Raw genomic sequence first — 121896 nt, 5'->3', positions numbered from 1 at the left:
AAGGCCGATTACATAGGCAGGCTGAACATAAACCATTTTGCAATGAGATTTTTACAAGTATTATTCCACAATCTACTATTGAGTAGATTATTAGAATCTATTAATCTAGTACTTGAGATTTTTACAAGTATTATTCCACAATCAAATATTATTTACAACTACTTCACAATCTTTTCTTAAGGCTTCCCCTCCTGAATTCTGGTTTAGAAATTGCATTCACAGTATTCACAGGATATTGCCTGTCTGGCTAAGACAAGAGCTAAGAGCTATTTGTCAACTAGCTCTCCAATAAACCGTGTGAGCCAACATTATGAATGTGAATGTGTATGTGAGTAAATCAGAGGGCAGCTGGTACAGATAGCACCCATTTCTCTCCTCCAGCAATATGCTTCAGTACTGAGGAACACTGTTAACTGGCTAATCCCAGGCTTGAGGAAAGGCTTGAAGGGAAGTCATCTTCTTGAAGGACTAGGCAGTGATTTTCAACCTTTTTCATCTCACCACACACTAACAAGGTGCTAAAATTGACAAGGCACACTGCATTGCCAGCAGGGGTAGTGGTGGTGGTTCACATATCCTAATAGCCTTACTAATAAATTAACCTCCCCTAAACTACCATGGCACACCTATAGACCATTCAAAGCACACCAATGGGCTGCAGAACAGTGAATGAAAATCGCTGGACTAAAGAGTGAATGGTAAGATAATGTGCAGGACACATACTTGCACCTTCACCACAGTACTACATTCAGTGTTATATGACTGGATTCATAGTAACTTTCTGAAAATGCAACTGGGACCTTTTCAATTCGTACAAAATGACGAAGCAAATTTTTACCTGGTACTGTGAAAATGAAGCTTTTTGTATGTTTGTTAGGGTTGTCCATTGGAGGAATATTGTACTTGACTGTCTGGGCTCTCAGATATTTCTCTGACATTTGCCTGGGTATAATAGCTGAATGGATAGGGAGAAAACATAATATTAAAGGTTCAAGTAGAAGAGTTTAGGACTCACAAGAATATACTTTTCTTTTAAGTAAACATATAAAAAAGAAATCATTAAATAAGACATACACAAAAATCACAAACATTGCATCCAACAGTATAAATATCAAATATATTCATTATAATTATTGAATATGTCCAACTCAAGCCATAGCCAGGACCTCCAGCAAAATATTTTCAAGTGGCACAGTCCTGTTCTAACATGGAATCAATCTGATCTATTAAGAAAGTCTCACTTTTTCCCTTCATAAAGATTTTAAAGGCAGTCAATATATAAATATAGAATTCCAGTGTCGGGGCACCCTCCTCCCCGCCAGACCCAGACTTACCTTGCAAGGGGGCCAAGGAGACACAAGGAGAAGGTAGCTTGGGCAGGCAAGAGGGAGAGCTGCCTGGCGCAGGCAAGTCTGCCCGACAACCTCCCACATCCCCAATTTGTGGGGAGAGACCTGCTGACAAGGCACCTCTCCCTGACTGGAGCACCTGGTGTTGGGGAAAAGGTGGGAGGCCACAAGGACCTGACCCGGTAAGAGGTCAGGGAGGAGGGAGAGACAAGGGAGGTAACACCAAGAAGAAAGGCCCTGGGTGGGGTCCCTTTTATGCTTTCCCCAGTAAGGAAGGGGCAGGGCTGGAGAAGGAAGCAGCCTATATAACCAACAGGAGGCCCATGATGAGGGCAGAAAGCCAGGGCAGGAGAGGCAGAAGGTTGTGTCTCCAACAACGCCTGCCTAGGACTAAAGGGCTATGCCAGGGATGAGGACCAGGGTGATTTAACCCCCTCCCCCTGAGCCAACCTGAGGCCTCCTGAAGGGCCCCAAACAGGTACCATCCCCAAGCAGAAGCTGCCTTCCCCAGCCTGCCAGACACCCCTACATCCTGTTTTTACATTTTCACATCTCCATATTTGACAGGTGGTCGTATTGCCAGTGTTTAGCTAGTAAAATCCTGTCCACAATCATCAATGTTAGTGGAACTGTTTGTGGGAGTTATATTAAAAAAAGGACCCTCTTACATTTTGGAAAAAAAAATGCTATTTTAAATATTTATCTCATCTTCCTTTAACTATAGTGTAAGAAGCTAGTATCAGGCCAGTGTCAAGAGCTGTGCTAACACAAAAAAAGAGCACTGCTGCTACTCCTATTAGTTGAAAAATGTTAAAGCAAGTCATTTTACATTGACAGTCTCCTTTTCATCCATGTCTGTCTTGTCAGTACAGAAGGCAAGAGATACTTTTGTATCTCTAAAACAGGTTAGGGCTCTGGGGCAGCTCAGACACCACTTGTGCCCTTATTATTATTATTATTATTATTATTATTATTATACTTTATTTTTATCTCACCTTTCTCCCCGAAGGGACTCAAGGCGGCTTACAAACAAGGTTAAAACAAGTTAAAAACATAATTTAAAAGCAGATAAAAACATAACATATCATAAAAACAGTAGTTAGATAAAAAACTAATCAGGTCAGAGCATAGGGCAGCAAATTAGAAAAGGATCAGGCCTGTGAGCAGATGTTAAAAAATGTTAAGAGATGTTAAAAAGATATTTAAAAGGCCAGGAACTCAGAAGGCTTGTCTAAACAGAAGGGTCTTCAGGCCTTGCCGGAAAGTTACAAGAGAGGGAGTTCTTAAGTCAAGGGGAAGAGATTCCATAGAGTTGGTGCCTTGAACAGAAGTTGGACTTGGTGCACTTGCTCCTTGCTGTACCTCTTCAAAGACTCAGAGGATTGGGTTGCAAATTTCTCTAACTTACTATCAGTAGATAATGAATAGAAATGAAAGAGAGTGTCTTACATTTTCTTCTGCTTCCTAACCACCATCCAGATGATACCAGAAATAACCAAGAGCAGCAAGATGCCAACTACAGATCCTGTTGGAGATCAAATAATACATCTTCAATAACCTGACAAAGGCTTGAAATCCTAAGTATTCCTACCTGGAACTTATATTGCATTGAACTCTGCAGATTTCCAAATAAATATGTTCAAGATAAGGATGCAAAATATCCCAGGTATCTTGCCTCTTCATTGACTGCTTTGGGGTCACACCAGCCTCAAAGATCACTTAGGAAAATCTGGAGTTATGTGTTGACTCTAAGCTTTCTTAAAAAAACTTTAAGGCTACCGTGACTATCATCAGCCAATGAGATTCTTCCAGGAGTTCCCTAGTTCCCCAGGGAAAATGGTCCTTGGGAGGAGGAAGAGTACAGCCAGGTACGTCCTCTTTCCTCCCTTGCATAAACCAATATGGTTAGGGTGCTCTGAGTAGCATCAGGACCTTCAGCATTTCTTGGAGTGTGCCAAGGTGGGAGGGCCAGACTGCCTGCCCGCCCGCCCAAGTAGTGTGGGAGGTATAATGAATGGGGGGGGGCACAGGGACCCAGTAAATCTTCATGACTGGGGGCCTGTTGGAGCCTGGTGCTAGTGTTAGGCACAAGACTGGGACAGATCCATCTTTAGCTTGAAGAGTGATATCTCTTATAAGAGATCCAATTTGATTAACATAAATAATATCTGTTCAACTTACTGCATGGTAGGTAACTGACAAACTTGCATATTATATATAACCATAGATCCTTCACCAAATCTCTCTTGATGAGAGCATGTTTTGTTTTGAACAGGGTGCGAAATAATTCTACATTCTAATTTAGACAATGAATGACTACATAGTCATTGCTAAGCTATCGTTTTACCCCATGTTTTTATTTGTAAAGGTTTGTATTTAATGTTTCTAATTTGAATTGTTTTGTATTGCATGTGTAATTGGAATATTTTTTATGATTGGACCCTAACTATCTTATCCAACTTTCCAGCACTGATGCAGCTTTGCCAACAGGGTGTGCATTGCACCTGTGGTGGAGGTGCAGTCACAGAGGCCTCCTCAAGGTAAAGGAAGTTTGTTCCCTTGCATTGGGGCTGCATCAGTGTGGGAAAGTGAGATAGGATTGGGCCCTTAGCTGCTTTGTTTTGAGCATCCCATAATGATGACAGAAAGGTGGAATATATGTTTTCAATAAATATATGGACCTAACTAATGATCATGGTGGTGCATCTTACATTACCTTAATGAAGAGTTTTCTTGGAGTTACTTACCAATGCCTATGACAGCTATATTATAACCTGAAATGGAAAATAAAAATGAGTGACTTTGACATGGAGTAAAACAGAGTGCAAATAAGAATCAGGCTGCAATTCTGACCACACTTTCCTGAGAGTAGACCCCATTGAACAAAATAGGACTTACTTCTAAGTAGACCTGGTTAGGATTGTGCCCTCAGTGAAATACACATTTCCTAAGTTCCTAAGCAGACAGTAGTTGCTTCTCTCAATGATTATCGACCTGTGGCTCTAACTTCGATAATTATGAAGTGTTTTGAGAGGCTGGTATTGAAACGTATTAAGTCTGGTCTTCCACCCACCTTGGATCCTTGTCAATTTGCAAACAGGAGTAATAGGTCGACTGATGATGCCATCTCTATTGTTTTACATACAGTCCTTTGTCATTTGGAACAACGGGGTACATATGTACGGCTGTTATTTGTGGATTATAGTTCTGCTTTTAACACCATTCTACCTAGCAGGCTGTTTTTTTAAATGTCTAGTTTGGGCATACAGCAAGACATTTGTCTGTGGATAAAGGACTTTTTGACAAATAGGCCACAGTCAGTCAGGATGGGCTCTTATTCTTCCACTCTGATATTAAATACAGGAGCTCCCCAAGGCTGTGTGCTGAGCCCCTTCCTCTATTCCCTGCATACACATGATTGTACCCCATCACATAACACCAATGAAATCATGAAATTTGCATACTTTGATACTACAGTGGTGGGACTTGTTAGCAGGAATGATGAGTCTGCTTATAGGAAGGAGGTACAGGAGTTGTTATTGTGGTGCAAAGAAAATAATCTCTCACTTAACATCAAAAAAACTGAAGAACTTATAATTGACTTCCGGAAAAAGAGGGATGTACACACACCATTATACATAAATGGTGAGGAGGTGGAGAGGGTTGCTAGTTTCAAATTCCTGGGTATTTACATCATAGAGGACCTCTCATGGACTATTAACACCAGCATGTTGATAAAAAAGGCACAAAAGCGGTTATATTTCTGAGGAAGCTTGGGAGGTTAAATTTGTCACAGCAGCTGCTTGTGTCTTACTATCGTTGCACCACTGAGAGTGTCCTAACCTGTGATATCTTGGTGTGGTATGGAAATTGCTCTGCAGGGGACAAAAAAGCTCTGCAGAGAATTAAGATCGCGCAGCACATCATCAACCTTCATCTACCAGCTTTGGAGGATATTTATACATCTCGCTGTCTGCAGAAGTCACATAGTATTCTGAGAGACCCCTTCCATCTGGCTCACAAGTTCTTAGAACTGTTGCCTTCGGGTAGACGATACAGAACTATTACAGCACTCACCACACGATTCCTGAACAGTTTTTATCCCACAGCCATAATTACATTGAATAAGGCGATATAGTTGTTACCATGCTCCTGGGTGTTATGGTCTGTTATACTGTTTTTATATTATGATGCATGTTGTATAGAATGTGTAGGTGAGTGTGTAGAGTGTGATTGTTGGAATTGTTGTATATATTTATGCTTGCATCTCAAAGGTGCATAAATTTCGTTGTGCTGTAGCACAATGACAATAAAGTTACTACTACTACTACTACTACTACTACTTGATGAAAAACTTTATAAGCATTGAAGAGGCTAAAGATTAGGAAAGTGAGCAGTCACAGGGGAATTGCTTAGAAATTTAACAGTGATATCAGTACATTTTGGTTCCGTCATCAGCATTAAATCAGCAGTGGTCATTGCCCAACTTTTTTGGCAAGTGTACAAGTCAGGTGAACAAGTGTAAAATTAAGAGATTATACAATGACAGAATGCATATAGTCTGGTTCCATGCTTTGTCTCCAGGTTATTGAGCAGGCAACACCTATGTACAGGACAACAAACAGGATTAGTGCATGCAGCTTCTCTAGGAACATCATTGCTGCATGTGCCACTTCTGATATTCATGCCACAGGTTAGTGAATATTAATATGCTAGGAGAAAATCTCATGTGCACACACGCACAAAGAGTTAGAGGGAAATCTAGAGGGAGGTGAGGAGCAAATGGCATCAGTGAATGCATGTCTCTTGTGACACTACTTATCACCGTAGCAGAAGTGGTGAAAGGTAACTGTGGCCAGCTGGCTGCCCAGTTCCTGGATTCCATGCAGGAGGTTGGTGGAGCTGGTGTGTGCACTTGCTTTCCTAAACTTGGGAGGAGTATGTCATTGGGTGACCCCCACCCCCACAATGCCTCCAGAAAGTTCAAGCCAACAGTGCAAAGTCGTGATGTCAGGCTGAATGCAGTCAGCTAACCAGCCCCCCCCCCGCCTCCTAAGCCTTATAAAACCTATGCCTCTAAGAAAGCTGAGCAGTCTGAATAACTTGGAGTAGCCAAGCAGACTGCCTTGCCTTTGGACTAAATTCCTGGGCTTTGATTTCAGCCTGGCCGGGATTATGTTCAAATTTGCTTCAAATTCTCTGCTCTGTGGATGTTTCCCTGTGGCCTGTCCTGGCTCAAGCTAAGGGATGACAGTGACTCACTTTCCTGGACCATGAGAAGCTACCTTCTTTGAAAATACTATGAGTGCAAAATGGGGTAGAAGAAGGATTGCAAGTTTCAAACCAGACTCTTCATTTTGCTTTGTTTTGCTGGAAAGCACGTAGTATGGAACCAGTCAAAATTTGGATCAGCAATCTGGAGCATTCCTCAGGCTTATTATACTGGTACTTAGAGTTGAAAAGGTCTCTGAAAGGTCCTCAGAAAAGGGATGTGAGATCAGATGGGCAAGAGACAAATACTGTTGGTCAGACAGGGCAGCTGTTCCTGGACAACAGAACAACATATTGGTATAACCTAATTTTCAGTCCAATTCTATGGGACTGTGCTGGCTGCTGAAAAGCAGCAGTAAAGCATGCTCCAGCAATGTGTGCTGCAGGATCGCTGGCAGGATGGCCAGAGCCTTCCCTCAGGAGATGTCAGAGTGCTGGCCACCTGCCAGAGCAGGTAACCCTGCATAGCAGCCTGGAGAGAGTGGGAAGAGAGTGGAATGCGGATGGGGAGACTGTAGGATGGTGTTTGTGCACACTGAATCCTATCCTTCCAGCAGCACCCTCCTTGCCCTTTCTCTCCCCAAAATCATAAGCACAGGTGTGAGGAGACCCATTGCAAGAAGGGAGACTTAAGAAGGGGACCCTTTAAAAGTCTCCCATTCTGCTTCACCCCCCTCCCCACTGGATACAGCATGTGCCTTTTTTGACACATGTTCCGGTAGGAGGGGTAGGACAGGATTGGTCTGTTTGTCTCTTAAAACTCATACTTGCAGTTCTTTGGCTTCCTTTTTTAGTTCCTTTTTTAGCTTTGCATGTTTAGTTAGCCTTAGAAATAGAACCTTACATGTGTCTTCCTTGATTTTCATTCCTATCTGCAAGAAAACCCTTTGCAAATTACTGTAAGCAACATACCCATAGCACAGGTAGGCACAGGAGGGTTCCATGTGCCATCAGATTGGCACTGAATCATATTGCTGCCTTTAAGGATGTAGCCAGGGTCACATTCTAAGGTGATTCTCTCCATGGATTGAAACAACGCTTGAGATGTTATTGTTTTTCCATTCTGAATTTCTGGCTGTGAACAACCAGTGACTGAAAATGAAACTATAAACATCACAATTAGACTCCACAGAGTATAGGAGCCAGAAAAGGGATTCTCTACTTCGCAGCCAATGTACCTTCCTCCATTCCCTCCTTCACCACTAGCTATACTGCTACACTGCTATATACTGTATATACTATACTATATAGTACTGCTATATAGCTATACTATACTACACTGGGAGCTGCAGAATTCCATAGCAAGCAGGTAGGTAGAAGAAAGGGATGTCTCTTCCCTGTTCCCTTTCCTGCTCCAACAGGCTGCTATGCAGCATATCAGACCTTAAGTATTCATTCGTTCATTCATTCATTCACCTTTATTGGCATATGGCAGACCTTATGCAGCCTATATTCTGTAGGAAGACCTTAAGTAGTCTTGGGAAATGTAGTTTTCCCAAGAGCTGCAAACATAGCATTATCTCGTAGCTAAATTTAAATATTTCAATGGCAATTTGAGGCAATTGCGATCCTGGCCTCTGGGTCACCTGGGACCTGGATCACAAAACGCCGCCGCCCCTCCCCCCCCCCCCCGCCTGGCCAAAAAAGGTCACTTTCTTCCTGGGCCTGATCCACCTGCATGGATAGACACGGACTTGCACCACCAATATCGCTGGCTTAAGTCTTAGTTGACCTTAGTTGGCACAGGACTTGTTGCAACGCTACAGCTTACCTAACAACAAGGGAACAAATGTCCCCTTACTCTGATGAGACCTCCAACAGACAAAAAATTCTCCATGAGATGCAGTGGAAGCCATGCAGGTGCCACTGCATCACCACGTGGGAATTTAGGTAGGACTGGGCTGCACAACAGTGAAATGCAAATTGAATACATTGACTCTCTTTTCCTGTTAATTCTTCAGATGTGCTATGCCCAAATGTTAGCCTGAAGAATCCTGGTCTAAATTTATTGTAATAACCTATAATTATTTGATTATTCTATTTAAAACTCAGTCCAAGCAATAAAAAATCAAGACCCTTATATGCAGAAGACAGAATATGAATTGTTTGGCCCTCTAGTGGCTTTCACATATGCCTTTCCTATTACAGCAAGAGCCTTTCATTGAGAAACAAAAATATGCTTTCACATACATTGTCCATCTTTACACTGAGGGACAGGTTGATCCCATGACCCAGAAGGCAGACAGTGAATTGTTGCTGCTCCAGTAAGAAAGTAGCCTGTGTCACAATGGTAAGTCAGAGACGAGCCATAAGCAAAACCTTGCAGAGTTTCAGTGTCTGGTTTCCCATGAGCAATCTCTGGGGGTGCAGGGCAGCCTGTGGAGAAAATATTTTGATACAAAATTACTCATCACAAGTTTAAAAACAAAAATGTTGGAAGCAATCCTATTCTTCTCATTCAGTGCTCTTCTCTTTTACCAAATGACTTCCATTTCTAAGAGTGCTTATCCAATGAAAAAACAATGTTTGATAAGTTTGCAAACTTAAAACTTTCATAAATTTGTGTTTGCCGAATCTACCACCCACCCACCTTGGATTTGGCTCTCCAAGCTTGCAAATGGCAATGGTTTCTACTGAACTGTCAGGTTTCTACTGAAAATATGTATATATTCTTGAATAAATACACTACTGCCCTTCATCCAGTTTCAGACAAAATATATTTTTAATTCTGAACTTCACTTAACTGAGAGCTGAAATAAGAGTGAAAAATATTCCCCAGAGATGCTGAAAAACAGAAACAATTGTGATAATCTAACAGTTGGTTTGTATTGACACAAAAGTTTCATCTTTCGAAAATCTCACATGACAAAATGCCAGCAAAAGCAGACATCCAGAACTCAGCTTTATTTTTTTTTTAATACCTCAGCTGACACTGGAAATTGTTGCATGTATGATGTACGTGCATTCAAACAGTAGGGCGCGGTCTTTAGCATCCCTACATTGGTCAAATGTTGCACTGTCCTCTATATGTCTTAAAGGCTATGGGGCATCCACATACAGTTAAAGGTGCCACTGATATTACTAACCATATCACTTAACATACATAACAGAGCTTTTGAAGTGTGCAAACATCTATTGTCTTAGTTGTTTCCTAACAACCTACCTGGAAGGAAAGATTTATCATCCTGACATTGCAGCTGAGGCTGAAAGAAAGCAGCTTGCCTGATCTCCTTGATCTCCTACAAATGCTAGAGACAAGATTCAAAGGGGGAGCTTGCAGCTCAGATGCTGAGCTGATTTGCAGATCAAACACTTAGCCACCAACTACCACATATAATTCAGTACTACATGATATCAATCCTAGAGAGATGTCTGTCCTAGAGAGGTTCATGAAACGATTTACAGATCAGAGACAGTGAACAAAAAGAGAACAAAAAGGAACCTTTGCATTTCAGGGTGGGGGGAGTCACTCTAGTATGCAGATCCTGAGCTTTCTAAAACACATGCTCTACAACAAGGGAATAGCCTGCATCGCAGATGTAGAAAACAGAATCCCCCAAAATAATGTTTTTGCCAATATAGTCTCTATGAACAATCCATGGGTGTATGGGACAACACATCACTGGACAGAATAATACAGAGTTCCAATTGAGGATTTCTCAATTCACATTTGTCCCACAAAGTTGCAGAGGCAGGAACATTAAAAATGCCTTCACATTGGGGTAGGGGCTGACTCTATGCTCCAAGAGCTGTACAGCGACCGATCACCATCCCATGTAGCAAGTAGCCATAGTTATAAGTGTAATGCACATATGTTCCAGAAGAAAACATGTCAAATGCTGGCCACTGTGATTATCATTGGGAAGAAATGGGGGGAAGGACACTGCAATACTAAATCAAAAGTATATGAATGTAATGCTTGTTCCCAAACAACTTTTTGTTGGGCATAACAATAAACCCAGAATCTTATTTCTTTGACCATAACCTATATACCTAGCTTATGTAATTTGATGCCTCTCTTATCAAATCCCTGGTGCACATTTATGCCTTCTTCACTGCAGACACAAACTTGATTAATGAATTAACCATCACAATCTCAAGATCTTTCATGGTTCATCTCTTTACACTTATCGTCATTCAATCACATTAGCCATTTCATTGTCCATTCATATATTATGTAGAACACAATGTCCTTTTACTATGTTTTCCAGTTTCCTGTGTAAATAGTATTCCTGCTACCCAGAATGGGGGTGTAATTCAATGAAACTTTATTGTTACATACCCCTGGCACAGATGGGAACAGGAGGGTTCCATGTGCCATCAAATTGGCACTGAATTGTATGGTTGCCTTTCAAGATGTAGCCAGGGTCACATTCCAATGTGATTAGCTCCATGGGATTAAACAACATTTGAAATCCTGATGTTCTTCCATTCTGAATTTCTGGACTTACACATTTAGTGGCTGAAAATGAAAACAAAACATCTCCATTCAACTCCACAGTATATAGAAGCTAAAAGAAAAGATTCCCTTCTTCCCATCTGGTCTACTCCACTGTTCTACTCCACATCATTTGCTGTGCTGCTACCCTCAGAGCTGCAGTATTCCACATCAAGCAAGGAGATGGAATGAAAGAATTCTCCCATGTTCTCTTTCTAGCCCTGACATGCTGCTGTGTAGCATAACATACCTTAAATAACAACCAGGAGTTTTCCCAACTTTTCCCAAGTTTAGCTCCTAGCTAGACTAAAATATTTTAGGGAGGATACTTTCTGAATTTCTGTTCTTACATAGCCAATGACTGCAAATCAAAGTGTGGGGTAACTTAGGTCCAATATTGAATTTGAGCTGGATAAAGCAGAATTCTTCAAAACCATTTCTTTAATTCAATGCTCAGAGTTTCACCTTCTTTTATTAAATAGCATTAAGCATTTTTAATTATCATTGGCAGGGTCCACATTAGTAATGAAGCATATGCTCCAAATTTTGATTTCACAGAAATTATCTAGTGTAGACCCTTCTTTTTTTCTCTCACCTAAAACAAAGATCTCAGAAATTACTTTTCTTTGTTTACTGCATTGTCAAATTTGATCCCGGATCAATGGAAATATCCAACCATTCTGACAAACAGGCAAGACTTATCCCTTCTTAAGGCCCAGCCTCTGCACAAGGACTTGTAAGTTCTTTGCAACTAATAGCCCAATCCTATCCTCAAGATACACTGGTGTATCATCATGAAAGCCACTGCAGTGACTGCTCTTGCAACAAATGAAACTTGCCCACTGACAAATGTGCTATAATAAATGCAAGCACAACATCTGACCAGCTCCATTGGAGGAGAACCAGGATGCAGATAACCCCTTCCCTACTGAATCTGAGGCTTATTTCTTTGGGCACTTCCTCAGTGGGACACAGCAGGACAAGCCTGGAGACTTACCCCAAGGAGAATTTCCACCTGCTAAATTCACCTGCACGATGCAGTGCAAGCCATGCCAACGCCACTGCATTGACACAGGCAAACGTAGGTAGGATTGAACTGTCTGAGGCAATAGACTAACCATCACCTTATTTTACAATGAAAGAAGGAGGTCAACGTTTATTGCCTGAGTCCTACATTGAGGTATAGACAAAAAATTTTAATTCCAAGTGTTACTGATCATTCCCTTGTTTGGTAGCCCCTTATTAGACATAATGGTCAAAATGACAGGTGAAATATAAGCATTTCTAATCTAAAAAAATATGATAAGGGTTTGTTCCATTTGCCAAGGTAGAAAAGAATTCTAACTAGACCAATCCACCTTATGTTTTTATTCAGCTGATAGTGTGGCAAATGTAGTCAACAACAACAAGAACACAAATATACGCACCTTCACAATAAGGAAGAGGGAGGCTCCATGCACCAGACTCTGTGCAAGTGATAGATGGTTTTCCAATAAGGCGATAGCCTGTAAAACAGCTATACCATACAGTTATGTCAACTGGGAATATAGACAAGGCTTGATCACTATAATGCCCATTATCTATCTCTGGTGGGGAAGGGCAATGAGACATAAACGAGGGATGAAGAGTTGGATAAATTTCAGGGATGAATTTGAAAAAGTTGGATGAAGAGGGATGAATTTTGGAATTCAAGTTTTCCTCACCAGACTCCTCGCCAGGAAATCCAGAATCCTCACCTACACAGAAAGAAATACATATGTATCTATGCATAGCTGTGCAAAGTGTTAATTAACATGGATGCATGGTTAAAATATATCAGCAAAATCCAGTTACCAAGCAGAAGTCTAGGCCTGACATAAGGCCTCATGTTAGTGCCTAGCTCTGAACCAGAGGGGCATAGGACGTTCCCATTATTATTATTATTATTATACAGTATTTATATACCGCCTTTCTTGGTCTTTATTCAAGACTTTATTCAAGGCGGTTTACATAGGCAGGCTTATTAAATCCACGCAGGGATTTTTACAAATTGAAAGAAGGTTCTTTCTTTCAAGAACCACTACATTCAAGGTGTTACACTCCGATCTGGTTTAACATTCTGGCCTCCATCCTCCCACGCTCGGAGCAGATGGAATAGCTCGGCTTCAGCTTGTCAGCTGCTTCAAGGTCGCACGGTGCCGGTGGCCTCGAACTGGCGACCTTGTGGATGTTAATCTTCAGGCAAATGGAGGCTCTACCCTCTAGACCAGACCTCCTGCCCATGTGCCATCAGACCAGTATTCATTTTCACAATTCCCTTTCAGAGTGAATCTTGTGTCATATTCAATTACAATGGACTCTCTGGGTCTGACAGCATGCTTAGATGCTTATCTTCTTCCACTCAGAATCATTGGGAATATGCAGCCAATTGCAAAAAATGAATACAATCACCATTAGAATTCACAGTGCTTATGAAACAGAAGTGGAAATCGTATACAGATACAATTCCTTCGTTGGTATCACTGTTATCCACGGTCTAATGGTGTCTGGAGAAACACTTACCCCTCTTGATAAAACTTGAGGCAACATTACACACATCTTCTGCCAGGCATGATTTTGGTTTGAGTTATTTTCAAAACAGATGCCTTTTGGGCAGTGCTTCCCAAACACCAGGACCCACTTTTAAAAACCACAATCTGTTGCAACCCACTAGCACCCCCCCCCCAAAAAAAACTAGAAATCATTATCATTGGGTTCCATGCTTCTGATTTTGCTAGAGACCTTACATATAGGGTAAACATTTGCTAGACTCTCCCTAGAAACAGAGTTCAAGGACTATTCCCCCAAATCTTTACAATTCTAGAGTACCCAGAAGGCTGAACTGTAGAGCAAGTGTGCAGTTAGGAACTTCCAGGCCAGACAAGACTGAAATTAGGTTCACATGTGATCTATGGCAAGTCAATTACTAAAGAAAACCAGAAAATGTGACATTTTAATTTAAGGTATAAAAATTGCCTCATATTACATTCTAGTTAATGATTCCAGGTTAGCATTCCAGATAATGATTTTCTTCTGCAAACCAAGCAAGAGTGCTTGCAAAAGTTTTTTTCTTAAATGTTTCAAAAAACTTTTCGTGACGCAAATCAGCTCACGACCCACTGGTGGGTCCCAACCCACAGTTTGGGAATCACTGCTTTGGGGTGTGCCATTTTTGAACACTGTAAATATAGTACAGAATGTAAAAGTTGGATATTTCAAAATAAAAACATTCAAGCCACTATAAGGTTTTCAGTCACTTCATAGCTGGAGGAAGTACGAAAAGTCTGAGGCATGTCCAAAACAGTACATACATGCCTCTGCCGCTCTTCTCTGAATCTCTGCATTAATGCATGAGCCTCTCTTCTGTTGTTTCAAACCATATTGAAAGAACCTGGAGAACACAGTTGCTGAAACTTTAAAAATGGGCAACTGGTCAATAAGTACCATGATGAGCTGGGTGCCTCCACTACCTATCCTTCTGCATGATCTGCCGACCCCAATAGTGTAGATCAGGGGTCTCAACTTTTTGGCCGAAGGGCTGCATCAAATATCTGGCACAGTGTCGAGGGCCGGGGAAAAAAATTAAATATAAAATATGGAACTTAGATGAATAAATAAATGAATAAATGGGCTCAAAAGTCCAGGATTTCTCCAAGCACCAACACAGCCCAAGAAATAAAGCACACACTTAAATGGACCCAAGGCTGTCTGTGACAGATCAGGAGAGGGATCTTAGGGTGGTGGTGGAAAGCTCAACGAAAGTTTCAACCCAATGTGCAGGGGCAGTAAAAAAGGTCAATTCTATGCTTGGGATCATTAGAAAAGGTATTGAGAACAAAACATAAAATATTATGCCATTGTACAAATCAATGGCAAAGCCACACCTGGAGTATTGTGTCCAGTTCTGGTCACCACATCTCAAAAGGATATAGTAGAAATGGAAAAGGTGCAAAAGAGAGTGACCAAGATGATTACTGGGCTGGGGCACCTTCCTTATGAGGAAAGGCTACGGCAAAGGTTTGGGCCTCTCCAGCCTAGAAAAGAGGCGCCTGAGGGGATACATGATTGAGACATACAAAATTATGCAGGGGATGAACAGAGTGGATACAGAGATGCTCTTTACCCTCTCATACAACACCAGAACCAGGGGACATCCACTAAAATTGAGTGTTGGGAGAGTTAGGACAGACAAAAGAAAGTATTTCTTTACTCAGCGTGTAGTTGGTCTGTGGAACTCCTTGCCACAGCATGTGGTGATGATGTCTGGCCTAGATGCCTTTAAAAGAGGATTGGACAAGTTTCTGGAGTAAAAATCCATTACGGGTTACAAGTCATAATGGGTATGTGCAACCTCCTGATTTTAGAAATGGGCTACGTCAGAATGCCAGATGCAAGGGGGGGTACCAGGATGTAGGTCTCTTGCTATCTTGTGTGCTCCCTGAGGCATTTGGGGGGCCACTGTGAGATACAGGAAGTTGGACTAGATGGGCCTATGGCCTGATCCAGCGGGGCTACTTTTATGTTCTTATGGCTCCCCATTTCCCCACCCCACAAGCAAAACTCTGGTTGTGTTTGGTCAACTGGGCCAGAGGGTCTCAGGGAATCAGAGGCTGGCTGTGGGCCAGATAGAGGTTCACTGTGGGCCGCATCTGGCCCCTGGGTCAGGGTTTGGAGACCCCGGTGTAGATAGCTGCACTACACAGAAATATCATCTCTAGAGCAGCAGGGCGTGGCACTGATGAACTGTTTTTGCTCATCAGCACACTGAATGACAGCTTCACATGGCCTCAAGTATTTTGGGTTCGTTACTGTGGGGGCTTTGGGGGGGGAGTTACATGCATTTTTTAAATAGTTGCCCTTAAGCTGAAAGTGTACTGTATTACTGCAGGAGCAAAATTACCCCTAAACAAGATGATCTTGGAAGATTCCTCACACAGAGCCTGAGATGCCTGAAGCTGACCCATCTGGTCATTTGTCTGTTCCTACCAGTCTCTAGCTTGACAGGGCTCTACTCTCTGCAAGGCCTTGCAGCTTTAGGGACACTCCCTTCTGTTGTTCTCCCAGAACATAGGGTAGGATTCAAATAGAGATAAAGCAGCTTCTCAAACAAAACTAAGGTTATTAACAAAGGACACTTCAGTACCAAACGTTCTCTCAAGTAGTTCAGCAATGTGGTTCAAGAGTGATGTTTCAGCTCCAGCTCCATCTTCCCACAATCAATGGCTAGGAGCATGCACTTTGGGGCTGCTTAGCTCCATCTCCTTTCATCTGGCCATTTGGGAGGGAATTTCAAAACAATCTGTTATTCCTGCCCCCCCCCTTTTAATATAAATTGTTTTGGAGGGAATCCTAACCAAATTCACACAGAAACAGTTAAAAACAGCTCACGGCACGGGCAGACAAAGAATCCATCAGGCTCACTGGTAAGAAACTGACCTTCACAGTGAGGGGTGGTGGGAAACCATTCCCCAGATTCTGTGCAATAAAGAGTTGCTGCTCCAATAAGGATATAGCCAGGCTCACATGAGTAGTTCACAGACATTCCATTGGTAAACACTGCTGAGTCCGCGTTGCTGTGAGAACCATAGTAGACAGATGGGGGTGGCTGGCATTGCACTATTGATAGAAGTACAGATGGGGTAATTAACAGAAAAACCAACTTTTAAAAATATGCTTGACCTTTAGGTCGTCAAAGCTGTAATCTCTATTCTCTTCAGGCATGGAAATCAATTGACAGGACAAGTTACTTATTTTTGTGACAAGAGCAGCAGTTTCACATTTCAGTTTTTGAAGAACTCTTGGATGAAGCCATCTGGACTTGGTGATCTGTAGTATTCCGATTGTCTCCACCATTGCATTAGTACTCAGGTAAACTAAATATTTAATGGGCTACTTGTGATCCAGCACACTGCGTAGCAGCATGCAAGGCAAGGGGCTAGAAGTGCCTCCCTCCATCTTCCCTTTGCTGAGGATTGCTGCATCCAGAATACCAGTCCTGAAAGTTGTGTGGAAGGCAATGGAGGAGGGTGATTGGCAGATAAGTAGAAAATCCAGCTCAGTATTTAGTTCAGCTTGGGGGGAAAAAATGGAGGTCATAATGTTCATGGACTGCTGGCAGTTATCGAAGGATTGAACCAGATGTACAGGTAGAACATAGAGATACATATATAGAAAATCCATCAACCTCACAATACCCCTTATTGTCACAGTGTACAGCCAACCAGACTCATGGACTGTATTTTCTTGTTCATTCTCCAAATGTGCTGTGCTTAACTATTAGCAGTTAAGAATCATAATCTATGTTAAATCTCTTATGATAAAACTATAATTATTGATTTGATTCTATTTCATGATTCAATTAAAACAATAAAAGTAGGAAGTTCACTGGACTTGGCACACATTAAGGAATAATCAAGCAACTAAACAGGGCACAATCCTAACCAACTTTCCAGCACTGGCAGAGCTGTGCTAGTGGATATGTGCTGCATCCTGCAGCTGGGTGGCAGTCACGGAGGCCTCATAGTAAGGGAATGTTTGTTTCCTTACCTCAGAGTTGCATTGCCCTTATCCCGGTGCTGGAAAGTTGGTTAGGATTGCACCCTAAGGCATTAATTTGGGACAGAAACAAACAAGATGTCCTAAACACATTTATTTCCTCACAGATGCACATGAACTTAGATGAAATCTTCATGTTCTTTTGTTCCTATCTTAATATGTCCAGAGAAAACCCTAACTAATGTAGCTAGCATTTCTGCTTTCCAGAATGGGACGTAATCCAAACCAAGGCTTATTACTACATACCCCTGGCACACATGGGCACAGGAGGGTTCCATGTGCCATCAAACTGGCATGCCGTTGTATGGTTGCCTTTCAGTTTGTAGCCAGAATTGCATTCCAATGTGATTATCTCCGTGGGTTTAAACAGTGCTTGAGAACCTGCTATTCTTCCATTTTGAATATCTGGTCTTACACAGCCGGTGACTGAAAATGAAAACATAACATCTCTATTACACTCCACAGTGCATAAGAGCTGAAAAAAGGTTCCCTGCTTCCCAGCCAATCCACCCCTCTGTTCCATTACACATCATCTGCAGTGCTGCTGCTACCCTGGGAACTGCAGCATTCTGAAGCAAACAGAGCAAAGATGGTTATATCTCTTCCCATTCCATTTCCAGCCCTGACATGCTGCTATGCAGCATAACAGAACTTTAGTAGCATCCAGGAAATGGCATTTTTTTCAGTCTTAGTGCTTAGATAAAATAAAATATTTCAGGAGATACAGGTCCAACCTTGTTATACATGGATTTTTTAAACCCGAATTTGATTCAACACGAATGGCCACTGCAAATGAGAAGGAATGTGCTGATCCCTGGAGAAGGGAAAAAAATGCATCCCTTTAAAATTACAGTTTAAAAAACTGCTTTTTACTGTTGTAGAGAGACAGATGCCTGTGATTACAGATATAACTTAATTATCTACAAATTTTTCTATCTCAACGTGATGAGAAGTACCCTTTAAATTAAAGGAAAACAGTCCTTTACCGATAGCCTCAATAATGCAAGAGAGGGTAGCCGGCTGACAATCCATCAGTCATTCTCTCTGCAGGCTTCACTCCTCCCTTTCCCCTGAGCATGTGAAGGAACTCTTAATGGCAGTGATTATCACCTTCTCCATTCTTTTTCCCTCACTGTGGCCCCTGGTGAAGGGTGGGATTGCTGCCTCCTAGCGAAGCCTAAGCTCCTGGAGAGAGACTGATTGCCTCTGTGTGCATTTCAAAAGGTCCGCAAGGCTGTTTTTAAATCACCGCAGCGAAGGGACTTTAAATTGATTTGCTTTTGTGTGTTTTTTGCCATCCACATGAGTCCTGGGAACAGAACCCTCACGAATAATGAGACTCAACCTGTACTTGTGCTCCAGGACATTGTGTAGCTGCATGTAAGAGGCTGGAGTGGAGGTGTCACCCTTTCTCTGTTTTCCCACTTGCTGAGGAATGCTGTACCCACTAGCAGAGCATAAGCCCGGAAATTAGCTTGAAAGGTAAGAGAAGAGAAGACTGGCAGGTGGGTAGATAATCCAGCTTGCTTTCAAACCCAACAAATTGGTGATAGTAATCTTTCCTACAAGCCTTTTCCTGAGGCAGTAAACACGAGTTCACATACATTGCCTGCCTTTACACTTAGGGGCAGGTTGATTCCAAGATCCAGAAGACAGACAGTGAATTGTTGTTGCTCCTGTAAGATCATAGCCTGTTTCACAGTGATAAGTCACAGAGGAGCCATATGCAAAATCTTCCAGTATTTCAGTGTCTGCTTTCCCATGAGCAATCTCTGGGGGTGCAGGGCAGCCTGTGGAGAAAATATTGCAGTACAAAATTACCCATCAGAACTTTAAAAATGAAATGTTGGGTGTGAAAAACAATGCCTGGTCAAACCCCCCCCCCCCCACATAGCATGCACGTCATGCTCTATTGCAGTGGTTCACAACCTTTAGGAACCCATGGACCACTGAGGCAAAAATTGGAATTGTCATGAACCACATGCAAATGCCAGCTGTGGATGGTTGTTCTCCACCCTCTCTGGTGGTCTGTGGGGAAAGAATCTCCCAAGTGAGCACTCCCCCACAGACCATCAGAGATACGCAGCTTCCACAGTTTCCATCCTCTTCCATGGGGAAGCATCTCCCAAGGAAGCACTTCCTAATGGACTGTCAGAGATACTCCCCCCACAGACTATCAACGACTTCACTGCCAGCTGTGGACAGTCCGTTCTCTGCCCTCTCTAGTGGTCTGTAAGGGAGTGCTTGCTTGGCAAGACACTGGAAATGATCAAAAGTGATTTTTTTTCCTGAGACATCTAGGACCCCTTCTCAGGGTTTCGCGGACCACAGGTTCGGAACCTATTGGCTCATCTGCATGCCATACCATGTAGTAAATATAGAATGTACAGGCACTGAGCTTTGAGATGTCTTTGCATATTTGGCAAACCTGGCAGGCACACCTGCGACTGCGCAAACACTTTGTTATCTATGTTTAGTGTTGAAAAGCCAGTGCTCTGGAAAATAATAGAAGGTTATAGAAAGAGCTAGCCTTGAAGATGTTATGAAAAAATCATATCTATGGAATGTGTTTGCGGTTAAGCTTTTAAGCCGGCTGGTTACAGCCAGTATGAATGTCAACATCCTCTTAGAAATTTCCCTATTACGTAGCCTTATATCATGTGTTTTGAGACTTAATAAAAAGCTGGGTCAGGAGCTGGGAGACACGTCACTTCTCCCTTGATTTCATTCTTGCTCCTGCTTCCAGCCATTTTGCACCTCTATGTGTCTGTGTCTGTTGTCTAATTCTTGCCATGGCTTTTTTGCCATACCAACGCAGCATCTCAAGCTGCTCCTCAAGTAGCACTGAAATGCTACAATACCATGCTGGGAAATAGGAATGGGCTGTAAGAATACTGTACTTATAGAAAGAAAAACAGCATTCAATAAAAGTTTACTTAACCACCAAACTCCCACATACAATTAAGTGCTCCATGATATCAAGGTGTAGTTCTGTGTGTGTGCATGAAACATGAAAAGTATGGTATATAGTGAACAAAAACAGAACAAAGAGGAACCTTTGCATTTCGGGGGGTCACTCCAGTTTGCAGCACTTGAACCTCCTAAAATACAAGTCACCACATGCTCTCCAAAAAGGGAATAGCCTGTATCGCAGATGTAGAAAACAGAACTCCCCAAAGTGAAGTTTTTCCCAATATACTCTCCATGAAGAACCCTTGGGGGTAGGGGACAACGCATCACTGTAAAGAAATAATACAAAGTTCCAGCTGAGGATTCTGCATTTACAATTGCTGCACAGAATAGCTGAAGCAGAAAAATTGAAAATACCTTTACATTGAGGTAGGGGCTGACTCCATGTTCCAGAAGCTGTACAACGACTGATTGCCAGTCCATGTAGCAAGTAGCCATCATTACAGGTGTAATTCACATGTGTTCCAATAGGAAAGGCTGTCAAATTCTGGCCGCTGTGATTACCATTGGGAAGAGATGGAGGAGGTGGACACTGCAATACTGAATCAAAGCATATGAGTGTAATACTTGTCCCCAAATAAGCTTGGAAAATCCTGAGGGGCATAACAATAAAGCCAGCATCTTACTTCTTTAATAGTACATATTCTCCAACCTGTTTTACTAGCATGTGTGATTTGATGCTTCATATATCAAATTCCTAATGCACTTTTATGTTATCTTCACTGTGGGCACACACTGGGCCAATTCTTTCATTGAACTAACTACCACAGCCCCAACATCTCTTCCATGTTTTGTTGCTTGACACTTGTCGACATGCCTCTTTCTGCCTAACAGATCTACACCAGCAAAAGTACTGGCATAGATATTCATAGGCCTGGAGGTAATCATGGAATGTCCAGAGAGGTAAATAAAATTTTTCTTTACTACCCTCACAGCTGGCCTAAACTTCTGCCGGTGCACAGGATGCAGCATGGGTGGTCATGCTCCCCATGCACCTGTGTGGGATAGAACTGAACCATCAGTTAAATCTATTATCTGAGTTCATTCTATTTGAAGATTCCGTCTAAGCAATAAAATCCGAAAGCTGATATGCAAAAAACTTCATGCGAGTGGTTTTTGCTCTCAAGCGGCCTTCACACATGCCTCTCCTATTATTGCAACAGCCTTTTATTGAGAGTGAAAATATTCCTTCACATACATTGTCTGTCTTTACATTGAGCGGCAGGTTGATCCCATGATCCAGAAGACAGACAGTGAATTGTTGGTGCTCCTGTAAGCTCGTAGCCTGTTTCACAGTGATAAGTCACAGAGGAGCCATATGCAAAATCTTCCAGTATTTCAGTGTCTGCTTTCCCATGAGCAATCTCTGGGGGTGCAGGGCAACCTGTGGAGAAAATATTTCAAAACAAAAATTACCCATCAGAACAAAGGTGTTGGGGGCAAAGCCCTCCTGTTCAGTGTTAAGCTACTATACCAAATGGTTTCCATTTCTAAGAGTGCTTATCCAATGGAAAACAATGCCTACTGGTGAACACCCCCCCCCCCCAAATAGCATAGAGTTTATGCTGTATTGGCTCCTCTGCATGCTATACCATCCTGGGGAATAGGATTCGGATGTAAAAGTTCTGTACTTATACAATGAGGCAGATGCTGCAAGACTAAAGCAAAGCAGATGAGTGTGATGCTTTCCCCCCCAAAAGCTGTGGAAAACCCTGATGGGCCTAACAATAAAGCCAGAATCTTACTTCTTTGATTGTATACAGTCCACAACCTCTTTTACTAGAGCATATAATTTGATGTGTCACATATCAAATCCCTGCTGCACCTTTATGTCATCTTCACTGCCGGCACACACTTGGCCAATTCTTTCTTTGAACTAACCAACAAAACTCCAATATCTCTTCCATGTTTTCTTGCTCTACACTTGTTGATATTCAACCACATGTGCCATTTCATTGTCCATTTAAACATTATGTAGATTCCAGTGTCCTTCAACCATGCTTTTCAATTTCATGTATAAATAGCTTTCCTGCTACCCAGACCTGGATGAATAACCATCCCTCTTTACCCCAGTACAGTGTTTTTAACCAATAAGGGGCACACTGTATTTATAAACTCAATTAATTAAGGTTGATTTTGTTGTGGAGAGGTGGCTACTAAATCTTGTTTGACCCCAGGAGCGGGTTTTGCCTCGACTGTCACTTTTTAAAAATCCCGGGCCTGACATCACTTCCGGGGCATCATTTTGAGCTCTGCACTGGGCTACACTATCATTAGCTACTCCACTGACTGTACCAAATGGTTTCCATTACTAAGAGTGCTTATCTAATGAAAAACAATCCTACTTGTCAACCCCCCCCCCCACCTGCCATAACATGCAGTTCATGTTCTGTTGGCTAATTTGCATGCAATAGCATGGTGGGGGATAGGATTGTGCTTTAAGAGTACTGTTCTTACACAATGAAAAACTGTGCTCAATAAAAGTTTACATAACTCTGAGTCCAATCCTCGGTTTGACACGCGTCTCAAATGTGCCATAAGGTACATTTGCAAGGCCTAAAGCCGGGCAAGGGACCGTGCTAGCCCAGCGCTGGCTGGCCCTGGGCTAGTGCCTGGCCTCTGCCACTTGGTGGTTGCATGGACCGCCAAGATACAGAGAGGAAACTGGGGGTGGGGGGAGGTGTGGAGGAGGCGTTCAGGGAAAGCCAGCAGAGGGCAAGGAGGAGGCGTGATGGAGATGCAGGGAGAGGGCAGGGAGAGGCATGTCATGGGAGGGAGGTGGGATCAGTGGAGCTCTCCTCCACCGAATCCTGAGCATTTGTGAGGGTCTCGCTGCCCGACATGAACGCTCTTCCCTCACTGCCGACCTTTTTGTCGGTGGTGAATCGCATAGCCCCATTGGAGGGCTACTTCCCTTACCCGGGGGACGAAAGTCCCCTTCTCCCACGGTGCCCCCACAGCTGCCTGAGGTGCAAAGGATGCAGTGGATGCTGACCACAGGAGCTCAGGATTGGGCTGTTAGCCTCCACACTCCCACATACAATTAAGTGCTCCATGATATCAAGGTGTAGTTCTGTGTGTGCGCATGAAAGAAATTATGAATCATAGACAGCAAATAAAAACAGAACAAAAAGGAACCTTTGCATTTCGGGGGGTCACTCCAGTTTGCAGAGCTTGAACCTCCTAAAACACAGGTCACCACACACTCTCCAACAAGGGAATAGCCTGCATCGCAGATGTAGAAAACAGAACTCCCCAAAGTGAAGTTTTTCCCAATATATTTTCCATGGACAATCCTTGGGGGTACAGGACAATGCATAACTGAAATGAAAAAAAATACGAAGTTCCAACTGAGGATTCTGCCATTTACATTTGCTGCACAGAACAGCTGAAGCAGAAAAATTGAAAATACCTTTACATTGGGGTGGGGGCTGACTCCATGTTCCAGAAGCTGTACAACGACTGATTGCCAGTCCATGTAGCAAGTAGCCATCATTACAGGTGTAATTCACATGTGTTCCAATAGGAAAGGCTGTCAAATGCTGGCCACTGAGATTACCATTGGGAAGAGATGGAGGAGGTGGACACTGCAATACTGAATCAAAGCATATGAGTGTGATACTTGTCCCCAAATAAGCTTGGAAAATCCTGAGGGGCATAACAATAAAGCCAGCATCTTACTTCTTTAATAGTACATATTCTCCAACCTGTTTTACTAGCATGTGTGATTTGATGCTTCATATATCAAATCCCTGCTGCACCTTTATGTTATCTTTACTGTGGGCACACACTGGGCCAATTCTTTCATTGAACTAACTACCACAACCCCAACATCTCTTTCATGTTTTGTTGCTTGACACTTGTCGACATGCCTCTTTCTGCCTAACAGATCTACACCAGCAAAAGTGCTGGCATAGATATTCATAGGCCTGGAGGTAATCATGGAATGTCCAAAGAGGTAAATAAAATTTTTCTTTACTACCCTCACAGCTGGCCTAAACTTCTGCCGGTGCACAGGATGCAGCATGGGTGGTCATGCTCCCCATGCACCTGTGTGGGATAGAACTGAACCATCAGTTAAATCTATTATCTGAGTTCATTCTATTTGAAGATTCCGTCTAAGCAATAAAATCCAAAAGCTGATATGCAAAAAACGTCATGTGAGTGGTTTTTGCTCTCAAGCAGCCTTCACACATGCCTCTCCTATTATTGCAACAGCCTTTTATTGAGAGTGAAAATATTCCTTCACATACATTGTCTGTCTTTACATTGAGGGGCAGGTTGATCCCATGATCCAGAAGACAGACAGTGAATTGTTGGTGCTCCTGTAAGCTCGTAGCCTGTTTCACAGTGATAAGTCACAGAGGAGCCATATGCAAAATCTTCCAGTATTTCAGTGTCTGCTTTCCCATGAGCAATCTCTGGGAGTGCAGGGCAACCTGTGGAGAAAATATTTCAAAACAAAATTACCCATTAGAACTTTAAAAACAAAGGTGTTGGGGGCAAAGCCTTCCTGTTCAGTGTTAAGCTACTGTACCAAATGGTTTCCATTTCTAAGAAATGAAAAACAGTGCTCAATAAAAGTTTACTTAACTCTGAGTCCAATCCTGGGTTTGACGCGCATCGCAAATGTGCCATAAGGTACATTTGCAAGGCCTAAAGCCGGGCTAGCGACCGTGCTAGCCCAGCACTGGCTGGCCCTGGGCTAGCGCTTGGTCTCTGCCACTTGGCAGTCGCATGGACTGCCAAGACACGGAGAGGAAACTGGGGGCAGAGGGAGGTGTGGAGGAGGCATTCAGCAAAAGCGGGCAGAGGGCGAGGAGGAGGCGTGATGGAGATGCAGGGAGAGGGCAGGGAGAGGAATGTCAGGGGAGGGAGCATGGAGGTGGGATCAGTGGAGCTCTGCTCCACCGATTCCTGAGCATTCGTGAGGGTCATACTGCCCGACATTAACGCTCTTCCCTCACTGCCGACCTTTTTGTCGGTGGTGAATCGAGTAGCCCCACTGCAGGGCTACTTCCCTTACCTGGGGGGACGAAAGTCCCCTTCTCCCACGGTGCCCCCACGGCTGCCTGAGGTGCAAAGAATGCAGTGGATGCTGACCACAGGAGCTCAAGTTTGGGCTGTTAGCCTCCCCACTCCCACATACAATTAAGTGCTCCACGATATCAAGGTGTAGTTCTGTGTGTGTACATGAAAGAAATTATGAATCATAGACAGCAAATAAAAACAGAACAAAGAGGAACCTTTGCATTTCGGGGGCTCACTCCAGTTTGCAGAGCTTGAACTTCCTAAAACACAGGTCACCACACGCTTTCCAACAAGGGAATAGCCTGCATCGCAGATGTAAAAAACAGAACTCCCCAAAGTGAAGTTTATCTCGTAATACTCTCCATGGAGAACCCTTGGGGGTAGGGGACAACGCATCACTGTAAAGAAATAATACAAAGTTCCAACTGAGGATTCCGCCATTTACATTTGCCTTGCAGAATAGCTAAAGCAGAAAAATTTAATGTACCTTCACATTGGGGTCGGCGCTGACTCCATGTTCCAGAAGCTGTACAACGACTGATTGCTGTTCCACGTAGCAAGTAGCCATCATTACAGGTGTAATGCACTTGTGTTCCAAAAGGAAAACTTGTCAAATGCTGGCCTCTGAGATTACCATTGGGAAGAGATGGAGGAGGTAGACACTGCAATACTAAATCAAACCAGTGATTTGTGTTTTAGTGTGATGCTTGTCCCCAAACAAGCTGTGGAGACGCCTGATGGGCATAACAATAAAGCCAGAATCTTACTTCTTTGATAGAACAGGTTGAGTTTCATCCCAGAACTCAGCTGGATGGCAAAAATCTCCTTAAAGCAAATCCATTTAAAAAACAATGTCCCTTTCCTGGGCAATTTAAAGACAGCCCTGCTGACCTTTGTGATATAAGATGGAGTCATTAAGCAGACAATCAAACAATCCGTCTCCCTCCAGGAGCTTAGAAAGGCTTCACTAGGAGCCACCAACCTCTCACTTCACTTAAAGCAAAGTGATTATCTTTCTTTCATGCGCTCAGGGGGAAGGGAGGGGTCATTGAAGTCTTTCTAAGTGCCTGGAGAGAGAATGATTGATGAATTGTCAGCTAGCTGCCCTCTCGCATTAATGAGGCTATTGTTAACAACCGTTTTCCTTTAATTTAAAGGGCCCTTCTCATCATGTTGAGATAGAAAAATGTGGATATTTCCACAGATGAAAAATCTGTGGATAATTTGGTTATACCTGTAATCGCTTGCATGACTGTCTCTTTACAAGTGAGAAAAGCAGATTTTTTTTTTTAAACTGTGATTCTAAAGGGGTGCATTTTTCCCCATCTCCAGGGATCAGCACATTCCTTCTCATTTGCAGTGGCCAACAGTGTTGAGTCAAATCTGGGTATAAAAAATCCATATATAACAAGGTTGGACCTGTATCTGGTCCACAACCTGTATTACTAATTTATGTAATTTGATGCTTCACATATCAAATCCCTGCTGCACCCTTATGTTATCTTCACTGCGGGAACACGCTTGGCCAATTCTTTCATTGAACTAGCCATCACAACCCCAATATCTCTTCCATGTTTTGTTGCTTTACACTTATTAAGATTCAACCACATGTGCCATTTCAGTGTCCATGTAAACATTATGTAGGTGACAATGTACTTTAACCATGATTTCCAATTTCCTGTATAAATATCATTTCTGCAATCCAGAACAGGATGAAATCCAACTGAATCTTTACTGCTACTTACCCCTAGCACAGACGGGAACAGGAGGGTTCCATGTGCCATCAAACTGGCACTGAGTTGTACGGTTGCCTTTCAGCATATGGCCATGGTCACATTCAAATGTAATTCGCTCCATGGGGTTAAACCATACTTGAAATCCTACTGTTCTTCCATTCAGAATTTTTGGTCTTTCACAGCCAGTGACTGAATTTGAAAATACAAGATCACTATGAGACTTCACATTGTACAGAAGCTGGACAAAAAATTCCCTGCTTCTCAGCTGGTTCCCCCATCTGTTCCCTTCTACATCACATGCTGTTCTGTTGCTATCCTTGCTGTTGCAGTATTCCACAGCAAGCAGGAAGATGGAGGGAAGATCTCTCTCCTCTTCCCTTTCCAGCCCTGATGGTCCAACTCTATCTGTATAATCTGCTGGTGTACCGCGCAGTTCATTGTTCTGGCAGCCTCTTCACTAGTCTGCAGAGCACTGCTGCTGATGGAGCAAGGCCTAAAAGGACTTGGGTTGCCTGGTGCATGCCACAGGAGAGCCACCTGTGGATTTATGCTTGCAGTGCAGACAGAATGGGGTGAGGATCTGGCTGGGATGGGGTGGATCACGGACACACTTTGGCAGGTGTGGTGTCTGCCATATCACATCCTAGGCCTGACACGCTCCTGTCTAACAACGCAATCCTATCTTGCACTGGAACAAGCAGAAAAAGTGAAAACACCTTCCTAGTGGAGTAGGTGCTGACACCATGTTCCAAGAGCTGCACAGTCAGTGGCATCACTACGGGGGCGTGAACCACACTGGGTGATGTGCAATGGAGTGACACTACTAGTGACCAAGATTACTGAAATTGTGGTTTGTAGGAATAATACCATCATGTTATATACCATTCAGTGTGTAGTTTATAGCAGAATGTAATAAAACAGAGTTAAATATCTCCATTATATCAAAAAGTTATGGCAAAAAAAACCCCAGAAAACGAATGCAACGATCTTATAACAAAGAAGTACATTTTCTTAATTCAAAACAGACCAATGAGACTGATTGTTCAAAGAGCCAATGATATGTTATTATGAATAGGAATATATATATATAATCAATCAATGTGTAATTTCATGCAGAATGCAATGAAACAGACCACATTGAAACATCTGTGTTCTAACCAAATGTATAGTCAAAAAATCAGTGGGAGTGGGGCGATGGTACATCACTGCACCCACTACCAGGGCCTACGAGAGGAATTTTAGCAGGGGGTACAAAGTTTCTTCTGGACCCCTTCCCAAAGAGGAAGGGGGCAATGGGGGCAGACAGAACGGGGGGGGGGCAAAATAGGGCAGGGGAGGGTGCTGACAGCCACAATAGTCTTTGGAGCTCAGGTCTACTACACTTCTCTACTTCTCTACTTCTCTTCTCTACTACTACAGGTCTACCCAACCATGCGGCATTAGCAGCTAGATAAAATAATGTGGAAAACCGAACACACTCCTAAGTCTCGCTAAAATTTTTGAAATATAGAAAATGGATGGCAGAATATTAGCATTATCATATTTAGGCTCACACTAGAATGGATCAAAATGAACCTCTGCAGCAGCTGTAACCTCATAGCTGGGTCCCTGAACTTCTATACACTCCTTCATGGTTATGGGATCCACAAGCCAAAGAGCTACTGTAGCAGGCCAGTTTCCTCCCAGATTTGACACTGTGTTAAAGGAGAGTCATGGATGCTTTCATGGGACTGGTGTGTATAGCTTGCAGCAGCAGTTAACACTGCATGCAAATGGTCGTGCCCCAGCTTTATGTGCTGGCAGTTAGTTCCAGTAAGATAGGAAAATGTCAGGTCCCAGGAACTTTCTGGGCCCCCTCCTTTGGCTCTTGGACCCCCTTTCTGACCTTGGGCCTGGGTACAAATTACCCCCTTTACCCCCCCTCTCCTAGGCCCTGCCCACTACATGGGAGAAGGTTCACCATGCGAGTGACACACTGGTCTCCTGTACCTGGTGATGCAAACCCTAGTGACACCACTGTGTACAACAACTGATCGCCATTCCATACTGCAAGTAGCCATAGTTACAACTGTAACACACATATGTTCCAAGAGGAAAACTTGTCAAATGCTGGCTACTGTGATTACCATTGGAAAGAGAGGGAGGAAGCAGACACTGCAATAGTAAATCAATGCATATGAGTGTGATATGTATGTAATCACCTATCAAGTCCCTGGAGTACATGTATGCTTTCTTCATTGCAGACACAGTCTTGGCCAATGCTTTTTTTGAACTAACTACCACAAAGCCAACCCCAAGATCTCTTTCATGGTTCCTCACTGACAGCTCAGACCATCAGCGTATCTGTGCATGTTGGAGATTTTGTTTAAAGGTGCATTGCTGAATGTTTACATTCATCCATGTTTGCCATTCATGAGTTTGGAGAGGTTAATTGGGAGCACTTCACAGCCTGCTTTGGTTTCCACTATTTTGAGTAGTTTTATGTCATCTGCAAACTTGACCAACTTGCTGTTTTACTCATATATCCAGATCATTTGTGAAAAAGTTCAAAAAATACTAATTGCAGGACAGATTCTTGGGGGACCCCACTTCTTACTTCTCTCTACTGTGAGGATTAACCAATAAGTCTTATACTCTGCTTCTTCTGCTCTAACCAGTTACCAGACTATTTAAAAAAAAAAACCTCATCTGCCACGTAGTTTATCTAACAACATTTGGTGAGGGATGTTGTCAAAAATTCCTCAAAAGTCTATATATATACACAACAACAAGTGAGTCACCTCTAGTCATGGACCTGTTGAAGCCCACAAAGAACTTGAGTAGGATACTAAGGCAGAACTCGCTCCTTGCAGGAACCATACTGACTTCTTCAGCAAGGTTCATTCTTCTGTATGCATCAAAGTTTTATCTAATTATCGTTCCCGTTAGTTTACCCATAACAGATATTAAGTTGAACAGATATTGAGAGCGCAATTCAGCCCTTCACTTGGGCTGGTGCAAGTCCCTTGCACCGGCCCAAAAGGGTCACAAACGTGCCGTAAGGCATGTTTGCACCTCTTCAGGAGGAAGCCAGACCGGTGCTCACAGGACTGCCGGCCTGCAGCGGCTGATGCAAGCCTTTGCACCAGCTTCTTCTGCAAATCTTGCGTCAGACCGCTTGGGTCGATGCAAGGCTCTGGAGTGGGCAGGAGGGAGGTGAGAGGGAAGTGTTCCTGGGTGGGGGGAGGGCGGGGGGAGGGCAGGCAATGGGTGGCCCCAGGGGCAGGCAGGTGGGGAGCGGGAAGCAGGGCTGGGATCCAGCAGTTATGCTGGATCACAACCCCTGTTGTCGGGGTGAATGAAGTGGCTTCAAGCCGCTCTGCTCTCCTTGGACTTGTGCCACCTGAGGAGGTAGCACAAGTCCGAGGAGAGCCATTGGGCCAACGGTGCCTTACCCAGGGGTAGGGGAAAAGTTTCCCCTTGGGCACTATCCTGTGCTGGATACAGCGCAAGCCTCTTGGCTTGCCTGTTCCAGCACAGGATAGGATTGTGTCCTAAGTTTAAGATGAACAAGCCTTGCTGAGCGAGAATCAGCATGGCTTCTCTAGTTGTAAATCTTTCCTCACAAACCTTTTAGAATTCTTTGAAAAGGTGAACAGGCATGTGGATGCGGAAGAACCTGCAGAAATTATATATTTGGACTTTCAGAAGGTGTCTGATACAGTCCCTCACCAAAGGCTGCTGAGAATACTCCACAGTCAGGGAATTAGAATGTCCGCTCCTGGATTAGGAACTGGTTGATTACCAGGAAACAGAGAGTGGGTATTAATGAACAATTTTCACAGTGGAGAGAGGTGTGCCCAAGGATCTGCCCTGGGTCTGGTGCTTTTCAACCTGTTCATAAATGACTTGGAGAAAGGGTGAAGCAGCGAGGTGGCTAAGTTTGCAGATGACAGCAACCTTTTTTGAGTGGTGAAGACCAGAAGAGATTGTGAGGAGCTCCAGAAGGATCTCTCCAAATTGGGAGAATGGGCAGCAAAATGGCAAATGCAAGTAAGTGTAAAGTAATGCATATTGGGGCAAAAATATGAAAACTTCACATATAGGCTAATGGGTTCTGAGCTGTCTGTGATGGATCAAAAGATGGATCTTTGGGTGCTTGTGGATGGTTCAATGAAAATGTCAACCCAATGTGCTATATATGGTAAACAAGGCTAATTCTATGCTTGGGATAATTAGAAAAGGTATTGAGAATAAAACAGCTCATATTATAATGACATTGTACAAATCAATGGTTGGGCCACACCTGGAGTACTGCATCCAGTTCTGGTTGCCACATCTCAAAAAGGATATCACGGAAAAGGAAAAGGTGAAAAAAAGAGTGACTAAAATTACTGGGCTGGGACACCTCCCTTATGAGGAAAGGCTACAGCGTATGGGGCTCTTCAGTCTGGAAAAAAGACGCCTGAGGGGGGACATGATTGAGATATACAAAATTATGCAGGGGAGGGATAGAGTGGATAGAGCAGCAATTTTCAATCTTTTTCATTTCATAGTACGCTGACAAGGCAGTAAAATTGTCAAGTCGCACCATCTGTTTTTTGACAATTGACAAGGTACATCACACTGATAGCAGGGGCTCACATCCTCTGGTGGCCCTCCTAACAAATGATCCTCCCCCAAACTCCCGCAGCACGCCTGCAGACAATCCACGGCACACCAGTGTGCCATGGCACAGTGGCTGAAAATGGTTAGGATAGAGAGATGCTCTTTTCCCTCTCACATTCCAGAATCAGGGGACATCTGCTAAAACTGAACATTGGGGGAGTTAAACAGACCAAAGAAAATATTTCTTTAGCCTGTAGTTAGTGTGTGGAACTCCTTGCCACAGGATATGGTGATGGCATCTGACCTAGATATCTTTAAAAGGGGTTTGGACAAATTTATGGAGGAAAAGTCCATCACAGGTTACAAGCCATGACGGTTATGTGCAATCTCCTGATTTTTGAAGTGGGTTATGTTAGAATACCAGATGCAAGGGGTGGCACCGGGATGCAGGTCTCTTGTTGTCTTGTGTGTTCCCTAGGCATCATGTAGGAAAGTCTAGCTTGTGTAGTTAACATTCAAGCAGGGACAACCCTCAAGGAGAAAAATCTTGACAAACTGCTATCTCATCTTGCCCAGAAGGGAAAGGCATTAGCTACCACTAGTGATCAGAAGAAGCTAAGCCATCAAAGTCAATACTACTGCTAGAAAAAGGCACAGATGCCCAGAGAGAACAGCCTTTTCCTTTTCTTCTTCCTTTCAGTACCCTGTGGGTACCCTGCCCTCCCTTGCATCTGACACAGCCCATTTCTAAAATCAGGAGGTTGCATATGCCCATTTCTGCTTGAAGACTGCGGCGGAAGCATTTGGGCCTCGTCGCCACCCGTAGCTTCCTTAGCAACAGGCTCTGGGAGCACGGCCTGGCCGGGAGCGCACGCCGTGGAGCCCTCTGTGCGGGGGGGGGGGGGCGAGAAAGGGGCGGTCGCCACTGCTCCTCTGCAGGCGCTTGGTAAGTGGAGGGAAGGAGAGGGGGCTCAGTGTCATCCCTGTTGCCTCCTGCCGCCCTTTCCTACATGAGCAACAGAAGAACACGTGAAACCCACACCTCCGCAATACACACGGTCACTCCACACTCCATTTATTCCATCCTTCGTAGTACAGTGAATAGAGGCATTTCCAACCATGGGGTAGCCTTCCTCGCAGGTGTAAGTCACAGAAGTTGCAAAGGAGAAGTCCTCCCTGTACTTGCCAGAATGCTTGCCATGGGGAACATCTGGTGGCAGAGAACATGAAATGCCTAGAGAGAGGCAAGAAGTGTATATTGAATATTACTATTTCTCTGATGTGTTCCACTTTAAAGGAGACATTCTTTGTTTATTGGCAACTGTTGGAATCAACAAATAAAACTAAGGGAGTATACACACACAATTAGAGGAATTTGGAAAGTTCATTAATTCTATTTGTTACATTTATGTCTCGCCTTTCTTCCATCATCTTAGAACTACAAAGGACTTCCCCATCCAGTCAGTGCCCAGTCCCAGATCTTTAGACTGTTTCACATGCCTTCAGCCAGACCAGATTGCAAAATACGCAAAACTTGCATAATCTATCAGCAATATCTCCTGCACCATCATGCTGTACTAAATGCTTGTTTCATAATTGAGTCACATTCAATAGCTTCAGTTAGGCCTGCACAAGCGAAGTGATTTGGGACCATTGAGGATGTTGAATTTCCTGTAGGCAGAAGTACAACTCCAAATCCTATATTTTCCCACAGACTTCCTGTGACCCTGCTCTGTGATGCTGCTGCACTAGACCAAGCACACACTTATACTACCTGTCCTTACCGGATTAATTTTGCAGTGTTCCTTGTGCACTTAAATTGAATTGGCCAGGAGCCAAATAAGAATACTGTTTACATGCCTATATTTAATTATGTCTCTTACTTACGCTGGCAAAGGGGAAGCTCACCAGTCCACATGACCTGCCGGCCAGACACTACACACTGCCTGGAAGACTGACCAATCTGCTTATGCCTGCATTGGAAGGGAAGCAATTCTGGATTATTATTTTCTCATTGACATGGGCAAAACAGGGAAACTAGGAACTCAAATGTTCATTCTTTTCACTTATCCACAGTAAACTATGAATATTGCATATCCTGTGAGGATCACTGCAGGGAAGCAGAATCCTTGTCAGTCAGGGTTCTACAGATATCTCTTACAAGTACTTAGTCCTTGGTGTTCAAATGAGTCCTAGTTAATCCTGCATATTTTCATTTGGTGAAATCCTTTGGAAAGTAATGTTGCCTACAAGCTTTTTTATCTGCATGTTGCTACTGACAAGTTTATTTTCACATGGCATTGGGTGTATGTCAGGAGAGCGTGACCTAGGTTGGTTTTGTGGCATTTGAATTAGACCGATGGCAGGAGGCCTCAGGTTTCACAGTCCTCAAGGAAGGCCACAACTTTATTCTGTGAGAACACACACACACACACACACACACACACACACCACTCCAAGTGGCTGCCTTGCTTTGCCATAATTTTCCATAAGTTTCTTTTGGAAAATTCCATGAATTGCTTCACTTTGCTTACATAGCACATTCAAACCTGTGAACAAAAGCTGGATCTTGAGACCTTCCTGACTTGGAGTAAACAAAGTCATTAGTGATGCAAGAGAAGAGTCCCCAAAGCTAGCTGCTCTCATCCACTCCATGGCTAAACCCAATCAAGAGGTGCATGTTTATTGAGCTATTGGCCACCAGAGCAAATCAAGAGTTGGTTGCCACACCCTTGGCAGAATGCAAAACTACAGAGGCACCCATTGCAAGATAGAGATGAGCAATCAAGGGCCACCAGAACACAAAAGAAAGATCCTGGATGAGCTTACCCCACAAAAGATCCTATATGGGAATTCAGGAGATAAAAAGCTGGGTCAAAAACCCTGTGTGCTCTGTGGTAGGAGATTCACTGTGGTAAGCCCTCTTTAAGATAGGCCATAAGTGATGGGAAAAGTGCTACCAGCTAATATTTATTGTTTGGTGTGGAGAAATTAACCAGAAAAAAAAAATGTTTGCACCCTAGTTGCTTACCCTTCATCACAGATGTAATTTACAGTGGAACCAAGAAGAAGGCCATCTGGAACAATCAACCGACCATTTTCTGGTTCTCCTGGATAACCACATGATCTTCCTAGCACAAAATAGCATATATGTCATTTTTCCAATGTTGTACATTTCCTTGAAAACAAATGCATTCACATGGGAATAATTACACCACCTATATGAAAGCCACTGAGATAATGCAAGTCTCAGGCAGAATTACTTCTAGAAGCCCTATTTGATTCTTTCTCCCTCTCCAATAGATAGTACAGCAATGTGAAGAGACTCACTTCTGCAGAATTCCTGAGCTTCTGCCCATTTCTGGCCCGTAAGGCACTTCACAGAGGCCTTCAACCCAGGATGTTTTGCATAGCCTCGTCGGCATACGTAGTTCACAGTGGTGCCAACAGGAAAGGAATTATTCTCTTGATCCTTATTGGCTAGCTCAGCAAAGTTTAACTTAATTGGGGGGCCACAATTACCTACTGGTAAAGACAAAGATAGAGGAAATTGTTCTCAACGGGAAATATTCCATGGAACTTACCAATGAGAGGAAGAACTTCATTTGAATCTACTTCCCATCATCAAAACAATTTCCAGTTCCTTCATAAGAACAATCATTCCCACCCTGCCCCCGACCCCACAGAGGCCTCTCCAGGCAGCCTGATCCAGCACAAATTTCCCCATGCTGATGGCGTGGCGCCAGCATGGCTTCTGTTACTTCCCATGGGGGAATTTAGCAGGTGGAAAGCCTCCTTGGGGTAAGCCACCTATCCTGCCCCCCTCCTGAGCCCAATCCCCCCTACTGTTCCACCCTTTCTCCACCCTCCCCTTGCCTCTGAGCTACCCAGCAGGAACATACCACATCCTGCGCACATGGGGGCTGGCACAGGCTTTCCCACCAGTGCTGACAACTGCTATGCCATTGCAAAATGCTTTAGGGCATGTTTACTGTGGCTAGCACCAATGCAGCGGGTGCTATGCCGGCGCAGAGGCCAGCTAGGATTGTGCCCACAATCACACAATAATTTTTCCCTAGATTGTCCTGGAATCACTTTTCTTTCATTTCACCCTGCCACCTATTAATTTCCGTCCCAACTCAGAATATAGCCAGATAACACATTAGACCAAGGGAAGTACTGCTTAATGGTTAGTGCTCATGCACCCTTTCCTCTTTTCCACTTTCCCGTTTAACAGGGTCAGCAGTGGAAAGAGGGGAGGGCATGGTAGTTCTCTCTATTGCCCCACTCCCAAAGAAGACCAGGCAGAGGGTGGCCAACTGGGGAAAACCATCCCTTCCAAGAGAACATAAAAGCCCAGGGGTTCTTATTTAAAATCAAACTGCAGTGGTATCAGATGTAATGATCCACTGAATTACCCATGAACACAGACTAGGAAGGCAGGGAGTCGAAACATAAGCAGTTTATTATAAACCCTATAAAGCGTGCACACATACAAACAATAGCTCAACCAAATTAGATGCAGTAACTATTAATGGCCAACTGAGGGAGCCAGGACACTACACATAACTAACATTAGGAACCCATACCATTTGTAGACTGGCTTGGAGATAAAAGAGCAAACAACAGAAAATTAATTCCCCAAATGTATCTAGTTAGAAATACTAGGAATCCTTGTCCTTGCACTTACTGAAGAAGACGTGCCTTCTACAAACCACCACAGATTTCCTGGGAGACCTGGCAGAAACTCCCATGAGCACCCTTGTGTTTGAGCTTAAGTGACTTAAGTTTGATTATGTCAAAGAGTTACCTGATTGGAGCAGTGAAAACCACCTGGCCACTCTATCCCCCCATTTTATCTAGGCAGGCAGATGATTTCACAAAGCATCAAACACTAAGTGATGTGCTTAGTTAGCTCATGTATCTGCACATTGATCTTTTGTGCGTGCTGTGCCATGCTGGCCTTTAAGAAGCTGCTCATCTGGATTTTTTTCCGAGGGGGAGAAAGGTATATTTTTGATCTGCAATGGCTGGTTTGGCACATAATATTGGAAAAGAAGCTGATAGTGCAAATGAATAAGAAGCTTACCTTCACAGCGAGGGGCTGGGAGATTCCACATGCCGGATGCTGTGCAATAAAGTGTTGCTCTTCCAATAAGATTGTAGCCAGGCTCACACGTGTAATTCACAAATATTCCATCCCTGGAAGCTGATGACTCATGGTAGCTATAAGTCGCATTTACAACATGTGGGGGTGCATGGCAGCGCATCACTGAAAGGGAAGGAGAGAAGGTGAAAGCAGAAAGGTAAATTGAAAATATGCTTGACCTTTATGGAATCATAAATATTAATCACATGTATTCAGTGAAGGTCTTATTTAGCCTGCTGTGCTCCTTTGTTTCTTCATTTCCCCACAATTGGCCATGGTAACTGTCACTGTGCTACTCCTAGGTTGCTAGTGTGTGCAGTACGGCCATTTGTTGGATCTGCCCCTGCCCCTTTCCCTCCTTGCGTGTCAAGCTTATGTTGGACCAATATTAGGTGGAAATGGGGAAATGCCACAATAACACCTGAGTGGCAGCACACCAACACCAAGCCACCAATTCACAATTGATGGACTGTGCTGGGGTTCCCATGCTCTTGGTGGCATTAATGGCAAGGCTGTGCCAGCATTAATAATAATAATAATAATAATAATAATAATAATAATAATAATAATAATAATAATAATAATAATAATAAGAAGAAGAAGAAGAAGAAGAAGAAGAAGAAGAATAAGAATAAAAAACAAACAGGTATTTCTATACCGCCTTTCTTGGTCCTCAGATTTCTCCTTAGACTTTATTCAAGGTGGTTTACATAGGCAGGCAAATTTAAATCCCATAGGGATTTAATAGCTCCCCCTGCTAAAAAGAGCATCCACTTGAAAAAGTGCCTCATACCCAGTTAGCAGGGGTGCTTCATAAAGTTAAACAGGGAAAGGATTTTAGTGCAGAATCAATTTCTTAATACAAAATCATAATGTAAGCAGCCAACATTTCAGCTACAAAATCCCTTCAGTGGTGATTATCTTGATACGTGGGGAGGTTCACTGACAGTGACAGTCAAGTGATGTAAGAGGAAAGTCTCCAGTTGCCTCTTCAGTCTTGTTTTTTCCAAGGGCATGCCAAATGTTCAAGTTCAGTAATACTACACAGAAATGTGTCCTATGCAAAACCTTTTTCTGACTATCTCCTTCTAAGGTACAAAATCTACCACCTGTAGCAGGATTTCTCTAAACAGCATAAAGAGTTGTCCCAAAATCATAGTTTCGGATGCAGAACTGATGAGAGAAATTCAGGTGAATGTTCATTTTCATTTTCAGTTTTGTATCTTCTTGAATTCTTAGGGCCAACATGAAGAAATAACTTACCTTTACAACGAGGGGCTGGGGAAGACCATGTGCCAGATCCTGTGCAAAAAATAGTTGCCTCTCCAAGAAGAACAGACCCAGGATCACATGTGTATTTCACAGACATTCCACTGGTAAACAATGTGGTTTCCATGTTGCTGCGTGTCCCATTCTGGATATAGGGTGGTGTCTGGCACTGCACAACTGAAAGAGGAAGAGAGAAACCTATGTGCAGGACCAGCACAAGGTCAACCAAATAGGGCAGAGGTTCCCAAACTCTTTAGACTGGCAGCTCCCTTGACTTACTGCCATTGGACGTGGCTCCCCATTGGGGCTACAATCCTATACATTGTATAATGCAGTGGGTTTCCATATGGTTTCTGTGCTTCCTCAGGGAGCCATGGCTCACAGTTTGGGAACCACTGAAACAGGGCAATCACTGTGGCCTCAGGAGGTCCCAAGGGCCTCTCACAATTATGCATGTAATTGTGCATCCAGTCCCCTTGGATATAGTTCAGGAATGGAATGCCATCGAACATGAGATTTACTGGGGAAAAGCACCTTAATAAAGAGTTGAATTTAGCTGAATGTAATCTGCTTAGAGAAAAAGCATTTATCTATAGCAGGGGTGCCCAAACCCCGGCCCGGGGGCCACTTGCGGCCCTCAAGGTCTCTTAATACGGCCCTCAGGGAGCCCCCAGTCTCCAATGAGCCTCTGGCCCTCCAGAGATTTGTTGAAGCCCACACTGGCCCAACGCAACTTCTCTCAGATTGACTGCGACTGTTTGACCTCTCATGTGAGCTGTGGGATGAGGGCTCCCTCCACTGCTTGCTCTTTCACATCTGTGATGCAGCAGCGGCAGCAAAGGAAAGGCCAGCCTTGCTTTGTGCAAGGCCTTTTATAGGCCTTGAGCTATTGCAAGACCTTCATTCGTTCATATAAGTTCATCTTTAATATATTCATTTATGTAAATTTATTCAAATTTGAAATGTAAATTAATTCTTTTTTTCCCCCGGCCCCCGACACAGTGTCAGAGAGCTGATGTGGCCCTCCTGCCAAAAACTTTGGACACCCCTGATCTATAGCAATATAATTTGTACCACAAGATGAAAACCATGACAACCCCAAAAAGCTGCAAAGAAATTATAAGGTGGATTGAGTTGCCAGAACACGTGTCTAAAAACGCTGCAAATAAAGTCCTTGTGCACTGTAAAATATTAATAATTTAGGTTCTGTATGAGATTAAAGCAATCTCTAACACACATTGGGGAGGTAATCTATTCTTGTTTATTATGAACAAAGGCATTTATTTATTCCAGTTGTTTTGGGTTTTTTCTCCACACTGTCTACCCTATACTATACTGAATGGCTTCAAAAGAAGATAAACTTTGCTGAACAATGACCTCTGGAAATGTCACATAATTACTTTATTCCTGAAATAAGGCAATTAACAGCCCAATCCCACCTCACTAATCCCACCTCCACCAAAGCAGCTTCACCAATGGAATATGCACTGTATCTTGTGGGGGTGGGGCAGTCCAGAGTAAGGGACTTGCATTTCCCTGGGATAAGGGAAGTGTTGTTCCCTTCCCCAGGGGTGATCCTCCACAATCCCAATGAGTCTCCTTAGAACTGTGCCAACTATTCTGCTGGCACAAGTGAGAGGAGAGTAAGGAAGAGGGGAGAGTGAATGGGGTTTGGATCTGATGCACTCTGGTGCCACCGAGATCGCCTTTATGTCCCCAATAGGATTGGGGCATCAAAATGGCTAAAACCGGAATAAAATACTTTCCAAAGGCATTTTAAGGATTTTTATGTCATATAGAAACTCATTAATTAATACTTTAAACAGCACACCAGACAATGCACATCCTGTATTTAGAGAGTAGCAAAGTGATTTGAACGCTACCATTTCAGTCAAAAAGCTGCCACAGACTCACCTTCACATTTAGGTGCTGTGGAGTTCCAGCTCCCAGACTCTGTACAATAAATTGTGCTCTCGCCTATCAGGTTGTAGCCAGGCTCGCAGCTATATTCTACAAGCACCCCACTAGTAAACAATTCTGATTTTTCCCTGTTGTGTTTCCCATTAGCAATTGTTTGAGGTGTGGAACACAGCACTGCTGGGAAGAGGGGGAGAAGCATGTTACATAAAAATAAAACGGATTCCATCGAAACATTTCCTGGATTACATTTCCCTGGCTTTGTGACACCCTTTTCTAAACACAATGAAGGACTGGATTAACAAATAATGATGTGCAACTTTATGGCAATACATTAAAATGAAAATATTATGTAGCTTCATAAGGAGGAAGAGGATGGCTCTTATCTCGAGAAACCATAATGGATGCCATTCCAATAACTGATTAACCTGGATGACCCATGTAATTTGCAAACATGAGTAAAAACCACCCTGATGGTGCTATTCATTTTCTATGCTTCCGGTGATCTTCACCGCTAAGTGGGAATTTGAACCTGGGGTTTCTTTGTATAAGGCCATCATGAACATTCACCGTGACAACATTTTTGATAGATGAGTTTCACACACACGCACAGAGAGAGGGGGGGGGGAACCTGAGCATTGCAACTTCTTCAACATGCAGAAGAAGTCTCTCTCTCTCTCTCGCTCTCTCTCTCGCTCTCTCAGTCCATGAGCACGCACATTCAGTGCCTACAAAATAGTCTTTTAACTCACAGAGGAGAAAAGACTCATAATAGTTTCTTAATTTAAGTAGAGTGGATCCTGAAAGGAAACTTAGTTATTTTGCAAGTCAGCAATTTCATACACAATCTAGGACAGTTACATCTCAATACTTGCCCAGTTCACAGTGAGGTGGAGGAGGCTCCCATGTGCCGTCAACCTGGCAATACATCTCTCCTGAGCCCACTTTTACATGGCCAGCATTGCAGTCAAATGTAACTTTGTGCTTTGGGGTGTAGGTGTTGGAATGACCGGTCACTATTCTTCCACTCTCAACTACGGGGTGTGGACACTCAGCCACTGAAAAGAAGATATGCTTTAAGACCCGCAAGGAACTGAAGGGAAGACAAAAAGGATATGCTTGTTCTCTCTTTATCTGTGCTTTTTGCTAGCAATAGTATTGACTGATGGTCAATCATTTTTGACTGATTGGCTTCCAATCACTTGCGATTACAGGTAGCTAATGGCTCTCCCTGCAGGGAAAAATGAGGTCAGTTGCTTCTGGAGATTTTTCTCCTTAAGGGTTTTCCCTGCTTGAGTGTTAACGACACAAGCTAGACTTTCCTGCTTGAGCAACAGAAGAACCAAGAACACGTGAAACCCACACCTCCACAATACACACGGTCACTCCACACTCCATTTATTCCATCCTTCGTAGTACAGTGAATTGAGGCATTTCCAACCATGGGGTAGCCTTCCTCGCAGGTGTAAGTCACAGAAGTTGCAAAGGAGAAGTCCTCCCTGTACCTGCCAGAATGCTTGCCATGGGGAACATCTGGTGGCGGAGAACATGAAATGCCTAGAGACAGGCAAGAAGTGAATATTGAAGATTGGACTGATATGTTCTGCTGCAAAAGAAACCATTCTCAGTTTAATGGCAACTGCTGGAATCAACAATTAGACACAGTCAAGAGAGTACGTACTATTCATACGTACACCAATAATTAAAAACAACATCAAGATCTCTGAAGTTCTATAAACTACCATGCAGATTACATAATACTATACAAGCATTCCATGGACTAAACATCTTGTTTAAGACTTTTCTTAGAGTACAATCCTATTCAGCTTTCCAGGGCTGATGCAGCTATGCCAACAGGGCGAATGTTGCATCCTGCGATTGGGAGACATTCACAGAGGCCTTCTTACGGTAAGGGAACATTTGTTCCCTTACTTCTGGGCTGCACTTTTGCTCCATCAGTGCTATAAAGTTGGATAGTCACTGCAGAACTGGCAAACTGAACTCCTTAAATAAAGTCAAAAAGGGGCACCTTTTTTAAATGATATTTTTCTAAAATTGTGTCCCATTCCTGTCCTGCTGAACCCAAATCAAGGCAGCTTAAAAGAATGTCAGCAAGGAAAAACAAAATACAATTAAGACAGAGCAACCCTGTCTTATTCCAATCCTCTACCATTAGTTCAGGGCCTGCCTGTGTACCAGTGGCTTGTGGAAACTGCGTCAAAGTAAGCTAGCAGTGGGGGTGGTTTGTGGGTGGTTCTGTGTGTGGAGAGGGGAGGACAGGAGGGCAGCTCATGGCAGGAGGGGGTGGATCTCTATGGCAGCAGTGCTTGCTGGAATCCTATCTCAATTTACCAGTCAAGACTCACCCCCTGAGGCCCTTCAGGCTTACACCTGCTCAATAGTTAGTGTAGGTCCAAGGAGACCTATTAGCAGCCTGGTAGTCTACTGGGAGATAGGTAAACAAATATTTGACTTACTAATACTTTATATAGCAGCTATGTTGGCGCTGCTGCATCACATAACATTGTGGGAGATCTGATTGGGGCCATAATTAAACAAAAACTAAATGACTATTTAAACATGTTTACATACTTCTATTTAATGATGGATCTTACTTACGCAGGCAAAGGGGAACCTCACCAGTCCACATGACCCGGCGGCCGGATACTACACACTGCCTGGAAGTCTGACCAATTCGCTTGTGCCTGCATTGGGAGAGAAGAAATTACGGATTGCTACTTTCTCCTGAGATGGACAGAATGGATAAACTAGGAACCCAAATGCTCATTCTTTTCCCCTACCCGTGGCAAACAATGAACCCTGTAAACCCTGTGGGGATTACCACAAGGAAGCATATGTCTAGTCAATAAGCATTCTGCAGATCTCTCTCACAACACTCAGTCCTTGTGGATATTTTCTGGAAAACCAAACCAGATCTCTGTTTCTACTATGGGAATGTGACTTTATAAGCCACCTGCAAATGGAAAAAAATCATTTCTATCACTGTCCCGTTCTTTCTTGTATCATTCAGGCCTGGCCATGGTTATCATGCACTGAATACTTTGTATTTGGATTACTGCAGAGTGGTCTACATGCGGCTGCCCTTGAAGACCATTTGGAAGCTTCAACTAGCTTTGTGCATTTGTTCAGATGTTGGAAGCATCTGATGCCACATGAATAGCCTGTCCACTCAGCTTGCTGCAAGTGTGGTTCCTAAGACCAGGACTATGGAACAGCATAAGCAGGGAATGAATTGTACCCAGTAAGGGAGTCTTTCATTTTTCCAAACTTTCTACTATCCTTACCAAGCTTTGCTGCCTTCCCCTCTCCTTTTTTTTGCCTTTCTTTGGTAAGTTAACCTGTGTATTAAGAACATAAGAAAAGCCCCACTGGATCAGGCCATAGACCCATCTAGTCCAGCTTGCTGTATCTCACAGCGGCCCACCAAATGCCCCAGGGAGCACACCAGATAACAAGAGACCTGCATCCTGGTGCCCTCCCTTGCATCTGGCATCCTGACAGCCCATTTCTAAAATCAGGAGATTGCACATACACATCATGGCTTGTAACCCGTAATGGATTTTACCTCCAGAAACTTGTCCAATCCCCTTTTAAAGGCATCCAGGCCAGATGCCATCACCACATCCTGTGGGTAAGGAGTTTGAACTATCCTTACACTCTTTTCTGCATTCCTTTGATGTTATCCCAACATCTAATCAATATTCTTGACTTTTTTTATAGCTTAACCTGCCTGGTCTCCATTTATTCAAAGAGTGCATGTTACAAAGTCTCTCAAACTATCTCATTCTTCTCCTGTTTGATTTTATGGGACTTCCCAGCTTTTTGGGCTTCCATGTTTGGGGGCCTGGGAGAGGGGGTTTCTTGAGGGGCCTCCTTACATCTGGACACTCTAAGTTTGGCTGTGCACTTCTTATTGCCAGTTTATTCCAAATTTACTTAGTAAAATGGATGGAGGAGGGAAGGAGGTATCAGTTGCTAACCTTGAGGCACTGCACACTTCTTGCTCTCCATCTAGCTCTACTCTCCACATGAAACCATTTACGCCCTAAGGCAAACTGGCATAATGAATAAGCAGAAAATAGTCTGTGAAGTTTCCCTGCCCCGTGGGACTAGAAGCTCAATCCTATCCAGAGCCTACAGCATTGAATTTTGCAATCCACTGCCATAAGTCCTGGTCCAGAGCTGTAAAAGTTGTGTGCTACCATGTACTTTGGAGCTACTAGCACAAATAGATGGAGGCACTGAGTGGTGAGTGCACACCAGTGGCTCCCGCAGCCCACACCAGGGTTGAAAACAGTGGAAACAGGACCAGTTCAGGGAAGGATAAGGGCAGGAAGTGAACCAAACTTGGGGCAGTCAGGGATGGGAGGGGAGGATCTCAATGGCAGCTGCACACACCAAGATCCTATCCCACTTGTCTTCACCAGACATGCTTCCTGTATTGACCCACTGGCAGCCATGCATCATTTGGACAGGTGAATAAAAATCATCTTCATTTACCTCTGCCTGTGCCAGTGGCATCATTAGAGGGGTGCAGGTTGCACCAGGTGATGCGCACAGGGGGGTGACACCACAACTCACCAAAATTTCGAAAACCTTGGAATTTTTGAATAATGCCATCATAGCACCATATCAATCGATGCATAATTTTATGCAGAATACAACGTAATAAACAGCATTGAAATATCTCTATTCTATTAAACGTTATTGCAAAAAACCCAGTGGGGGCAGGGTGTTGGTACATCACCACACTCACTACCTGGAGATTGCCCCACCCACTGCATGGGAGGAGGTCCATCATAGGGTGACGTGCTGGCCTCCCGCATCAGATGTCACAAATCCTAGTGACGCCACTGGCCCGTGCATCTGGTCACCTCACCATCATAGCAGGCAGCGTGCACCCTCTCAGGGCTGCAGCATTGCTCAGCCTGGTGTGGGATAGGACTGGGCCATAAATGAACAGGAAAGTGCTGCCTGATGAGGTCTATTGTTCCAAGTGGAGAAAAGAAGCAGGGAAAAAGTTCACTTCTCTGCTAGTTCCCAGATGCTTACCCTTCATCACAGGTGTAATGTACAGTGGAACCAAGAAGAATGTCATCTGTAATAATCGACCGGCCATTTTCTGGATCTCCTGGATAACCACATGATCTTCCTAGCACAAAACAGGACAAATGACATTTTCCCAAAGTTTCCTATGCATTGCCTTGAAAACAAATGCACGCACAAGGAAAGGATTACATGATGTGCTTCACCACCTACATGAAAGGCACTGAGATAACGCAAGGCTCAGACAGAATTACTTGTAGAAGCACTATTTGATTCTTTCTCCCTCCCCAATAAATAGTACAGCAATGTGAAGAGACTCACTTCTGCAGAACTCCTGAGCTTCAGCCCATTTCTGGCTTGTAAGGCAAGTCACAGATGCCCTCAAGCCAGGATGTTTAGCGTAGCCTGGTCGGCATACGTAGTTCACGGTGGTGCCAACAGGAAAGGAATTATTCTCTTGATACTTATTGGCTAACTCTGCAAAGCTTAACCTCATTGGAGGACCACAGCTCCCTACTGATAAAGAGAAAGACAGAGGAAAACAAGTCAGTGGCTTCTATGAAACTCTGCAATGTGCCTTCCTGCGGTTCTGACCTTTGGGCTTATCCCCGGTTCTTCCACATCAGCACTTCCTGGAATCTGGAAATGAGCCTTCCTTCAGTGAGGTAGTGATAAACTAATAATGCTTTCTGAATAGACAAACAGGCATACAAATCCCACGAATCCTGTCAATGTTATCATGACAGTTGCAAATGGCGCCATGTGGCACCAGTAATGCTTAGTCAGTGGTTGAATTTAAATGTTACAGTTCCAGTTGTTTACTCCCAAATCAATTCTCCTTCTTTAATTTCCTTGCAAAACACTCCTTGCCCTTCCAGCACAAACCATTTTCATCCTAAATCCCCTATACCAAATTATATTCCTCTTCTCCTAATTAATTTTTCCATCAGTTATACAACCAGCCCCTTCCTCCAAGAAAAGGAAAATCTCTTTATTTTTTACTCTTTAGTCAATGTGCTGAACTTCAAACTTCAAGCCCAGCATAGTCTGATCCTATGCATTGATTTTGAGCTGCCAGTCCAGGCTCCAACTGAAAGAGATGTGTGAACAAAGGAACTTAAATTCAAAAAGAGGCAGCCAGGCCTTTCATATTCCCCCATGAGTACCAGTGTAGCATCACTCCCTGCTCCCCTACTGCATGATCCATGCTGATCAATGGGTCAGGCACACGCACTATGCTCAAAAGGAAACCAATTTTGCATCTTGGAGACATACTGGTTCCAATGACCTCACAAACATCAAATGGGATTTATTCAGTTCATACGAACTCATACATGTTTTGCCTTCCTTGCCCTTAAGATGGTGTTCATCGGAATTGCTGGGGGAAGAGATATTTATGCTCTGGAGAGGGAGGTTTGGCATGTGACACAGGAAAAGAAGCTGGTAACACCAACAGATAAGAAAGTTACCTTCGCAGCGAGGGGCAGGGAGATTCCATGTGCCGGATGCTGTGCAATAAAGAGTTGCTCCTCCAGTAAGAGTGTAGCCAGGCTCACAAGTGTAATTCACAAATATTCCATCCCTGAAAGCTGATGATTCATGGTAGCTGTAAGTTGCATTGTCAACATGTGGGGGTGCATGGCAGCGCACCACTGAAAGGGGAAGGAGAGAAGGTGACTGTGGAAAGGTAAATTAAAGATATGCTTGACCTTGAAGGAATCACAAATATTAGCCATATGTATTCAGTGAGGCTTTTTCTAAACACCTCCTTCCAAAAAGTCCAAAAGTCAAAATAGAGCTAATCTTTGGAACTGTAGTTTCAATGCAGAAGAGATCAGGAAAAACTCAAGTAAACATAAATTTTCATTTTTGTATTTTAGGGCCAAAAGAGACAAGTAACTTACCTTTACAGCGAGGGGCTGGGGAAGACCATGTGCCAGAAGCCATGCAATAAACAGTTGCCTCTCCAATAAGAATGGAGCCAGGATCACATGTGTATTTCACAGTCGTTCCATTGGTAAATACTTTTGCTTCCATATTGCTACGTGTTCCATTTAGGATATCGGGTGGTGCCTGGCATTGCACCACTGAAAGGAGAAGGCAGAATTTTACTGTGCAGGGTCAGTCAGGGTGTGAGTTGTGCTCATTCAGTGCAAATGATTAATGCACATGAAATACTACCAATCCATAACCAGCATGAAACTGGGACCTGTATCTGTACCTTTCAATAGTACAGTGCTCCCCCACTTCCAGAAATCTACACTGAGAAATATAATGCTCTGGAACCAGTAACAACTGTAATTGGAATACCTTTTCAGTTGTCCTACTCACTGCACTTCCAAATTTGAACTAAAGTACTGAACCAGGAGTGCAAGAAGCTCTCATGCAAACACATTCTAAGCACACTCCTTCCCACTAGATACAGTTCAAGAACTGAGTGCAACTCAGCAAGAGATTGTAGACAATAATAAGCAACTGAATTCAGCCAAGTTCAGGTTGCTTTGAGGAAAAACATGTATCCATACCAATATTTATTTATTTATTTATTTATTAGATTTGTATTCCGCCTTTCTCCCCGAAGGGCACCCAAGGCAGCTAACAATCAAGTTAAAATGCAAGGCAAGAGATAAATATTTAAAATACTAAACACTTAAAAACAATTAAAACAAGATAAATCTATATCCCAAGGAGAAATCCATGGCTGTGCTAAGTAACTGCAAAGAAAATCAGAAAAGGGGATACAGAGTTAGACTCAACAGGGGTGTGCTGGAGTCAGCTATACCCAAGTCACCAGGCAAGTCCCAAGTTGTCGACCCTCTGACTCTACTCTACTTGTGAGTCATAATGGCGGCAGTTGAGACTCGTCCTGAGCCATTTCTAGAGTCATTTTTACTCGAGTCCGAGTCTTATGAGAAAAGAAGTCGCTGTGTGAGTCAGGCATGGCTTTGCAGAAAAATGGGAGGTGCTGGTAGGTGTGTGTGTGTATCAGAGTTCTCACTGAATACTACCCTGATGCTCCCATCCCATCTGCAGTCAGTGATGTGCTGAATTCCTTCACTTCAACCACCAAGTACTCTCATATTAAGAATAATTTGGTGCTTGTGTACACCCCAGGCCTGAGGAACACACAGGAGAGCAGCAGGTTTGTTGCTGCTTCTGCAGTGCCAAATGCAAAGTCAGCCACAAGTTTCACAGGATTGTTGTGAGAAGAAAGCATTGCTCAATAAAAACCTGTATAGGTGATTTTAAAAAAATATATGTCTTCTCTTATAACTTATAAATAAAAATGGAACATTTTCAATACCTTCACAGTGAGGCACAGGATGACTCCAGTCTCCAGAAGCTGTACAGAAAATAGAGGCTTCTCCAACAAGCAAATAGCCCGGATCACAAACATAAGTTACAGACATTAGAGGTGTAAATTGTTTCTCTGCAACACCAGTGCGTTTTCCATTGGCTATGTCTGGAGGTGAGGGACACTGTGATACTGAAGAAAGCAAGAAAGCAAAATTGTAGTCCAAGAGCACAAATACACTTACTCTTAATAAGATGCTTAATTGGCTACTACAAAAATTTGAAGATATCCATTAATATCCACAGGGAACTGAAGGGAAAAGGAAACATGTGTTGTGCTGAAATAAACTACTTTACAATCATCGCAAATGCAACTAGGCCAGTGTGTGGGGCCTGGCCACCATGACAAGCAGCTGGGTCCACACAAAGATGGACACCAGATGTCCGCTGGTACAGGTAAACCAGAGCAGGGGATTGGAGGGAGATGGGGAGGGGTTGAATGGAATGAAGGGTGGATGAAATGGGATGGTGACGGGGCAGGGGGAGGGTGGATCAGACCCAGAAGGGGATGGGTTCAATGACGGTGCACATCAAATCCTGACCCCCCTTCCAAAGCCTGATTTGCCTTCATTTATCAACTTGGACTTGTGCCAGCAATCAAGCTGGCACAAGTTCAAGTTGGCAACTGCTGGAGGTTACCCCTGGGCAAGGGAACTAATGTTTCCTTACCCTGAGGGGGCCTCCAGTGACTAAAAATCCCTCGTGGGATAGAGAGGAAACCCTGCTGGTGCTGCTGCTTCGCCACTCAGGGATTGAGTTAGGATTGGACTGTGCACCTCTAGGACAGACCCTTTGGTTACCAGATGCATAAATGACACACTTGAGAAGGAACCAAACCAAATAAGTGACTTTTAGAGAATCTTTGGTTGCCATATCAAACAAGAAACCTAATCATTTGTCTGCATGATTCAGGTTACAAGTCCTCAGTTTTAGTAACACAGCAAGGGAACAAGTAGCAGGGACACCACAGAGCTGGGGAGAGGCTTTAACAAAATCCCCCACACACTCAGCATCCTGCTTAATTATCCTACCACCAAGAGACAAGGCAGGATGTGTATTCTTTCTAGCCTGCATGAAAAGAAGCCTCCCTCCACACTTGCCATCTGTAACTTTCCTGGAGGGAAGCTATTTCCCTGAGTTTGATGCAGTCCTCAAAGGACAGTAGTGGCAGTAGCACGAGATTCCTGGGGAAAGGCCCCAACATCACATTGTCCCAGATTTCAGTTAAATGTCTCAAAGCCGTACACTCTACTGTAGACTTACTGAAAACTCCCTTGAGGCATATAAGTTAAAAAATAATTATGAATAAGGAGTAATAGTGTACATCTTTAAAAGTAGGTAGGTTCATAGATTAGAGAGACAAGACCAGACAGATGCTTGACAGTATCCTTCAAGGATCCAGAATGTACTTGTCTCCTGCAGGATGGATAGACAGACTGATGGATGGATATTGTTGAACTGACAAGAGTTTCTTAATTTAAGTAGGGTGGATCCTGAAAAGGAACTCTTTTATTTTCCAACTCAGGAAATTCATACACAATCTAGGACAGTTATATCTTAATACTTGCCCAGTTCACAATGAGGTGGAGGCTCCCATGTGCCATCAACTTTGCAATAGATCTCTCCTGAGCCCACTTTTACATGGCCAGCATTGCAGTCAAATGTGACTTTGTGGTTCAAGGTGTAGGTGTTGGAACGACCAGCCACTATTCTTCCATTCTCCACTACGGGGTGTGGACACTCAGCCACTGAAAAGAAGATATGCTTTAATATCCACAGGGAACTGAAGGGAAAAAGAAAAGAATACACTTGTCTCTTCATCTGTGCTTCCTGCTAGCAATAGTACTGACTGGTGGTTCAGCTTCTGATCGCTTAGGATTACAGGTAGCTAAGGGCTCTCCCTGTTGGGCAAAACAAGGTTAGTGCTTCCCGAGATCTTTCTCCTTGAGGATTTTCCCTGCTTGAGGGTTAATTACACAAGCTAGACTTTCCGGCTCAAGCAGCAGAAAAACAAAGAATATGCAAAATTCATACCTCCACAATACACCTGGCCACTCCACACGCCATTTTTCCCATCCTTAGTAGTACAGTGAATTGAGGCAGTTCCATGCAGGGGATAGCCTTTCTCGCAGGTGTAAGTCACAGAATCCCCATAGTAGAAGTCATCTTTATGCATGCCAGTGCGCCTGCCATGGGGAACTTCTGGTGGTGGGTAGCATGGAATGACTAGAGACAGGAAAGTGTATATTGAAGTGTATATTGGACTGATTTGTTCACTCTCTGCTTAATAGCAATTGCTAGAGCCCACAAGTAAAGCCAAAGGAGCACGTAATACATGAACACAAATTTAACAATAGCCATAAATATGACCAATATGCATTATCGGAAAACAGCAACTACCATGACCTCTGGAGTCTCATCAACAGCCATGCAATTGCATAGTTCTACGCAAGCATTGCAATGCATGGAATTCATCTTCTAAAAACGTTTATTAGCGACTCCATAGCAAGCAAACCGAGGACCTTAAAGGCTGCAGAATAGGCTTTCAAGCACTGACATAAGTTCAGTGTAGCTCTGAGGTAAGGGAACAAACATTCCCTTACTTTGAGGAGAACTCTGTGAGTGCCACTCAACTGCAGGATGCAGCACATGTCCCAATGGCAGCACTATGCCAGTGCTGGAAAGCACTGACACAAGGGGTTAGGATTGTGCCCCAAGTTTCTTACATTGCTCCTTATTTAGAAGAATGTCCATTAGATAATAATTACAATGAACTTGGCTGGCAGGAAGAAATAATTCTGATTAAGTTTGATCAGCCAGAAACTGAGAAGCATTTGCTTACTTACTAAAGTTAGAATGATGCATGCCATTAAAATTTTATACCGATAATTTGGACAACAGTAGTTACATAATTGCTAACTACAAAATATATTTTTTTATCCATTTGCAGCCCAATTCTATGTGCATCTTCCACTGATGGAACAAGCATTCCATCAGTGGAAGGCCCACTCTGTTGGTGCTGCAGCTATAGCGACAATGAACACAGTAAGGCTGCTGATACTACAATCAGGAAATTATATGTGCACTACCAGAGCACCCAGCCATGGCTTGAGGAGGTGGATTGGTATAAGGCAGAGGTTCTCAAACTGGGGCATTGCAATGCCCCAGCCAGAGAAGCTCTGCCTGTGCCCCTTTAAGGGGCGGAGAGGGGGGAAATGCAGCAATTGAAAACCGGAAGTGGATCCTGGTCTTTGTTTTTAGATTTTATGGGGCTTGGGGAGCCCTGCAGGGGCTTTCCGCACCCCCCTGAGGCCAGTGTGAGCTCAGATAAGTGTAAAAAATGCCCCTGAAAGCCTTGGCACTGGCACGATTGTCCCGATACCATTCCTGCATTCCCCCATCCCCTGCACAGACTTACAGTGGCTCCCAAACTCCTGGAGAGCTTGGGAACCTCTGGTATAAGGAGTGGGCTATGGACGCAGAGGATCAGAGCAGAGGGAGGGAGGATAGGGGTGGGGATTGGAGCCACTTGGAGGCACGTTGGGGGAGAGTAGGGGGTATATAGCAGTTGCAATGCCATTGCCAATATCTTATGCTCCCTGCCCAATTTTGCCATGCTTCCTTGGGCTCATTCAGACTTGAATCAGCTAATGTGATGGAGCAGATCCAAGTGCACCCACTGGAGACCATGGCGCAATGGAGTATGTAAGTACGAATTCTGTTTACTTACCTCTCCTCGTGCCATGTCTGCAGGAAGCAGCAGAGGTGCATCAGCACTGCAGTGCCCCGCAAGCCAGCAGGGGATAGGACTGGGCCATTATTTTAAAAAACATTTATACTCCACCTTTCCCCTCCTGGAGGAAGGCACTCAAGGCAACTTACATCTTAAAAACTAAATAATGACAACAATAGGGCATTAAAATGTTTTTTTAAAAACCAAAACAAAAGAGCAAAGCCATAATGATATTAAACATTATGCCAAAATAATACAGGACAGTTAATCAACTGCAGCCAGACACTGAACTAACCCCCACCAAACCAATAAAGAGGTTTTCAGCTGTCACCAGAACACAGGCAGAAAGGGAGCCAACCTCATCTCCAATGGCAGGAGGTTCTGTGTCTAGAGTGCCCACACACAGAAGGATCTTGCTTATATTGATTCCAAACTTCACAAGCAGAACACACAGAAGCTCCCCCCCCCAAGTTCCACCCTGCAACAGCAGCTGTTCTCTACAGTATAAGACTGAGAGCAGTGAGCATTTCACTTATTCTCTGTTGAGAATTCTCTGTTATACAGTCTGATTTATGTCCCGTATCCAGCCACGGACTTCCTATGTGCTGTGTGATGCTACTTGGTAACTGTCTTGAGTCACCAGGTCAAATACACAGTATTTACTGTATGAGGTTATTCTGAATCGAGGCTTTCTGAACCAAATGACTGATGGACAAATTTGGAAAAGAGTCCATCATTTTCCATCCACATTTGGAAAATAGTCCTGTCAGTGTCTGCTCACCATGATAACTGAAAGTACTGTAGCATGTCCCCCAAGACTGTGTTCTGAGACCTTGCCTGGGGCCTTACAAAACTGGTATCAGATTACTGCCCAATCTTACATAAACCGTTCTATTGATGCCATATCAACAGAGTGCACTCTATATTCCATGGGGAAGGGAGTCCCGGAGGTCTCCTGAAAGTAAGGGAACATCGTCAACATTTGCTCCCTTAGCTTGGGGTGAGCCGCAGTTTCTCTGTTAGGTCCACTTGGACCTGGGCCAGCTCTATTGCTGGCACAGTTCTAAGTGGATTCAGGAAGGCATGTTGAGGCCAGGAAAAGGAATAGGATATTGGTGGAGCCTCTGCCACTGCCAACTGCCCCCTTCCTGCCCTCACCACACCCCCATCCCAACCCTGCTTCCCTTTCCATTCTTCCCACTCCCTGGTTTGTTCCACTTGCCTCTTGCACCAATTTATTGGTGCCGGGACATCTTTGCAAGCCTCTGTCTTATGGCTACCACCGCTAGCTGTTACAGGCAGCAGCCCAGTTGCACATGACAGCATGTCACGGTTTGTGATGCCAAAGTGGCTGCCTGGCCACGGAACAGGAGTTCCGATGGTGCAGAAGCCTGTTAGGATTGGGTCCTTAATTTTGCAGTATTCCTGGTATGCTGCAATTACACTGACAAAGAACAATATAGGAATAATATTAAGATACTTTGACTTTCAACAATTTATTTATTACTTTCCCCTAGTTTTTAACATTAACTTTTTCCAGTCTAAGCTAAGCTGCAAAATGCATGTTTAGATCTGTCAGTGAGCCATTAACACAGAAATGTTGCGGACTTTGGCAGTTTCAAAGGGTGAGTCAGATTCAGGCAGATACTTAGAATTAAAGATGTGTTCTCCTTACGTTGGCAAAAGGGAACATCACCCGTCCAAATAACCCTTCTGTTGGATATCACACACCGTCTGGAAGATACACCAATTCTCCTGTACCTGTATTGAGAGGGAAGCAGTTATGGATTGCTTGGAATCTTTTGTACATACAGCAAACAATGAACTTCTATTTTGCACGACTATCACACAGAGGGCACAATCCCAACCAGGTCTACTCAGAAGTAAGTCCTTTTTTGTTCAATGGGGCTTACTCTCAGGAAAGCAAGGTTAGGATTGCAACCAGAGACATCTTCCTTCTCTTCTAGCATCCCAGAGGTTTCTCTTAAGCTATCCAAACCTTGGTGCCACATCACCCAAATGTCCCTATTAGTTGCTATCCTAGTTTGAGCAAACAATCCAGGCCTCTTTCTGGACCATGGCAATAGAGTTTAGATGCAGAAAAACAAAAGTCCTCTTTCATCTTTTCTATCACTTATATCAGTGTTTCTCAAACTGTGGTTCGGTGGGTTGCGAGTCAATTTCACAGGTGGGTCCCCATTTTCAATATTTTATTTTTAATATATTAGACTTGATGCTACCCTGGTATGTGACTGCATTTGGGGAAATGTTACAGATCTGTACTTCTAACAGGCTACTATGTATATGCTTTTTAACAGTGATAGTCCTTTGTAAGTGTGGGTAGAATTCCAGCCTAGGATTGTTAAAAATTTTCCTGCTTGATGATGTCACTTCTGATCATGACATCACTTCCAGTGGGTCCTGACAGATTCTCATTCTAGAAAGTGGGTCCCAACGCTAAAAGTTTGAGAACCACTGACTTATATAATAGAAATGTAAGCTAATTGTACGGACTACAAAAAAGGAAGGAATTTGTAATTTGCTAGGTACTTTCACTCTACAGTGCAACCTATTGACCTTTATTTGGGAGGAAGCCCAACTACAGAACTTTGCAGCTAAATTCCAAATAAAGATACGTAGGATTAGGCTGCAAGAGGAATTAGTCCTATGGTTGCAAAACCTGATTTGAAAAATTTCCCTAACCTTTCGTAATTAACATGCAGAAAAGTGCTTCTGATACTTTCTTTTCCTGGAAGACTGAGCAATGGAGAAAGGGTTACTACAGACCCAGGCCTTTCCCTCACCAGCCCATAACACACAGCACCACCAACAGATTATGCACGGTAGGGTATGGTGGGGGGGGGGGGTGACCAGACAGCCCTGGAGAGCTAAGTAAAAATCACTTTTACTTACCTCCAGTGGGTCGCTGCAGACCTACACCACCTATTTAGGTGGCATAAATTTGAGGAGACTCAGGGGATGTTTCAGGTTGGGGAACAGGGGATAGGATCTCAGTGTATGTGGCTGCTGCCAAGTTCTACCCCTCCTTCCCCTGGCCAGCCTGCTCCCCAACCCAAACTGCCCCTGAACAGCTGCCACTGCTATCTTACCTGCTCTGGCAGGGCATCTGAGAGCCACTGCTGCACATTCCAGGACTCCAGCCATTTGCACAGGTCAGACCCTGATTTGTCTGACATGCCAGCAGTGTATGTTTTGTACTGTCAGCCCAGATTTTACAGTGGCAAATCGCAAGATCCACCACTCTAAGGCCCACAGAGTATTGGGTCATAAATGATATCTACTTAAGCAGCCTATCAGAAAAACAGCTGAAACCCTTGTGGGTTTCCCTGATGCTTACCCTTCATCACAGGTATAACTGACAGTGGAACCAAGGAGAAGATCTTTTGGTACAATCAACTGGCCATTCTTTGGTTCTTTTGGATGACCACATGATTTTTCTAGAAGATAAGAAAAATGTTGTTGTTTCAGTTTACACACAAACATTTACACACACACATATACATACATACGTACATGTGTGTGTAATGTATACACAAAGGAAGAACTGCATTCACTTATCACCTGTATAAAGACAACTGCGGTAACTTTAATATTTTGCCAAAATCTCTGCAAAAGTACTCTCTCTCTCTCTCTCTCTCTCTCTCTCTCTCTCTCTCGCTCTGTGTGTGTGTGTGTGTGTCTGTGTGTGTGTGTGTCCGTCCAATAACTAGTACAGAAATGTCAAGAGACTCACTTTTGCAAAACTCCGGAACTTCTGACCACGTCTGGTTCCCAAGGCATGTCACAGAGGCTTTTAATCCAGGGTCTTTAGCATAGCCTGGTCGGCATACATAGTTCACAGTTGTGTTCACAGCAAAGGAATTCATATCTTTAAACTTGTCAGCTAGTTCAGCAAAGTGTAACCGAGCTGGAGGACCACAGTTGTCTAAAGAATATGAAGAAAAGAAAACTTGGAGTAGTTACTGTGAAACTCTACAGTGTAAACTTACAATGTAGTAAGATAAGAGTTGGACAGCCCAGTCCTAAGGTTGGCGAGTGCCAGTGCTGTGGTCACAGAGCTGGCGTTGGGTATTATTAAAGTGCCATAAAATGCCTTTAAAGCAAGCTCTTTATGGCGCTTTAAAAGCAAGTAAGTGCCAGAAAATCAAAGTGAGCACTTTACAACACTTTTGAAGTCAGTGGCGTGGCAGGAAGGCCTGTGCCTTTAGGCACTACATCCCAACCAATGGCTGCCAGGGCAAGTAAGTGCTGTGCCAGAGGGGTGGTGGAGGGTGGAACAGAGTAGGAGAGGGGAAGGGTGGGGAGGAGGCAGATCAGGCCTGGGAGGGGGTTGGGTCAGCAGAAGAGGCCTCTGCTGTATCCTAATCCCCTTCCTGGGCCTGTAAGTCCTACGCAGGGTTACTCTGTTCTGCATCAGTGATTTAGCTTTCAACATTTAGTAAATATTCCTATACCCTGAGGAGACTGCTCAGTTCCAGTAGGATACAGCTTGGGCCCTGTGGCTCCACTGCACCAGCACTGAACAGGGTTGGGCTTTCAGATATTGTCAAACACTTATCACTGTAAGACCAGCCCAGTGGTTTAATCTACCCAGTTCCTAATCTACCCAGTTCCTATTAAGTTGGGGTAGAGAAGAGGAGGGTTTTTCCCAAGAGTCTCCAGCAACCTGGTGCCTGACACTGTTTAACTGTGTACCCTGCTAGATTCATAGGGGATTTTTGTATGATCAAGTTGACCCAGGTAGGATGCTGTTTACAGAAGGAGCGGTTTACTGTGTATGGTCATTGTATACAGTATACATTGTATACAGAAGTGGTTTTTGGCAATCCCCATGTGGGAGATGAGATACTATCACTTACTGGCTTCTGACCACAGACATGCACATCTTAATTCCTGTACAGTCCAATGCTGTGGAAGACTTCACTGAAGGAATGGGAATAAGGATCAAAACAACCCAGAGAAAAAAATACCATGGATTGAAATAACCCTACCTGTACATAAAATAACCACTAAGGGAGCAATCCTAACCCCTTATGTCAGTGCTTTCCAGCACTGACTTAGGGGCAATGCAGCTCTGAGGTAAGGGAATAAACATTCCCGTACTTTGAGGAGGCCTCTGTGAGTGCCACCCAACTGCAGGATGCAGCACTTGTCCCATTGGCACCGCTATGGCAGTGCTGGAAAGTACTGACATAAGGGGTTAGGATTGCGCCCTAAGCCTATTTTGTATGTCCCACTGAAACATCAGATCAGGGCCTCTGAGAGGAATTGTATCAGGGGGTACAAAGTTTCTTTTGGGCCCCTTCGCAAAGGGGGAGGGGTGAAACAGAGTGGGGGAGGGTTGTGATGGGCGAGCAGAATAGGGGCAGGGAGGGGCAAAGCAGGATGAGGGGAGGGTAGAGACAGCAGGAAAAGTCTTTGGAGCTCAGGTCTACCCACCCATGTGGCATCAGTAGTGTCCCCAGCATCCCCAGTCACGGTAGTGTCCCCTGCAAGCCGTACAGGCAACAAGTCTGAGTAGATAGGAAAATGTCAGATCCCAGGAAATTTCTGGGCCCCCTCCTTTGGCTCCTGGGCCCCCCTTTTGACTCTGGGCCCGGGTACAAATTACCCCCTTTACCACCCTCTCCTAAGCCCTGCAACAGATAATATAGTCATTACTTCCTCATGGCCAGCACTAGTAATGGGTGTCTCAGACACATAAGAGGATAATGACACAAAGCAGGATATAGTTAGCAGTCAACTAGGAAGTTATGGTTACTGAATAGGTTTCATTTTACATATTGAAAAAATTGTTACTGAATTGCTTTCTTTTCAATGAAAAGTCTACAATCAACTGGGACTTTTTAGAATTACCGTACTTATTTACAGGAACTCTCTTGGGAAGTTAGCCACTTTGCAGGGACTTCCTTCAAAACTTTCTTGGTTTTTTTTGTTTTGTTTTTAATTGTAGGTTCACACTAGTGTTAAAGGGATCATTGTTCCAGGGCATGGTCTGAGGACAGGCGGGAGAACCAGCATGAAACCCCCTTGTGGGTGGAGAAGCAGAGTATGTGAGCACCCTTGTGTTTGAGCTTAAGTGACTTAAGTTTGATTATGTCAAAGAGTTACCTGATTGGAGCAGTGAAAACCACCTGGCCACTCTATCCCCCCATTTTATCTAGGCAGGCAGATGATTTCACAAAGCATCAAACACTAAGTGATGTGCTTAGTTAGCTCATGTATCTGCACATTGATCTTTTGTGCGTGCTGTGCCATGCTGGCCTTTAAGAAGCTGCTCATCTGGATTTTTTTCCGAGGGGGAGAAAGGTATATTTTTGATCTGCAGTGGCTGGTTTGGCACATAATATTGGAAAAGAAGCTGATAGTGCAAATGAATAAGAACCTTACCTTCACAGCGAGGGGCTGGGAGATTCCACATGCCGGATGCTGTGCAATAAAGTGTTGCTCTTCCAATAAGATTGTAGCCAGGCTCACACGTGTAATTCACAAATATTCCATCCCTGGAAGCTGATGACTCATGGTAGCTATAAGTCGCATTTACAACACGTGGGGGTGCATGGCAGCGCATCACTGAAAGGGGAAGGAGAGAAGGTGAAAGCAGAAAGGTAAATTGAAAATATGCTTGACCTTTATTGAATCATAAATGTTAATCACAAGTATTCAGTGAAGGTCTTATTTAGCCTGCTGTGCTCCTGTGTTTCTTCATTTCCCCACAATTGGCCACGGTAACTGTCCCTGTGCTACTCCTAGGTTGCTAGTGTGTGCAGTACGGCCATTTGTTGGATCTGCCCCTGCCCCTTTCCCTCCTTGCGTGTCAAGCTTATGTTGGACCAACATTAGGTGGAAATGGGGAAATGCCACAATAACACCTGGGTGGCAGCACACCAACACCAAGCCATCAATTCACAATTAATGGACTGTGCTGGGGTTCCCATGCTCTTGGTGGCATTAATGGCAAGGTTGTGCCAGCATAAAGTTGCATAAGTTTTAGTTTCCCCCTCCTCCTTCATGCCAGGTGGGTATGCTGTTGGTGCAGGGCCCACAGAGGGTTACACAATATTATATTATATTATATTATATTATTATTATTATATACATACTGCTTTTCAACAAAAAAGTTCACAAAGCGGTTTATAGGGAAAAATCAAATATCTAATGGCTCCCTGTCCCAAAAGGGCTCACAATCTAAAAAGATGCAAAAGAACACCAGCAGGCAGCCGCTAGAAGACACACTGCTGAGGTGAGGTGGGCCAGTTACTCTCCCCTTGCTAAAAAGAGGAGCATCCACTTGAAAAAGTGCCTCATACCCAGTTAGCAGGGGTGCTTCGTAAAGTTAAACAGGGAAAGCATTTTAGTGCAGAACCAATTTCTTAACACAAAATCGTAATGTAGCAGCCAACATTTCAGCTACAAAATCCCTTCAGTGGTGATTATCTTGATACGTGGGGAGATTCGCTGACAGTGACAGTCAAGTGATGTAAGAGGAATTCTTAGTCTCCAGTTGCCTCTTCAGTCTTGATTTTCCAAGGGCATGCCAAATGTTCAAGTTCAGTAATACTACACAGAAATGTGTCCTATGCAAAACCTTTTTCTGACTATCTCCTTCTAAGGTACAAAATCTACCAACTGTAGCAGGATTTCTCTAAACAGCATAAAGAGTTGTCCCAAAATCTTAGTTTCCGATGCAGAACTGATGAGAGAAATTCAGGTGAATGTTCATTTTCATTTTCAGATTTGTATCTTCTTGAATTCTTAGGGCCAACATGAAGAAGGAACTTACCTTTACAACGAGGGGCTGGGGAAGACCATGTGCCAGATCCTGTGCAAAAAACAGTTGCCTCTCCAAGAAGAACAGACCCAGGATCACATGTGTATTTCACAGACATTCCACTGGTAAACAATGTGGTTTCCATGTTGCTGCGTGTCCCATTCTGGATATAGGGTGGTGTCTGGCACTGCACAACTGAAAGAGGAAGAGAGAAACCTATGTGCAGGACCGGCACAAGGTCAACCAAATAGGGCAGAGGTTCCCAAACTCTTTAGACTGGCAGCTCCCTTGACTTACTGCCATTGGACGTGGCTCCCCATTGGGGCTACAATCCTATACATTGTATAATACGGTGGGTTTCCATATGGTTTCTGTGCTTCCTCAGGGAGCCATGGCTCACAGTTTGGGAACCACTGAAACAGGGCAATCACTGTGGCCTCAGGAGGTCCCAAGGGCCTCTCACAATTATGCATGTAATTGTGCATCCAGTCCCCTTGGATATAGTTCAGGAATGGAATGCCATCGAACATGAGATTTACTGGGGGAAAGCACCTTAATAAAGAGTTGAATTTAGCTGAATGTAATCTGCTTAGAGAAAAAGCATTTATCTATAGCAATATAATTTGTACCACAAGATGAAAACCATGACAACCCCAAAAAGCTGCAAAGAAATTATAAGGTGGACTGAGTTGCCAGAACACGTGTCTAAAAACGCTGCAAATAAAGTCCTTGTGCAGTGTAAAATATTAATAATTTAGGTTCTGTATGAGATTAAAGCAATCTGTAACACACATTGGGGAGGTAATCTATTCTTGTTTATTATGAACAAAGGCATTTATTTATTCCAGTTGTTTTGGTTTTTTTCTCCACACAATCTACCCTATACTATACTGAATGGCTTCAAAAGAAGATAAACTTTGCTGAACAATGACCTCTGGAAATGTTACATAATTACTTTATTCCTGAAATAAGGCAATTAACAGCCCAGTCCCACCTAACCGATCCCACCTCCACCAAAGCAGCTTCTCCAGTGGAATATGCACTGTATCTTGTGGGGGTGGGGCAGTCCAGAGTAAGGAACTTGCATTTCCCTGGGATAAGGGAATTGTTATTCCCTTCCCCAGGGGTGATCCTCCACAATCCCAATGAGTCTCCTTAGAACTGTGCCAACTATTCTGCTGGCACAAGTGAGAGGAGAGTAAGGAAGAGGGGAGAGTGAATGGGGTTTGGATCTGATGCACTCTGGTGCCACCGAGATCGCCTTTATGTCCCCAATAGGATTGGGGCATCAAAATGGCTAAAACCGGAATAAAATACCTTTCAAATGCATTTTAAGGATTTTTATGTCATATAGAAACTCATTAATTAATACTTTAAACAGCACACCAGACAATGCACATCCTGTATTTAGAGAGTAGCAATGCGATTTGAATGCTACCATTTCAGTCAAAAAGCTGCCACAGACTCACCTTCACATTTAGGTGCTGTGGAGTTCCAGCTCCCAGACTCTGTACAATAAATTGTGCTCTCTCCTATCAGGTTGTAGCCAGGCTCGCAGCTATATTCTACAAGCACCCCACTAGTAAACAATTCTGATTTTTCCCTGTTGTGTTTCCCATTAGCAATCGTTTGAGGTGTGGAACACAGCACTGCTGGGAAGAGGGGGAGAAGCATGTTACATAAAAATAAAACGGATTCCATCGAAACATTTCCTGGATTACATTTCCCTGGCTTTGTGACACCCTTTTCTAAACACAATGAAGGACTGGATTAACAAATAATGATGTGCAACTTTATGGCAATACATTAAAATGAAAATATTATGTAGCTTCATAAGGAGGAAGAGGATGGCTCTTATCTCGAGAAACCATAATGGATGCCATTCCAATAACTGATTAACCTGGATGACCCATGTAATTTGCAAACATGAGTAAAAACCACCCTGATGGTGCTATTCATTTTCTATGCTTCCGGTGATCTTCACCGCTAAGTGGGAATTTGAACCTGGGGTTTCTTTGTATAAGGCCATCATGAACATTCACCGTGACAACATTTTTGATAGATGAGTTTCACACACACACACACACACACACACACACACAGAGAGAGAGAGAGAGGGGGGGGGAACCTGAGCATTGCAACTTCTTCAACATGCAGAAGAAGTCTCTCTCTCTCTCTCACTCTCTCTCTCGCTCTCTCAGTCCATGAGCATGCACATTCAGTGCCTACAAAATAGTCTTTTAACTCACAGAGGAGAAAAGACTCATAATAGTTTCTTAATTTAAGTAGAGTGGATCCTGAAAGGAAACTTAGTTATTTTGCAAGTCAGCAATTTCATACACAATCTAGGACAGTTACATCTCAATACTTGCCCAGTTCACAGTGAGGTGGAGGAGGCTCCCATGTGCCGTCAACCTGGCAATACATCTCTCCTGAGCCCACTTTTACATGGCCAGCATTGCAGTCAAATGTAACTTTGTGCTTTGGGGTGTAGGTGTTGGAACGACCGGTCACTATTCTTCCACTCTCAACTACGGGGTGTGGACACTCAGCCACTGAAAAGAAGATATGCTTTAAGACCCGCAAGGAACTGAAGGGAAGACAAAAAGGATATGCTTGTTCTCTCTTTATCTGTGCTTTTTGCTAGCAATAGTATTGACTGATGGTCAATCATTTTTGACTGATTGGCTTCCAATCACTTGCGATTACAGGTAGCTAATGGCTCTCCCTGCAGGGAAAAATGAGGTCAGTTGCTTCTGGAGATTTTTCTCCTTAAGGGTCTTCCCTGCTTGAGTGTTAACTACACAAGCTAGACTTTCCTGCTTGAGCAACAGAAGAACCAAGAACATGTGAAACCCACACCTCCGCAATACACACGGTCACTCCACACTCCATTTATTCCATCCTTCGTAGTACAGTGAATAGAGGCATTTCCAACCATGGGGTAGCCTTCCTCGCAGGTGTAAGTCACAGAAGTTGCAAAGGAGAAGTCCTCCCTGTACCTGCCAGAATGCTTGCCATGGGGAACATCTGGTGGCGGAGAACATGAAATGCCTAGAGACAGGCAAGAAGTGAATATTGAAGATTGGACTGATATGTTCTGCTGCAAAAGAAACCATTCTCAGTTTAATGGCAACTGCTGGAATCAACAATTAGACACAGTCAAGAGAGTATGTACTATTCATACGTACACCAATAATTAAAAACAACATCAAGATCTCTGAAGTTCTATAAACTACCATGCAGATTACATAATACTATACAAGCATTCCATGGACTAAACATCTTGTTTAAGACTTTTCTTAGAGTACAATCCTATTCAGCTTTCCAGGGCTGATGCAGCTATGCCAACAGGGCGAATGTTGCATCCTGCGATTGGGAGACATTCACAGAGGCCTTCTTACGGTAAGGGAACATTTGTTCCCTTACTTCTGGGCTGCACTTTTGCTCCATCAGTGCTATAAAGTTGGATAGTCACTGCAGAACTGGCAAACTGGGCTCCTTAAATAAAGTCACAAAGGGGCACCTTTTTTTAAATGACATTTTTCTAAAATTGTGTCCCATTCCTGTCCTGCTGAACCCAAATCAAGGCAGCATACAAGAATGTCAGCAAGGAAAAACAAAATACAATTAAGATAGAGCAACCCTGTCTTATACTCCGCCATTAGTTCAGGGCCTGCCTGTGTACCAGTGGCTTGTGGAAACTGCGTCAAAGTAAGCTAGCAGTGGGGGTGGTTTGTGGGTGGTTCTGTGTGTGGAGTGGGGAGGACAGGAGGGTAGCTCATGGCAGGAGGGGGTGGATCTCTATGGTAGCAGTGCTTGCTGGAATCCTATCTCAATTAACCAGTCAAGACTCACCCCCTGAGGCCCTTCAGGCTTACACCTGCTCAATAGTTAGTGTAGGTCCAAGGAGACCTATTAGCAGCCTGGTACTCTACTGGGAGATAGGTAAACATACTATATTGAACTTATTAATACTTTATATAGCATAGCAGGGCTATGTTGGGCTATGTTGGCGCTGCTGCATCACATAACATTGTAAGAGGTCAGATTGGGGCCATAATTAAACAAAAACTAAATGACTATTTAAACATGTTTACATACTTCTATTTAATGATGGATCTTACTTACGCAGGCAAAGGGGAACCTCACCAGTCCACATGACCCGGCGGCCGGATACTACACACTGCCTGGAAGTCTGACCAATTCGCTTGTGCCTGCATTGGGAGAGAAGAAATTACGGATTGCTACTTTCTCCTGAGATGGACAGAACGGATGAACTAGGAACCCAAATGCTCATTCTTTTCTCCTACCCACGGCAAACAATGAACCCTGTAAACCCTGTGGGGATTACCACAAGGAAGCATATGTCTAGTCAATAAGCATTCTGCAGATCTCTCTCACAACACTCAGTCCTTGTGGATATTTTCTGGAAAACCAAACCAGATCTCTGTTTCTACTATGGGAATGTGACTTTATAAGCCACCTGCAAATGGAAAAAAAATCATTTCTATCACCGTCCCATTCTTTCTTGTATCATTCAGGCCTGGCCATGGTTATCATGCACTGAATACTTTGTATTTGGATTACTGCAGTGTGGTCTACATGCGGCTGCCCTTGAAGACCATTTGGAAGCTTCAACTAGCTTTGTGCATTTGTTCAGATGTTGGAAGCATCTGATGCCACATGAATAGCCTGTCCACTCAGCTTGCTGCAAGTGTGGTTCCTAAGACCAGGACTATGGAACAGCATAAGCAGGGAATGAATTGTACCCAGTAAGGGAGTCTTTCATTTTTCCAAACTTTCTACTATCCTTACCAAGCTTTGCTGCCTTCCCCTCTCCTTTTTTTGCCTTTCTTTGGTAAGCTAACCTGTGTATTAAGAACATAAGAAAAGCCCCACTGGATCAGGCCATAGACCCATCTAGTCCAGCTTGCTGTATCTCACAGCGGCGCACCAAATGCCCCAGGGAGCACACCAGATAACAAGAGACCTGCATCCTGGTGCCCTCTCTTGCATCTGACATAGCCCATTTCTAAAATCAGGAGGTTGCACATACACATCATGGCTTGAAACCTGTAATGGATTTTACCTCCAGAAACTTGTCCAATTCCCTTTTAAAGGCATCCAGGCCAGATGCCATCACCACATCCTGTGGCAAGGAGTTTGCACTATCCTTACACTCTTTTCTGCATTCCTTTGATGTTATCCCAACATCTAATCAATATTCTTGACTTTTTTTATAGCTTAACCTGCCTGGTCTCCATTTATTCAAAGAGTGCATGTTGCAAAGTTTCTCAAACAATCTCATTCTTCTCTTGTTTGATTTTATGGGACTTCCCAGCTTTTCGGGCTTCCATGTTTGGGGGCCTGGGAGAGGGGGTTTCCTGAGGGGCCTCCTTACATCTGGACGCTTTAAGTTTGGCTGTGCACTTCTTATTGCCAGTTTATTCCAAATTTACCTAGTAAAATGGATGGAGGAGGGAAGGAGGTATCAGTTGCTAACCTTGAGGCACTGCACACTTCTTGCTCTCCATCTAGCTCTACTCTCTACATGAAACCATTTACGCCCTAAGGCAAACTGGCATAATGAATAAGCAGAAAATAGTCTGTGAAGTTTCCCTGCCCCGTGGGACTAGAAGCTCAATCCTATCCAGAGCCTACAGCATTGAATCTTGCAATCCACTGCCATAAGTCCTGGTCCAGAGCTGTAAAAGTTGTGTGCTACCATGTACTTTGGAGCTACTAGCACAAATAGATGGAGGCACTGAGTGGTGAGTGCACACCAGTGGCTCCCGCAGCCCACACCAGGGTTGAAAACAGTGGAAACAGGACCAGTTCAGGGGAGGATAAGGGCAGGAAGTGAACCAAACTTGGGGCAGTCAGGGATGGGAGGGGAGGATCTCAATGGCAACTGCACACACCAAGATCCTATCCCACTTGTCTTCACCAGACATGCTTCCTGTATTGACCCACTGGCAGCCATGCATCATTTGGACAGGTGAATAAAAATCATCTTCATTTACCTCTGCCTGTGCCAGTGGCATCATTAGAGGGGTGCAGATTGCACCAGATGATGCGCACAGGGGGGTGACACCACAACTCACCAAAATTTCGAAAAGCTTGGAATTTTTGAATAATGCCATCATAGCACCATATCAATCGATGCATAATTTTATGCAGAATACAACGTAATAAACAGCATTGAAATATCTCTATTCTATTAAACGTTATTGCAAAAAACCCAGTGGGGGCAGGGTGTTGGTACATCACCACACTCACTACCTGGAGATTGCCCCACCCACTGCATGGGAGGAGGTCCATCATAGGGTGACGTGCTGGCCTTCCGCATCAGATGTCACAAATCCTAGTGACGCCACTGGCCCGTGCATCTGGTCACCTCACCATCATAGCAGGCAGCGTGCACCCTCTCAGGGCTGCAGCATTGCTCAGCCTGGTGTGGGATAGAACTGGGCCATAAATGAACAGGAAAGTGCTGCCTGATGAGGTCTATTGTTCCAAGTGGAGAAAAGAAGCAGGGAAAAAGTTCACTTCTCTGCTAGTTCCCAGATGCTTACCCTTCATCACAGGTGTAATGTACAGTGGAACCAAGAAGAATGTCATCTGTAATAATCGACCGGCCATTTTCTGGATCTCCTGGATAACCACATGATCTTCCTAGCACAAAACAGGATAAATGACATTTTCCCAAAGTTTCCTATGCATCCCCTTGAAAACAAATGCACGCACAAGGAAAGGATTACATGATGTGCTTCACCACCTACATGAAAGGCACTGAGATAACGCAAGGCTCAGACAGAATTACTTGTAGAAGCACTATTTGATTCTTTCTCCCTCCCCAATAAATAGTACAGCAATGTGAAGAGGCTCACTTCTGCAGAACTCCTGAGCTTCGGCCCATTTCTGGCTTGTAAGGCAAGTCACAGATGCCCTCAAGCCAGGATGTTTAGCGTAGCCTGGTCGGCATACGTAGTTCACGGTGGTGCCAACAGGAAAGGAATTATTCTCTTGATACTTATTGGCTAACTCAGCAAAGCTTAACCTCATTGGAGGACCACAGCTCCCTACTGATAAAGAGAAAGACAGAGGAAAACAAGTCAGTGGCTTCTATGAAACTCTGCAATGTGCCTTCCTGCGGTTCTGACCTTTGGGCTTATCCCCGGTTCTTCCACATCAGCACTTCCTGGAATCTGGAAATGAGCCTTCTTTCAGTGAGGTAGTGATAAACTAATAATGCTTTCTGAATAGACAAACAGGCATACAAATCCCACAAATCCTGTCAATGTTATCATGACAATTGCAAATGCCGCCATGTGGCACCAGTAAAGCGACCCTGTTACCCTGCACATGCCCAATCTCGTCTGATCTTGGAAGCTAAGCAGGGTCAGGCCTGGTTAGTACTTGGATGGGAGACCGCCTGGGAATACTGGGTGCTGTAGGCTTATACCATAGTCTTTCGAGACTGAAGGTTGCCAACCAATGCTTAGTCAGTGGTTGAATTTAAATGTTACAGTTCCAGTTGTTTACTCCCAAATCAATTCTCCTTCTTTAATTTCCTTGCAAAACACTCCTTGCCCTTCCAGCACAAACCATTTTCATCCTAAATCCCCTATACCAAATTATATTCCTCTTCTCCTAATTAATTTTTCCATCAGCTATACAACCAGCCCCTTCCTCCAAGAAAAGGAAAATCTCTTTATTTTTTACTCTTTAGTCAATGTGCTGAACTTCAAACTTCAAGCCCAGCATAGTCTGATCCTATGCATTGATTTTGAGCTGCCAGTCCCAGCTCCAGCTGAAAGAGATGTGTGAACAAAGGAACTTAAATTCAAAAAGAGGCAGCCAGGCCTTTCATATTCCCCCATGAGTACCAGTGTAGCATCACTCCCTGCTCCTCTACTGCATGATCCATGCTGATCAATGGGTCAGGCACACGTACTATGCTCAAAAGGAAACCAATTTTGCATCTTGGAGACATACTGGTTCCAATGACCTCACAAACATCAAATGGGATTTATTCAGTTCATACGAACTCATACATGTTTTGCCTTCCTTGCCCTTAAGATGGTGTTCATCGGAATTGCTGGGGGAAGAGATATTTATGCTCTGAAGAGGGAGGTTTGGCATGTGACACAGGAAAAGAAGCTGGTAACACCAACAGATAAGAAAGTTACCTTCACAGCGAGGGGCAGGGAGATTCCATGTGCCGGATGCTGTGCAATAAAGAGTTGCTCCTCCAATAAGAGTGTAGCCAGGCTCACAAGTGTAATTCACAAATATTCCATCCCTGAAAGCTGATGATTCATGGTAGCTGTAAGTTGCATTGTCAACATGTGGGGGTGCATGGCAGCGCATCACTGAAAGGGGAAGGAGAGAAGGTGACTGTGGAAAGGTAAATTAAAGACATGCTTGACCTTGAAGGAATCACAAATATTAGCCATATGTATTCAGTGAGGGTTTTTCTAAACACCTCCTTCCAAAAAGTCCAAAAGTCGAACTAGAGCTAATCTTTGGAACTGTAGTTTCAATGCAGAAGAGATCAGGAAAAACTCAAGTAAACATAAATTTTCATTTTTGTATTTTAGGGCCAAAAGAGACAAGTAACTTACCTTTACAGCGAGGGGCTGGGGAAGACCAAGTGCCAGAAGCCATGCAATAAACAGTTGCCTCTCCAATAAGAATGGAGCCAGGATCACATGTGTAAGTCACAGTCGTTCCATTGGTAAATACTTTTGCTTCCATATTGCTTCGTGTTCCTTTTAGGATATCGGGTGGTGCCTGGCATTGCACCACTGAAAGGAGAAGGCAGAATTTTACTGTGCTGGGTCGGTTAGGGTGTGAGTTGTGCTCATTTAGTGCAAATGATTAATGCACACGAAATACTACCAATCCATAACCAGCATGAAACTGGGACCTGTATCTGTACCTTTCAATAGTGCAGTGCTCCCACACTTCCAGAAATCTACACTGAGAAATATAATGCTCTGGAAGCAGCAACAACTGTAATTGGAATACCTTTTCAGTTGTCCTACTCACTGCACTTCCAAATTTGAACTAAAATACTGAACCAGGAGCACAAGAAGCTCTCATGCAAACACATTCTAAGCACACTCCTTCCCACTAGATACAGTTCAAGAACTGAGTGCAACTCAGCAAGAGATTGTAGACAATAAAGCTCCTTAATAAGCAACTGAATTCAGCCAAGTTCAGGTTGCTTTGAGGAAAAACACGTATCCATACCAATATTTATTTATTTATTTATTTATTAGATTTGTATTCCACCTTTCTCCCCGAAGGGCACCCAAGGCGGCTAACAATCAAGTTAAAATGCAAGGCAAGAGATAAATATTAAAAATACTAAACACTTAAAAACATTTAAAACAAGATAAATCTGTATCCCAAGGAGAAATCCATGGCTGTGCTAAGTAACTGCAAAGAAAATCAGAAAAGGGGATACAGAGTTAGACTCAACAGGGCTGTGCTGGAATCAACTATACCCAAGTCACCAGGCAAGTCCCAAGTTGTCGACCCTCTGACTCTACTCTACTTGTGAGTCATAATGGCGGCAGTTGAGACTCGTCCTGAGCCATTTCTAGAGTCATTTTTACTCGAGTCCGAGTCTTATGAGAAAAGAAGTCGCTGTGTGAGTCAGGCATGGCTTTGCAGAAAAATGGGAGGTGCTGGTAGGTGGGTGTGAGCATCGGAGTTCTCACTGAATACTGCCCTGATGCTCCAATCCCATCTACAGTCAGTGATGTGCTGAATTCCTTCACTTCAACCACCAAGTACTCTCATATTAAGAATAATTTGGTGCTTGTGTACACACCAGGCCTGAGGAACACACAGGAGAGCAGCAGGTTTGTTGCTGCTTCTGCAGTGCCAAATGCAAAGTCAGCCACAAGTTTCATAGGATTGTTGTGAGAAGAAAGCATTGCTCAATAAAAACCTGTATAGATGAGTAAAAAATATATATGTCTTCTCTTATAAATAAAAATGGAACATTTTCAATACCTTCACAGTGAGGCACAGGATGACTCCAGTCTCCAGAAGCTGTACAGAAAATAGAGGCTTCTCCAACAAGCAAATAGCCCGGATCACAAACATAAGTTACAGACATTAGAGATGTAAATTGTTTCTCTGCAACACCAGTGTGTTTTCCATTGGCAATGTCTGGAGGTGAGGGACACTGTGATACTGACGAAAGCAAGAAAGCAAAATTGTAGTCCAAGAGCACAAATACGCTTACTCTTAATAAGATGCTTAATTGGCTACTACAAAAATTTGAAGATATCCTTTAATATCCACAGGGAACTGAAGGGAAAAAGAAACATGTGTTGTGCTGAAATAAACTACTTTACAACCATCGCAAATGCAACTAGGCCAGTGTGTGGGGCCTGGCCACCATGACAAGCAGCTGGGTCCACACAAAGATGGACACCAGATGTCCGCTGGTGCAGGCAAACTGGTGCAGGGGATTGGAGGGAGATGGGGAGGGGTTGAATGGAATGGAGGGTAGGTGAAATGGGATGGTGACAGGGCAGGGGGAGGGTGGATCAGACCCAGAAGGGGATGGGTTCAATGACAGTGCACATCAAATCCTGACCCCCCTTCCAAAGCCTGATTCGCCTTCATTTATCAACTTGGACTTGTGTCAGCAATCAAGCTGGCACAAGTTCAAGTTGGCAACTGCTGGAAGTTACCCCTGGGCAAGGGAACTAATGTTTCCTTACCCTGAGGGGGCCTCCAGTGACTAAAAATCCCTCGTGGGATAGAGAGGAAACCCTGCTGGTGCTGCTGCTTCGCCACTCAGGGATTGAGTTAGGATTGGACTGTGCACCTCTAGGACAGACCCTTTGGTTACCAGATGCATAAATGACACACTTGAGAAGGAACCAAACTAAATAAGTGACTTTTAGAGAATCTTTGGTTGCCATATCAAACAAGAAACCTAATCATTTGTCTGCATGATTCAGGTTACAAGTCCTCAGTTTCAGTAACACAGCAAGGGAACAAGTAGCAGGGACACCACAGAGCTGGGGAGAGGCTTTAACAAAATCCCCCACACACTCAGCATCTTGCTTAATTATCCTACCACCAAAAGACAAGGCAGGATGTGTATTCTTTCTAGCCTGCATGAAAAGAAGCCTCCCTACACACTTGCCATCTGTACCTTTCCTGGAGGGAAGCTATTTCGCTGAGTTTGATGCAGTCCTCAAAGGACAGCAGTGGCAGTAGCACGAGATTCCTGGGGAAAGGCCCCAACATCACATTGTCCCAGATTTCAGTTAAATGTCTCAAAGCCATACACTCTACTGTAGACTTATTGAAAACTCCCTTGAGGCATATAAGTTAAAAAATAATTATGAATAAGGAGTAATAGTGTACATCTTTAAAAGTAGGTAGGTTCATAGATTAGATAGACAAGACCAGACAGATGCTTGACAGTATCCTTCAAGGATCCAGAATGTACTTGTCTCCTGCAGGATGGATAGACAGACTGATGGGTGGACATTGTTGAACTGACAAGAGTTTCTTAATTTAAGTGGGGTGGATCCTGAAAGGGAACTCTTTTATTTTCCAACTCAGGAAATTCATACACAATCTAGGACAGTTATATCTTAATACTTGCCCAGTTCACAATGAGGTGGAGGCTCCCATGTGCCATCAGCTTTGCAATAAATCTCTCCTGACCCCACTTTGACATGGCCAGCATTGCAGTCAAATGTAACTTGGTGGTTCAAGGTGTAGGTGTTGGAACGACCAGCCACTATTCTTCCATTCTCAACTATGGGGTGTGGACACTCAGCCACTGAAAAGAAGATATGCTTTAATATCCACAGGGAACTGAATGGAAAAAGAAAAGAATACACTTGTTGTCTCTTCATCTGTGCTTCCTGCTAGCAATAGTACTGACTGGTGGTTCAGCTTCTGATCGCTTGGGATTACAGGTAGCTAAGGGCTCTCCCTGTTGGGCAAAACAAGGTTAGTGCTTCCCGAGATCTTTCTCCTTGAGGATTTTCCCTGCTTGAGGGTTAATTACACAAGCTAGATGTTCCGGCTCTAGTAGCAGAAAAACAAAGAATATGCAAAATTCATACCTCCACAATACACCTGGCCACTCCACACGCCATTTTTCCCATCCTTAGTAGTACAGTGAATTGAGGCAGTTCCATGCAGGGGATAGCCTTTCTCGCAGGTATAAGTCACAGAATCCCCATAGTAGAAGTCATCTTTATGCATGCCAGTGCGCCTGCCATGGGGAACTTCTGGTGGTGGGTAGCATGGAATGACTAGAGAGAGGAAAGTGTATATTGAAGATATATATTGGACTGATTTGTTCACTCTCTGCTTAATAGCAATTGCTAGAGCCCACAAGTAAAGCCAAAGGAGCACGTAATAGTCATGAACACAAATTTAACAATAGCCATAAATATGACCAATATGCATTATCGGAAAACAGCAACTACCATGACCTCTGGAGTCTCATCAACGGCCATGCAATTGCATAGTTCTACGCAAGCATTGCAATGCATGGAATTCATCTTTTAAAAACGTTTATTAGCGACTCCATAGCAAGCAAACTGAGGACCTTAAAGGCTGCAGAATAGGCTTTCAAGCACTGACATAAGTTCAGTGTAGCTCTGAGGTAAGGGAACAAACATTCCCTTACTTTGAGGAGAACTCTGTGAGTGCCACTCAACTGCAGGATGCAGCACATGTCCCAATGGCAGCACTATGCCAGTGCTGGAAAGCACTGACACAAGGGGTTAGGATTGTGCCCCAAGTTTCTTACATTGCTCCTTATTTGGAAGAATGTCCATTAGATAATAGTTACAATGAACTTGGCGGGCAGGAAGAAATAGTTCTGATTAAGTTTGATCAGCCAGAAACTGAGAAGCATTTGCTTACTTACTTAAGTTAGAATGATGCATGCCATTAAAATTTTATACCGATAATTTGGACAACAGTAGTTACATAATTGCTAACTACAAAATATATTTTTTTATCCATTTGCAGCCCAATTCTATGTGCATCTTCCACTGATGGAACAAGCATTCCATCAGTGGAAGGCCCACTCTGTTGGTGCTGCAGCTACAGCGACAATGAACACAGTAAGGCTGCTGATACTACAATCAGGAAATTATATGTGCACTACCAGAGCACCCAGCCATGGCTTGAGGAGGTGGATTGGTATAAGGCAGAGGTTCTCAAACTGGGGCGTTGCAATGCCCCAGCCAGAGAAGCTCTGCCTGTGCCCCTTTAAGGGGCGGAGAGGGGGGAATGCAGCAATTGAAAACCGGAAGTGGATCCTGGTCTTTGTTTTTAGATTTTATGGGGCTTGGGGAGCCCTGCAGGGGCTTTCCGCACCCCCCTGAGGCCAGTGTGAGCTCAGATAAGTGTAAAAAATGCCCCTGAAAGCCTTGGCACTGGCAAGATCGTCCCGATACCATTCCTGCATTTCCCCCATCCCCTGCACAGACTTACAGTGGCTCCCAAACTCCTGGAGAGCTTGGGAACCTCTGGTATAAGGAGTGGGCTATGGACACGGAGGATCAGAGCAGAGGGAGGGAGGATAGGGGTGGGGATTGGAGCCACTTGGAGGCACGTTGGGGGATAGTAGGGGGTATATAGCAGTTGCAATGCCATTGCCAATATCTTATGCTCCTGCAGGTCCTCCGAACTGCTCGCAGCAAAGTCCAACAGACTGCCAGGAGATGTGCTAACGACTACTGGCTCCAGCTTTGTTCCGAGATACAGATAGCAGCTGACACGGGCAACATCAAGGGGATGTATGACGGTATCAAGCAGGCCCTAGGTCCAACACAAAGGAAAATTGCCCCTCTGAAGTCTGCCACAGGCGAGGTCATCCAGGATCGGGCGCAACAGATGGAACGCTGGGTGCAGCACTACTCTGAGCTATATTCCAGAGAAAATGTAGTCACCGAAGAAGCACTGAACAACATTGAGTGCCTGCCTGTGCTGGAAGAGCTTGACAGTGAACCAACCCTAGAAGAACTTCACGTGGCCCTGGACTCCCTTGCCTTTGGCAAGGCACCTGGAAAAGACAGCATCCCTGCTGAAGTCCTAAAATGCTGCAAAGACATCATCGTCACTGAGCTGCATGAAATCCTCTGTCTCTGCTGGAGAGAAGGTGGAGTACCTCAAGACATGAGGGATGCAAACATCATCACGCTGTACAAGAACAAAGGTGACAGGGGTGACTGCAACAACTACCGCGGCATCTCTCTCCTTAGCGTTGTAGGAAAGCTGTTTGCCCGAGTTGCACTAAAGAGGCTCCAGAGGCTTGCAGAGAGCGTCTATCCAGAATCGCAGTGTGGATTCCGAGCCAACAGGTCCACCACTGATATGGTATTCTCCCTTAGACAACTGCAGGAGAAATGCAGGGAACAACGACAGCCACTCTTTCTAGCCTTCATAGATCTCACAAAGGCTTTTGACCTGGTCAGCAGAGACGGCCTCTTCAAGATTCTCCCCAAGATCGGATGTCCACCCAGGCTCCTCAGCATCATCAGATCTTTCCACAAGGACATGAAGGGCACTGTTGTCTTCAATGGCTCTACATCAGACCCTTTTGACATCCGAAACGGAGTGAAGCAGGGCTGTGTTCTTGCGCCAACCTTGTTTGGGATTTTCTTCGCTGTTCTGCTGAAGCATGCCTTTGGAACTGCAACAGAAGGCATCTATCTCCGGACCAGATCAGACGGAGAGCTCTTCAACCTCTCCAGACTGAGAGCAAAGTCCAAAGTCCAGCTGAAATGTCTGCGTGACTTCCTCTTTGCCAACGATGCAGCTATCACTACCCACTCTGCCAAAGATCTCCAGCAGCTCATGGATCGTTTTAGCAAGGCCTGCCAAGATTTTGGACTGACAATCAGCCTGAAGAAAACACAGGTCATGGTTCAGGATGTGGACTCATCTCCCTGCATTACAATCTCTGCGCATGAACTGGAGGTTGTCCATGACTTTGTGTACCTTGGCTCAATGATCTCCGACACTCTTTCTCTCGATACCGAGCTAAACAAGCGCATCGGTAAAGCAGCTACCACGTTTTCCAGACTCACAAAGACAGTCTGGTCCAACAAGAAGCTGACAGAATATACCAAGATTCAGGTCTACAGAGCTTGCGTCCTGAGTACACTTCTGTACTGCAGCGAGTCATGGACTCTCCGCTCACAACAGGAGAGGAAACTGAACGCTTTCCACATGCGCTGCCTCCGACACATCCTCGGCATCACCTGGCAGGACAAAGTTCCTAACAACACAGTCCTGGAACGTGCTGGAATCCCTAGCATGTATTCACTGCTGAAACAGAGACGCCTGCATTGGCTCGGTCATGTCGTGAGAATGGATGATGGCCGGATCCCAAAGGATCTCCTCTATGGAGAACTCGTGCAAGGAAAGTGCCCTACAGGTAGACCACAGCTGCGATACAAGGACATCTGCAAGAGGGATCTGAAGGCCTTACGGATGGACCTCAACAAGTGGGAAACCCTGGCCTCTGAGCGGCCCGCTTGGAGGCAGGCTGTGCAGCATGGCCTTTCCCAGTTTGAAGAGACACTTTGCCAACAGTCTGAGGCTAAGAGGCAAAGAAGGAAGGCCCATAGCCAGGGAGACAGACCAGGGACAGACTGCACTTGCTCCTGGTGTGGAAGGGATTGTCACTCCCGGATTGGCCTTTTCAGCCACACTAGACGCTGTTCCAGAACCACCTTTCAGAGCGCGATACCATAGTCTTTCGAGACTGAAGGTTGCCAATATATATGCTCCCTGCCCAATTTTGCCATGCTTCCTTGGGTTCATTCAGACTTGAATCAGCCAAAGTGATGGAGCAGATCCAAGTGTGCCCACTGGAGACCATGGCACGAAGGAGTACGTAAGTACAAATTCTGTTTACTTATCTCTCCTCGTGCCATGTCTGCAGGAAGCAGCAGAGGTGCATCAGCACTGCAGTGCCCCCAGGCCAGCAGGGGATAGGACTGGGCCATTATTTTAAAAAACATTTATACTCCACCTTTCCCCTCCTGGAGGAAGGCACTCAAGGCAACTTACATCTTAAAAACTAAATAATGACAACAATAGGGCATTAAAATGTTTTTTTAAAAACCAAAACAAAAGAGCAAAGCCATAATGATATTAAACATTATGCCAAAATAATACAGGACAGTTAATCAACTGCAGCCAGACACTGAACTAACCCCCACCAAACCAATAAAGAGGTTTTCAGCTGTCACCAGAACACAGGCAGAAAGGGAGCCAACCTGATCTACAATGGCAGGAAGTTCCATGTCTAGACTGCCCACACATAGAAGGATCTTGCTTACATTGATTCCAAACTTCACAAGCTCCCCCCCCCCAAGTTCCACCCTGCAACAGCAGCTGTTCTCTACAGTATAAGACTGAGAGCAGTGAGCATTTCAGTTATTCTCTGTTGAGAATTCTCTGTTATACAGTCTGATTTATGTCCCGTATCCAGCCACGGGCTTCCTATGTGCTGTGTGATGCTACTTGGTAACTGTCTTGAGTCACCAGGTCAAATATACAGTATTTACTGTATGAGGTGATTCTGAATCGAGGCTTTCTGAACCAAATGACTGATGGACAAATTTGGAAAATAGTCCATCATTTTCCATCCACATTTGGAAAATAGTCCTGTCAGTGTCTGCTCACCATGATAACTGAAAGTACTGTAGCATGTCCCCCAAGACTGTGTTCTGAGACCTTGCCTGGGGCCTTACAAAACTGGTATCAGATTACTGCCCAATCTTACATAAACCGTTCTATTGATGCCATATCAACAGAGTGCACTCTATATTCTGTGGGGAAGGGAGTCCCGGAGGTCTCCTCAAAGTAAGGGAACATCGTCAACATTTGCTCCCTTAGCTTGGGGTGAGCCGCAGTTTCTCTGTTAGGTCCACTTGGACCTGGGCCAGCTCTACTGCTGGCTCAGTTCTAAGTGGATTCAGGAAGGCATGTTGAGGCCAGGAAAAGGAATAGGATATTGGTGGAGCCTCTGCCACTGCCAACTGCCCCCTTCCTGCCCTCACCACACCCCCATCCCAACCCTGCTTCCCTTTCCATTCTTCCCACTCCCTGGTTTGTTCCACTTGCCTCTTGCACCAATTTATTGGTGCCGGGACATCTTTGCAAGCCTCTGTCTTATGGCTACCACCGCTAGCTGTTACAGGCAGCGGCCCAGTTGCACATGACAGCATGTCACGGTTTGTGATGCCAAAGTGGCTGCCTGGCCACGGAACAGGAGTTCCGATGGTGCAGAAGCCTGTTAGGATTGGGTCCTTAATTTTGCAGTATTCCCGGTACGCTGCAATTACACTGACAAAGAACAATATACGAATAATATTAAGATACTTTGACTTTCAATAATTTATTTATTACTTTCCCCTAGTTTTTAACATTAACTTTTTCCAGTCTAAGCTAAGCTGCAAAATGCATGTTTAGATCTGTCAGTGAGCCATTAACACAGAAATGTTGCAGACTTTGGCAGTTTCAAAGGGTGAGTCAGATTCAGGCAGATACTTAGAATTAAAGATGTGTTCTCCTTACGTTGGCAAAAGGGAACATCACCCGTCCAAATAACCCTTCCGTTGGATATCACACACCGTCTGGAAGATACACCAATTCTCCTGTACCTGTATTGAGAGGGAAGCAGTTATGGATTGCTTGGAACCTTTTGTACATACAGCAAACAATAAACTTCTATTTTCCACGACTATCACACAGAGGGCACAATCCCAACCAGGTCTACTCAGAAGTAAGTCCTTTTTTGTTCAATGGGGCTTACTCTCAGGAAAGCAAGGTTGCAAAACCTGATTTGAAAAGTTTCCCTAACCTTTCATAATTAACATGCAGAAAAGAGCTTCTGAGACTTTCTTTTCCTGGAAGACTGAGCAATGGAGAAAGGGTTACTACAGACCCAGGCCTTTCCCTCACCAGCCCATAACACACAGCACCATCACCAACAGATCATGCACTGTAGGGTATGGTGGAGGGGGGGGTGACCAGACAGCCCTGGAGAGCCAAGTAAAAATCACTTTTACTTACCTCCTGGTAGGCTGCCTGGCCTCCAGTGGGTCGCTGCAGACCTACACCACCTATTTAGGTGGCATAAATTTGAGGAGACTCAGGGGATGTTTCAGGTTGGGGAACAGGGGATAGGATCTCAGTGTATGTGGCTGCTGCCAAGTTCTACCCCTCCTTCCCCTGGCCAGCCTGCTCCCCAACCCAAACTGCCCCTGAACAGCTGCCACTGCTATCTTACCTGCTCTGGCAGGGCATCTGAGAGCCACTGCTGCACATTCCAGGACTCCAGCCATTTGCACAGGTCAGACCCTGATTTGTCTGACATGCCAGCAGTGTATGTTTTGTACTGTCAGCCCAGATTTTACAGTGGCAAATCGCAAGATCCACCACTCTAAGGCCCACAGAGTATTGGGTCATAAATGATATCTACTTAAGCAGCCTATCAGAAAAACAGCTGAAACCCTTGTGGGTTTCCCTGATGCTTACCCTTCATCACAGGTATAACTGACAGTGGAACCAAGGAGAAGATCTTTTGGTACAATCAACTGGCCATTCTTTGGTTCTTTTGGATGACCACATGATTTTTCTAGAAGATAAGAAAAATGTTGTTGTTTCAGTTTACACACAAACATTTACACACACACATATACATACATACGTACATGTGTGTGTAATGTATACACAAAGGAAGAACTGCATTCACTTATCACCTGTATAAAGACAACTGCGGTAACTTTAATATTTTGCCAAAATCTCTGCAAAAGTACTCTCTCTCTCTCTCTCTCTCTCTCTCGCTCTGTGTGTGTGTGTGTGTGTGTGTGTGTCTGTGTGTCCGTCCAATAACTAGTACAGAAATGTCAAGAGACTCACTTTTGCAAAACTCCGGAACTTCTGACCACGTCTGGTTCCCAAGGCATGTCACAGAGGCTTTTAATCCAGGGTCTTTAGCATAGCCTGGTCGGCATACATAGTTCACAGTTGTGTTCACAGCAAAGGAATTCATATCTTTAAACTTGTCAGCTAGTTCAGCAAAGTGTAACCGAGCTGGAGGACCACAGTTGTCTAAAGAATATGAAGAAAAGAAAACTTGGAGTAGTTACTGTGAAACTCTACAGTGTAAACTTACAATGTAGTAAGATAAGAGTTGGACAGCCCAGTCCTAAGGTTGGCGAGTGCCAGTGCTGTGGTCACAGAGCTGGCGTTGGGTATTATTAAAGTGCCATAAAATGCCTTTAAAGCAAGCTCTTTATGGCGCTTTAAAAGCAAGCAAGTGCCAGAAAATCAAAGTGAGCACTTTACAACACTTTTGAAGTCAGTGGCGTGGCAGGAAGGCCTGTGCCTTTAGGCACTACATCCCAACCAATGGCTGCCAGGGCAAGTAAGTGCTGTGCCAGAGGGGTGGTGGAGGGTGGAACAGAGTAGGAGAGGGGAAGTGTGGGGAGGAGGCAGATCAGGCCTGGGAGGGGGTTGGGTCAGCAGAAGAGGCCTCTGCTGTATCCTAATCCCCTTCCTGGGCCTGTAAGTCCTACGCAGGGTTACTCTGTTCTGCATCAGTGATTTAGCTTTTAACATTTAGTAAATATTCCTATACCCTGAGGAGACTGCTCAGTTCCAGTAGGATACAGCTTGGGCCCTGTGGCTCCACTGCACCAGCACTGAACAGGGTTGGGCTTTCAGATATTGTCAAACACTTATCACTGTAAGACCAGCCCAGTGGTTTAATCTACCCAGTTCCTCCACATAGAATACAGACATGACCCTCCTTTCTTCCAGATAAATCCTGCCTCACCCCTCAGGGATATTGCAGAATCCCTACCTGAATTTATAGTTTTCCTTCAAGAAACACAAAGTTGGGCTCTGACCTTTTAACTAGGGAAGGCATAAGAAAAAGGGTGTTGGCCAGATCCTAACAAATTGTTCATTAAGAAATAATACATTCAATAGTTTTCATTATGTTTAGGTTCCTGTATTTATGTTATGGCTGCTTAACTGTCATGATTATCTGCCCCCTTAGGCTTACTCAGAACACATTTCTGGCTATGTGCCTGATGAAAGTATTCAGGACACACATAGACGTCCAGGTCTCACTTGTCTTGTTAACATTACAGCATAATTGTTGCAAACAGCATATTGTGACATTCAGAATAGTTACACTGGGGGAAGGGTGACCAGATACAATGCAGGACACAGTGCCTATACCTTTAACCATTGTATAAAGGAGGGAATTTTGGCAGGTGCAGCTCAACATGGAAAGGTCTAAAAAGCTGCACCTGCCAAAATCCTCTTCTATGTAATGGCTAAATGTATAGGCACTATGTCTCTCATTGTATCTAGTCGCCCTGACTGGGGGCCAGTTCTCATGCTGCAATCCCACACGGAGGTTTCCTAAAGCATGTGACTACAGTGCCCATGTGGGATCTTAATTTCAGGGGTGGCAGCAAAAGTCAGACAGGGTGGGCAGCAGCCAAGGGTTCAAATCCAAAAGAGAGGCCACTTGACTGGAGTGGTCCCCTGAACCTCCCAGGATGGGTCAGCCACCATAAATCCCCCCCAATTCACCAATGGGGAGAATGAGCAGCCATCACTCACATATGAGTGTTAAGTTGGGGTAGAGGAGGGTTTTTCCCAAGGGTCTCCAGCAACCTGGTGCCTGACACTGTTTAACTGTGTACCCTGCTAGATTCATAGGGGATTTCTGTACGATCAAGTTGACGCAGGTAGGATGCTGTTTACAGAAGTAGCAGTTTACTGTGTATGGTCATTGTATACAGAAGTGGTTTTTCGCAATCCCCATGTGGGAGATGAGATACTGTCACTTACTGGCTTCTGACCACAGACATACACATCTTAATTCCTGTACAATCCAATGCTGTGGAAAACTTCACTGAAGGATTGGGAATAAGGATCAAAACAACCCAGAAGAAAAAATACCAGGGATTGAAATAACCCTACCTGTACATAAAATAACCACTAAGGGAGCAATCCTAACCCCTTATGTCAGGGCTTTCCAGCACTGTTCCAGAACTGTTGTTCTTATGTTCTTATGTTCAATGCAGCTCTGAGGTAAGGGAACAAACATTCCCTTACTTTGAGGAGGCCTCTGTGAGTGCCACCCAACTGCAGGATGCAGCACTTGTCCCATTGGCACCGCTATGGCAGTGCTGGAAAGTACTGACATAAGGGGTTAGGATTGCACCCTAAGCCTATTTTGTATGTCCCACTGAAACAACCGATAACATAGTCATTACTTCCTCGTGGCCAGCACTAGTAATGGGTGTCTCAGACACATAAGAGGATAATGACACAAAGCAGGATATAGTTAGTAGTCAACTAGGAAGTTATGGTTACTGAATAGGTTTCATTTTACATGTTGAAAAAATTGTTACTGAATTGCTTTCTTTTCAATGAAAAGTCTACAATCAACTGGGACTTTTTAGTTACCGTACTTATTTACAGGAACTCTCTTGGGAAGTTAGCCACTTTGCAGGGACTTCCTTCAAAACTTTCATGGTTTTTTTGTTTTGTTTTTTGTTTTTGTTTATAATTGTAGGTTCACACTAGTGTTAAAGGGCTCATTGTTCCAAGGCATAGTCTGAGGACAGGAAGGAGAACCAGCATGAAACCCCCTTGTGGGTGGAGAAGCACAGCATGTGAGGGAAAGCTGTCAAGAAGGGGAAAGCGTAGGAAAAGCTTGAAGGCCTTAGGGATGGACCTCAACAAGTGGGAAACCCTGGCCTCTGAGCGATCCACTTGGAGGCAGGCTGTGCAGCATGGCCTTTCCCAGTTTGAAGAGACACTTTGCCAGCAGTCTGAGGCTAAGAGGCAAAGAAGGAAGGCCCATAGCCAGGGAGACAAACCAGGGACAGACTGCACTTGCTCCCGGTGTGGAAGGGATTGTCACTCTCAGATTGGCCTTTTCAGCCACACCAGACGCTGTGCCAGAACCACCTTTCAGAGCACGATACCATAGTCTTTCGAGACTGAAGGTTGCCAATACAAAAGTCATTAGCTGCAGGAGATAGAAACATCTAGGTGAGGCCAATGAGGAAAACAGTCTCCTGCTGGAGAACAGGAAGGCCACAGAGCTCTAGGAGGCTCACAGGACCAGCCCAGTGACAGCAGCCCAGGAGGAGGCCTCCAGGGCAAAGGGCAACCAGGGTGACCAAATACAATGGAGGACAGAGTGTCTATACCAAGGGGGTCCAACTCATTTCATATAGTGGGCCAAATAGCATTCTTGGTGCCTGCCAAGGGCTGAGAGTAATGTCATTAAGCAGTTCATGACCAGAAATAAGCACCTTTTTCTCATTTAGGAACATTAGCTGCAAATGACAGAAGAGAAAATATTGATCATATTTTCAAAATTATCACACAGGCCACCCTTCCAGTAATGATACCTCAGCACAGATCAGCAGGTGAGAGCAGCTGCTGGTTGTGGTGCTGGAAGAGGCTGAGATAAAGCTCTCCTGTGGGCTGCTTGCAGGCCTTATCTTTGACTGACATCCCTGGCCTATACCTTTAACCATTATATAGAAGAGAGAATTTTGGCAGGTATAGCTTTTTAAACCCTTCCATGTTGAGCTGCACCTGCCAAAATTCTCTCTTCTGTCTAATGGTTAAAGGTATAGCCATTCTGTCCTCCATTGTGTCTGGTCACCCTGAGCACAAACCCCCTCCCCTAGGGCAGTTTCTGAGGCCTTGAAGGACCAGGTAGCTCCAACAGAAGGACCAAACAGGAGAGACTTTGGGTGGGCTCACAGGCAGGGAAATTAGGAGGACCTACATGGACTCTGACTTACTCAGGGTCACACAATGACAAGGCAGACAGGCCATATTACGGACTGACCAGGAGATGAAAGGCCAGTAACATTGGGTCCATTGCTGCTCTCTGCCTTTTTGAAACGCCAGAAGCAGGAAGAAGAGGTGATGACTGCTGCAGGACCACTGGGACTGGGAGGAGGAAGAGGTGAGGACAGCAGCAGAGGCAGCAAGGGAAAGGGAGGAAAGAAGGGAGGACTAAAGTGCATACACATGGGACCAGGACAGGGGAGCAGAGGCAGCTATGTACTACCTTGAGCATGGGGGTGGGAAAGCTGATCTTGTCTTTAGTCCATCTTCTCTAGTGTGAACAGCAATACAGCCCTTGGCAGAGGGTTCCACATACTATGCAACTCAGCAGTATCCTCCAAGGCACTGCCAAAAGGCTCTGACCACCACAATTTCAATTGCCATAAGTGTGAAGAGCAAAAGAGCCTTTTGCTGAGTTCCCCACTGTGAAGAGCCACTGATTCTCATTTATCTAGTCAACACAGATGGCAGCACTAATGAGAGAACACAGCTCTCAAGTTTCTGTTGCTGTCCACACTGTAGGTAAGAAAAGGTTTTCATGAACCCTTTGCCTGTGTTGTACATGAGCAAGGTTCATCTCAGGCTATTTGGGGGCAACCATTGGACTCTGCCCCTTTCCCAGTGGGCTCAGCTCTGGCACCAGATTCCTTCCCCTTATTTTTCAAGCATTGGCAGTTTTGTGACATCAACAAGCCCTGCCACAAAAATCTCAAGCTTTTGAATGCATCAATGCAGGCAACCCTTCTCCCACCCTTCTCCCATGTATGGGTATCTAGAAGCCCAATGTACATACATATAACTGTTTACATATCCATGTAGAATTAATGCACTTTGCAATCTACCCCTGCTAACTGGGGTTAATCCCTGCTAACTGGGTAAGAGGCACTTTTTAAGTGGGTGCTCTTCTTTTATTTAGCGGGGGTGGGGGGTGTGTGTGGGAGAGTAACTGGCCCTTCTCACCCAGCACTGTCTTTTCTAGTGGCTATCTGCTGGTGTTCTTTTGCATCCTTTTAGATTGTGAGCCCTTTGGGGACAGGGAACCATTAGTTGTTTGATTTTCTCTGTAAACCGCTTTGTGAACTTTCTGTTGAAAAGCAGTATATAAATACTGTTAATAATAATAATAATAATAATAATAATAATAATAATAATAATAATAATAATAATAATTTACACCCAGAACTTTGTAATTTTTTGCACAGAAATGGCTGCCATATAGAAATACTTAACATTTGAAGCAACCCTAACTCTGTGATCTAAAAGCCCAATCCTATCCAACTTTCTAGCATCAATGCAGTTGCATTTCAGCCCCAAAGTAAGGGAATAAAAATCTCTTACCTTGAGGAGGCCTTCCTGACTGTCCCCGCATCATAGCATGCAGTGTGTGCCCCATTAGCACAGCTGCATCAGTGCTTGAAAGTTGGACAGGATTGGGCCCTAAGTTTGTCCAGAGCCCATAGAGGCACATCACTGAGCCTGCTGTGGAAACAAGCTCACCACACTTCAGCAGCATGCACTGTTTTGTCCCCAGATTAGGCTCAGGAGGGAGCTATTATTCTGGTTTTCAGCAGAAGCCAGGCTTGCCCAGTATTGATCATATCAATCATCATGAGATGGTTAGTATGCCCCAGCTGCGGCACTGAGATGCTCCAGCTTGGAGCAGAACTCTGTGTAGAAATGATTCAGTGACTACATTGCAAATTACACCCCTCCCCATTTCAGAACAGTTTTCAAAGTGTTCCAAAATATTTTGTCAGTGCTTAGCAATCAGTTGAGCAGATATACCTGCAAGATGTTGGGAGGCAAAAAGAAAAAGCAGACAGCCAGGAGTGGGGTACTAGTGGTAACTGCTTGGATCTGCAGGCTGGGCCTGAGTCCTTACAGGAGGCACAGCTGATACTACACAGCAAGAAAGGTTTTTTAAAAAACATCAGACAATTCAGTCACAGATCTCCTGCATCACATCTGGTTTGATCTTAAGTCCTTTTGGCCCAAATCCTAACCAATTTTCCAGCACTGGCACAACGGTGCCAATGGGACGCGTGCTGCATCCTGCAGTTGGGTGTCACTCACGGAGGCCTCCTCAAAGTTAGGCAAAGTTTGTTCCCTTACCTGGAAGCTGCATTGCCCTTATGTAGGTGCTGGAAATTGGGTTAGGATTGCGCCCTTTGTTTATTTCAGGATCCAAACAGTACAAGAATGTTGAACATGAGTTAATATTCACAGCTTCTTTAGTAATCTTACAGAGTCAGAGAAACTGCTGTGATGAAATCATCATCAGAACATCATCAGAACCAAACCTGTGATTCCAAAGTGTGGGGTGGGGAGCCTGCTGGAGGAACCCCCAATATAGAAATCAAACCTTATGCATTCAGATGTGCAGTTGTTGGTGCAAGGCTTTCAAATGAAGTATCTCTCATTCACCTCTAACATTTCCCCAGCACCCTGGACAATGCAGTACTGTGTCCAAAACCAGACAAAAGGATTTTAAACAAAATGAATCGGGACATAATTCTTCAGCTGCCTATTTTATTAGGGCTACAAAAGCACTTCTGAAAATTACACTGTTTATCTGCTCTTTCAACCTTTTGGGGAAGGGACACAATTTTCTGGTTTGCTTGTGGCTAGAAAAGCCATGGGTAGAATGATTAATTACAACAGAAGTGCTCACCTGAGTGAGTCCTGGGGAAAACAGGCATTATACGGACACATCCATTTATTTGAACCAGGTTGATTCCAGTTGTGAAGAAGGGGCTGAAAGCTCTCAAACTGAAAGTGAAAAGCCTGAATGGGCACAGAGTTCTTCCTCTTTGCCCACAGCTTACCTCCCCATGACTCCTCTCCCCAGGCACATTTCTCCCAGCTGAGATCACTTCCGGTACTGAACTTGGCTAAGAAGAGTTTTACAACTGACCCAGAATGTATTGCCAGTTTAGGCAGCATCATCCATTTTCTATGGCAAAGAAAAAAAAGAGAGCAAACCCTAAAAGATGATGGGGTGCAGGAAACAATGGGAAAGGAGGGTGCCAACAAGCCACAGCAGGAATCATCTTGCAAGTTCCAGCTTCTCACCTTGGTTCCCCAAAGCACAGACCAGGATTGCAGCAGAGGACCACAACAGGCTGAGGATGCAGGCAGGAGTCATTGCTCTTCTGGTTGAAGGAATGAATGCAAGATTGAAGAACCTGGCAGTTTTATACAAATGTAGAAGAGGAAGAAAGAGTTGCAAGTATGTAAAACAGGGGATTTCTGTGAGAAAGCCCAAAGGGAACCGGGCTGAGAATACAGAACATGCTTTTTAGCAACTCTCCAGTCACCTAAAAGCATCATGTGAACTCTGAACAGACCTCAGCCTACAACCAGTTTTCCAGTCTAGACTACAGTTTCTGAACCCAGTTCCCTGCTGGGAGAGGACTACCTCTCCTCCCTGGACTCATGGGTCCATCTCCCACTGCCCTGCCTTCCCTTACCCCTCACCCTCCAAATGGTAGCATTATTTCTCTGTCCCACATTCCCCTGTTAACAATAAACACAGGTGCATAAACATGCTATTACCAGTTTTGTTTACTGGTATGGTTTTTTAAGATTTTTACACTTCTCTGTTTGCAAACCAAGAACCTCATTTGCTGAGGGAATGGAACAAATCCCATGCCTAGAATGTGCAGCACAAAACAAACAGGTGCATTGACACAAGGGACTTTGTGTCAGGTTGCAAAATACAATTCACACTGGTGAATGCACTCAGCAAGTTCTCGGAAAACAGCCCAGTTTTTCCAATGCTTTACAGAAATTCCTGGTAGCCACACCACACTATTCCTTAGGGAAAAATCCTGCTGGGAAAAGTATATTTTATATTTATGGGCTAGAAATAATTATTAGTATTACATACACACCTATTTTATTATTTAAAGAACTCTTCACATTTTAATCTTCCTGAAGGAAATAGGAAGGACTTTGAAATTAGTGTGCCTTCCAGTCTCTTCCTTGTCCAAAGGCAGCATTTCAACTTTGATGGAATCTGTCAGTTTCTGTCTCCTTAAAAGAAATTATGAAGACTGTGCTGAGGACAGGGGTGTAAAACCCCTTAAATACAGCAAACAGAATAGCTTTAAATAGCTTTAAAGACCCACTTCCAAGTTTTTTGCTCCTCCATTGTCACCCAGTATGCATTGGTATAATGCTATACCACATTCAGGCACTAGTTGGGGGTAAATAATGGAATGAAATTATAATTATTTAACAGCATGAAGGTAGGAAATTAGATTTTGGTGCTTTTCTCCTTGTTACAAGGCATTTAAAGGTGGACCCTAGTATCAGTGGTGAGTCAAATCAGTGCATGCCGAGATCCCACCTGTATATGCAACATTGGGCAGAAAGGGTTGAAGTATAAAAACCACCCTTGTGACCTTGTGCGTGGCACATATGGGACAAAGCCTTCAACAAAATTGCTTGGCCATGTGATACATGGAATACTGTTACGACAGAATGATCCCAGCAAGAACCTATTTTTTCAGGCTCAAAGTGGCTGTTTTCCCAAGACAGAATGATGCATCTCCTCCAGGGTAAGACACAACTACCCCAATTCTATATTTTATTCAGGAAGCTAAATTTGTTCTGCAAGAATAGAAGAGCAGACCTGTTCTGTACAAAAGCAAAGTGTGCAGTGTTTCTTGAAGTCAAACACTGCTTCATGAGCCCAAGATTCAAGCTGGATGGACAGAGACCAGAGGTTTGCTAAAGGAAGTCAGTGCAATCAGATCATGCTTGCGAAGGCTCCTTTTTTTCTTCCAATGCCACACTGGTACTAGTGTCCAATTCCCTAGGAAAAAAAAAACATGGATTAAAAACAATCTATACATTCTATTTGAGAAATTAGATTACTTCCTCCTTTTTGTTCCATTACCTGTCAGGAAGAAAAGCAAACACACATACCTCACCATGCACAACATGCTACTGATTTTTTGGAAGGAAGTTAACAATTTTCACTTGAAGAGGTGTTCATGCTGGTGCTTTCCAAGCAAGAAAATCCAAAAATAGAAGATACAGCAGAAGAATTGAGTGTTACTGACTAAAAAACATCATTACAAGCAACAGAAACCAAGTTGATTGCATAATGCTAATAGCAGAAGTAACTATGGAAGACAAGTATAGGAAATACTATATTTATATGCTGCTTTTCAACAATAGCAACATATAACTGCTTTTATAACGAGCTGTAGCTCTCCAGAAGCTTCACAAAGCAGAGTTTTGTGATGCCTGAGAAGTTTTGATTCCAGAGCAAGGAGTCCTACTAAATGCCAAAGAGGCAGTTTTTCAAGTGGTGCTTATCTAATATTCAGCAGAAGAGAGAGTAATGGTCCCTCTTCACCTCAGCTCACTGTGTTTTCTAGTGGCTGTTTGCTGGTGTTTCTTTTGTATTTTTTTAGATTGTGAAACCTCTGGGGACATGGGACCATAAATTGATTTGTCTCTGTAAACTGCTTTGTCCCCAAAGGGTGCTTCGCAGAAACGACTGAAAGTCATGGAACCTAGAAGCCGCTTCTGCAAACTGGAAGTAGCTTCCAGAAGACATTCTGGGGCCCACGGAGGCCAATGGAGTGGGTTGCAGGCCCAGCATGACCTGGAAGTGGCCTCTGGGGTCTCCCAGAAAGGCTTTGTGACTAAGCATCGAGCATGGAGCCATGACCCAAGGCAAAAGATTAGATGGGTTGTGACAGACAAAAGTTTGAGAACCACTGATCTTCTAACCCAGGGGTGTCCAAACTTTTTGGCAGGAGGGCCACATCATCTCTCTGACACTGTGTCGGGGGCCAGGAAAAAAAAGAATTAATTTACATTTAAAATTTGAATAAATTTACATAAATGAATTTATTAGAGATGGAACATATGAATGAATCATATGAATGAATGAAGGTCTTGTATAGGCTCAGGGCCTATAAAAGGCCTTGCGCAAAGACCAGCCTTTCCTTTGTTGCCACTGCTGCATTACAGATGTGAAACAGCAAGTAGTGGAGAGAGCCCTTGTCCCACAACTCAGGTGAGAGGTCGAACAGTTGTCCTCATGCTGAGAACAGTTGTATCGGGCCAGCACGGTCTCCAGCAAGTCTCTGGACGGCCAGAGGCTCATTGGAGACTGGGGGCTCCCCGAGGGCCTGATTGGTAGCCCCCAAGGGCTACAAGGGGTGCCTGGGGTTTGGGCACCCCTGTTCTAACCCACTGCTTCATAAACTAACTGCTAATGGAGTTCCTTTAGCAATGGGAGCCCAGGCTTACCCAGCAGGTAGATTTGGAGTCCAAGACCAGGTGGGAGAGCAGGTCTACCTGCCTCATGCACACAGGCCATTAAGTTCAACCAGGAGCCCAGGTCTACCTCCCTGGTTCACCTGGGCTCTGGAGTTGTTAGTGCTCATGGCCCCCCCAAACTCAAACACAGGATCCGCCCCTGCCCTCAATACATGGTACCTGGGACAATATACCCCCCTGCTCCCTAGGTATGCCACTGGAGTGCAGGGACCTATAACTGAAATGGGGGAGGTATGCAGAAATGACTATCTGCTTTCTGTGAAGAGAACAGATTGATGCTCATTTTAGGGCCACTTTCTCTTAAATTCTAAGCTACTTAAATATATAGTCAGCAAAAAAAATAACTGAACAATATTCATGAATCTCTTGGCTTTAATCCCGGAGCTGAAAACACAACTCTAAAGACAATTACATACACTAATGTACAGATGTAATCTCAACAGAGTGAAAGAATAGAGGGCACTAGTTTCTACAGGTTAGAGCAGAAGAACTCTTCTCTAGATAACATATGGTGCAATTATTTAAAAAAATAACAACACACTTATGTAGAAAAATATATGGTATAAAAAGGCACAGAGATCAACAGCATGTACTTATTCACACAGCCACAGAAAGGCTATAGGCAATCAGATATCGTGTATCTTGGACTGACTCACCCCTGTGTACGATGAGCTTTATAATACAGAGCAAACACTATTACAGCAACCACAATCAACAGACCAAGGCAACCTTGAAGGAAAAAGAGAAAATTACTCAAATCCTTTCTTTTCCAACTGAAAAGTACAAAGGGCCAGTGAAAGACATGACACCTCAACAGGCCAATACAGGTCAACAAAACAGTCTTTCTATCCATGTAATCCCAGAAGGAAGATAGCAGTTAGGCATGGCAAGCCAATGGAAGGGCCATGCTGTGTGAATGGCTGATCCTTTATTAAGTAAAATAAAAACAAAGGGGAAAGCAAGACCTGGGTGGCAGCCAACATAGTAAGGGTTTAACAAGAAGACACAATTGACAGTCCATGCTTCTCCCCTCTCACCATCACAGCAAATGGATCCTCGCTCTCCTGCAGCCTCTGTTCCATTATGCCCCCACCCTGCCTCCATACTGCTCTTCTACCACCCCCTCCTGCCTCTCCTGTCACCCTACCTGCTCCGATGAGTGGAGACGGGATGGCACAGGACTTCCTGCTGGCACTCCAAGCAGAGCACTGGCTTGCGCACTGATGGAACACTTTTCATGATAAGTGCTGACTTCTTTACTGCAGTCAGTGCCATCAGAGAAGCCTTGCCACCCTTGGGTGGCAAGGGAAGGACTGGGCCCTGAGAGTTCTCTGGTCAGAATCAGACCTTTCTAGTCAATGTGATAGTGATTGAAATGTATTCCCAATAGGAGTTTCAGAATGGGCTAGAGGCAAGGCATATTCTACATCCCACCCACCCACCCCCTGAAGAATTGGCAGACTATGCTCCATTCAGCACAGGAAGACTATGTCTCATGAATGCACAGAATATATTCTAGAATAGACTGCTTTACTACAACATCTGTCCAAGACATAAAGGACTATGTAATGAGTTAGGAATATGACACCATGTATCATTGTACAAGAAAATCTCTCATAACACGTTTTCATTAACACTGAAAGTGAACAGTTAATCAGCTTTTATTAGTAAAGAATCAGAAAAGAAGCATGGCTTAATCTCATTATACGATTTCTGTCCACCACAAGTGAAGTTACTAGAAATTAGACTACAGATAAATTTCTGGCCTTCAAAGACAAAATCTGCATTCAGTTATAAGCCAGAAAATGTTGTTTGTGCAGAAGGTCAAGCAGATGAGCCTTATTCACTGTAATCACAATTAGACTGGATTTAAGACTGAGAATACATCTAATAAAGAATACTATTCTGAATTGTATACATCAAATAACTATTAAAACAATATCAATAAGATGCTCAATAAAATTATATTCTCAGAAACTGTACCAATATTCCCTAATAAGGGTTGAAAAGTCAACAAATACACAAATTGTAAACTGTGTTAATTGGATACTCGGAATTATCTTAAACCGACATGCACAACACCTAGAGTAATGGGAAGTTTGAGTAAGGTACGATCAATAAAAATGAAGGATTACTGACTGAGATATACTAACTGTAAACTGAATCTTGGTTGTACTGGCTACTTATTGTATTGAACAAAACAAATTACCACCTACAAGTTTGAATTTTTATTTGAAAAGAAGGATGAGGATGATCTCCTGTATTATTTTAATAGAAAACAAAAAGATTTGAAGGCAAAGATTTAAACAAACTCCTTGGGGATTTAAACAAATATACTATATCTCCAACATACCACCAACGTGATTACATCAAACCCAATTTAACAACAACAACAACTAGGTATTTATATACCGCCCTTCTGGTTATCAGATTACTCCTCTGACTTTATTCAAGGCAGTTTACATATAGCTCATATGGTGGAAATCTCCACTAGTTCGGAATTTAAGAACTAAACTCTATTCAGATATTCTGCAAGTGTGGACATAGCACATACTTACAGAATGCCTGAAGTTCATCAGCAAGGCCCTGCTGACCAGTACTGCACTTATCTCCATGGGCAAACACTGTGCTCAGGGAGAGATCCTCTATGCAATCTGAGATACTGTAGAGGATTTGTTGGGATGCCCCTGCTAAAAGCACAACGTACCTCCTCTCTATGGAGAGAGAAATGTCTGAATATGGAGATTGCAGGAGCGGCTGTTCCATTGGATCCTATGGCAATTTTGGAATTGCCTGGTTCGAAAAAGAAAGCATGTTCTCCATCTTTTATTAGTAGCTGCAACTGTTTTCTCAGCTCAACTTTGAACTTTGAAATACAAGGAAGATGTATTACCCTAAATCAGGCACTTGGAAATGAAATGCTAGTCAGTAAAAATCTTTTAAGGTAACATGCTATAGAAGGCAGAGTTAAAGACTTTGACAATATGGATTTCCAAAACAGGGTTATGGGAAAAAAAGTAAACCTACCCAAGTTTAATGGGATGGGTTTAATGCAACACAAAGACACTGAGATTAATCTTAAGTGCTTAAATTGGAAGGGAATAAATGTAAATCTTATTTTAGATCTGTAAATATTTGGAAATGAAACCGTGTTAAGACACTTTCACAGATATGTTATCAAATATTTGTTGTGGCATAAAAATTTAGGTTACTCCAACTAACCTGAATACATCACAAGAGATTTTTATCTACAAGATTTCAGAACATAGTAAAGTTATTCACTCAAATGAGTTCAAGTACACTGCATTATTCGACACAGGAAGGCTGAGTACACATCATGAGTCTACAGTGACTCTGCAGTCACCATTTGGACTGATGTACAACCTTGTTCTGAAAAAGCAAGCTCAGGAGGAACCAGGTCCAGTGATGTCAGCAGTGCAGAATACTAATTGACTGGTCCTTATAACAAATGCAAGGCAACTCTCATCCAGAGCAATGTTTCAGGCTGAAATGAATTAACTTTTTTTTAAAAAAAAAACAACCTCAAACATACATTCAGGAACCAGACCATGTTTAAGAAGCCAAAAGACCACCTGAAGTTTGTTTTTTGGGGGGAGGGGGCGGGGGGAGTTAATGCTGGGTCCAAGTCCAGGATCTGCTTCATTGCAGGAGTAAAGGTAAGGTGAAGCATTATGTACCCCAAAACAGGAAAAAAGCCACACCAGCTCCTTTATGTAGACATGTCTATATGTACCCTATGAATAGTTTCTCCCCCCCTCCCAAGGTTTCAAGTGTTCTCCAGGCTAGCAAAGTGGGAAAAGAGAAAAGGCATAGAGGATTAAATATTCAATATCACATTTCCATCAGACATTTCAGTATAACAGCAGGAGCTGTAAACAAAAGTATCTTACTCTATAATTACTTACCAAGAACAATCGCCACAGTCTTGTTACACTCTAAAATGAAGAGAGGAAAAAAAGAAATGAGTTAACATTTCACATGAATGCCACAAATGCAGGCATACTTACTCTGTGCATGTACAGATCTATACAAGATAGTAACTCAAATAATTATCAGATACAAAATATTGCAAAGCTTTGCAGGAATCACTTAATACAACCTGTTCCACAATATTACATAAAGACAGAAATTAGGTTACTTTGCCTCAAATGATGGATAGTATAAAACATGGACAGGTCTTCCTTAATCAATTTTTGTTTTGGAGATAGCGAATGGGTATCTCATTGTTAAAAGTCAAGAAACTATGTATGCTTTGAGATGTAAGATAATTCTTTTCTTTAAATAAATTGTGTCTGCCTTGGGGCAGGAGGTCTGGTCTAGAGGGTAGAGCTTCCGTTTGCCCGAAGATAACATCAGAAGGTCGACAGTTCGAGAACACCAGCAGCTCCCTGAACAGCAAGACCTTGAAAGCAGCTGACAAGCTGAGCTGAGTTATTCCATATGCTCTTCGGTGTGAGTGAAGAAGCGTCTTGGCTGCCCTCCATGTGAGAGATGAAGGAGCTGCTTGTCAGCCTGTGTGGGAGGCACTGGAGGCCAGAAGTGAGATCAGACCAGGAAGATCCATCTGAAATGTTGTGTGGTTCTTGAAAGAGAGAACCTTCTATGATTGTAAAAATCCCCATGAGGGGATTTAGAAATGCCTGCCTGTGTAAACCGCCTTGAATAAAGTCAGAGGAGTAATCAGAAAGGCGGTATATAAATACCTAGTTGTTGTTGTTATTGGTCTGAGAAATGGATATTCTCCTAGACCAGGTTTTCAGACATTTTCTAACATTTTCAGAAAACGCTTCTTTGATAATGGGGATGGTGGCAACTGTCATAAGCATACAGTGGCTGCTTATAAGGGGTCAACTTGTATAATTTCAGAAAGCAATGGTCAACTATGAGGTCTGTCAGGGTCCAGAGAGAGGCCAACAGCGGCCCCTTGAATACCGACTAGCAGTAACCAGAGACATTCCTGGGTTTTCAGTAGGAAGTGAGGGGTGCAAATGATGTTTTAGCAAACAAAGAATCTCTAGAATCCTTTGCTAGCAAGAGGCAGAGGGGAAGGGGAAAAGAACCCAACCATGAAACACACACACACAGAATCCTACAGGGAAAGAGGCAAGACCTCACAGAAAGACAAGCAGAATGCACATGACTTTTAGTAATTTCGTAACAAGATCTCTCTTGGTTCATTGGAAAACTACAAGAATTCTTGACATCTGTATAAGCACAGACATTACGGAAACGAAGAGCACATCAAAATGCGTATCTGAAGGATTTTGTGGGACTGCATCCCAGATTTGCAAAAGTGAACTTCCCAAATCACTCCTTGGCACAGCAGCATTCTGGCCAGCCTCGCAAGAGCTCCCTTCTCTAGAATGGCACCGCCCCTTTCCAGCTGACTTGTGCAAACATGCTTTGGAGCACCTTCTGAATGGGGTGGCCATACAGCGCTGGAGTGGGGGGAATGGGGGGGCTGGATGCCACCCAAGGGCTGCCAGAACTGGCTTTGCAGGCTGCTGTTGCCTCACTTGTGGTGGTGAGTAGGCTCAGAAAGTAATCACCATTTTACCATCTCCTCCTCCTCCTCCTCCGTCAGAAAAGGAGTTGCAACAGGTGAGTTGAGGTGATTGCAACAGAAGCAGGGAGTGCATGCCTGGCCACAGGGGTGGCAAGGGCACACACACTCCCCTCAATGAAGGCAGCAGATTGGAGCCCTCCAATTGGAACACAATTGGAGGCCGTACCAGGTCTCTGCAGGCCTCTTCAAGCAGCTGGAAAGTCACTTTCAGTTTACTTCCAGGTTCGTGAACGTGACTTCTGGTTGCTTCCAGAGGCCTGCTGAAACCAGGCGCTGGTGAAGGAGGTGGGGCACAGTGGGGGGAAGTTTGAGAACCCCTACTCTAAAAGCTTTGTCACCGCTATTGTTGCTTGGTGAGGCAAAGCTGAGCCCTTCTGGGCTTTTGAGCTGGCAAGCCCGGCCAGATGGAAGAGTCAGCAAGATGGTTGCCATGTTTCCCACCAAAACTGCTGTGAGGGCTCCAAAGCTGCTGCTGGGTGCTCTTCTTCTGTCGCTCACCAGGAGTCCCTGCCTAGATAGGCATGGAGGCCACAGGCCTCAATCATGCAGTAGCATGAGGGGAAAAGTCTCTTCCAGGTGCACAGTTGTGGTTGTACAGAGCCAGGCAAAAAAATCCCTCCCTTGTCTATGTGGGGTCCAAACCCTGACTAGGGAGGTGCTGGGGGGGGGGGGAGGAAAGGTAAAGAGAAAAAAAATAAAAAGATAAGATACTGTACTACAAAGCTTAGTGGACTAGGGCTGCAATCCCAACCACACTTTCTTGGGAGTAAGTCCCACTGAACACCACAGGATTTATTTCTGCAAAGGATTGTGCCCTAGGACTAGTCTGGTGGTGGAATGCTGTTCACAGGAAGAAGAATCAAAGCTTATGCTGGCACTGCCTCCTGGGTAAGCTATGCCCCTTTTTGTTTGCCAGAGAACACAGGGACGGACACACACACACACACAAACACACACACACACTTTGGAGAGTTCTGGTATGCAGATGAGGCTGAAGCCAAATATATCCTCAAACGTATGCCTTGCAACAGCCTAATGACATAACCCACCTGGTGCAGTTCCATCTCCTGTGGGAACAGTGGTGGAAGCATTTATTGTAGCAGTGGGGACAGTTATTGTAGTGGTACCTGGGCAGAGAGAGAGAGAGAGAAAGAGAGAGAACGGTTTAATTACCTCTAGAGAGAAGTATAATGCTTAACTGTTGTGAAATATGTAATTATCATAAAACTTACCAAAGACACATGTTGGAACAGGAGGATGCCAGTTATTGTCAGCTCCACATTTAATAAGATTGGCCCCTGACAAAGTGTATCCAGCATCACATGTAATCACCAAGGAATGGTCATAAGTGTACGAAGGCATAAATGCACTTATGCTACCATGTTCGATTTCTGGCCGAGGACACTGAACCACTAGAAAGAGAAGAGTGGTGTTAATCATGTGTACCAAATAAGAGACAGATTCTGAAGAACCGCCCACTGTTGGAGATAAGGAAGTCTAATTAGAAGCCAGGTATGTGCTCTGCTTGCAGGGCCTGCACAGACCAACAGCAAAATGGACATACACGAACCAACTGTGAAACCACTCTTTGGTAAATTAAAAAAGTATAGTCTCAGCCATTTTGCATCTGATATTTTGCTGTTCAGGATGTGGCGTCTGCTCAAGTTATTTCACCAAAATACTCTTGAGAGTTTTCCCCAATGAGAAAAATGGGAGAAGGAAACTAATCCTATCCATACTTTCCAGGGAGAAAGCCCCATTGACTCTAATGGGACTTATTTCTGAGTAGACATGCATAGGATTGTGCTCTAAGGGCGCAATCCTAACCAACTTTCCACCTCTGACATAGCTGTGACAATGGGGCATGTGCTGCATCCTGCAGTTGGGAGGCAGTCACGGAGGCCTCCTTAAAGTAAGAGAACATTTGTTCCCTTACCTCGGAGCTGCATTGCCCTTATGTCATTGCTGGAAAGTTGGTTAGGATTGCAGCCTAGTGATTCAGGGCACTGTATGAAGGATCAGGGCCTAGTCCACAAATCTGTTTTCATTTAATTAAGCAAGGCTTCCACTGAAATTGACTTCCTTCCATGCAGGAATATAAGGAGTCAGTATTAGATTCCAAAGCCTTTTTCCTGGCAAAGCCTTGACAACTTCCATCTAAATAATCCTATTCTAAAGTTATTGAAGTTTAAGTTCTATCCTACTGATGGTTAGACTTTGCAGTATTGCAAAAGCTTCACTAACAAATAGGAAAATTCTTGCTTGTAACTCAGTAGAGGATATTTTGTATTTTTGGGTCAGTTCATTTTGTATTTTTGTAATTTTTTCAGCTCAGTTTAGTATTTGCTTCTAGTATTGTTGAACCCTACAGGAACCCTCAGAATGACCTGCAGCCCAATCCTAGAAATGCTTACTCTGAGTAACTCTTACTCACAGAACAGGTGAGCCATGAAAATTGCAATACAATTGTACTGCGATGACCCACCAGCGCAGTGGTCCCTGCTTTTGCAGGGGGTGTTGCAAACAGGCCCTAAGGCATGTCACAGCAACCAGAAAGTAAGCAGCACCAGCAGGGAGGCCTGCGCTGCTCACCAATGCTGCATCCAAGCCTTCCACCAGATGGCGCAGGTAAGGTCGAGGTGGGTACAGGACTGGTTTGGAGGCATGTGTCAGGGCAGGTGCAGACCAGGGGGTGGATCTGGCCCAGGAGGGTGCTGGGGTTGGCGGAGACCTCCTTGTCCACATCCAGTCCTCCTTCCCAGGCCTGGCAGCCTTACACCGGGCTGCATGGATGTCTGCCAGATAAATAGTTGGTGGAGATCTTAACCCCTTACCCCAAGGAGACCTCCTGCCTACTCCTATGCTGCGTTGGATGCAGCAGAGGCCACGTAGCCTGGCTGTGCCAGTACTGGTTAGGATTTTTTTTTTTTTGTATTGTATTGTTACGTGAAAATCCCCTTTTTCCCTTCCAAGTTGTGTTTTTATATCTAGTTATGTATTTTGGACTATACAGACCAAGCAAGCAGGCCACTCCTCCCCCAGCACATGTTTCTAAGGGGCCATGGCCAAGCTACAAACACATGAATTACACAAACCCCCACTTCCTTGCAGAACCTAATCACTGTGTCTCCTGATTATGCAAAACAAGCATGCACCTATGGAGGAGGAAGTCTATTGTTCTTTTGTTGTAGCTTTAACACTCTTAAGCACCTTATGCAAATTGCCTCCCTCCCCCAGAGCCAAGCTTTTGCTGATAACTGAGTTCTGGACCCTTCCACCTTTTCTTTACATACTCCACGTGTACCATTGTGTGTTACTGAGCATGCCCACAGCTCTGGGATACTTCCGGTCAGTTTAGATCAACTTCCAGGTCCAAGACAAATCTTATAAGAGAGAACTCAGAGCACATGCGGTCTCTCTCTTTGACTGCCCACCGGCCGGAGTGGCCAGACTCTTCCTCCAACTCTCCCCCCCCCCCGGACAGGTAAATATATTGTTGCGTCTAAACTCCCCCCCCTTCTTCCCTACCTATTCCTCCCTGCTCCCCCATCTTTAGTCAGCAACTGGGTTTAGCAGATTAAGGAACCCCTATAATACCTCCCTACTTTCTGTCCATTTCTGATTCTTTTTCGGATGCACCCCAAAATACATAGCACACGCATCCACCACTAGTTAGGTACACCAGACCAGTACTAGAAATCTATACTTATCGATTCTCTATGTGTATTATGTTTTACCTTTGTGTATTTTTGCAATAAAAATATAATCCTTTGATTGAAAGTTACCTTTCTCCCAGTCTCATTAAGCTAAACAAGAGATTTCTTTGCTTTACGCTGTTTTGTATCCAGCCTATGGTCCCAAAAGTTTCCAGAAGGCTAATATAAATAATTCCCCTAAACAAAACAGCCTTTTTGGTAACAGTATTGGCAATCTTCAGTCTTGAAAGACTATGGTTAGGATTAGGCTGTCATTTAAGTGACTTGTTTTCAACAAGACTTCAAACAATCTAAATTTAGTCATGACTGAGTACGCAAAGACAATGCTTTCAACAAGCAGCAACTCTGAGGGCAGACCTTCTCTATACTGCTACTACTATACTACTATTGCAGTATCACCACTGAATCTTTCACAAAGTTCACTGAAAACTGTGGAGGCTTCACAGCTGCACCATGGACTCCATCCAAACTGGATTGCTAGGAACAGTTTTCTTTCCCAGCAAATATGTTCACAACTGTGCTTTAGCATATTAAAAGGAAGATAAAGATTCCATCACCTTTGCATTCCGGTGGGGGGGAATCCCATTCTCCATTTTGGCCATCTGCTGCAACTCTGCACACAATAGACTTCTTTCCAATAAGAGAATAACCAGCATCACACTTGTATGTAACTGCTGTGCCATGATCATATTCGTCTCTGACATCACCAGACATTGTACCATGGGCAGTAGGTGGTGGGGGAAAACAAGGAATGCCTGGGGAAGATAATCATTAACACTTCAGTTAAATATAATTGCAAAAGCAAATTATTCAATGAAAACAACATTAGCCTAAAGAGATGTGTAGCTGGTTGAAGTAGTTCATTTCTGAATCAGGTTCACTCACCTTGATACCTTCTGGCACTATTTACAGTAAGGGAACTAACTAGAAAATTAGTTCCCAAAAGGTGGGCTGCTACCCACTAGTGGGTTGTGACCTGATTTCACATAGCACAGAGCAGAGCCTCCTGTGAAAACATGGGTGATAGAAGGATCAGTTAACTGATCACCCCAAGCCCTGAGGCTATTAAAAAACTAGGTAGCTGCTAACTATCTGCAAAGAGTTCAGCTCCTGCAGTTTGCAATAGGAGAAAGATTAATAAGACTTGACAGGGAAGAAAGAAAACAGGCAGCTAGTCAGGTTGTAGAGAGAGGCAATGAAAAAAGCATGTTACAGGAGCCATAGATCTGGAAATGAATCAAATTAAATTTCAGTCACATAACCTAGAAAAGATTTTTCAAAACGTATCAAGTAGGACAGTGTGCAGTTATATTTGCAGATATGAAACTCTGGTAGTTATCTTGATAAAACCTTGTGCATGTATGCAACCCAAATGTTTCTAGGGTGTTCAGTCTATTAAAAGGGCAAATTATCGTTGGAAACCTCCAGCAATCCTTCATTTTATTTTAACACCACCCCCATCTTACAGAGGGCATGCAAACAGGTTGGAGAACAAGTAGAACACCTTGGCCTTGCTGTAACATCAAACCTGAAAATTCACTCCAGATATAGGGATTTTTCAAAACGTATCAAGTAGGAGAGTGTGCAGTTATATTTGCAGATATGAAACTCTGGTAGTTATCTGGATAAAACCTTGTGCATGTATGCACCCAAAATGTTTCCAGGGTCTTCATTTTATTTTAACACCACCTCCATCTTACAGAGGGCATGCAAACAGGCTGGAGAACAAGTAGAACAACTTGGCCTTGCTGTAACATCAAACCTGAAAATTCATGGACAAAATTAAGCCACAGCAATACAGGTCCAGCCTATTTATACATGGATTTGACCAACAGGAATGGCCCCTGCAAATGAGAAAGAATGTGCTGATCCCTGGAGATGGGGAAAGTGCATCCCTTTAAAATCAGTTTGAAAAACTGAACTTTCAATAGCCTCCTTAATGAGAGAGAAGGCAGCTGGCGGACAAAGTAGGGCTCTAGAAACACTTTCTATATTAAATTTAAGATTACCCAAAAGCCTGTGGAATGAAAAGTATTCACTCCAGGGGTAGGGATGCCTTCATCTATATCTCATCTCAAGAGTGTTCCCTGCCTTCTTACAGAACTGTCCCAAACCCTTTCCTGCTCCATATGATGTAGGCCTTTTCAGTTTCAATTGTGTTTGGCTTGGCAGGAACAGGACAAACCTGGAGTCACTTTAGTGCAGCATTGACCTGCCCTGGGGGAGGCCAAGACCACCTGAGTGGTTGGCAACAGCAATTACAGTGAGTGCATCTGAACTAGTGCAACTAAACATGCTTTGTATATCATCTTGAGGAAGTGGAAAAAAGGATGAGACACAAACAGAGAGAGATCTATTTCACTTTTGAAATAGAGATCTACATTTCACTTTTGTTTTGAGGCAGTGGAGTGGATTCCAATCCTATACTAAAGCCTGAGCAGACTAAAATATACTGTACAAGAGTTACACCGAAACATAGCCATTAATAGCTTTAAACGAATGTATCTTACGTTGGCAAAATGGGCGATTATCCCAATCAACTGTCCCAGCTTTCAAAGTACAACGCGCTGTGCTGTCGCCTATTAATCGGTATCTAAAGGGAATGTTTAATATGTTAAGCCATGCAATATGAAGAGTCCGTGAACACAGGATTATATCTGTAACTATATAAAGGGAATATAACCCAAACCAACACTTAGGCATATTCTTTGGTCTTGTGCAGCTATTCAGCTGTTTTGGATGGAGGCTTTTTGCTGTACTAATGGGATATCGGCTCAATCGTTACTGTTCACTGATATGTACAGCAGTGGCATAGCTAATGAACTTGTAGCCCAGTGCAGAGCTCAAAATGATGCCCCAGAAGTGATGTTACAACCGGCTTTTTAAAAAGTGCAAATTGGGGGGAAACCTGCCTCCTCCCCCCAGCAGTTCACCACCCACTTGATCTGTGGACCTCTCCCCAGCCAGTGGCACAGCTAAGGCATCTATACGCTACCTGGGATCAAAGAAGATTTTGTAGCCCCCCCCCCCCAAATGACAAAATGAATAAATAAATAAAAAGTGTGCCCTTCATTGGTTAGAGACATTGTGCTGGGGTGAAGAGGAATGTTTATTCTCCTGCTGCTAAATATAAGAGGAACACCACTTGAAAAAGTGCCTTTTTACCAGTTAGCAGGAGTAGCTGTTTTATGATACATGGAAATGAGAGCTGACTCATATTAACACCTTATTGGTTCCATGCTGTATCATAACAACATCTCATTGGCTCTTAGAACAATCAGTCTCATGGATCAGTTTTGAGTTAAGAAAAATTCACTTTTTGTTCTATAAGGCAGTTGCATTTTTGTTTTCTGGTTAATTGGCCATAACTTTTGATAGAATATAGATATTCCAATGGGGGTTGTTTCATTGCATTCTGCATTCCATTACCTTTCCAATGATATATAACATGATGGTATTATTTGTACATACCAAATGGCCGCTAGTGTCAAGTTCAACTTGTTGCCAACCTAAAGCTTGTTGCCCGGTGCAACTGCTACCCCCTGCACCCCCTTAGCTACGCCACAGATGAACAGTATTTTTTTTAATTACTTATCTTTTTTATGGAAGCTATTGGTTGGTTGGCAACCTTCAGTCTCGAAAGACTATGGTATAAGCCTACAGCACCCGGTATTCCCAAGTGGTCTCCCATCCAAGTACTAACCAGGCCTGACCCTGCTTAGCTTCAGAGATCAGACAAGATTGGGCATGTGCAGGGTAACACTTGCTGTCAGAAGCTATTGGATGGACGACAAAAATGGACTTGCTGTGCCATTACTGTTGTTTGGAAACAGAAAACTTGGAAAGATAAGGGCAGGAGGTCTGGTCTAGAGGGTAGAGCCTCCATTTGCCTGAAGATTAACATCCACAAGGTCGCCAGTTCGAGGCCACCGGCACCGTGCGACCTTGAAGCAGCTGGCAAGCTGCAGCTGAGCTGTTCCATCTGCTCGGAGCGTGGGAGGATGGAGGCCTGAATGTGAAGCCAGATCGGAGTGTAACAGCTTGAATGTGGTGGTTCTTGAAAGACAGAACCTTCTTTCAATTTGTAAAAATCCCTGCGTGGATTTAATAAGCCTGCCTGTGTAAACCGCCTTGAATAAAGTCTTGAATAAAGACCAAGAAAGGCGGTATACAAATACTGTATATTATATATTATTATTATAAGTGCCAACCCGCCATCTTTCAGTGAACTCTTAACTCTCTACTTTGAATCACAAGGCAATTTCGTACGGATAAATATACGGAAATCTGGAAGCCCTTTTGAAAATATCTACAGATGTTGGCTATTTATTCCTGTTTTATAAGGGCATCTGCATTTAATGTGTTTATTTTTTTTACTGATTATATCTTTTCTTTCCCCTTTTCTCCTATATTGTTATACTGCATATATAGTATTTGTATTTAAGATTTTACCGTTGTTTCATTTACTAATAAAGGGTTATTTTTAATTAAAGATCAAATCAAAACAAACTAGAGATCCACAGCCTGGGTGCTGGGTCCTCAGCCTCTTCTCAATGGGGCTGTATTCCCTCTGCAGGAGCAGGTTCACAGCCTGGGGATTGTTCTGGATTCCCTGCTGTCCTTAGATCATCAGATGGCAGTAGCAGCAGATGGGGGGGGGGGGAGATTTACTCAACTTAAGTTGATGCACCAGCTATGGCTATGTTCAATCAGACCTAACCACAGCACTCCATGCCTTGGTGACATGAAGTCTGATCACTGTACTGTAGTGCTTCTTAAAGAGTCTGCTTTTGCAGACTGGCAATTTTTTTTCTGATGTGCCACATATTGACACTATATAGAGAGCCTGTTCATGGTATGTCCACTTACCTGGTCTTTGCCACTTCCTTTTCTCCTTCTCAGAGTCTTTGTAAGCTTTAGTGTGCATATAAGTCATGCAACAACCCTCAGGAGACCCTGAGAAGCAGTGAGAATGAAGCCACAGGAGACATGCTGTGGGCTGGTAGCCAGTCTGCAGACCATCACTGCTGTAATGCACTCTATATGGAGCCAACCTTGAAGACTTCCAAGAAACTGTAAGTGGTGCAAAATGTGGTGGCTCTTTGGTAATTTGAGACTAACTGCTGCTCCAGCAGCTACACTGGTGACCAGTTCATTTCTGGGCTCAATCGAACATGCTGGTTTTGATCTTTAAAGCCCTTTATGGCTTCAGGTCAGGAAATCAGAGGAACGAACTTATTCCGTATTAATGGGCTCATCCCAGTGGTGTCACTAGGAAGTGCAAGGGTGTGGGCCATACCAGGTGACATGCACAGGGTGACACCACTATTAGCCAAAACTTTTAAAAACTGGATATTTTTGAATAATACCATCATGTTATATATTGTTCGATGCGTAACTACATGAGGAATGCAATGAAACAAACCATGCTGTAATATCTATATTCTATCAAAAGTTATAGCAAAAGACCAGCAGGGGCGGGGCATCACCATGCCCACTGCCCAGGGCGTTGCCCCATCTACTGCATGGGAGGAAGTCCATCATGGGGGTGACAAGTGATGCAAACCCTAGTGACGTCACTGATTCATGCCTAGAGGATAACTGCAGGGGCCCTGCTACAAGTGTTTCCTTTGGCACAGAACAGGAATAAGTGGGGCCCTGCCATAGTAAAGGGAAGAAAGAAAAAAAGTCCTGGAAGAATTTGTTAGGGGCTAGGACTTTTTAACTTGTTCCTAAGTGATCTGAAGTTGGGGGTAACTAGAAAGATGGCCAAATTTGAAATGACCTGCAATTATTTAGTCTGACAGAATGGGCATTGTGATTCAATGTCAATAAGTGATACACCCTCGGACAAAATATCCTGACTTGACATATACACTGATGCATCTGAGCTGTCAGGAACAAACCAGGAAAGAGACCTTTTGGTCAATGAGGACAGCTCAATGAAAACAGCAAATCCAGTGTGTGGCAGCTGGGAAGGTAGCAAATTCCACTCCAGAAGTCATTAGGAATCTCAAATAAAACTGCTTATTTGGATTTGATTGCCAAACCCTAGGAAAGCTCCTACAAATCTAGAAAAGGTGCAAAAAAGGATAACCAAACTGATCAGAAGACTGGAATACATTCCTTACAGGGTCTTACAGGGTCCTTACAGGGAAAGACTGTGAATAGAAATGAGAGGGTAGATAGATGTTTTTCTCCTCTCACAGTACGAAAACCAGTTTCGCAATGAAAACGACTGGAAGGAAATGAAGGATACACAAAGGGACTACCTCACACAATGCAGTCAGTCAAAGGCAGCCATTTTCAACCACTGTGCCATGGCACACTGGTATGCCACAAATGGTCCTCAGGTGTGCCACAGGAATTTGGGAGAGGGTCATTTATTAGTAGGACTTTTGGGGATGTGAGCCCTCATTGGCAGCACAGTGTACCTTGTCAATTGTCAAAAGATTGATAGTGTGCCTTGACAATTTTAGTGCCTTGCCGGTGTTCCATGAGATGAAAAAGGTTGAAAATCACTGGTCTAAGAAATCTGTTACCATAGGGCACAGGTTCCCAAACTCACAGACAGTTTGGGACCTGGTGTTTGCAGGGAAAGGGAGGGCGACACAATTGTCACAATCACGCTGCAGCCAGAGAGGAAGGGGTTATTTTAGACTTACCTGGGGGTCACTATGGATCTCTGGTCGGTTCACGGAGCCTGTGACCCTCTTTGTAGGCCTTCCTGGTCCTCCAAACCTCTGTAAAAAGCAAAAGAAAGCTACTTCCAGTTTTTGTTGCAAAACCAAAATTGGCTTTTATTTTTTGCTTTTTACAGGAGGTTAGGGAGGCCTGCAGAGGGGGTTAAAGGCTCCCTGGACCCTCCAGAGACCAACTATGACCCCCACGTAAGTCCAAAAAAACCTTTTTCTCCCTGGCGGCAGCAAGATTGTGGCGGTTGAGTTGCCACTGTTGCCCTGTCCCTTAAGGGGGCTGTGACAGAGGTTCTCTGGCTGGGGTGTAGCGACGCCCCAGTTTGGGAACCTCTGCCATAGGGTATGGTGCAGGCCAACAGCCTGAATGGCTTTAAAAATCATTAAAGCTTTATTATTATTGAATAATCTCCAACATGACCAACAACTCACCCCTGATCACAGGCAAAGGTTATTTGATCACCAAGTCGCATGTCTGTCGAGGATACAATTCTCCCATGCTCTAAATCTGGAGAAGGACATCTCCTTCCTAAAAGAAAAAAATAGGTCTAGCATTAACTCATGCTGCTGATTTAAAGCACATATGTTTACATCAGCACCCAGAAAATGGTCTTCCAGGCCAGAAGAGGGACTTCTTCAGTTCAACACATTAGGCCTGCAAGAGATTTTACAATGTCTGGGCATGAAATAAACTAAATGTAAATACGCAATGTGTATGAAGACCACTGGACTAGAGCACCACCAGGTAAATGAGGAGGCATGTGGAGTACCCCTTCAGGTGCCAGGAGACTGTCTCCCAGTTTTGCGCACGTCTTCGCAATTGTACTAAAATATGAGCTTTAATAATGCCACGCTTCAAGGTAACTTTTTCTGCTGTCTGAATATTTTCTGCTCTCTTAATAAGAGTATCTCTTGTTGGCATCCTTCAGTCTCGGAAGACTATGGTATCTCACTCTGAATAGTGTTCTGGAACAGAATGTCCTCTCCAGTGCGTGAAGCCTGGGTAAGGTAGATATGGAGGATAGACTGTTACCCATGCAGCAAATCCCCCCTCTCCACGTCGCTGAAATGGTCCAATGGAAAGGCAGAAGCCAGTACGGTTGGTTCCAGCGACGTCGCAGGAGTTGCCAGAACGTGACTGTGTTCAGCCATGAACTGCCTCAGGGACTCCGGCTCCAGATTTTGCCTCAAGGTTGACTCCTGAAGCCTTTTCCATAACTGGATGTAGCCACAAGGCAGTGGAGGTTTGGGATCAGAGTTTTCCTTCTCTCAGATGAGCTGCCTTCCCAGGCTAACGAGTCCCATCTACCCGGTGGCTGTTCAGTCGCCTCTTACGACAAGTACAGCCAAACTGAGGGCCTATTCTTATCCCCAGCCCTCAGGGGAATAATAAGAGTAATGATTTGTAATATTGTTAAGTGTCAGAGCATAAGGAAGAACACAGCATTGAGGATGCTCAGGCTATTCTTCCTTCCCAATTTAAGTTGGAAGAGTTTGCACTACAGAAACAGATTACAGGTGGGCTGATTTGGATTTGACTCAGCACAAGTTCCAAGCCTACACTGGAGAGCCTCACCTGACCTGCTAGATGAGGACAAAAGTGCCTTCTAGTTGCTTCCAGGAGGCTTTCTGAAACTTGGGGATGCTGCATGGCCTCTCTGGGCCTCAGACCACCTTCCAGAGGTGTCAGAAAGGCACTTCCACTTTCAGCAAAAACTGGAAGTGCCTTTCTGACACCTCCAGGAGACATTTGGGAATGCATTCTGCACAGATACCAAGGTCCAACTGTATATTGTTCCCACAAGAAAAAACTAGACTTAGTTATGGTGATTCTACTGTATTTACCTGATTTTATAGCAAATGCATAATATTTTAAACATATAGTATAGATTAAAAAGTAAAGTGCTGAAGGTTTCTTTAGCTTTTGCTCTTCAAGTGCATTTCAATCAGCATTTCACGGGAACCACTGCTGACAAAACAGACACAAATATGCTCACCTTGACAAAACCGAGGTGCTTTAGGTGACCATTCTGAAGTAGGAGAACATGTAATTCGAGGAATTGTTCCAGGAATAAGTTCATAACCTGGGATGCAACGGTATGACAAAGTAGTTCCAACAGGATAGCTGTTTTGTACTGCCCCACTCCTTAGCTCAGCATGTTCAATTCGTCCGGGGCTGCTACAGTCACCTGGGCAGAGAGACAGAAACACATTTTAAGCTTGAATGCAAGGAAAGGTTCGTGATAGTTCTGAATAATAGACAATTTGTAAGGCCTCACACCATATTTCTTTTCAGAAAGTTACTGAGAGACTTGGGCCCATATCCTAACCAACTTTCTGGCACTGAAATAACTGTGCCACTGGGACATGTGCTGCATGTTGGGCAACAGTCACAGAGTATAGATTACTTTATAATTCATAAAGTTTAACCCCCAAGGTTTCTGAACTCTTCCATGTTTGGGCTGTACATTGTTTGTTGTACCTGTTTCAAGTTGGCCATGTAACTAACCCAATGAATAAATGCAGTGCTTCATACTCTCTTACAGGGAATTTCATGGGGGCACCTCTCCTATACTTAAATCAACTGATTAGAGACTTTCAAGGACTTGCAAAGAAACAAAGCAACAGAAACCATTTAGCTACAGATGAGAAACTGAATAACCACTGAAAAGTTTAACTGCTAGGGAAACCAAGGATTTCAGCATTTGACCAATTTTTAGAAGCAGTGGGTGAACTTATTCAGTGCTAAAATAAACAGTATTAGAAATTGGAGACTCAGGACCTAATCCTATTCAATGTTCCAGCACTGGTGCAGCTGCACTGCAGCCCCAGGGTAAGGGAACAAATGTTCCCATACCTTAAGGGGGCCTCTCTGACTGCTGCCCCACCACAAGAAGCAGTGCAAGATCCATTGGCACAGCTGCACTGGCACGGGAAAATTGGATAGGACTGCACCCTCATTTGTTACAACATGGAGGATGCCAGGTACAGAGGGACTTACTTTTGACTAATAGCAAGTATGCATGGGATTATTAGTCTTTGCTCATTATGAGACATTGGCAAGCAACTGCACCTAAAACCCACCATCCATATGGAAGTTGGTATGACTGCTGCTCATCCAGACTGGGCCTGAATACCTGAAATAGTCCAATGTGGCCATGATGACCCACACCCTGGTAACATCTAGACTACTACAACACACTCTATGTGGGGCTGCCTTTGAAGACTGTCCAGAAACCAATTAGTGCAGAAAGCGGCTGCCTGTGTGGTTGCGGGTGCTCACTGGATTGACTCAGTCGGGCCACTGCTTTGGCAGCTATGCTGGCTGCCAGTTTGTTTCCGGACACCATTCAAAGTACTGGACCTTAAAGCCCTGATGAGGACCAGGGTGTTTAAGGGACCACCTCTTTCCATATATTCTGGCCCGTCCTTTGAGGTCATGAGGGGAGGGGGACTTTTAACACATTGCCAGTGAAGGAGGTACGGTGGGTGGCCGCAAGGGACAGGGACTTCTCTGTCCCTGTCACCCCAACTGTACAACTCACTCCCCCTCTAGAATTAAGAACAGCTCCCTCCATGGAGACCTTCCAGTAGGGCCTTCAAACCTTTTCAAATGCCCTTTAGGAGGGCATTTGAGGGCTGACATGATGAGTTGCTGTTTTTAACCAACACCATTTTAAATTGCCTGTAGATGATCCTTGGGACTTGTTCTGTATTTTATTGTTTCTTTTCAAATAAATTTTTAAAAATGTTTTATGATGTTCTAATGTTGTAAGCCGTCTTGGTTGCCTGCACCATGAGAAAGGGGAGATAGAAATGCTTAATACATAAAATGTATACAATACACTACAATTTATTTATTCAGTTCTTAAAGTGAACGAATGTTGACCCGTTTTTGCCTGGCCCACAGGTGTGCACATTGGGTCCCTCTTGCGCATATGCATCGTTGGGCAGGAATTGTAAAAAAACAGTGCCTCTGAGCATGTCCAGAGCACCTTTCCCGCACAGCTGACTAAGCCTCCCCCCAGCCAGCTTGGCGGGCGGGGCGGGGCGGGGCTCCAGCGCGGACAGGCGCCCCCTCGGCGCTCAGCCCCTCCACTCACCGCGGGCTGCGGGCACGAGGAGCACCAGCAGCGCCAGCGCAGGGAGCCCCGCAGAGCAGCGAGGAAGGCGCCTCATGGCGGCGGCAGAGAGCGAGCGCCCCACGCTCGGCCAAGGGCGGGCGGGCAAGAAGGGTGCGAGGCGCTTCTCCGCGGCATGGCCGCGTTGCCGTTGCGGCGCCTGCCGAATAATGCTGGCGCGCCCGTCGCCAAGAGCAGACACCGCGTCTGCAGGCGCGCGCCCGGAAGGCTGGACGGGCTGCAGGGGAAGCTCCTCTTGCAGGAGGGAGGCGCGGCCTGGACGGAGCCAGAGCAGGGCCCGGAGCCCCCAACCCCTTGCCGCAGGTGCGCCTCTCTTTCTGGCCCAGGCTGCTGCTGAAAAACGAAACACCCGCACTTCTTGCTCACACCAGACTTGTCAGGCAACGGGTGAATTCGCCCTTACGACTTGCGTGACTCAAGCTGCAACCCTAGCCATACTGTCCTGGGAGTACGCCCCATTGACTAGAATGAGACTTACTTCTGAGTAGACATGCATAGGAGTGGGCTCTCAGGCTCCACCTTCCTTCTGCAACATGCAGTCTTGATCTCAACACAAGCCAAGGGGACAGCTGGAAGAAAGCACAGTTGTCCTGAGGGCGTGTTTCTCAAACTGTGGGTCGCGAGCCCATTTCAGGTGGGTCCCCATTCATTTCAATATTTTATTTTTAAAATAAACTCAAGATTTGCAAACATTATCAGAAACACATTTTATTCTTTATACAACAAGTTCCTTCATTTAACCAAATACAAGTTTTGTACAGTGCAAAACAGAAATAAAGAACATCACACAGAATATTTTCTTAAATGTAACAAGCTCAGGCTTAATCTAGCCAAAGCACAACATTGGGATCCACTGATTTTATTGATAAAAGTTGCTCAACTCATTTCTACCAGAACTAAAAACTCTTGATTTTTTGGTTAAGTATAAAAAGCTCTGGTTTGCTTACTAACACGCTCACTCAACCACCCCTGTATTAGGCACATATTAAGTCTAATAGGAAGCAAGAAAGCATTAGCTATGGCTCTTCACTGGAAAGTCCTGTGGAATTTGAGAATGGATAATTTAACAGCCACACTTGTGGCCTTTCGTGTCAGAAAAATGGCTTGGCCTTGTGATCCATGAAATACGTTAGGACAGCCAAGGATCCCAGCAAGAACCCTTCAACTGAAGCACCAAATGCTTATTTCCCTTAGAAAGAATAATGCATCTCCTCCAGGGCGAGGCACAACTAGACCCAATTCTATATTTTATTCAGAAAGCTAAATGAGTTCCGCAAGAACAGAAGTGCAGACCTGTTCTGTGCAGAAGCAACATGTGCAAACAGGTAGGATTTTCCTGAGGCCAAACACTGCTTCATGCTCCTAAGGTTCAAGCTGGATGGTCAGTGATGAGACCAGAGCTTTGCTGAAGAAAGTCGGTGCAATCAGATCACACCCAGCTCTATCTCTCCTTTCCTCCAGACTCCAAGGTGGCGGTTGAGGGCCTGGAGCGCTGTCTGGAAGCAGTGAGGATCTGGATGGGGGTTAACAAGTTGAAATTAAATCCGGATAAGACAGAGGCTCTCCTGGTTCGGAAATCCTCGATGCAGGTGCTGGATTATCGACTTGCTCTGAATGGGGTTGCACTCTCTCTGAAGGAGCAGGTTCGCAGCTTGGGGGTCCTCCTGGATTCGCAGCTGCTCCTGGATTCCCAGGTGGCGGCTGTGGCTAGGGGGACCTTTGCTCAGCTTCGGCTGGTGCGCCAGCTGCGACCGTACTTGGATCGTGCAGACCTGGCCACGGTGATCCATGCCACGGTGACATCGAGGTTAGATTACTGTAACGGGCTCTATGTGGGGCTGCCTCTGAAGACGGTTCGGAAACTACAATTAGTACAGAATGCGGCGGCCCGTGTGGTCACCGGAGCCAGGCGGTTTGACTCTGTCAGCCCGCTTCTCCGGGGGCTGCATTGGCTTCCCATTCGTTTCCGGGCCCAATTCAAGGTGCTGGTTTTGACCTTTAAAGCCCTATACTGCTCTGGGCCAGGATATCTTAGAGACCACCTACTCCCGTACAATCCGGCTCGCCATCTCAGGTCATCAGAGAAAGCCTTTTTGCAAGTGCCGCCACCCAAGGAGGTCCGGGGGGTGGCTGCAAGAAATAGGGCCTTCTCGGTAGTGGCCCCAACATTATGGAACTCCCTTCCCCTTGACTTGAGAATGGCTCCCTCTCTTGAGAGCTTTCGGCGAGGCCTGAAAACACTGTTGTTTAAACAAGCCTTCTGATTTCTGACCTTCTTAACTTTTTTATACATCTTTTAGTTTTACAGGCTTGATTCCTCAGTGATCTGCTCTTTTACTCTTTTAATCTGACTACTGTTTTTATGGCCCTGTAGTGTGTTTTTAAATGTTTTTATCTGTTTGTATTAATGTTTTTAAATTCTATTGTTTTTTAATATGTTGTTAGCCGCCCTGGGTCCCGTTAGGGAGAAGGGCGGGATAAAAATAAAGTTTTATTATTATTTATTATTATCATACTTGCGCAGGTTCCTTTTTCTCTTCCAGTACCATATCTGTGTTCTGTGGAACTACACGGTAAGAATCAGGAGGGCTAGTACCAGTGTCCATTTTCCTAGAAAAACAGATTTTAAAAATCTTCTACATTTTACTTGAGAAATTAGATTACTTCCTTTTTGTTCTGTTGCTTGTCAGGAAGAAAAGCAAACACGCACTCCCCACCGTGCACAGTATAAAATTGACTTTTTGAAAGTTAGTAATTTTCACATTGAAGGTGTCCATGCTGGTGTTTCTCAGGCAAGAAAGTCCAAACATGGAAGCTAAAGCAGAAGTAATTGAGTGTTAGTTACTAAAGGACATCGTTACAAGTAACAGAAACTATATTGATTGCATAATCCTAAGAAGACAAGCAACTCTGGAAGACAAGTACGATCCTAATTATGGAAAATATTCAGACTCACTGCCCTAGAATTAAAACTCCACAAAACTGAGCCATCAGTTAAATCTATTATAATACCTTATTGCTATCTGAGTGCATGCTATTTCAAGATGGAGTTTAAGCAATAAAATAGAAGAAGTTTATATGCAAAACACAGCATGTGAATGGTTTTGCTCTCAAGTGGCCTTCACACATGCTTCTCCTATTAAGACAGACAGTGAATAGTTGCTGCTCCTCTAAGAACATAGCCTTTTTCACAGTGATAAGTCACAGAGGAGCCATACACAAAATCTTCCAGTATTTCAGTGTCTGGTTTCCCATGAGCAATCTCTGGAGGTGCAGGGCAGTCTGTGGAGAAAATATTTCAATACAAAATTACCCATCAGAACTTTAAAAACAAAGATGTTGGGAGCAAAGCCTTCCTGTTCAGTGTAAAGCTACTATACTAAATGGTTTCCATTTTGAAGAGTGCTTATTCAATGAAAAACAATACCTACTGGTCAACCCTATTCGACCCAATGTTGCAGGGTAGAAAGAAGGCAACTCAAGAAATCTCGGTACTGAAAATACCTTCACATTGGGGTAGGGGCTGACTCCGTGTTCCAGAAGCTGTACAATGACTGATTACCATTCCACATAGCAAGTAGCCATCGTTACAGGTGTAATTCACATGTGTTCCAAGAGGAAAGCTTGTCAGATGCAGGCCACTGTGATTCCCATTGGGAAGAGATGGAGGAGGTGGGCACTGAAATACTAAATCCAAACAAATGAGTGTAATGCTTGTCCCCCAACAAGCTGTGGAGATGCCTGATGGGCATAACAATAAAGCCAGAATCTTATTTCTTTGATAGTACAGGTTGAGTCTCATTATTCACAAGGGTTCTGTTCCCAGAACTCAGGTGGATGGCAAAAATCTCCTTAAAGCAAATCCATTTAAAAAACAATGTCCCTTTCCTGGGCGATTTAAAGACAACCTTGCTGAGCTTTGTGATTTAAGATGGAGTCATTAAGCAGACAATCCATCAATCAGTCTCCCTTCAGGAGCTTAGAAATGTTTCACTCCGAGCCAGCAACCTCTCACTTCACCCTGAGCAAAGTGATTATCATTATTTCACATGCTCAGGGGGCAGGGAGGGGTTGTTGGAGTGAAGTCTTTCTAAGTGCCTAGAGAGAGAATGATTGATGGATTGTCAGCTGGCTGCCTTCTTGCATTAACGGGGCTATTGTTAAATGACTGTTTTCCTTTAATTTAAAGGGCCCTTCTCATCACCTTGAGATAGAAAAATCTGTGGAAAGAAAATCTCCTTTAGCAAGGCTCATTCTTCTACATGCATCAAAGTTTTATATTTAATTATCGTTCCTATTAGTTTACCCATAAGAGATATTAAGCTGAACAGATATTAAGCTTAAGATGAACAAGCCTTGCTGAGAGAGAATCACCATGAATTTACTTCTCTAAGAGTAAAGCTTGCCTCACAAACCTTGTAGAATCCTTTGAAAAGGTCAACAGGCATGTGGATTTGGGAGAACCAGTAGATATTGTATATATGAATTTTCAGAAGGTGTTTGATATGGTCCCTTACCAAAGGCTGCTGTGGAAACTCCACAGACATGGAATTAGATGGCAGGTCCTCTCCTGGATTAGGAACTGGTTGAGTATGAGGAAACAGAGAGTGGGTGGCAATGAACAATTTTCACAATGGAGAGAAGTGAAAAGTGGTATGCCCCAAGGATCTGCCCAGGGACCTGTGCTTTTCAACCTGTTCATAAATGATCTGGAGATAGGGTTAAGCAGCGAGGTGGGTATGTTTGCGGACGACAGCAACCTTTTTCGAGTGGCAAAGACCAGAAGAGTCTTACACCATTCTGCAGCAGCTCGATCGTGGCATGCGGGCATTGTTGCCAATGCATTGCTGCCCCCTAGCCACCTTGTTGCCCGGTGCCTTTGCTATCCCCTGCACCACCCTAGCTACGCTACTGATTCAGCCAAGCTATTCTGAGTTGTCCTGGACTTGCTCCACTTGACTCCTCAGGAGCATAAGGAGGACAACTTAGCTGTGACCAATTTGTTAGGCACTTCATGGATAAAATCTCTTCTATTTTGGATACTTTTCATCTTGTACAGCCTGAGAGAGAATGTGGACAGGCTCCTATGCAGGGTAAGGCTGTCTACCTGTCCTCCTTTGACCCTGAGTCTGCAACTGCTGCCTCCCTCCAACTTGCTGACAAAGGAAGTCACAGAGCTGCTTCCTGCTTACTTGAGTGAGAAGCAGTCCGTTTCCTTTACCATATTCCTTGCATGCTGCCATCACCATGAAATCTGGATGTGCATTCAGAGTTCACACTGTCACTACAAATGAAACCAGAAATCCCACAGTTGCAGGTTTCACAGTAGCATGCAAGGAACATTGTAAGGGGTTGGGTTTTTTGTTTTTTTTTCATTGCACAGAGGAGGTGGAAAGCATCCAGCAATAGGAAATCCAATAAGGAGCATTTCAGAACAAAAGGTTATTCTAAAACGTATTCATCCCAAAATAATCTAATCCTGTCCTGGTTTGGGCTGTTGGGGGCAGGGTTCTACAACACTGTCTATGACTGTGCCCTGCGAGCAGGCTCTACGATAATGGAAGAGCCTTCCACAGTCATGAGATGGCTATGGATGGACCTCACCAAACTTTGCTGAGCTTGCTGGAGAAGATAAAGCAGCAGTGAGGGTGTGGTGAAACTAGGTGGGGAAGGGGGAGTAATGGGGGTGAGGAAGCTGCAGAAGGGGTGGATCTGTCAGCAGTGATGTGTGTGGGATCCTTTCCCCTCTTTTCAGAGTCTCCCCACCCTTTTCTTCTCGCACCTGTGCCAGCTACAGAGTTGGCACAAGTTCCAGGAGACCCATTGCTGAGTAGGCGGCTTATGGAGGGGTAAGGAGAAATAATTTCCCCTCCAAAGCCTCCCAGTCCTGCTGGAGTCCTCTGTAAGTCCCTTTTTGGCCTTGCTGCATCAGTGGCAGGGGAGGGGGGAGGATAGGACTGGGTTCTAAGTTAGTCTGTGACAATTTTCATAGACACCCCTCCCAAGTGTGTACACCCTCTTTCCTCCTAACATCCAAGAGCTACCCATTGGTGCAATATCACATGCCCCCACTCCCTTCAATGAGAATTACCATGCAGTCTGGCACCCAGAGCAGGTACTAGACAGAAGTTTCTTTCAATGTCAATATTTCTGCTGAACAGCAATGAAAGCTAGTCCTCATTGTTGCAAGGACTTCTTTAATAACTTTAATTCTTTATTACAGGAACTCACCATAACCAAAATGACTGTGCTCGTCTTCTCTCGGAAATGATTAACACGCTCTCACCATCCAGACATCTGCTACCTAGGTTTCATGACAAACAAGGAAAGTAAAGGCTGCCACTTTTACATGCCAAGAACAGACAGCTAAACATTTGAGGCAGCATGTTGTAAGGTTTTGCTTAGTATAAAAATGATGCCTGAAGTGACTGCTTAGGCCAGGGGTGTCAAACTCATTTCACACAGCAGGCCGAATAGCATTCATGGCGCCTACTGAGGGCCTGAAATGAGCACCTTTTCTCACTTAGGAAATCATTAGCTGCACATGTTATATTGTTGGCAACCTTCAGTCTCGAAAGACTATGTTATCGCGCTCTGAGAGGTGGTTCTGGAACAGCGTCTAGTGTGGCTGAAAAGGCCAATTCGGGACATAAGAGATAATACGCAAATTTTGATATTTTCAAGATATGGGAGAGCCCAATTATCGCACGGGCTGCTTTTCAGCCATGACACCTCAGCAGCTGATGGTGGTGCCGGAGAGCCAGATGGCCGGATAAATAGCTTCCGAGGGCCGCATCCGGCCTCCAGGCCTTACATTTGACACAGCTGGCTTAGGCACTGCAAAAGAGAAGTTTCACTGTAGCTACTTGCCCACAAAAGTTTATTTTTATTGCATGGTGCATCCATGCAGAGAGCACCACTGTCATAAAAATAACAAGCTGAGGCTTTCTGTTTTCTTCCACTTTCCATCCGTCTCTATATAGTCTCAATTTTCATAAATCAGAGCTGGTGTGATTATATTATAATTCTCATAATTGAGAGCTATTTGCAGCTTTTAAGCATTGTGCAACGCTTGATTTTCATGCTTAGGCTTTTTGACATGTTACAAACAAGGGTGAACTTACAGCCGTTTTCCTATTCAGGTTTCCAGGGCAAGTCTGCTAAGGAGATGGCAGTACGCACATGCTACAATTGCCACTTGCCTCCTCATAGTGCTGCTTTCATACCGGGGCAACTCAAGGCAATCTGCCACCTGAACTCAACCCAAATTCTGCTGCATATCCAAGTTATGCCACCTACCCCCTATTGCTGCCAGACTGTAGCGTAGCACCCACAGACCCCCAGCATGCACCATCTCATGCACACCCACACCTCCCAGCACACACTACTGCATGTACAGTCACACATACCCCCCACTAAGTGTTCCACCCTGCTCCTGCTGCTGCTTTTTTACAAAGTGGCTCAGCCAGGAGGATGCTGTGGGGAAACATCTCTCTCCCAGAGTTCTCCCTACCAGCGTGGATTTAGAACATTGAAGAAATGGGCAAGATCTGCATGTGGTCTGGGCAACTGATTACCATCTGACTGACCTGTTTGTGAATGGTTGAAAGAAGCCTAAACAGCTTGTTCTCTGGAAGAGGCAGGGGGGGCATTCCTCACCCTTTGCGAATGCCCCTCCCACCACAAGACAGGGCCAGGCATGTCTCTTTCTTTGTTGGAGGACATCCTGCCCCCAAAACAGCCCTGCCTCTGCCAGGACACAGTTAGTGTTTCTCTGGCCCTGCCTCCTGGTGGTGGAAGGGCATTTCCAAAGGAATGCCCTCCTTCCTCTTCACAGAACAGGAATTCACAGGTAACTTTTTTTCTTGAGGGCCCAACACTCAGCCCTCACTGTGTAAAGAGGGTTGGAAGGATGGGTGAGAAAGGAGAACTAGGCAAGAAACAAGTGCAGTTTAGTCCTCTTGACCAGTGTTCTGAGACTTGAGTCTTGTGCCATGCCAGCCATCCCTCAATTTCCTTTTCTACCTTTCCCTAAGCTTCCCCAGTGTACTACACAATGCTAAAGGGATCAGGCCCAGGCCCAGGCCTGGCTAGCAGGGGTGAACCTGGTTTGTTGGGGAAGACTTTTGCCTCATTTCTTTATCATGGTAAAGATACTGATGTAATTACTAGAGGTGTTTGTTTCCCATGGGTAAGATAGGATTACAGCTGAAGTCTTACTGAATACAATAGGATTACTTCTGAGTAAAATACAATTTTCAAACAGCTTTAATTATAGCACACTCTTGATACACAGAGTGCATGAAGATAACAGAGCGGTCCCTTGGACAGGGCAACTGGGACAGCTGCCCTGGGTCCTGCATTTTCATGACCAATATATGTCTATGATGGGGGGCCTCTATACTGGTTGAGTTGCCCTGGGCCCACACACTGCAATCCTACCCACACTTATCCAGGAGTAAGTTTCCTTTACTGTCATTGTTAAAAGAATATACATAGTAGTTTGTTAAAAGTACAGGTCTATAACATTTCCCCAAATGCAGTCACATATCATGGTAGCATCAAGTCTAATATATTAAAAATAAAATATTGAAATGAATGGGGATCCACCTGAAATTGTCTCGTGACCCACCTAGTGGGTCCTGGCCCACAGTTTCAGAAACACTGTTCTAGATCAAAGGAGCACGAGACTGGAGGTCACGTATAGAGCTGCCCATGCACTGGCGTAGCTAGAGGGTGGGCAGTGCACTAAGTTTTGCAGGGAGCCTTCCTGCAGCGTACAAGTGGCTCCGCCATTCACCTCCATTTCTCCCCCCCCCCCATGGCTCCAAAGGGGAGGGGAGAAGCCACTTGCACGCTGCAAGGAGGCTCCCTACAAAACTTAGTGCGCCACCCCCTTCTAGCTACACCAGTGTGCCCATGTGTAGCCACAACTTAATAGCTGCAGACACTTTCCACAACAGTTACCAAGTATCACCGAAACTGAACACTTTCCACATGCGCTGCCTCCGACGCATTCTCGGCATCACCTGGAAGGACAAAGTTCCTAACAACACAGTCCTGGAACGTGCTGGAATCCCTAGCATGTATGCACTGCTGAAACAGAGACGCCTGCGTTAGCTCCGTCATGTCGTGAGAATGGATGATGGGCGGATCCCAAAGGATCTCCTCTATGGAGAACTCGTGCAAGGAAAGCGCCCTACAGGTAGATCACAGCTGCAATACAAGGACATCTGCAAGAGGGACCTGAAGGCCTTAGGAATGGACCTTAACAAGTGAGAAACCCTGGCCTCTGAGCGGCCTGCTTGGAGGCAGGCTGTGCAGCATGGCCTTTCCCAGTTTGAAGAGACACTTTGCCAACAGTCTGAGGCTAAGAGGCAAAGAAGGAAGGCCCATAGCCAGGGAGACAGACCAGGGACAGACTGCACTTGCTCCCGGTGCGGAAGGGATTGTCATTCCTGGATTGGCCTTTTCAGCCACACTAGACGCTGTGCCAGAACCACCTTTCATAGTCTTTCGAGACTGAAGGTTGCCAATACAATACTTCTCAGACTGGAAGAATCATTCATGATACATGAAAAATCTTACTCAAAATTTGCAAAATTATCAGATACTCATTTTATTCTGTATACAGACAATCTCCTTCATTTAACCAAATACAGGTCGAGACTCATTCTTGCCAAGGGTTCCTTCCAAGAACTCAAGTGGATGGTAAAAAATGAACTATAGCAAATCAATTTAAAAAACAGTTTCTTTGCTCTGGTGATTTAAAACAGCCTTGCTAACCTTTTGAAATGCACAAAGAGGCAATCAGTCTGTCTCCAGGAGTTTAGGCTTCACTAGGAGGCAGTGATCCCTCCCTTCACCAGGAGCCCCAGCCAGGGGGAAAGAATTGAGAAGGTGATAATCGCTGCCATTTAGCCTTCTTTCAGGGTCTGGGGGGGGCGGGAAGGGAAGCCTGCAGAAAGAATGACTGATGGATTGTCAGTCCATTGCCCTCTCTGGCATTATTAAAGGACTGTTTTCCTTTAATTTAAAGGGCACTTCTCATCAGCAGCTAGAAAAATCTGTGGATATTTAGGTTATACCTGTAATCACTTGTATGACTGTCTCTCTGCAATAGTAAAAAGCAGTTTTTTAAACTGTGATTTTAAAGGGGTGCATTTTTTCCCCTTCTCCAGGGATCAGCACATTCCTTCTCATTTATAACAGTGAGTATAACATGGAGGCACCCAACCCCAATTTATTGTGCTGGACAGCACAGCAGATACAGAGGATGACATCATGATAGACCAGGGGTGTCAAACTCATTTCATACAGTGGGCCAAATGGCATTTATGATGCCTGCTGAGGGCCGAAAGTGATGTCATTAGGCAGTAAGTGATGTCATTAAGCAGGTCATAACCAGAAATAAGCACTTTTTCTCGCTTAGGAACACATTAGCTGCAAATGACAAAAGAGAAAATATGCAAATCTTGATCATATTTCAAGATACAGGAGAGCCCAATTATCTCATGGGTCACCCTTTCAGATGTAACACTTCAGCAGCTGAGACCCTGAGGACCAGATAAAAAGCTTCCGCGGGCTGCATCCAGCCCCCGGCCTTAGGTTCAACACCCCTGTGATAGACTATCACCATCCTGCCTCCCTGCCCCTGCAGCTGTGGAAGTCTGGTGGACACCTGGAAGTCTGGTGGACAAAGCTGGGAGTGAGCAACTCCACCTGTCTTATCCAGCCAGGTCACCTCCATAATACTCACTAGCTCAGCAACTTCCTCCAGGATCAGGTCCTGAATCAGGCTGATTTTATTATTCACTGACCTTGCATTTAACAGCAGCCGCTTCAGGCTTAAAGGGTCACTGCCACGAAGACCAGTGGCTTGTTGGTTGCAGGGAGGACCAGAAAGAAGGCTAGTCTGTCTGTGACTACCTCTTCTCCCTGGACTCATGCATCCATCTCCCACTGCCCTGCCTTCCCTTACCCGTCATCCTCCCAATGGTAGCATTATTTCTCTGTCCCACATTCCCCTGTTAACAATAAACACAGGTGCATAAACATGCTATTACCAGTTTTGTTTACTGGTATGGTTTTTTAAAGATTTTTACACTTCTCTGTTTGCAAACCAAGAACCTCATTTGCTGAGGAAATGAAACAAATTCCATACCTAGAATGTGCAGCACAAAACAAACAGGTGCATTGACACAAGGGACTTTGTGTCAGGTTGCAAAATACAATTCACACTGGTGAATGCATTCAGCAAGTTGTCAGAAAATAGCCCAGTTTTTCCAATGCTTTACAGGAATTCCTGGTAGCCACACCACACTCTTCCTTAGGGAAAAATCCTGCTGGGAAAGGTATATTTTATATTTATAGGCTAGAAATTATTGGTAGGTATCACATACACACCTATTTTATTATTTAAAAAACTCTTCACATTTTAATCTTCCTGAAGGAAATAGGAAGGATTTTGAAGTTAGTGTGCCTTCCAGTCTCTTCCTCGTCCAAAGGCAGCATTTCAACTGTGATAGAATCTGTCAGTTTCTCTCTCCTTAAAAGAAATTATGAAGACCTTGCTGAGGAAAAGGGTGTAAAACTCCTTAAATACAGCAAACAGAATAGCTTTAAAGACCCACTTCCAAGTTTTTTGCTCCTCCATTGTCACCCCAGAATGCATTGGTATAGATGGTATACCACATTCAGGCACTAGTTGGAGTAAATAATGGAATGAAATTATAATTATTTAACAGCATGAAGGTAGGAAATTAGATTTTGGTGCTTTTCTCCTTGTTACAAGGCATTTAAAGGTGGACCCTATTATCAGTGGTGAGTCAAATCAGTGCATGCTGAAGTCCCACCTGTATATGCAACATTGGGCAGAAAGGGTTGAAGTATAAAAACCACCCTTGTGACCTTGTGTGTGGCACATATGGGACAAAGCCTTCAGCATAATTGCTTGGCCATGTGATACATGGAATTAAGACAGTCAATGATCCTAGCAAGAACCTATTTTTTCAGGTTCAAAGTGCCTGCTTTCCCAAGACAGAATAATGCATCTCCTCCAGGGTAAGACACAACTACTCCAATTCTATATTTTATTCAGGAAGCTAAATTTGTTCTGCAAGAATAGAAGAGCAGACCTGTTCTGTGCAAAAGCAATGCGTGCAGTGTTTCTTGAAGTCAAACTCTGCTTCATGCACCCAAGATTCAAGCTGGATGGACAGAGACCAGAGGTTTGCTGAAGGAAGTCAGTGCAATCAGATCATGCTTGTGAAGGTTCCTTTTTTTCTT

General features: G+C 44.2%; 2 protein-coding genes and 1 pseudogene across 2 annotated transcripts; 1 reads left to right on the top strand and 2 right to left on the bottom strand.

The window, feature by feature from the left end:
* Positions 1–873: 873 nt before the first annotated feature.
* On the bottom strand, positions 874–61566 carry LOC136648548 (complement receptor type 1-like). The gene is made up of 35 exons (XM_066624663.1): positions 61554–61566; positions 60249–60431; positions 58856–59038; positions 56199–56390; positions 55803–55902; positions 54120–54205; positions 50746–50937; positions 47262–47444; positions 46827–47009; positions 45679–45870; positions 45364–45463; positions 42910–42995; positions 41656–41847; positions 41166–41348; positions 38368–38550; positions 35286–35480; positions 34987–35086; positions 33843–33928; positions 32992–33189; positions 27378–27557; positions 24855–25040; positions 21815–21985; positions 20688–20870; positions 19236–19421; positions 17878–18057; positions 16513–16692; positions 12486–12794; positions 10903–11082; positions 10124–10242; positions 9784–9859; positions 8811–8996; positions 7533–7712; positions 4097–4123; positions 2799–2874; positions 874–955 (listed from the first exon to the last, which is right to left on the bottom strand). The coding sequence occupies exons 1-35, from the start codon at positions 61564–61566 to the stop codon at positions 874–876; spliced, it is 5331 nt and encodes a 1776-aa protein (XP_066480760.1).
* A 116-nt stretch (positions 61567–61682) lies between these two features.
* LOC136648546 (complement receptor type 1-like) lies at positions 61683–108626 on the bottom strand. The gene is made up of 23 exons (XM_066624662.1): positions 108551–108626; positions 107464–107655; positions 105899–105995; positions 101282–101364; positions 99329–99526; positions 96288–96467; positions 93395–93424; positions 92027–92182; positions 90125–90197; positions 85991–86118; positions 79188–79379; positions 78804–78903; positions 77841–77926; positions 72356–72547; positions 70269–70451; positions 68867–69049; positions 68432–68614; positions 67130–67321; positions 66815–66914; positions 64389–64453; positions 63099–63290; positions 62609–62791; positions 61683–61888 (listed from the first exon to the last, which is right to left on the bottom strand). Exons 1-23 carry the CDS (start codon positions 108624–108626, stop codon positions 61683–61685), a joined length of 3270 nt encoding a protein of 1089 aa, XP_066480759.1.
* On the top strand, positions 67581–67699 carry LOC136650606 (5S ribosomal RNA; annotated as a pseudogene).
* Positions 108627–121896: the final 13270 nt, after the last annotated feature.

The sequence above is a fragment of the Tiliqua scincoides genome, chromosome 4 (genome assembly GCF_035046505.1).
Source record: "Tiliqua scincoides isolate rTilSci1 chromosome 4, rTilSci1.hap2, whole genome shotgun sequence".
Classification (NCBI taxonomy): domain Eukaryota; kingdom Metazoa; phylum Chordata; class Lepidosauria; order Squamata; family Scincidae; genus Tiliqua; species Tiliqua scincoides.
Note: the sequence above shows the minus strand (reverse complement) of the source record. Positions and strands in the feature narration are given on the sequence as shown.

Bases quoted from the DNA above. Each gene is read 5' to 3' on its own strand.
- LOC136648548 (XM_066624663.1), bottom strand. The intron at 47,445-50,745 runs GTATGAATTTTG...TTCTCCTTTCAG, and splicing joins TGGCCAGGTGTATTGTGGAG to TGGTGCAATGCCAGGCACCA. The intron at 47,010-47,261 runs GTAAGTTACTTG...TTCCCCTTTCAG, and splicing joins CCCAGCCCCTCGCTGTAAAG to TGGTGCGCTGCCATGCACCC.
- LOC136648546 (XM_066624662.1), bottom strand. From the start codon at position 108,626: ATGGCCACATTGGACTATTTCAGGTATTCAGGCCCAGTCTGGATGAGC. The intron at 67,322-68,431 runs GTAACTTTCTTA...CTTTATCAGTAG, and splicing joins CCCTGCCCCTCGCTGTGAAG to GGAGCTGTGGTCCTCCAATG. The intron at 66,915-67,129 runs GTGAGCCTCTTC...GTTTTGTGCTAG, and splicing joins AGCTCAGGAGTTCTGCAGAA to GAAGATCATGTGGTTATCCA.